This window comes from Anticarsia gemmatalis, chromosome 1, assembly GCF_050436995.1.
Source record: "Anticarsia gemmatalis isolate Benzon Research Colony breed Stoneville strain chromosome 1, ilAntGemm2 primary, whole genome shotgun sequence".
In the NCBI taxonomy this organism is placed as follows: Eukaryota; Metazoa; Arthropoda; class Insecta; order Lepidoptera; family Erebidae; genus Anticarsia; species Anticarsia gemmatalis.
Window position 1 is genome coordinate 5,952,913 of NC_134745.1, and position 113,402 is coordinate 6,066,314.

Consider the following 113,402-nt stretch of genomic DNA (forward strand, 5'->3'; position numbering starts at 1 on the left):
TATACGGTGATTAGTTTCATATTATATTATCACTTGCTTTGTCACAAGTTTGTAAGTTGAAATGTCAATAGTTTACCACGTATACAATCTTAGATTTAACAATGAAATAAATGAAAACGTTTAAAGTTTACATAATAATTTGATGTTTTTTAAACAAACTTTTGAAATGTGATCGTATGCAAGTACGTAACAGAACAATACCCTCAAAAGTTTCCCTCTATTTCCTAAATAATTATATGTATCATCCTTTTTTCTTCACTGGCAGCTGTTAGGCAGTAGACAGCAAAAGAAGAATAGCTCTATTCAAAGTAGTGTAGATTGATGTACCGCCGGCCGCCGCTTCATTGCGGTTTCAGTGGTTTCCTATTGACACTCTAAGGTTGACCACCGGAATGACGAATAACGGTTAGCTTCGGGTTAAACAAAATATATGTGCACCTTCCGACACGGAAATAAGTAAATATGTGCGGTGGGACTTACCACAGGCCGTACACAGACATACACTGAAATAACGCTTACTTATCGAAACATTGATATACAAAAGCCGTCAAAGCCGAAAATTGTTTGAGTCATTGCTTATGTTTTGACTCTCATCACATTTTATCTCTGAAATAGGAACAAAACAATACGTAGGTCATTTTTAAAAACATAGTCCGTTCCCAAGGCCGAGGCAGCACCTCTCAAAAGCAATAAAAGTAAACCGGGTCGCCGTGATAATGATACAGTTTAATTAGGTACAACACAGCTTATAAATTCGAATGGCGAATTCATTCATTTAACAATTTATTTTAAGGACAAAATATAAATTGGTTTGCGGCAGTACATTGAAGCGTATCGCTTGTCCCGGTCATTAGGTAGACCACATGCCCACCCCCGTCCGTTCTATGGACAAATTACATTGTTAATTCATTATTTGGACCATGTTATTATGGACTTTTGTGGACCTTTGTTTTGCTGCGGTCTGCGCATTTTCCATTTTACTCCAAGATTGATTTTAAATTAAAAACGGATCTGTAAAGCCCGAAAGATATTACAGTAATTATGCTTTTAAAAACACTGGCATTTCTTTTTATTCGTGGTGTTATTTAAGCTGCATGAAGAATGCCATGGGCTAACAACTAATCATAGTTACAATGGACACGTTCAGGCCGAATACCACCAAACGGCCCCCTAAGCTATGGATTGTCCGCGCCAAAGTTGTCTGGTTCACACTCCATCTTCGGTTATATTGATTTTTCCTACCATTTCACGAACACATAAATTTAACAAACATTCTTCAAAGTTTCTGAATTACAAGATTGGAGAAACAAAGTGTAAAATGGAAGGTAAAACTACAATGTTACCTTCAGACTCCGACACCAACGAAGGAATGCACTTGAGGCGAATAACAAGAGCTCAATATTCTCAGTTCAAATATAGGTTTGACCTATTTGTCCCAAATTAAAGCAACAATGTCACAACATTCTACAAGATTGCACTCTCCTTTATTATAAGTTACCTTGAAAGTTTAACTGTTGAAGAGAAATATCTATATTATGTTGTAGAATGTTCAGTCTCTAAATACCTTAGGCATTAAACAAACTCCTTACAAACCAATCTTTAAAGAAAGCTAACAAACAAGTGTAACGTAAAATAAAACTCATTGTCCGCATTACCCTTGTTAGTATTAAAATATTATAGCAATTTCCTACTTTCCAAATCAAAAGTCATTTATATTAAGGATAATCGATGCTCATTTTATTTGTAAAATTTTTCAGGCACTACTTCGATCAAGCATCGATTTATATCGTAAATTTATGAAATAACTAGAGATTACTTCAGAATGTTTTTGTGTACACTACAATCCTTAGTGGCTGTAATGTTAATCGTGTACTATAAATGAATATTAATATCATATCATCAAAGCGAAAAGTCCTTCAGCCGACCAAAGGATCAAATACATCAACCAAACATCAGAATTAACTATGCTTCATACATAATGAGGTAGTACTTCATAAGGCAACTTCAAACTAACAGTAGTTCATTATTGATGTACAAATGTGATCTCCCCGCCCAATGACACTAGTTAGATGGCCTTTGTCAATTCCGTTTTATGCTAATACCCCTTGATTACAACATGGAACATATGTTCATATACTCTATGTGTATGTGTGTATCCCAGATCTGCATAAATTATGGCCGACTGTTGGCCGAAAATTGGCTCCTACTGTATACCCGTATATTATGATTTGTTAAGTACGTGCTTTGACAATTAGTTTAGGTCAGGTTATCGCAAACTACGTATTTGGAATTAGTGGTACGTATCTACTAGTAAAGTACATTACGATTTTTAAAAAGTTTGCATTTACAAACTATAAGTATAACGGAAATATGAATCAAATTGAATTTTATAAGCACTCAAATAATCAAAAAATGATTTATGTAAACGTGTAGTTTGATAAAAATACACAAAATATAAAATATTTAAAAGATAGCATAACAAAAATGTCAAACTCAATTATGTTCAAAAATTCTATATTGACACAATATACATTCCCATTTGCAATACTGTGTAAAAAATGGTCGACCTGCGTCTGATAATAAATTTATCCAATACCGAATTCTCCCAAGCTTTAACAATTGGATTTAAAACAGGAATCCGAAAGGTTTTATTTATATTAGTCAGGGAATCGTTTTTGTAGCCATTCTCGTAATGCTCGGGCTGCATCACTTTTTCAGGATTATAGAAGAAAAACGACGGCATTATCGGATCTTAGAGTAATCGCTCGAGCCACGACTGTTTTCTCATTACCATTCCATTTCACCGTTAGAATGCTTCAGTTTAGCTGCCAACTACGACCTTACCTCTAATATACATTGTTAGATGCCACTTTAGGTATGCAATAGGCTTAATAGCAGGCTTACTGCTAAATCTAGTGCCGTCCGGAGCGGTTAATCCTATTGAGCTTCGATCTCGCTCCGGCACTAACTAATTTACACCAACAATCTTTCATTTTAATAAATTCTAGACCATTAAGTTTCAGAATGACATCCATAAAAGCTACCTAGTTGATTGTCGTTCTTAATGCCGCAATTTACGGACCACGATTTTCTTTTAAATAATGGTAACAAACAGGAAATATTTTTCAGTTTCGTGCCGCTCGGAACTGGTTTTAATAGCTGTCTATTTCTCAAGTAAATATAGTTACTGACAGGGGTCTGCTCTTTGATCGAAATATGGGTCAACGGAGGCAGTTTCTATCTCGATATGTAAACAAACTACTTATGAAAATATGTTCCAGTATTCGAGATTTTTGGCTGCTTTTAAATATGTTTCGGTACGTTCAATTTTATGATAATTATGCTAACACTAGCTGACCCGCGCAACTTCGCTTGCGTCACATAAAAGAGAATAGGTCAATTTTTTCCCCGTTTTTGTAACATTTTTTACTGGTACTCTGCTCCTACTGGTCGTAGCGTGATGATATATAGCCTATAACCTTCCTCGATAAATGGGCTATCTAGCACTGAAATATTTTTTTCAAATCGGACCAGTAGTTTCTGAGATTAGCGCGTTCAAACAAACAAACAAAAAAACAAACAAACAAACAAATTCTTCAGCTTTATAATATTAGTATAGATAGTAAAATAGTATAGCTTATAATATTAGTATAGATTAAATTTTAATATGGTTCTGGTTGCTTAGTCGTGATCAGTTTTTGTACAACTGAACATTTAGAAATATTATTGTTTGTAAGTTAGATATAGAAGGATATTTTCAAGTCACAAAATGTCCACGTTACGGAACCACCCGCTGGAATTATCGCCCAATATAATGGCTCATAAAAGGTGAAATTTACGAGTGGCCGGCCGACCGCCCAGCAAACACTTCCGAATTATCTGATCACATGAACAATATAATACTGTCACGCTAAGAAATATACCTGTTTTCCCGATAGCAGACTTTCTGTACTGATAAATTAATGCAACCTTTTTCTTTCCTTGCAATATCTTTGACTGTAGCGAGAAGAGTCCCGTTACAATATAACGCATATAAGGTGCCGAAACATTGTGTGAAAATCTGAATGACTAGAGCAGGTAGTTGCTAGGTGAGTAATCACAGAAACTTGATACCCCAAAGTCAAAACTTCGACACGATACGGCATTCGAATTAGTTAGACAAGTTTAAAGCAGTCGACGGGCAGGTGCCGCCTTTGTTTCACTGTGGTCTCACTTGATAATAACACAACTATGTTCGGCGCCGTTAAACTCAGCGCGAACTAACTTCCATCAGACAGATAAGTTACCTCCAGTGTATTCGTATGCTCATGATGTTCACGGGCCTCGCCCTCTGACAAAGGCAATCTAGCAAGCAGATGCTGGGCAAAATCCCGCCTGAGGCTTATCTCTGTGCTGGGAAAACGAATGCGGGTCGTCCATCAAGTGGTGGGGCGGCTACCTCCATCCAGCTATGTACCGAGGTCGGCTTAGCGGCTTATTAGATTTATTGTTATTTATGTCAGTAGATCTTATGCCACACAGGATTGGCTTCATTTTTTTTTTCATTTAACTGACTTTGAAGGATAGGGATTGTAATCGTCGGATTTTTAACGTGCCGCTTTTTTCTTTTGGACACCTATTATAGGAAATATTTTTACGTATTACTAAGAACGTCATATAACAAAGAAAAATAAGATTTTTTTACACATTTCTTTGACAGACTACTCTGTTTTGGGTAAGGGAATAAAGTTTACGCTTCACACGATACAAATGGGATTGGCGACAGGCGAAAACTATTCACAGAATGAAAGTCCCGACGTCACAGAGAAATAAATTGCGAGAATAAGTCCCGAGGGTGAGGGAATGGACGCCGCCGGGCGGGCTTCGGGCCTCCGTACCTTCCGCCGCTACCTGTATTCTTCACATACTTCCGTGTCGCTGAAAAAAGCTCGAATCTTATTCTATTTACTTACATTAAACAAAATATAATCCTACCGTTAATCATATCACGTATCACGCCTAATATAATCCAAGTATTCCCCGGAGTGCGCCGGTAAGATCCTACCTTTTTGTGTCGATGAGAACGCTTATACGGCTTTAAGGCGAAGGTCATAATATTCCGAGCACACACGCGCAAAAGGGATACTTCCTCAGCGTAGTATCGTTCGGTATATTATGCAAATACGCTACCTACTCCATTTTCGTAAGCAAAGTCGGTATCGTATGTAAAGATGTTTCTATCGTAAATCTCGTCTTTATTGTATTCTTCTTCGTCGTCATTTAGCGGATACGTGCTCCTGTAAACAAATAACCGTTTCCAAACAAAAGTAAGCGCACATACAATTTTCAATATGTTTTTATATATCAATAAAATATAAAATTTCTTTATTTTTCACGTGAAATTGTTCAGTCATTTTCAACTATTGCTTGAATTAGTTTGAGTGAGTACGATGCCATTGATTTGGAAGAAGCTTTCTCGAAGTCCGCCTTCAAGGCAGAAGAATTATTTTATTTTATCTTATCGGAGCACCATAGAAATAGCTACTCAGTAGGGAGCCGATAGCCTTTTGAGAGCTTTCACTAAAGAAAATTGTCACTGAAGACATTTTTTCAATTTCTTGCGATATAGTTTCAAGAGAAATGACAAATTATTAACAGCGGCTAATAAAATACAACTATGTATGTGAGTATAAATATATTGTTATCTTATCTAACGCCGCACTAAAATACGACGTTACTATACTGGAATTATAAAGTTAGCGACGCATAGATTGATAAAGTTTGTTGCACGCCAACCACTATGTGAAATTAACAAACTTAGAGCCCTCGTCCTTTGGCGCTGTAAAGTTCAAGCCTCGGTCGTGCTGGATTGCATATAAATTTTACTACACCACTAATCTAAAGTCCTCTTATGAGCCAGCTGGACCGTCACGCATATCAAAAAGATTTTTATATTAATTTCATAACTAACATACTCATCCAAACTCCGCAGAAACAAAATTCCCTTGAGAGCTAGCAGAATTTATTCTTAACAAAGTGAACTGCGGTACTATAAAGATACTTATAGATTAAAATAATTAACGGTAATTGAAAAGGCATCTCGAAGTCGAAGTTTTTAATTAAGCCTGAGAGCACTAAAACGGCAGAGTATATTCTTATAGAGAACTTAGTAGGTTCTGCAAACCAAGTGGAAGCGAGAGCCAAGTGGGCAAAGAGTTCTCAGCCGGAGTGTTTGCTCAAACGAAGTTAGTTGCCGAAAGCGATGTAGTCTAGGGGCGCGTCTTGCATTCACGTTGACTATTGGATTTGGATCGAATCATACATACCCATTTCCGAGGAACGCGGTTCAGTAAAAGGCCATTTACTTTTATTGTGCAACACAACAGGACGACAATAACTTTACATGTATCAACGTTTATTTTCGCATCATTGAAACATTCGAGAGGATGAATGCAGAGCGACGGGGGCTTTATTTACGGTTGAAGTGAGTTGGTTCATTAAAATTGTTTGATAGAGGCTTGATGTTGCATTATTGTTCGGGAACAATGTGTCGTGGTTACAGTCGATAGATAAGCTCCAAATTTACCGCACTCACAGATTGTGAAGTGTGATTTGTAAGCTCCACGTCCGCCATGTTGTTGTTGCTTTATTTATACATGAATTTTGACAGCGAGCGTGCATGAAAACACCATTTTCATCCAGCGCTACCGTAATTTATGCATTGGTTACCTTCAAAGGTATTTTGTAGTAGATAGGATCATCGCGTGTAAAATAAAACATGTAAGAGTTACTCGTAACATAAACTAGTATAAAGTATGAAAGGATACAACGTGACCCGACTCTAGTTATTTTAGAGACTTATCTACCAAGTTAGTAGATCGGATGTACTTTGGGTTGATTCTTGCGGTCAATATTGAACAACTTAGAAATGCGGCTTTGATTGGTTTTAATAAGTTTGGTAAATCATTTTATAGGTAAAACGTAAATAAAGTATAATTACGTCGCAGTTTACCACGTATTAATTTATTTTATTTTACACGACCATATGTTAATCCGTCAATATATCACAGTATTGATATAATTTGGCTTGGCACTGTTTTTCACCTTCCTGTGGCTTAATTAATTGATGCATGTTGTGTTCACCATAATGAGTTGTACACTGAATTAATTCGCCCATCGTCATTCTACACGTGAATGTCCGTGTATTTATTTTAATATTGTTAAAATGTAATTTTTACTCGAAAGCTTTTTATGAAAATATTCTCTACTAAATGGATTCTGACAATATTAAATTTTCGCTAACGTTTACCCGGATGGTACACATTGAAATTGAATTTCGCCACAGTTTATTTTTCCATGAAACTTTTTTGCATGCACCGGTACTAAGAACGTATTCGGTATTTCATGATAACTGCAAACATGACTGTCATAAAAGTCGGCGAACCACAATAATATGCGCGGTATTATTCAACTCTATCTGCAAAATTGTTCCCTGGAAAATAGATATAACACCATATTGCTCTCATTATTTCAATTCTCATACATTGGTATTCGTTGCACAGCCACGACGTGAGCAGTCCGTTGCAGCAGTATTACGTGTATCCTTATAACGTTAAGAACAGTGGAATAGTTTGACAGGGAACAAGGGGCGGCACCACCAACACCGTACATGTACACATTCCTTCATGTTCGAACAGCGAAATTAAGTGTCACGTCAGACCGTCTCTCGTTTGTATTCTTTGTTTCTATTTTCCGAGCTCCATTATTGCCCAAAAAAGGCTAACTAAAGCAACAACCGTCGGAATTGTCTCCGTTAATTTCGCTCGGACGGAATTTTCGTTTGAGAAATGATTCGCTTGAACTTTGATCTGAAAATCATCTTGATTGTTAGACGTTTGTTGATACGTAGATTCGCGACAAAAATATTTTAGTATGAATAATACTGTGTGTTACACGAAGCAATTATTTCGTAGTAATACGATATCTATTGTTTCCGAATACCTATTGAAATTACCTTAGACAATGTGGAAGGTACTCATTCCGCCTCTATGTATATTAATAACAGGGATTGGGCGTAAATCTGTCGTTCATCTCTATAATTCCTGCCGCGTCTGTCTGTGTCTCTCAAATAGTGAATCAATCTCGTAAACAGTGCACGAATTGTTCTAGTATTTTCTGCTATTGAGAGTTATAATTGGTTCTTAGGAATTGTGTTTGTTCTAAATTCATTTTCAGTTGTGTTATTATTTTTGTTGAATCTGAACACCGATTGAGATATCAGAATTTACTATTTGATCACTTATTTGCTATTCGAAACAGTAATTTGAAATCAGTTTTCTACGAAAATTAATCAATATGTTTTTATGCATGACTGTACGTTATGATGGTGCACTGATATAAACATTATTTTTAATACTGTTCTGCAGATAAAACAATTTTGTAAATAATATATGTTAATCTTGTTATTGCCTGTATGATATTCAAGTAATTATAATAATAATAGGTCTATGGATAAAGTTTAGAATTTCAGGAAAAGTTCTAGGAACGAAACCATAGTCCAGTAAGTTACTCAAGAGCAAATGCTTCCGAGAAAATTGCGGAACCAGAGAGGTTTCCTCTTCATATTTTTATTGCGTACTTCTTCTTATCTAAACCTAAATTGATTAGAATGAGAATGCAATTAATATTGGACTTCTTTTTACAATCTGCCTAGGATTTGTATTTTCTAAATACGCCAATTAAATTCTAATTGACACAGAATCAATTGCCATTCCGGATTTACTATTAATTATCCTAACTACTGTTACACACTTTTTTAGACTACTTGACACTTAAATTGCTTATAACTATTGAGATCAAGGAAACTTGAGCAACAGGTCTTATATTACTACAAGAATTTAATTCATAATTAACATAAAGCACTACGCAAACATACAGAAAATTAAAGTTAAATAGAAATAAAATTTCAGTCTATTGTGCAGGCCGCGCAGTTAAAAAAAGTAACTTAATTAAGTTAGAACGTAGAGAGGGTGAAATAAAAATATGAATGCAGAAAGGCCAGCCTGCCGCGAAAGATGCAGCGACCATTTTGCAGTTTAATTAAACTGTATGAGTCAACTGGGACCGCAAAACTCATAAATCGCAAACGAAACCGAATATCAAGACGACGTAACGCCATCTATGAACCGCAGCTGTGAAACTATGTGAGAGTAATATGTTTATGAAAGCTTATTGTTCTGTTTTGATGTTGAGTTGTATGAACATTATAATATTTTGTTAATAAGTAAATGGATTAGTAAGAAAATTGTCCTCTATTGAATTATTGTTACTGTAGCATATGCACAAAGCGTTAAGTGACAATTATTCCTTAAGCCAAATATACTACAAAATAAACCTACTTCATATTTTTTTTCTCATAAAAATAAATATTCATATACATATATTAATAATTCGAAATTTTAAAGTGTGTTTTACCTTTACTTTACTTTACTTATGATTAGCATAATTTTTTGTATGATGATAGACCAATTGCGCCCGGGAAAGGACGTAATATGCCTCTAATATACCACTAAAAACTTTTTTTTTACATAACTTCTATATACGCGAAACATACCTACTTACATTACAATAATATTTGACCTAAATTAACATCACAAACATCCTTTAACGTAACCTTTCAATTAATTAGGCAATAATTTTCCTACAATTTCAATTATAAATAATATAATAAATTTTGAAACTGTTTACACAGATGCATTGTTGTATGGGTGTATTTGTTATACAACACCTGAATATTGATGTCGTATGTATGGTTATTATAATCATCTCGGGTGAATGCCATGAAATCGAAAGACAACATTTAATTGAAAAATGTGAATTTCTATTAAGTGGAAAAATTTTAATTCCTTGGATCTTTTTATTTATGTGGTTCATTAAATAATAAATAAAATCCTTGCGAAAATTTCATGTCTCTAAAATAACATGAATGACTGTTAACATGATTCGTGCGCGCGCGCAAGATGTTTGAAAGGCGGTAGACGTTTGTCTATTTGTTGTTCGATGATACTTTGAACGTTTTTATTACTGTTCTAAAACAAAGTCGTACATATGATTTTGTTTTAACATTAAAAACATTATTTTTAGTTATAACAGTAATTAAAAACGTAATTTTTCTTTAATAGCAAAATTTTTATTACAAAGGTTTGAAATTTTACGCCCAATTTGTCGAGATATTAAATATATATAATTTAATAAACGTCATCTAAATAAGCAGCTAATCCAGGATTTATTGTAATTAGGACACCGATCGTTAACAAAGCACTGATGCGTGAAATTAGGATCCAATAAATTAATTGAATATCGCTTGAAATTTTCCCATCAGCAACATTAGGAGCGTAGCGAACAAAGCTAAAATTATTACACGAATAGTTTAATTTGACTAAATTCAGTGAACATAATATATTATAAACATTAATATTATATACAACTATGCGTACACATAGTGCGTTTAGTTGACTAGGCGTGCTCTAATGTTTCACTCGCTTTTCTTGTTTTATATACCGGGCCCCTTTTGTGCGGTATCCACCTTAAATGTTTTTGGAATAAAATATACAATGGAAATGTCTTTTAGCATTTATGTCTTCACTTGTCATTATTTAATGTCAAATCATAAACAATGTAGGAAGTATGTATAGATTGTATAGTTAAATGTCATCAGGTATTTGATTAAAATTTCGAATCATCAACGTAGGAAGATTGAGTAGTTAGATATTAAAATGTTCGTGATATGATAATGGTGATCTTGGCTCTATTACCTGATATCGTTGGTTAACTCATATGTTTGTTTGCACATATGTTTATGAAGAACATATGCAAAAAGCCATACTTCCTTGATCAATTTGCATATTAATTAAGCGACTTAGAATAAACTTAGTGTATTATAGTTGCGCAAACGTAATCATCAAAACAATCTCTCCCACGAGCACAATCTCGGCGACATTATTCAAACTGATTATGATATGTTCTTGAACAACATGTCGTTTAGTATAATCTAACGAGATAGTACAAGCTCGAGTTGGCGGCAGAGCGCAAAATAAATTCTAATGCATCCCGAGCGAGCTGCTTCGCGGCTTTGCGACGTTCCCGCCCGACGCCGCCGCCACTCGCCGAGAACTCACGGAAAAGCCTCACAAAATACTTGCGTCGTGTAAAATATTATAAGATGACTTTGCACCCATTGTGTTTGTAAAATCTTGAACTCTGCATCTTTAATGCGCTGAAAGCTTTCACGCTACATTACTTTTAAGACACAATTTGTCAGGACTATAAGAATGGCACTCGCGTTTATTGCAGACATTCCGTGGTTCATAATACTGACCTACAACAAATGCTTTATACGGAACAAAGTACTACTTAAATGTCTACAAATAAAACTACAATGAAGCTACGTGTGAAAGCTAGAAAAGACAAGATAATACCGAGGTCGAATGACATAAAACTGTAGTAAACATTTGTGAAACAAATATGATTAAATCACACAAATGAAAACATTTTGAAACAAAATGCGGAACTAATTGTTTTACCACAAAACACGTTGTTATTGCACGAAGTAGCATTATTGCACATCAAAATAACCGTGGTAAACGATACAAAGACAATCGGAGTACAACACCGTTCCGCCTATAATTACCATGGAAAGGCACAATTGTTACCCAAATGAAGATGAATGAGAAGAGACATGGTCGGAGATCATCCAACAATGCGTTGCAGATTCACTCAACAATGCATTCAGCTGGCGGATCATCATAAACAGCAATCGCAAACATTTGCATACGTTTTAGCGACGCGAACTAGGGCGCGTTCACTCAATTTGTACGCCGGGAGATGGCGCTGTAACAACACTTTTCCAGCTTTTAAATTCTTTACATTGAAGCGCGTCGTAAGTTTTTCATTCGCTACGTTATAATAGTTTTATACAGACAGTGCTTGACGTCCTGTTTCAGGTCAGTCGACGTTAGCTCTGGCGCGCTTCTCGTAATAGTGGTTAAATAATTACCTTCTTCTGCGAGAAACTGTGGCTGAGTTAATATTCCACTGCCAGCACCGTATTGCGAGGGGCACGCTAACTCGTCGTCAACAAACTTGTGGCCTCGCCCAAACTATCTTACGTCTTCTTAATTATTTACAAAGGCGCTATATTTTCTCTTGGTAATAAAAGTTTTAATTCTGTAACGAGATTACGCGGTCTTAATGCGCAGATTGCGATCGGGAAGTATTGTGAGAAGTCGGAAGAAAAAATAATATAATTATGGCTTAAGGCACCTGAAATTTATTAAATGTTGGACAGTTTTCTAACGCAAGTACATAGACGTATGTGAAGGCACGCTTAACTTTTCATTAATTTATTTTTTAATAGACTAATAAGTCTATGCCTGCGTGATAATTGTTACAGAAGGTTAGTTAGCAGAACTAAAGTAAATTTATTTTAAGGTATTATATTATTGTTTTGAATCTCGACCCTCAAGTTTAAATTCTTATTTTTGTAACATAGCAATTTACATCTATATGGAATCAAATTTAGTTGCTTAATATCCTTATTTTAAAAGCAATCCCGACACAAAACATATGGTCGCTTGATATTGAATTTTAAGACCCGTTTGGCAATTTTTAAGAATATCATATTATTACCTAAACTTACCAAAATCGTTTACCTTCTTTTAATATTAGTACCTATCATATTAATTCCTTATCTAAATTGATATTCAACATTAAAATACTCGACCGGTGCAGTGTCTGAAATCATTATCTTGAGCGAAATCTACCTAGCGCTATAAAAAGTAATTGATTTTATTTATTTGCTTTGATTTGCGATAACCTCGATTAATGTTTGTTTATTATAAAGATTGAAGATTATTTAGAAGTAGACATCTATCGATCTTTATGTTGATTGATATCAATTATCTAAACAACTACATCAACCTAATACTTAAAATTCTAGATTATTTAAAACTAATTTAGTAACAACCGTAGCGCGATTCTTTACCTCTATCGACTATCGACAACTCATGGCTAAGTCTTTCTTCCAAACTATGTTGGAATCGGCTTCCAGCCCCACCGGATGCAGCTGAATACTAGTGTTTTACATGAAGCGACTGCCTATCTGACCTTCACAACCCAGTTACTTGGGTTATAACACGACACAATCGGTAAGACTGGTTGTCAGACTTTCAAGCGTTTGACTACTAGAAACGACTGATGTTTGATATGGTCACCTATACACGGAACAAAAAGTTGGTCACAAAATGTAAAAAAAAAAAAAACATGTTGAACGTTATTTTTCTACGGAGATCCAGAAAAATAGCTTTCAACATCTCGACCAAAGCCATGAATATGGACTAGTTCAGTATAAACTATTAACAATATTAAAAGACAGTAATAATGGGTCATTAGGTGTCTATTAGCATTCCTATAACCAGTTTAAAATACATAATACCTACAATATGTGGAAGGTTATATAATAAAAGCAACATTTATTTTTATCGACAGCACGTGTTAATAATGCAAATTCTAGAATACCTATCTTTGATAAAAATAATAACTGCACTAAAACTGGCTACTTTAGTTAGAAACCAAAAATGTCAACATTGCATTTTAAGAAATAAAATAACAAGTGTACAAGGCCATGATTGTGTAAACGTGAGAGAATCTTCTGTAATACGGTAGTTTATATTCTGTACCTTAAAGATTTTTTGACTCTTTTAAATTTTAGTAGTTACGTTAGCAGAGTACCTACTTCATAATAATTGATTAATGGCCGCTAGTTTTATCCCGAATGAAAGCAAAAACACTACAGTCACTATAGTCAAACCACTTAGAGTGCTTTGTATATGCAATTGTCGCGGCTGGCAAAGGAATACAAAATTCCGAATGAAAAGCAACTTAAAATAATCCAGAGGCTTCCGTAGCTGACGGCGATCTAGCAGCTACTTTAATATGAAAGTATACAGAATTACTAAATTTAATCTAGATATACCTGATTTTACTATATTACTATAGTTCTATGAAATCGTGCTTGCCAATAAACTCTAATAAATTGTCGAAATATCTTTGACCAACCATCTTCTGTCGCAAGTGACGTTGCGGTCCAAAACAATACCTAATAGTTTCACAAACAACAATGTTTTATACATTTCATCACAAAACCATTATGGAAATTATTCATAGGGAAATATTTCCCAAATTTCCATAATAACTTAGTACACATGAACCATTACAGTCAATGGGGAATTGTGCATTTCAAAACATGGTCCCTAGTACACAGTGGGCATGTAATCCCAACGAAACCCATGGGATAGAGCTTGATTCGAGCCTCTATAACCATATTATTGTTAGAACGCAGTTAGTTGTCTGTTAGTAGTTCGTAGGACTTTGTAATAGATGATTAGTGGCTATGGTAATCCAGTATTAGGATTTTTTACTCTCGCCGTCATCAAATAGCGAGCATTTGACTTTTAAAATGACGTCAAAGAATATAGTTCTTGCAGAACACACTAGAGGCGATGAACTATTTTCCAACGATAGTGATGGGAAAACGCTTCGGACTATATGAACGAGTGTAAGATTTTGCAATTCACATTTTCTGTGAAATAGAGACAAAATTATTATACTGAATACCTAATTACGATTTTGCGACTTTAGATTAAAATTTAAAGTAAAAGAAGGTTTATTGCGTATGCATAGTTTTAAACTTTTAATAATAAGTGTCCAGCTTAACCTTGAGTATATAACTATATAGCAATTTTCCAAAATTGTGCATAAATTATAAGCTATTTAGAAAACAAATATATCCTTTTGTTGTTTTTCTCTATGTTTACAATAAGCGTTGTGTCCGATACGCTTTACTTAACAGTAGAGAACTATATATTTCATAATATTACAAACAAGAGACGTCTTATTCAAGAGAAGATACCAACTTCTTTACATTTATACACTTATTAGAATAAGAATGTACATACATAAGGACAAATTCACACGTCCCGGGTCCCATTCAATTTGCTAGCAATGTATTGCTCAGGTACACAAAGGTATCTATTCAAAATAGAATCTTTTCTGAATGTCAGTGAATATCTCGAGGGACGTCCGTCTCTTTACAACTCGTAAATCTAAAAAGTAGAAATAACGTTGGAACCTAAGTACCTAATAAAAATTCTATTGGCGTTCCATCTTGTTTGCCTGCCTCATAAGTTTAATGATTATTTAAAGAAGGAACAAGTAAATCAAATTTTAACATTGCGAGTTTAAGGAAAGTGGTTTTATTGGATAAAATACTTTCAGCCGGTACGTTTTAGTTTCTTTCAAGAAAGTTTGAAGAATTCATAAAGTTACAGCATTTCTGTCGTCTTTCGAAATAGGTACTGTTTTTTTCTTGCCAACTGACTTACAGGATTTACGTGGTAACGGGTTTCAATCACACACTTAAACAATTATTGAATTATTATATAATTAAAATTTTAAATCATAAGCAAGTTACGTCTTAGCACAAGAACACGTTGATCAAAAACTAAGAACTATTGACTTTGTAAGCTCGAAGGCATCACAATATTTATTGCTCAAGTTCTGCCTAACCCGTAAAATAGTAGAGTCGAGATACAGAACCCCTTCGGCCTTAGATATACGCCGACCGATAAAAACCGAGTATTGGCTATAGCCGACCTCCCTAAAATTTATGAGTCGCGAATCTGTTGCAGTTATTTTATTGGATTCCATCGTAAAGTTTAGAATTACACTATCTCCTTGGCTCCTTGGCTCTTGGCTTGAGGAGATAAATCCAAGTCCAATATAACCAGTAAAGTTTTATAACTATTTGGAAATCAAAAAGTGTAATACTTACCAATCTTGACGTCTTGTTATATATTGCTGAAGTTGAGATCTCTTTTTGTCATTGCTTCTGCAGGATTTTGTCCTGCACCAATCAAGAAAATAGTATAACTGATATTTTCTTAACAATTGGGTAATGTACTTGATTCAAAGTCCTCGTCGGATTATTGTTGTGCAACTGAAAGTGAAAAAGTTTCTAATTTCCTACCTATAGTACCTAGAAGTAGGTAAGTTATTGGTTTCAGCGGTTATGTACTGCTATTTTTAGTAGATGTTTACGGTGAGTTGCAATGCAACAGCAAGAATAAATATAATATTTCCTACGAATACGTTATTACAAAATAAGCGATTCTACAATTTATATAAAATTTACTTTATATTCATTTAAATACGAAGAAACGGTCTGTTTAAATATTGAATACGGCTCATAGCTACATCAAATATGTGTAATGTATTCGCAAATGAAATGCACAAAGTTATGTGCAGTACGTAATGTATGTTTTAGTGGATGGGACAGCACCAGCATGTAAACGATCATTCCGAAACATTGACCACGATTGTAAATGGCTTCATGCAACTGTTTATTGGTATTTGAATTGATATAATCATTTAGTTATTAATAACTGATGCTTTTTATAAATTATGATGATTTGATGTATAGTTAGAAAATGACTTTTTTCTCAAGTTTTAAAGTTCAATACCTTGCACCGAAGACACGTCTCTGGGGACGTAGGAACCATACTGGGTACTTTTGAAATAGTTCAGTCACTGCCTTCTTAACTTTGCGTGTCGTTGAAATTGTCGCCTGCAGCTCGATTCTTTACTACTATCGACTACCGGCAACCAGCTTGTCATCGAGAAATTTTGTATGAAAATTTGATCAGCGCCTCTGACGGGCGTTGTATGAACTATTTTGGCAGTTACATTCTAAATGTCAAACTTTCCATACTCGTCAGTACCGACTACCGACTGTACAGAATCGAGCTACTGCATCTGAGAGACTGTATTACACACAACATTTTGATTAATCGTAGCAATGTCAAACATGACAATAGATAGTGTTAGTCTAAATTCGACAATTTGGTATTTTAACTACTGAATAATGCTTAAATGTTCAATCACCTCTCAATTAACTCACGACATCATAGTCTATTTGTATCACCTTACTATTGACTCCAAGTTTCTTCAATTGGACGTTACAATACCATTATGTAATGTCCTCCAATCATCTCCTTAGCAACACGAGACATTCCTGTTTTATGATACTTCTAACTTTATGAGCCCGGCGAGATCAAATGAGGTCAATCACTAATGCGGAAACTAAATTATCGTCGCAAAAATATACCCACAAAGTGCAAAATAAATCACAGCGGATAGCCTTGTTCGTACGTCATGTGATCTTGTATAAAAATATATAATTTATTTCCTATATTCACTGCATTGCATCCTTTAACAAGTTCTGATTGATAAACACTTCCATGTAAACAGCGAAGCTGTATACATATGTATAAGTCTGTCATATTTTCTGTCATGTGAGTTTATGCGCTCGAGAGCTTTGTATGATTTATTTTTCATTATGTAATCACTTCTACACTGACGCATCCTATAATGCTGAAGGATGCAAAGATAGAATAAATTACTGTTACAATGGAGAAGAAAGAATTAAATTCTGTAATTTCAAAGCGATTTCATAAAAAAAATGTTTAGAAACTTTTCGCTAAACTTTCTAAAACTGAAGGTTTTAAATATATAGACCACAAATAACTTAAAAATAAGATTTTACTTCCTGACATTGTAAGTAGAAAAGAATCAAAATAATTCATTGACGTTCCTCGCATATTGACTACAGAAAACTTCGCAGAAATACTTAACCCGTACTGGTTGGACATAAAACATTTTTTGTTGACATAAATCAAGAGTAAAACCGCGGGCGGAAACTAGATTCTCATAAAATATCGTTCAGGGTTAACGCCATAGTCGGAAGGACCGGTTGCGCGTGAGTTTCTGCCTGATGGTTTTATTGATGCAATACGTAATGTCAGACGACAATTAAAACCACTGTGGATAATATTATTATACTTTGTAAACAAGTCATTGATGTACTTTAGATTCACTTGAGGATGTAAGAAGACAGCAATTTTGATGATATATAAATGAACTGTTTAAGAGTTTACGATGTTATACTGAAATCTATTTGTGGCACAATATTTAAATTGTTAAACAAAAGTAAAATATTCATCTTCTCTTTTTCAGCAAAGTTAAAAATATATCAAACGTTTAGTAAATTATATACTTTTTTTCAAAATAATCCCAAAAATAGTTGTTTGTTATACAATTTCTCATGAAGTAATTTGATGAGTTCTTTTAGGTTTATACATTTTCTACATGAGAAATGTTTAGATCAACAATCGTAGTTGCCAAAGCACCTTAAATATAGGTGATTGATATTATAGCAAAGCTTTGCTACACAAAACTAATAATTCATTGCACTTAACAACCGAAAGACGTAAGCAAGTTCTTAAGAAGCTTCAAGAAAAGTCAAGTGTTTTATGACAGCTTCAAGTAAATAAAGCCAAGGGGGTAGTTCTCTTAAGTGTTACTTGACAGTGTTGCATTTCAACTTGCATTGTTTTAAAGTGTTTATCGTTACCATGGCAACGAGATTTGTCAACGAAGGTGAGAAGCGCTGCGAAATAGTGCATTTGAAGTATCGAAAACCTTGTCACAAGATTTCATAAATTTATGTAATTTTTATTTTATGTGATGTCTCCGTGTGAAGTATTTTTCGTGTAACAATATTATTGAAATTAATTATTTTATATTATAATGGGCGTTCCATGTAGGAATTATCGAGAATAGAACAATAAGTATTTTTGTAGACATACGTTTTAGAGATAAAACAAAATCGTGTAACGATGATACATAGACAAGATAAATGACTTTTCTTTTGGATTCATTGATTTTCCAAAACCTAGTACTTAAAATTGTGTCGATTTGCATGACTCAGCTTAGTAACAAAGAAAATCTAGATAAATAAATGCATTATAACGATGATGCCAAAAGAATCGCATTTATAAGGTTAATGCTGACAAAACTGTTCCCCTATTTTGGTTAAGATGGGCTACTAACATCATGATATTGAGATCTTTGATTTGATTATCACACGTCAGAAAAAAAAATGTGACAAACACACACGCAACAAAACAATTTTAAGTGGTCTTCATTAAAATAAACATTTAAACTCGGTCACACTACTTCCAAATAAGTACCGGTTAGCATATCTGGTGCAATTTTGATGACTTCATAACGTTTTCTATCACTATTAAGTAGGTTATCCGACAGTTATCCTGAAGTCCTTAACCTAACTATAAGCCTATATCAGAGATACGATCATGCAAAGATCAGTTGCAAGAAGCATTGGCAAGCGCAACAGCGGTTGATTCAACCCAATGGGAATATGCGTTAAGCATCGCTACTCCAGTCCTTGAACTGATGACCGGTGTTTACAAATAGACTCCTAGCATCAGAGAGTATGTTAATTTGACAATTCTATAGTCTGACATCTTAGTAGATCTAGAATAATCTCTACTAAGATGTTTATCAGGTACTAGCTGACCCGCGCAACTTCGCTTGCGTCACATAAGATAGAATGGGTCAAAATTTCCCCTGTTTTTTTCACATTTTTTATTGCTGCTCTGCTCCTATTGGTCGTAGCGATGTGATGTATATAGCCTATAGCCTTCCTCGATAAATGCACTATCTAACACTGAAAGAATTTTTCAAATCGGACCAGTAGTTACCGAGATTAGCGCGTTCAAACAAACAAACAAACAATCAAACAAACAAACTCTTCAGCTTTATAATATTAGTATAGATGAGATGAAGATTGAGTAGATATATATAGTATAGAGTAGTCGGTATAGTAGAGAGGCATCTACATAGATTATAATCTAACTAACTCTACTAAGGTGTTAAAAATTATTTCGAAATATTTTTAAACGACAAAGCAGTATCAAACAGGCCATCATCGGGTACATAAGCCGGCAGGACACTGATGTACCAAATTCTGAATTTAATGTGTCTTAGCCTCTTGGGAACGAAGCATACAGAGCTGTCTACTGTCACTAGCTTCAGTGAGTATGTTAGTCTGAGGGTTCTAGTTGTCAACAAACACTTATCGTCTATCGCTAACCGACAAGTTAGCTGCACTTGCCGCCGCCGGCTCTGTGGGATAAACTTAGGATAGTGTCAGCAGTGTAAGGATATATTAGCAATATTAAGGAAAGTCTTCAATGTTTTAATATATTTAAGCTGCTAAACTAGCGCTTTGTTTAAAGATATGTATATAGGTCTTCTGCTTGATTTTGATACGGTCTTTCAATAACAAGAATGTTGATCGTGTCTAGAGCGCTTATTCGTCCTAAGATAAATGTTAAGTGAGGCCTCTTAAAAGATAAGCCTAAGATCAAAAACAATTCTTTATTCTGACTAGTTCTACTTGGAACTGAAAAGAAGACCATTAAAGAACTGCTGCTAAGCTTACCTTAAAATAAAAAGTGAGCGACGTGGCTAAATAACTTCGTATAACATTGATAAATAAGGCACACAAAAACAACAGAATATTTTTTTATTACTCTACGACTATGATACAATAATGCAAAAATGCAGGATGCATAAATAAACAATTGCCAAATGCTATGCAACTTGTACATAGATTTTAAAAACATGCAAATTTATTTGAGCTAAATGGGTACTCGTCTATTATTACCAGACATTATTATTACATAATGTATTCAAACTATTTCTAAGATCTAGAAGCAAAATATACTAAAGATTAGTATCAGTGTTTATTTTCAAACATGTTTAAATGAAACAGTATAAAATGTTGTGCAATCGTCTCGTAACTTCTCTATTTCTTAGTAATAGTTCATCGTTTTAATTGAAAATGAGCGAATCATTTAATCAGTCATGTCATACAGAATAATTTGGTCTGTGCGTGTGTTATAAGTACTAATAAAAAGCTATCGTCGAGCTCAGTGTAATGTCATTGAAATATTGGATCATTCTTACACCATAGTTTACGGTATGAAAAGATAGAGTAGCTTGCCAACATCACTATAATAAATTATAAACAAAGGAGCATCACCAAAGGTGTGGCAGTGTTCCATCGTATTCTTAAATCTTTAACTTGTTAACATCTAACTTGATATACGAGTATATTCGGTCTTAACACTTCCTCCTCAACACTTCCTCGCATAACTCGCATAATAACTGCCCTTACGGAATGATCTTTTCTACTTTTCTCAGGAATGTTTCTATAACGTCACACTTTCTGTACTATCTGACCACTTTGCTTTAACTTTCGGGTACATTCTCGGCAATTGTATATTTATAACGAAAACAAATCACATTCATAGGTAACCACGCTTTTGTACATGGGGGTAGACAGGACCAAAGCACGCCTCTTGTTTAGAGCCCTGCAAACTTTTGCTTCATTCGCATCCAAGCAGCTAACAAGAACAACATGTCTAACATAACCATCTACTCACCTAAAGAGTTTACAATTATCTACATAAGTACAGTACTTTGACATGTGCTTGCCAAGGAGTTCACAATGCTCTTTGTGTGGCAACTTACACAAAAGTAACTTACGTAAAGTCAGCTTACAAGTCTTCTTAGTAACTGAAGCCTAAGTATTGGGGTCATGCAATTTTAAAACGTTCCCAACGACGAGTTTGTTTACATAATCCTTTTATTTCTTTATAATTGATGAAAGATGATATTGTAAGATTACGTACGAGAAAGTTTAATAAAAATATTAATGCTATAAAATAACACCATTATCGTTAACAGATTTTAACCGTTATTGGAATAATTTGCACATTTTATTGAATTCATAAAATAATATGAAAAAATACGTACAAATACGATCTTCATCGCTATGTACGCTGATGCGGTTCACATGGACTGGGAAATCGAACTAGGTGCCTCGTGATACTGTTCATGCTTAATATACCTATCTTAAAGATTTTAATTAAGCATAAATAAAAAAAAAGATAATCAAATAAAGAAAATAAGTGTTCATGTAATTAATATAGAAGCAAAACACCATCATACTTCGTTTAAAAAGAGCTTTGACGTAACCCAATGAAGTTTTCCATAACAATCAAGTGGCTGCAAATCCTGACGTCTAGATCAATCTTAATCGTGTCTTCTCGAATGACACTCTATACGATTGACGTCGGTAGCCTCTGTCATAGCAATCAATAACGGGCATTACGTACGACTGGCCACTTGAAAAATTCTGGCAATTAGCATCAGATTACATCTATTAACGAGACAACTAACAAAACAATTCATATTCTCTACAGTTCTAACATCTAAAAAAACAAAATAGGTAGACGTAAAAATTTTATTTTATTTTCTACGTAAATTATAGGAACAGACGTACTAACTTACTAGCAGAAGGCTTTTTATTTAATACTAAATGACTAAAAGCAACTCTTATAATAACAAAAAATACTACCTAACTAAAAAAATTGATAAAAAGAACTATTATCTAACTAAAAAAGTCTGATAGGACTTCAAATTCTTGACTGAACGCTTTGATCTTTGCTTGTTTTGAGACTAAAAAATAAAAATGATTTTGAACACTTTCGGACACAAATTTTGATCATGTTTTTACTAACCTCTGTCTATCTGGGTCAATTATTTAGGCTATATGGCTGGCTAACTAATTAAATACAAATAAAATCATAGGGTCGTAAAATAGCCAGTTGGTAAAACGCTCAACAGCCTCATACAAAAACGAAATAACAGACTTGGTTTGATTACTCTAACGACGAATTCGATGACGCACTGTGATCTGCCTTTTCGTGTTTGATGACTATACATTTTACACTTTTTTTATAATAAAAATATCACTTTTTATACGCTCCTAATCGGTTTAGTAGTTCTTGGGATTATGCGAAACAAAAAAACTCTTTGTTGAAATTACTTATTAGCATAAATATAACGTAGACTTAAGATTTTTTTTATCACTCAGTAGCTAACTTTTAATTAACGCTTGCCCGCAACTTTCAATTTTCATTCAAAAATAAAGGGGAGAGGAGACAAAAAGCCAACAACAGCATTGAAATTACAATGCATGTTACCGTTACGGGTGAAATGGGGTACAAAGGCCCTGAGCCCCCCTAATGGTGGAACAATCAACTTAAGACCCCTATTCTCTTTCTTTCCTCAACTGTTATATAACAATAAAGAGTTCTCACTATTTTTGTTTTTATTCTTTTAATAAAAGGAACAGGAAAAAACGTGTTCTATAGTTATCTGCTTACTGATTATTAGATACAATATGTTTTTATTAAACATTTGTCTTGTAACCATGAAATATTAAACGAAAAAAGTACATTTTAATATTCTACATAGTAAGTATTACAAATCAAAACCACCATTTTGAAAATGGAGTCGATGTCTATATAAGTAAACTTTGAACTCGATCGTTTCTTTAACGTTTTGGAAACGAGTGGGAAACAAAATGACTAGGTGTTTGCCTAATATTTTTAATTACTTTTGATAAACACGGGTCACTTGCGACATGGGTAATTCTCCGCGGTCCTTGAACCTATAGCCTAACTTTATTTGCTGGAATAAACGGTTTTCCACATGTATAGTACATTGAGACCCTCGCAATCATAGGAATTACACCGTGACGTCATATCTGTTTCATTCTAAATTCTACTCTAATAAGTGTAAGGCCTTAACAGTTCCACCTAATCAGGTAATCGGTTTATTGCCAATGGCTTCATTCACAAAGTGGCGAAGTGTCAACCGTGACGATAGAATATTAAAAACGCATTAATACGTAAGACAGCATGACAACGTCCGATTGATAACAATATGACTTATGACTCCTCAGATTATAGGGGAATTATATCATTTCACGGATTTGTAAATACATTATAATAGCGTTTGAGTTTAAAGACTTCTTTGCGTTATTGCCCCGAAGCTATTAAGCTATCAATCAAAATGAAACAAGGTTTTTATACTTCTTATTTATAGGGTATATTTGCATACTAATGAGTAACAAAATAAACTGCTAAAAAACTTGTTACCTAACGCCTTGTGTCCACTGTCTTCGTGGTACAAAGTTCAATATTTGCATGAGACTCTCAGTCGTCGCCATAGCAACAGCGTCCTTTACAATATCTAAACGTACGTCTGATGAACATTGTGAGTCAGACAATGAGATACAGATAAATAAGTAGGTAATCCAGATTGTTCTCTCATGTGCCAGTTTAGAACATCAGACGCAGCTGTCAACCCAGATTCATGATCATTTTTTCATCTTTATACTACATGCTATTAATATTGTTCCAATGACATTTCCCAGACATACCCCAGGTGGTGACACTATTTTAGGATGTTCACTAATATTCACTATTACCCTGTAAACATAATTAGCGTTAAAGATAAGAATCACATAATTAGCCCGCAGTTACCTATGCTTTATTATTTTCCTGCTCCGATATATTATAGCAAACAATTTTATTTTTGCTCATTAGACAGCTGAGTAAATAAATATCATCACCTTGTCACACATTCATATCTTATTCATGACATGGAAAAAGGAAGTACAAACAACAAATATTATCAAGATTAAAAGACACTATAATGTAAACAAGAGTAAACAACGAAATGTGAAAAAAACGAGCGCGCTGAAGTTCAACACTAAACATTGAGTGCCGTTATCAGTGTGGTCGGTCGACGATCGCAACACGACGAACGATAACCGAATAACAGCACTATCTGATGCTATGTAGGCAACACAGGCGCGACGGAGGCTCCCCACAGCGGACGACTCCGTCTCGTCAATTGACAGCTGAAACCGTCAACAAAACGGGAATATTATTGTCTTGCACCGACGCGTTCAGCTAACCATTCAGTATTCACTCTTACGGCGAAACGCGCACAACACGTGGTCGGCTAATATTAGAGCGGCATGCTCCAAGCACAGTCGGCGACTCGCTTCCAGTCCGGCACACAGCACGACACAGTGTACTCCATGTGTACGCGCCTCGCTGTCACAGAACATAAATGTTAATTCGGAAAGTGCGTGTACACCGCGACAATGTCCAACAACCGCAAGTGGAGGGAATATGTGACGGCACTCAGTGGTTCGTAATTTATTTTTATTTTTCACGTACTCTGTGCGTGTTTTAAAATAGTTTTATTAGTATTTATGTTTTTTTCGTGTGCATTGCGCGTGGAGTAGCCGGCAACACCGTTTCAGCTTTTAGTGTACTGTGCACACTCACGCAAGTTGCAAACGTCACTAAAATATACCAAAATTGAACTGCTGATTCTTTAATCTTATATGAGTAAATGAAAAACATTGAACTTAGACTCGGTAAATAACTACAATGTATTAAAACACCAATATGTTAATTTTCACACCGTATGCTAATCATTTGTTTAATAAATATACAGTTGCTTTATAACTAGGAACTATAGTACGTATTATCATTTAATTTGGCGGATACTTTTATCTTCCGGCTATCAGAATTTAATAATATTGACACCTATTGTTTTTAAAAGTCATATTCATCATTATTTATTATTAGAGCTATCCTTGAGAAAGATTACACAATTATTACACAATCCACGATTAATAACTGTTAATACACGAGTATTGTAAATAATATTATTGATGACAATGGCACAAAACATGCAAATACGATCAACATTTTTGTCATTAAGTAACGATAGTTAACAAATTAAAATGTTTCGTTACTAAATAATAGAAAACGACTGTAACATAAGTGATAAAATTGCAGTCTGCAAATGCGTAAAGCAATCAATATTCCACTATCGTAACCTAGCAACTAATTATTTACATAGTTTCAAGTATTGCAGAAACGGATAAAAGTTAATGAACTAAATAAAGTACATTTTAACAAAGATAAAATTAATGATCAAATAAATACGCGGTCATTGAATGAAAGTGCAAATAAAAATATTAGTTTTGTTGTTGTTTACTCCGCTTGTTTGTCTTAGGACGCCTTGCATTCCCTCACGGCGATGGAGTCTAGACTTTGGTGTTTATTGAGAGTTCTGTCTCCATGAAACGAGATATTCTAGACTTGAGCTAATGACATTTATTAACGTATGACTCAGCTCAATGAAGAAGCTATGGGACTTGAGTAGTAGCCGAGGTTAAGATAAATTTATTTGTATTTCTTTCAGCAGTTGTGTCACGTAATTCGTATCGTTTCTAGGAAATGTTATTTTAAATAATATCTATCAACTTTAATAAACATAGTCCAGTTCTAATTTTTATTACAAAATAACTCGTTTTGCTTACTTCTATTGCGAATACTCCACCTACCTACTTGTTGATATTTACAATTCGCTAATTATACAACGTATTCCGCGGGTACCTTTTTTAGAATGACCCTCATGGGTCACCGTATGCTATTAAGTCTGTTGAATTAACTAATTGATCCATTTACATATAGAGGAAAAACGTTAAACATATATCGTTGTAAATAAATTGAACCCGTTAGTGTCCCACTACTGGGCAAGGGACTTCTCGCGGAATAAGGAAAAGGCTTGGTTGGGGACTTTGCCTACCCTTCAAGGTAGCATAGAAAACAAGTTCTGAAGTAGAAAGCACTTAATATTATTAACAATAGCGTTCTTAAAAAGAAAATTTCAATTTGTTTTTTTTTGTGGAGATGAATTTAATTTCACAAATGCGGCCAGCCTCTCACTCAATCAGAAAAAATAGATGTACCGATAGCCTGACAATAGCATTGAATATAAAAAATGTAGAATAGTATCACATGATTTGTATAGGTACAATTTCTAATTCCAAAAGGAAAACTGAAAGCAGTCATATCATTCTACTTTCCAATTGCAATAGGCAAATTAGATCGCAAACCAATGTTTACGGAAACACCAACTCGCATTTTTCCTCGTAAAGACCTTAAGAATCATTGATCTTCGCAGTTTCATCAGGAAAATACTGGTCAAAGTCTGAGAATACAGGATAATATTTAGCTCTGATATGGGAACAGGATAAAGTGGATTAAGACGTAGTACAAAAAGCTATAGTTCCCTATTCAAACGGTCTGCGTTTTCCGAAACGCCTATAAATGTTTCTCTCAGAAAGTGAAACAAATTAGAAAATCTGCTTTTAGAAATTGAAGAATAACTCAAGGTTTTTGTTTATTGTATTATATTTACATTATAAACTTAATAGAAGTAACCTTTAATATAATATTCAACGGCCAGAGGCGCAAACACTAAAACTGTTTACTAGTTGTTATTCAACTTAAACTGTATTTCAAATAACAATAGTAATAGTGCTCTCAAATAATACGTTTTAACTTTGTTCTATGACAACTAAAGTAACTTAAAATGTTCATGAATTATTAATTTTATGATTTACGTCGCATTGAAAATTGCCATGCCAGTAGGAAACGGAATAATTCATCACTTTAATCAAATACTATTGTCTACCGTCGTCAATATTTAGTTTCCAAGTGATTTTACATGTAAAATATTAAAGTTTGAATCCCACAATGATTTGGACAGAGGAGAAATAATGAGTTTGATGAAATATGGAAACAGCGTCATATTATAAATGGGAAAGTTATATTTGTTTACAGTTTGATATTTGAGGGTTATTTAGACATATAAAAGCCAACGCGTGTTATTTATTGAACTAGCTTTAGCCCGATATTGCAGCCGTAAAATGTTTTCTAATAACTTTTCATCTATTTCTATAATAACTCTATTAGCTACTAATAATTGAAAAAGGAATCCCAATCCATGCTTTTGGTTTTTCAAGATAATCGTGTAACTCAACTAAAATATGATCAAGCGTATATTTTTTGTACTTATAGTCAATTATATTTAAGGTGACTAGCAATTTTAGTTTGTTGAATCAAAAGGCAACCATAATCTACTATCTGTTGAACAAGACATACTTACATTATTTTTCGACACACATGTAAAATATAGGTCAGTTTATACTTTATCTATGGTTATAAAGTACAAGTTCAAATAATGTAGATTGTGGGTGTTTAATTGGATGGTAAAATGGTTTCGCCACTAACATAGTGGCTGTTTACCAAAAGTACCTTTTTATATGTTAAAAATATACACGAAAGCGAAATGCAGGATTCTTAAATTTTTTGGTCTACGCTTATCGTAAGGCAAGCTCGTCCAGCAACTCTTTTCTAAATCCGGGTTTTGAACCCAAAACTCCGTGTTCAGTAGTCTAATGTATACTGTTTTGAACTCAGAAGCATCCAAGAATATTACTACGAGTATGATAAAAATATTTTCCTTTAAAAAAAGCTGTTGATATGTGTTTTAAGAAGATTTTCGTAATGCGAAAGTTATAAAAAACTTTCTAATAAGATTACTCTCGCCGTAGGGACACGGATTAGAGACCCGAAGGACTTAAAAGGCACGCAAATCCCTTGCACAGGGAACTTCGGGTCACATCATATTTTTATATCATACATTTTTGTGTTATCAAATTGTACAGTACTTATCTTTCGGTGTATGGTTTCAGCACCTCAGCTATAGAAACTAAAGAATAATTTAGCTGCTGAAATTTAAGCTGAAACAAACCAAATTGCGGATGTATAGATATTTCAAATTCAAATAAAATTCTAATATTTTTAGGTTACAAGCTGTTTAAATAAGTGCTCAATAAGTTCATAATATTCACACACATACACAAAATCAAACCTTTTGGTGATAGGGGTAAGGACAACAAAGAACGCCACTTGGTACAATCCTAACAAACTTTCCTTGCATCATTCACATCCATAGTAATCTCTATTAATATTATAAAGCTGAAGAGTTTGTTTGTTTGTTTGTTTGTTTGAACGCGCTAATCTCAGGATCTACTTGTTGAAAAATTCTTTCAGTGTTATCTATATGTCCATTTATCGAGGAAGGCTATAGGCTATATAACATCACGCTAGGGTCATTAGCAACGAGAAATGTTACAAAAACGGGGAAAATTTTGACTTATTCTCTCTTAGGTGACGCAAGCGAAGTTGCGCGGGTCAGCTAGTTTAATATAAATTAACCGATAAATGACGTATTATCAATTTGGCAAACAATATAGCTAAGTGATTGATATTAAATCTTTTTTATAAGCCATTGTATCACGTTATTACTTTGATGATCAAACGGGTGTGGCTAATAGTTCGTGAACTCATCGGTTTCATAATAAATGTACTGAAATATACCACACCAAATAATTGAACTTTCAGCCTTGATCAATGTTACAATCCGAATATACATACATATATGTATATTAATATTATAAATGCAAAAGTTTATAAGTATGGATGGATTTTTTGTTTGTAACTCTTTCACGATAAAACTGTTTGATAAAATTTGGTTGACTGATAGCTTATTGCCTGAATTAATACACATACTTTTTACCCTGGAAAATATTTCCACACGGACCATATCGCGGACAGAAGCTAATGTTCCGATATTTTGCTTAGTAATTACCTATACCAATCCATATACTTTTTTTTATAATATTTATTTATTGAGGGCTGTTAACTCTACGAGTTTAAGTCAGCCCCATCTCAACAAAAACAAAAAAATCGACACAGTTACAATATACATCCATATACTTAAGGACACAAACTATTATCCATATGTTAGATAAATACATATCTAGATAGATACTATAACATGTACATAATATGTACACACAACAGTTAGATACCAAACATGTGCTAGATATCAGAGATACTCATAGATCGACTCACTGATTTCAATGAATAGAATATTGTCTGGCAATTTATAAACGGCATGTACTGTTATCAATATCTATTTCACGCTATCAATATCGAATTTAACTGCATGCTTGGTGCAGTGGTTAACGTGGTCACCTCGCCGCAATAAACGGAGCGCTGGGCGTGGTGGGTTCGAATCCCTCTTGGGACATATCTTTGTTGTGATGTGCACGAGTATTTGTCCTGGGACTGTTTGTTAATGTATCTATATTAGTATATCTATCAATTATTTGGTCACCATAATACAAGTTCTGCTTAATTTGGAATCAAATGACCGTATGTGAATTGTACGATAATATTTATTTAGTTCACGGTATCATACAATCGTGCAAAACTTTTTCTTTTAATAGGAACTTTAAAATACCAACAAGTTATACGTATTACCGGTAAATATTTCTTCAGAAAAGTCAGTATTTTTTCTATGACGCAGGCTTGTATTCACAATGGTTTCTTAAAAAACAAACAAGCAGTGCAGATACTTTGCCATTTCCCACAAATGAGATTCTTCTCGGTATTACCCAGTGTACACAGATGCCTAAACAAATGATTAACTGGTAACCCAGCCAGTAAAGTTACGTTGAAATCAGATATTCATTAGTACCACGAAACTCTAAAACATTTATATTAGGTTTGCGCGTGTCTGCTCACAAGTGTAGAGTTCTATATTAACGATAGTAATTCTGACTAAAGCATTATTATATCCAAATAAAATATTATTAAGCCAAGTAACTTTAAAAACCTTAATTTCAGCGAATTACGAGTATACTGCCAACCTTTGTTTAGTAAGCCTGTGACGTAATAAAACTAATTTCAAATAGTAAACAAAAAATCTTAGTGGGAAAAAAACCAATAAAAAATATTATTATATAATTTAAACATCGTCTTCAACTCTATGACTAGCAATATTTTACTTTGGATAAAACCTCTTTAGAATATAAGAAATAACAAATAAAACTAGTACTCAGACATTATTCAATCTATTGTACAATATTTTTCTTCACGCTCATAAAATATTTTATGATTAATTTTCTTTACAGTAAATAGTTTAGTACGGCTCACGGCATGTCGAATAAACTGTTAATATTAAAAATGTAATAAAATTGAAGTTCTGACATGATGAAATTAACATATTTTAATATGGAGATTGAACAGGCATTATTCTTTATTTACAGAATATATAGAAGTAGGTACATAATATTTTTCAGTCAAAATAGCTGTGGTATCTTAGTATTTTGATTAAGATTTCAGTTATTTATTAATAATAATATGTGCACCAATTGACTGTGTTAAAAAACAAAACTTAAAAAAAAACCTTACAGCGAAGTATCTGTTTAGACACTGCAATTCAGTGATTTCTTTCACAGCCATTAATGCTTCAATCATTTATCATCATAATTTTATCTCAATGCAACAGGACGCTATAAATATAAAATAATAAAAACAGCCATGAAGTTTCACTGCTTGATGTATTTATGTATTGAACAGTTCGGTGATTCTCAGTCATCAATTGAATATGAAAGTGATTGCGTTGAAAGACATTGTATTTGTACCTAATTATTCACATGTATGAAAAAACATAATTATGGTATATTGTATCTAGCGTGTTGTTTTTTCATAAAGTAAAATTTACGTAAAGGCTGTTCAAAGCTGTCACCACATGGCAGCCAGCCCTTTGTTGATACATTAAAAATAAAATTTTCCTCGTTTTTAAGTCCTAGTACTGGCAAAACCTTGAAAATTCTCATTGAACATGAATCACACCAGTTTGTATTGTTTGTCGCGATTACCATTCATATCACATTAGCCGTTTATTATAATACAGGAACAGACTACGTTTAACGCATTTTAATATTTCAGAAGTATTGTTTTACAATTCCCTATATCATCCTACGTAACTTACGTCCTTTACTTACTACCTAACGATTTCAGCTACTTATACATATTTCATTTTTCGAAAACCTCCACCCATACGAATATACGACGATATGAAAACTCTGTTAAATTTTGTAAGCACATAGTCAATTGTAAATATGTCATTCTATTTAGATTTCAATTTTTATCACAGCAAACTATGATTTTGTTTGTTTTTTCATTATGCTAGATTGCCGAGTATCATTATTATAAAAAAATATTTCAGGCTAGTACCCGAAAAGTTACTTTGAGAAATGTTATCTTTAGTGTTAAATATTAATACCGCAGTTTTGCCACTTCCATCGTGAAGATTATGCGATTAATGATTACTGACAAAAATGTTCCGTTTGATCGATCGATAGATTTAGAACTTGATTCATCCGATCTGATGTCATTCATGAACTAGATAATAGTTGGTTTCCGTCGACTGCAAATCAATTTCACGAAGATAAGAACAATTGGTAGATACTTATATTACTATAGTCACAATAATGTGCCCTTGATGAATGCTTTTGCTCAATTATTTTCGTTTTCAACAGTTTATGAAAGAAAACATTACTCTCTATTATTTATCTGGCCTAAACGATAAAATACTGTACCAGGTAGATACATAAATCATTTAAATTTGAGATTGAGCTTAAAATGATGATACACATTTATATGTAGAGATACGGTACCTAATGCTTAGTTAATTCCATAGTACAAAGGGCCAAGCATTGATTCTTCGTGGCTCAAAAATGCAAAATCCGCAAAAGCCGCAATAACATTGTGATATTCTAATCAATTATACTCAACTAGTTATAAATTTGTACGCACAAAGTTATTGCTAAGCTCAATTGTAATAAATCTCTATAAATGAATCATAACCATAACGTTCCAGAAGTTAATTAATTGAAAATTTAGTTCTTTCGTGTTTATGGACGTGGAAAAAGCAATTAGTTCCGTTAAAAATATATCCGATCCTTTAGTCATACGCATTTCGCGCCTTCTGCGATGTTTATGCGAATTAAAATGCTGATTGCTTTGAGGTTTATTACCTTGAAGTCTAATTTGATACTGTCGACAAAGCTCCATAAAACACTCTAATTTCTAGATTAACAAATTGTAAATCTAATATTGTTTTAGAAAAATTACTTTCCTACGATCATTTAAAAACTAGCTGAACCTTGCGGCTCCACCCGCTTAAAGCTTGGCTTAGGGACTGATTAAGAAAATAACTCATGTTTGACCCCAGGTCTTCAAGTACATCCACGATAAATTTCAACAAAATCAGTTCTATGGTTTAGCCTTCGCAATGGTCGCTTTGCAAAATGGAACAAATGGAAACATAAATACAAATTGTGTTTTTTGTTTATCATTTTTCAAAATATGGCCTACCAGTGAAGTTCGGCGTGCATAATTGCTTTATTTTTGGATTGCCAATGCCATACGTTGGTACCGAGAGGCCCCTATGACGGCTTGTTTTAGGACAACATATTTTTTGTCCGATGTCTATATCGCGATTCGTTACAGACTTATCTCGTTCGCATATATTACGATTTTTTCATTAGTTTCATCTACATATACATAGGTATAAACGACTTTTAAGATACCCAGTTACTATGTGTATGGGTACATGGTACTATTTTTTATCATATCGCTGATTTCTCCAATTTATATTGTTAAACTATTTACAGCAGTGATAGCCGAGTGGTATAAGTTGACACCTTCCGCGCAAGTTGTCGCAGGTGCGAACCCGAGCAACACACCAATGACTTCTAGAAGTTATGTGTGTATTATAAATAATTATCACTTGTTCCAACGGTGAAGGAAAACATCGTGATACTACCTTGCATGCCTGAGAGTTCTTTAGAACAGTCCTTGAAGGTATGCAAAGTCCTCAACCCGCAATTCGCCAACGTGGTGGACTCAAGGCCTAACCCTCCCTCATTACGGGAGGAGACCCTTGCCTAACAGTAGTGGGACATTAATGGGTTAAATTTATTTATTTATTTTTATTTACAATACTTTTGATAGGATTTTCATGATGCGAGTTAATAATAACTTAAACTGAAGCGTGCAATAACCGAAACATTCATCATCATGATTTGTTAATTAAACCTTTATTTAATTAGTATTTTTTGTCATAACATCCGCTGTTCCGAACCAGTAACGATGTTTATCTCGGCAATTTTAATAAATTATTAACATGAATAACGCAGAATATATGAAAATATAGTCTAAATACATATTCAGTAACTAGATAAAGAATAATATTTCATAATTAAGTCCAAATCCAACTGAGACTTGCAAAAAACTTTTGACAGTTGAACCATACTGATGCTCCTTAGGGCGTATCACACATACCTAATACTTATGTATCTGGGGGCACGGAAGTGCCCCCGCAAGTCGAGCAAAAAAAAAGCGGCACGGTCGTAACATCCTTTTCTCGAAGCAATTCGGGCTATTTTTGACACCCCTATAATTTCGTTGTGGATAAAACAAGAAGCCTGGATTTTTAGCAACTAATCAGTCATTGTATAAACACGATATATTTAAAATTTCAGTCCATTTGAACCAGTAGTTTAAGAATGACAACTTGTTAAAATTTTGAATTTTGTCACTCACTGATTCACTGACTCACTGACTCACTGACTCACCGATCATCAAAAGTCTAAGGTACTTCTAGCAGACTTAGAAGCTTAAAATTTAGAATACAAATAGGGTTTAGTGTCTTAATTATGGGAAAAATGAAATATTTTCTAATTTCGGTCCAGTTTTCTAAATACACCAACTGCAACAATAACTTTGTAATCTCATATAAATGTATAAGATTACAAGGTTACATTTGCAGTTAATGAATTATTATTACTGTAGAAAATAAAATAAATAGATGTAAATAGGCACCTACTATATGAGGCATAATGGGAGGGGGTATAGGGTGGGTAAGGGTGTTTAGCCCATGAAACTGAACAACATTCCCATAGGAAAATATGTTGAATTATGAAAAAAAACGTCTTTCCATACAAATTGGACTTATGTTCGCTCTACAAAAAGAAGTGATATGCCATCAAAAACATTCTGTAAAAACCTCAAGTCTCGCCGTAAAAAGTTGTGAGATCTATATAATACCAAGTCGATTAATCTATTTAGTCTCTACTTAAAGGACCTTCTGTCTTAAGTTATTACGTATGTTATTATGATGCCAATGAAAAAAAAATACCTTTAAAACAAATAGATCGACTTGGTCATCGCAAAAAAACACAAATTCGCCATTAACATTTCAGGAGCATTAACTTCTCGTCGTGCTGTGTAGTGTGATACATACTAATAATCAAATCATGCGATGGCCAGGTCGGTCTATTTGTTTTAAAGGTATTTTTTTTAATTGGCATCATAATAACATACGTAATTACTTAAGACAGAAGGTCCTTTAAGTAGAGACTAAATAGATTAATCGACTTGGTATTATATAGATCTCACAACTTTTTACGGCGAGACTTGAGGTTTTTACAGAATGTTTTTGATGGCATTTATATTTTTACGTACCTAATTCTTAACAAACCAAGCATAATTTTACTTTCAAATTATTTTATTTCTACGTACGTTTATTCTTTAATTTATGTTCAATTGTACATGAACACAGCTGTGATAAGAACAAAGTATTCTTTGTGTTTTTTCAACGTGAAATAAAATAATTTTCTTCACTTTTTAATAAAATAAAAACATATGTTTTTATACGTATGGCCTTACTTTGTTTATATTTTACGACGTTCTAACATCGAAAGTGCGAAGTAATACGTTTCCTTATTAATTATGTTTGTCTTAAGATATCTTTGTAATGCGTATATTAATTTGATCAATATTTGCTCTGAGATAGCGATCTGTCAACCTTAAAATAATATCAGATATGTTCTCATTTATTCAACGAGTTCGATAAACTTTCTGATTCATGACCTGAATTAATGCTAATGTGATCGGTTCAAGATCGTTGTCTTAGAGTTCAAGTACCTATGAGTCGACAAGATCATTTTAACACTTAGTAACATGATTCTATAGACGTTGTTCTATGAATTACGTGCTACTACTACACCCATATTTTGCGTGGTAAACGAATTTGGGTCATTTTCATGTTGACTTTTTTCGGCAAATAATTACCAAGATCTGTGTCTCGTTTCCTTCTGAGAAGTAACTAATCCTAATAATAATGAGTCACACCAATGATTTTTGTTATGAGCATATTTAAAAACTAGGTACTTCAAGGATAAAAAATCTGTTTTTATTTTTTTCGTATCTTCAAAAATGACCGAGATATTAAACGTCAAAGTATGGCCTTCGCGCCAAACTCCGGCGAAGCGGCCGCACGGACGTGTGACGTCATCTTACGACACTGCTATTTCGTTAGTACTTGCCGATACCTACATAGGCTCGTTGTCTCTCGCGGTTTCGCTTTAAATAATTTGTTTTGCTTATAGTGGACAAACAAAATGGTTAGAAAATATTGTATTGTTCCTATGTGTACTAAGTCCAGTGAGAAAACACCCCAAAAAATGTTTTTTTCTGTACTATGTACCTAAACTGTTTTATATTTTTGCAAGAGACACCTAATCTAAAACTTAAAGCCCGGTTCAGATACTGTCAAGCGCAAATGTTAAATAGAAGTTTATTGCCTTTTGAACACTTCCTCAAGATCGAGATGTCATATCATGTTCATACCTAGCTAGCAATTCCTTCTACTAAACAGTGGATAGGTACTATTTAATGAGCAGTTCAATGACCTCACAGGCGGCGGTGAGCCGAGCGCGGCGGTTGAGTTGGCGTTGGTTTTTTGTTTTGAAAAAAGAACTCATGTTTATTAAATCTAATAATATCAAAATTAAATTGTTTAATTAAAAGTTCTAATTACACACCCAATCATATAAGACATCCTACAGAGTAGATTCATGCGTTCATTATGATAGCCATCAACATGACTAAAATCAGAGGCAGGGTGACAATTTTTTTTTATAATATTATATTAAAACTATGTTTTCCAAATTTACACTTGGTAGGTACGTAACACTCATTATTTGTAATGCCAGTTGTAACAAACTTTCAATTTTATTGTTAACTACACACAATAATATTATTAGTAGTATACGAGTTCAACTTTCTTTACCTGGGTCTAGTTGATGATTGTGTGCGTGGCGATCGAGATCGAGGATATCTTAGTGGAGGCTTATTTTACAAAAAACACGATGATTAAATTTATAACACATACACATACACAGACTCTTTAAATATTAAATGCAAATCACTTTTCAAGTCAAAACTCCGCATCACCCGCAGTCGAACAAGCGTGTCTGTAGCGACGTGACGTCAGCGCATAGCGCGCGAAGCAACGCAAATTTAAAAATGCAGTGAAACTTTATAACGCTGTAACTTCGGTAATTTTGACCCGATTTTGATAAAACAAAAACTATTATTATCAGCATAAGTACACAAATTTAATGCAGTATGTTTAATAGTCATATTTTGATGTGCTGGTGTGACTCATTGAACAATACTTTAATTTTCTATTATTTATCCCTGAAACTACACGGATCTTTATTTTTTTCGAAATACGTTAGTCAAACAATATCACTCACGACTACAATAATAATTCGTATTACGGTCATTATTCAAAATATTCACTTCTATGAGTAGAGAAATCTACGGGAAATAACCAGTAATTTCCATAGCATGAACAATCAGATAAATATTAATTTCAACAAATTAGAGGTTAAACTCGATATGTTGTTCGCAGTATTACAGAACACAAACCAATAATAATTACCGCAAGTAATAGCTTCGAAATTAAACGAATTCACGGAACAATGACCATTTTGTTTTCATATTAAATTGCACTTGTTTTAATTATCTACGTTTAAAACGATTCACATGCGATAAATAATCACGCATTATATTGACCATACTTAAAAACAGTAAAAAAGTGGGTAACCCAAATAAGGCCTATGTTCTAATAAGGCATATTTCTAAAATTTCCCGCTTTCGTTTTCGAATAGCCGCCAATGTATGTAGAAACGTCCGAGTAAATTAACAAACGCACACACTTCTACCTATCTTATATATTTCTAAGAAAATGTATGTATACTTTGTGCTTCCTTCATCGCTTCTTTCGATACGCAATCAATAGGGCGATTTCCTATCGACTATTAACAAATAAACTGATCAGAATCTCTTGTGTTTTTGCAAAATCTTTTAGTAATTTAAAATGGTAAGCACTCGCTAGTCCACAGTACTGGCTATAGAAAATCGCGCTACAGATCTATACTAATATTAGAAAGCTGAAGAGTTTGTTTGTTTGTTTGTTTGAACGCGCTAATCTCAGAATCTACAGGTCCGATTTGAAAAATTCTTTCAGTGTCAGATAGCCCATTTATCGAGGAAGGTTATAAGCTATATATCATCACGATACGACCAATAGGAGCAGAGTACCAGTAAAAAATGTAACAAAAACGGGGAAACATTTATGTACGTCAGGCTGGCCCGGCCCCATGGAATTTAATAATGAGATTGTTATCAATCCAATGTACCCGGGTATACTAATATATGTAACACCTTCATTTTCAATGTAACTCTTTTTAAAAGAAATTACGTGCACTTCTTAGTGGCCGGGCCAGCCTGACGTTTTCAGCCCGGCCACCTTGTTTCCCACTAATCTACAAAAAATACTGGCAATATTGTGCTACAGATGAAATGTACCCTATAATTTATGCATATGTAACACAAAATCAAATCCTAAAATGCAATAGCATACGAAATATTAGCGGTTGCAGGTGGCCGGGCTGAAATTATTTTGTTAATATAAAACAGTAAAACTGCAACACCTACCAAAAACTAATACCAGTACATAATGAGATATAGAGATATAGAATACATGTAACGCTTTCATTTTAAATTATATTACATATTTAGAAAGAATAATCACTTGAAATTATATTTCAGCCCGGCCACCTAAAAGCGGTAATATTCCCTAAAATCTTATGCCAATTTGTACAGTAAAACCTGATACAGCTATGAAATGAAAGTTACATTCGTTTCGTTTTAGTCGTATACCTTTAAGCCTTCTGTTTGACTAGATTATCAAAATCTGAGAAACTTGCCGAAGAGTGACTATCATTTATTAACTAATTTCAGGACATTTGGTTTGTTGAGTGAAACAAAATGCGTTACTATGATATTTTCATTAATAAACTAAGTAGTATAAATCACAAATAATAATTGTTGGATACATAATACCTAAACCTATATATATTTTCTCCGTTTTTGGCTTCACAACATAACCATACAAAGATAATAGTTCACAGACGCTACCACCGATTTTTAGACGGCGCCTGTGTCGCGTCCCAACCTAAGTCGTAAGATATTTTCCCCGAGTAGACAGAATAGATGCGCAAGAGCCGTGTAGTTATTTTTTACCAAGGTATAATAAGTATTTAACCAAAAATTATCTTCTAATATTCTGAATGAATGAATGTTCGATGTCAAGGTAATATTGATATTACTATAATTTTTTGATAACTGTGTTATTATCAATGTGTAACCTTTTTTTACATTATTTATAATTAACAATTGTTATAGTACCTAATTAATATAAGTAGGTACAAATGTTGTCTAACTAATTTCAAAAATGATTATTAAAAAAATATGACAATTACCAATTTTGTTTCACTCAACAAACCAAATGTCCTGAAATTAGTTAATAAATGATAGTCACTCTTCGGCAAGTTTCTCAGATTTTGATAATCTAGTCAAACAGAAGGCTTAAAGGTATACGACTAAAACGAAACGAATGTAACTTTCATTTCATAGCTGTATCAGGTTTTACTGTACAAATTGGCATAAGATTTTAGGGAATATTACCGCTTTTAGGTGGCCGGGCTGAAATATAATTTCAAGTGATTATTCTTTCTAAATATGTATTATAATTTAAAATGAAAGCGTTACATGTATTCTATATCTCTATATCTCATTATGTACTGGTATTAGTTTTTGGTAGGTGTTGCAGTTTTACTGTTTTATATTAACGAAATAATTTCAGCCCGGCCACCTGCAACCGCTAATATTTCGTATGCTATTGCATTTTAGGATTCGATTTTGTGTTACATATGCATAAATTATAGGGTACATTTCATCTGTAGCACAATATTGCCAGTATTTTTTGTAGATTAGTGGGAAACAAGGTGGCCGGGCTGAAAACGTCAGGCTGGCCCGGCCACTAAGAAGTGCACGTAATTTCTTTTAAAAAGAGTTACATTGAAAATGAAGGTGTTACATATATTAGTATACCCGGGTACATTGGATTGATAACAATCTCATTATTAAATTCCATGGGGCCGGGCCAGCCTGACGTACATAAACATTTTACCCATTCTCTCTTATGTAACGCAAGCGAAGTTACGCGGGTCAGCTAGTCTTTGATATAGGTACATTAAAAGTAATGAAATTCAATGACACAAATAAGTTACATAAAATCATGAATACAATAAAGTCAGTGGCGACCTTGCGTTGGGTAGAATACCTAGAATTGACGTTATCATGCAGTTTGAATAGTTATGTGACCTACAATTGAGAGACCTCACATACTTATCGCTTACAACTATGTTATACTTGTACGAGCGACTTATATTATTTACATTGTATTATTTACGGAAATAGCTGTGTGATGTAAATACTGATTATGATATCCGATTTCCAAGTGCATTTTCAACTGTCTCCGTGGCGCAGTGGTCAAGGTCTTCACGTCTCTACTTACTACACTACTGCATCGGGAGGTCGTGGGTTTGTTTTAACGTCTACGAAATTTAGTTTTATGTAATTCGCAGTTTGCGTCACTACATGAGACTGAAAATCAATTTAAGTTAGTTATAAATATCAAATAATGTATTAGATAATAAACCCATATATTATTAAGTATGCGACTTCGACAAAAAGGATGTTATTAGATAATACTATTATACTGTATTGCATTGCAAATCCTCTTAGGTTATGAAAAACAGCAAATCATAAAATAAACAGTAAGGAATATTATGAATAATATTTACGGAAATACCGTCTACTCTACGATAGGGAAGTAGGTATTGTGAGACTTCAGCTAATACAAAAGTCAATGTTTACCCCATCAGTCGGACTCACGAGTTTCGGCGTACATTTACAAAAGAAAAATACTTTAACCATGATAATATAATCATGTGATGGGAAATTACACACAAGATCACGCTTTCAACTAACAGATGAAATCCCCAAGATCGTCAAAATATTAAAATATATTTTGATTTGAAAATATCTAATCGTTGTGGCAAAACCCTACTTTGGGAGATTCCAAAACCCTAGTATGGGCTTTAAAACGTTTATCAAACAAATAAAAAACCTCAAGAAGTACGAAAAACCACAAAGGAATCAGCCTAACATACAAATTTATCACTGACGTTATTCAATTGTTTAATTTATTATCCAGAACTGGCTTTTCCGTTTGACACACGACTTAGAAACAAACTAACGTGATAGTTTAGAAAACTATCTCTATTTACATTTCCTTGTACTAGTATTCAGATAGATGCTTAGATTGAAGTGAATTTTATACAGATTAGTTAGCTTCTTGGAAATAAATACTCTCTAAGTACTAAATAGAATCTCGAGTTAAAAGTGGAATCACGTTTAGAAGAGATCCGGGAATAATCATATTTGCATTTAAGTTATGAACTATTTCTGAAATCTAAAACCAGTAACTTTTAGAAAAGGTTTAATGACATTGCGTATATAATTCGGTTGTTCACAATATTATATTACAACTTAATAAAAACTGCGAGAAAACATCGAAATATTTTTCACAATGACCAGAATCAATTTCAATATGGATGGACTCAGCTTAATTAAAAACAAAAGAAACACAAAAAACGGCCGGCAGAAAAACTATTTCATATTATAACCTCTTTATGTAATAGTTATGAAAAAAGTAATAAGGCGAATGTCATCACACGTTGTCTAATTCAGGGCTATTAGCTTTGTCAGTAAATGGGGGACAGATAATGGTTTTTTCCCGCGAAAAAGCTGACACTAGCTCCGCATCGGTTCATTAGATCTAGCGACCCGTGTCCATGTCACCGAAAAAAAAATATTGCGCCAAATAACTAGTTTTGCACCAAACTATTTCAAGTTTTAAAAAAGTTTTACTGTGTTATGGAAAAATTCAACGAGGTACAGATTTTAACTACACGTTGGCCTAATTCACTTGAGAAAATTTCGTTTATTCAAATAATATACAGGTATTATTTATTGCGTATGTTATTTTTACTATACCTTAACGTGTAGAATCATGGAACACGAAACAGTATCAGTTTTGTGTGATAATATTACCACGAAGAAAGCCGACGCTCATCATATAGGTATAGAATAGAGACCGGCAAAGCTATTATAAAAATTACTACAGTTAAAAAACTACACGGTATATAATCATTTTGACATGCTTCATTTGCGACTCTGAAGGCCATGCAAAAAGCTTCTGAATATTAATTACTTAAATTTGAATAAAACAGTAAAAAACTAATTTAAAATACATTAATGTACACAATAAAAAAGTAACACAAAATCAACATTCGTTTGTCACGTGATTTTTTATTCAAAATTTAAATTTAGAACTACCAAAAAGCGTCTGACATTTAGTTTTATAGGCTGCCAGTTCTATATACTCTTTGGCTGAATATGTATTGTTGACTGAACTTCGTGGTGTTTTTATTGCAGTTGTGCAAATTGCATGGTATTTTAAATGTACAATGTAGGTACACAAGCAATTGTGTTCCGGTGACAGCACCTTGTACCAGTATAATTATGTATTACATATGAGGCAGTGTGTCATTGTCATGGAACGATGGCTTCTACCACGTAAACAAATTAATTAAAAAATGAATCAGTTTCTTCTTTGAGCTTCTTATTGTTCTTTTTTGCATTAAACTCATAAACATGAGCATTTAACTCATAAATACATTTGCCTTTCCAGTTCTGGTACTGTATGATAAAGAACGTTCCGAAATCTAAACTACAATCGAATAGGAGTAGTCGTAGTTAGCCTTTAAACATTATATAAAAAACATCTGTTGTTAATAAATGTCTTTACGTCACCTAAAGCTTCGTGAAGGAAAGATCTCATTACTGTAGTGTTAACAAGCTGAACTAACACTTTTGTGGACGTCAACGTGATCCTCAGGCAAATCCATAATTGGATTTTTCTTCTAGAAAAGTCTTCGAGCAGAAAATGCTATCGTAAAACGGTAATTAGGCTGGATTTCATTACTTTGCGCATTGGGACCTAATGTTGTGTCGTTGTGAAATGCTCAGTCAGCTCTGAAAAGGTCATTGGACTTTCTACAAAAGCTCCTTGTACTGACCCTTACTTTCTTTATTTTATTATTTTCGTTAATAATCCTTTATTTTTGCCTTAAAATAATAGCTCGTAGAACATTCTCGGAATCCGTGGTGTTTCTTAAATAAACTGTCTCGATATTGTTTGGATAAAAGGATCAGAAATAAATAGGTATTACTATTATAAACAGATACAAAGGTTGTTTGTTACCTATACTTTGAACGTGCAGCTCCTGCGAAATATTTAATTTGAACATATAAGCCAATGAACAGGAAAAAAATACGAATTACAATATACTTATTTGTATCTAAAGCACCACTTCACAGTTCGTATTTAGTACTTCATATAAAAGAAAAATAAAAACATTCAGAAACATAAAACTCCGCGATTGTTACCAAAATAAACGTACACAAATGCCTTACGTAAATGACGATCAAGACGATTTGATGTCACGAACTTTTCAATAGACTATTAATAGATCTCTTACTTCTACATCGTAGTACTAATACAAAACTGTAGTAGTAGTAGGTCAGTTATTCAAATACATCAAAAGATAGGGAAAAGCCATGTTTTGTTTAAACATACAAACAATTTAATACACTGTCATACAGATAACACGACAATAGTTTTGTTAAAACAACCGATAGAAACTACACAAATGTTTCTCTGTTTGTTTTTGTATCACATTGTTTATATGAGAAGACACGATCCCAGTATCAGTCTTTGTCTCGAATAATAAATATTCTGTGACTTACAAACAGGTACAAAACATGTTTTCAAAATACGCTGAAAGACTGGAACTGAATAGATCAAAGAACACAATACCTATACAGTCTATTTTCATTTAGTTATCACTGTGTTTGATAATGCAATTGTATTTGCAACGCTCTAAAATACAATTGACTTTTAAGTCCAAGCAGATGCGTCTGTATGGCTTGCAATACACATATTCGGTTTGGAACGTTCGGCTCGGCAAAATTTATCGAACAACTCACTTGTTTGGCTTGTGCCGACACATATTCGGTTATGGCTAGGTCTATAAATCCCTTAGTAGCAAGCCTCACTGCTGAAATTGGGGTATCGGGTTCAGTAAAGAGGAATTCTCAGAACCTCAGTAACCGTAGCAGTTAGTAGTTTGTTTAATGACCTTAGTTAACGACAATTTAGTCGACTGCTATTTGTCTAAAATTATACTTAGCAATATGGACAGTTGCCACATTCAGGGACAGAATAATGTAATAAAAAACACATTTTTTAAACAACTCATTCCGTAAATATTTACCGAAAATATTGCACCATCATTGCACGAACACGTGGACTTTAATCATAGTAAGTAGGTTATGGTAACGATTTAAGTTTCACGTGAATTAGATAATCTATTTCGTGACAAATTCGAACATATAGACAAATTTAATCTTTTCGTATACTTGCGATAAAGTTTAATACGAACAATGACAGCTAGAGTACTTCATATCGTCTCGACTTTGCCGCGAAAGTAATAAAAGACTTTAACGTTCTATATTGTACTTTGTACCCAGATTAGCAAGAGAATATGATTAATGATAAAAGTGGGAACATAATAAAGAAGATATAATTAATCATCACCAAGCGACCAGCGGTCTCGGGTTAACTAATTAACCACAAGCAGAATCTAATTTTTATTTAGGTTAAAGCCATTATATTTAGAAAAAGTTTTCACAGTCAGGTAGTTCGTAATCCTATTTGGCAAGTTTTCAGAATTCAGTACTAGAAAATTCTTCAAAAATATGTATTTTTAATATGTTTATAAATGTGTTTTCTACGTTTCCGGGTTGAACGAAATTTGTTACGGGACATTGTGTTATTTACCTTCATTTTCATGAACATTTGTCATGAATTACCTAATTTAGTTAGTCATGGACAAGCTAGCTTTATTTCTATATCAAATTTTGTACAAAAGCCAAGAACTACATTACCCAGATTTTTTTATTATAAATTGTTACGCACCAAAACACATTATTATTCCTAAAGCTAATTACAGCATCTATCGCAACAACAAAACATATGTAACGAACCCTCTTACATTTTACGAATTTACATAACACAAAGGTAAACGACACGATAAGGTCTTTTACACCTATTGCAAGCAAATAAAAGAATTTAGGTATAACTTACGACCCACACCGTTGATACTGCGAACCGAACAATGTTTTCCCTATACTATTGTTCACTTTTAAGTATTCACAGTTTCCAACTACTTTTATTTGTGTTTTTTTATCTTAATGTTTTGAAGTTTTCTTCGTTCATTGTGAAGCTATATTGCATGTAAAACTTTAAAAAGAGTAATACAAGTCACATTCTTCTGAGAGATATTTGTTAATTACTTTGATACACTTACTTAGGTAATACTCAGATATTAGGTAGGTGGTTCTGTCCAGTCCAGTACCAACAAAGTCCTACCAACAACGTCTCTTAAGACCCATATTAACACCAATCAAGACCAGCTGTAAAGAAAACTTCTCTGTTTCCAAAAAAAACATATTTTGAGATTCATGCCCATTCTTTAGAACAGTTAAATCAAAATGTAATCATTTATAAATGTAGGTCAAATACAGATAATTCTGAGTGTCAAAAATACAGTAGGCAAATGTACTACCACGTAAATTTCTGAAACTCAAGCCTCATCCCTTATACCCTGGATATACTTAGTGTTATATTTATTGTATTTTCTGTTACTTCCAGCGACCTTGATCACGGCGGCGGCGGGCACCACAGTAGGCTGGACGTCTCCCACCCTGCCAATATTGCTGGCCGAAGACTCGCCTATACAGACCTCCGCGGACCAGAGCTCATGGATCGCCTCCATTATGATACTGTGTTCAGGTAAACTACGTAATAAGATTGAAATAGTAATTGCAATCATGGGGTTTTTTGGAGACTATGTGCTTGATTTGTAGACTTCTGTTTGTCTGACAAGTGACAAAAGAACGCATATCAAAGAAAAACCTCTTAAACCTATTCTATTCTGTCGTGCGGCTAGTGGTCAATCTGGTGTCAAAGTTGTTCAAGCCGCCCGAAAAGCCTTAGATATGTCTTAACGACTGTTATCTTAGTAGACAAGAACCGGGACCGACTTTTGGTTTAGCTAAATATTGCTCAGTTAATAATTTTACAATTGACTTACTTAAGCTAGCCAACTAAACCTAGTTAGAAACTCATGAGCCACGGTTATACGGTTTTACCTCGTCCATTGTCGTTTATCGGTCAACATCAAAGTTTTTTTATCTTATTTATATTCAGTCAGTGACAAAATGAATTATAAATCATTATGATCTACAAAGAACTGGCTTTAAATATTGCAATCACGTATAAAGTAGGTATAATCAACCAAAACCAAAGGACACATGTCATGATGTACTGGTTACAAATTACGACATGTTTCCGACATACGTAAATGTAGTTTATTGCAAAAATATAAGGAAAAAGTTCATAAAAAATTAACTAAAAGTTCAACAAGTAACTGGTGGGTTAATTTTGACGCAATTATTGATTACAAGGTCTGTTATCAGTGTTATTCAAATACGATATCAATATTCGTTATAATCTAGGGCAGGATAATATTAGTATACCATTGTTTACTTATCTTTTTACCGCATAGCGATGACTTTGACCTAATTTACCTGGATTAACATAACTATATTATCATTACTGAGTAACAAGTGTCAAATGTGTAATTTAAGAATTAACAAACGCGTACATTTAGTAAATCCGTAGAGAATAAAACCTCAAAATAACGATTAGAGCTTTTACTAATATAAAAATGACTAGTATGGCTTCTTTAAAGAAATACGCATCGAATAAAAACTACTACGAATGTTAAAGCAGCTAGCAAATTAGCAACGTAAAGCAGTTTCAGGATATTCCCAACTTACTAAAAACTTACGCATTCTGCTACTTTTGATTTAAATCAGTACTTTGTATCCCGTACACCGCTCAAAGAGGTCTCTTGATATGACTTCCCAAGCCTGTAAGTAAAGGTCAGTCATCGCACACAGATCGAACATGAACAATGAATCATTTGTGTTAGTACACTTGTACTTCTATAGCTACAGATAGTCAAAGTCAAACATTACGTGAACCTTCAGAACACACCCGTACTAATAATAGGCCAATTGATTTACTATAGGCCGAAATGTGACGTAAATCTTAAGGTAAAACCCTGCGTGAATGAGGCTAAAGGACATTTCCAGTAATGTATCTTTTACTTATTGATCTTTGTGATCAAAATTGTAAGAACGGCTTGAATCGCGTGTCTAACAATGAACAATTTTCATTACATCACTCAAATTGTTTGTAATTTTTTTAATGGAACTGTTGATTTTGAACTTTAAAATACTTTTTTTCTTCACTCATTGTTGAAATTGGCAATAGAGAGAGGTTTTTCGCGAGCAGTTTTCCTTTGAGAATATTTTCATGCGTATTCGCTTGGTCGTGGATCACCGGGAAATAAAGAACAAATAAAATTATATATAATATTTGCTCTTTGCTGCATGTTGACTTCATAATGCAGGATCGGTTAACCTTATTAAATTTTAATATGTTTAACTCAAACGCCAACTGTATATTTTTCATTACATTACAATACATTCCTTCGAGCCACAATATTCTTCTGTAAGCGGGTTTTTCACACCCTATTTTCGATTTTCCTCGATCATAGAGCTTTTGCAATAAGGAAATGTTTATTATAAACTCAAACCAGCCATATAAGGCAAACTGTCCGTATAGTTACACAACTCTGTGGTTACTCCGAAGGAAATTGGAAACTGTTTACGTTCAAATCATCGACGTAACTTCCACGAAGCCAATATTTATTTGCAACTTCAAGATCTATACAAGATACGACCTGCAAGTTTCGCATAAGTGTCAATTTTCATTAATTTAAAACTAGTAATGGTTTCTCAAAAGCATTTTACATATGAATATTATTTTCATTGCAATACCCAAATGAAAATCTTTTAATCGCTCAATCAGTTTCTCTGTTTTATGGTTCTATAGAAAGCCTAGGAACGCATATGCCCGATAATATGTCACAGTAATTTGGTTTAGAACAATAGACAGGCTGTCTGCTCGTAACTGCGCAGAATTGCCATCGGATATTATTATGCCATCAAAAACATTCTGTAAAAAACGTCAAGTCTCGCCGTAAAAAGTTGTGAGATCTATATAATACCAAGTCGATTAATCTATTTAGTCTCTACTTAAAGGACCTTCTGTCTTAAGTTATTACGTATGTTATTATCATGCCAATTTAAAAAAAATACCTCTAAAACAAATAGACCGACCTGGCCATCGCATGATTTGATTATTAGTATGTATCACACTACACAGCACGACGAGAAGTTAATGCTCCTGAAATGTTAATGGCGAATTTGTGTTCTCTTGCGATGACCAAGTCGATCTATTTGTTTTAAAGGTATTTTTTTTTAAATTGGCATGATAATAACATACGTAATAACTTAAGACAGAAGGTCCTTTAAGTAGAGACTAAATAGATTAATCGACTTGGTATTATATAGATCTCACAACTTTTTACGGCGAGACTTGACGTTTTTTACAGAATGTTTTTGATGGCATCTCACTTCTTTTTGTAGAGCGAACATAAGTCCAATTTGTATAGAAAGACGTTTTTTTTTTCATAATTCAACATATTTTCCTATGGGAATGTTGTTCAGTTTCATGGGCTAAACACCCTTACCCACCCTATACCCCCTCCCGTTATGCCTTATATAGTAGGTACATATTTACACCTATTTATTTTTATTTTATTTTCTACAGTAATAATAATTCATTAACTGCAAATGTAACCTTGTAATTTTATACATTTATATGGGATTACAAAGTTATTGTTGCAGTTGGTGTATTTAGAAAACTGGACCGAAATTAGAAAATATATAATTTTTCCCATGATTAAGACACTAAACCCTGTTTGTATTCTAAATTTTAAGCTTCTAAGTCTGCTAGAAGTACCTTAGACTTTTGATGATCGGTGAGTCAGTGAGTCAGTGAATCAGTGAGTGACAAAATTCAAAATTTTAACAAGTTGTCATTCTTAAACTACTGGTTCAAATTGACTGAAATTTTAAATATACCGTGTTTATACAATGACTGATTAGTTGCTGAAAATCTAGGCTTCTTGTTTTATCCACAACGAAACTATAGGGGTGTCAAAAATAGCCCGAATTGCTTCGAGAAAAGGATGTTACGGCCGTGCCGCTTTTTTTTTGCTCGACTTGCGGGGGCACTTCCGTGCCCCCAGATATATGCAAAATTGATCATAGCGCGATTACGAACTTCAGACATACTCGTATCGTTTCTATATCGAACATTGTTCTTTTGAACTTAAAATTCCAAATACATAGGTGGTACGTACATAGGTGACAAATTGCTATAAAAACTTCGTAATCACGCTATGCTACAGGTATTTTAAAGGCAGCATATAATATATAAATAAATGTCCCTATATAATTTTCACCCTCAACAAGCACGCAAGGTAAACAGGAATGTAACCGCGACTGGGTCAATAGTATGATTTAATTTCATATTAATTGCTAGTTCTCACAGAGCATGATATGTTTCGTACTTCATACATATAAATATACCGTAGCACGTGATAACTCGTGAGAGAATTCAAGGGAATTCGAGTAGATATATGTTATCGTGAGAATGTCATATTAACCTAATTAATGTTGAAATCGCTTTATGAGACTAACCGCGTTTGTGATTCCGCTTGGTTTTAATTTTCTATGGCGGGATGTAGTTCCCCTTAGAGAATAGATAATATATGCATTATTATATTACATGCTATTAATAGGCATTGAGTAGGTATTAAGTCTAAGTTTGAACTCCAAGCAACCTCTATTATTACGTTTAACTTGAAGATAAGAATTATAAATTAATTTTAATTAAATATTTTAACTCTACATTTAACTAATTATTTCTTTTAATTCAAGTCCCTCGTATTCAGTACATGCCTATTGAAATACCTAAACAAAAAAATCATTAGTACGGTTAACAGAAAGAATCCCGTATCGATACGATAAAAAAAGATAATAAAAAAACTAATTTGCTATTTTCAGCTGCCAGTCCCATCCCGGCCTCGTACCTAGCAGACAGAATAGGCACAAAGAAGACCTTACTCCTAGCTGCTGTGCCTTACATCATCGGTTGGATCCTCGTCATGTTCGCCGGGAACGTGCCCACGATCTACGCGTCACGGCTCATCTCCGGCCTTGGATACGGCATCGCGTATACCACCGCGCCCATGTATCTAGGAGAAATCGCATCCGATAATGTTCGCGGTGCCATGGCGACACTTATTACTGTTATGTCTAAGGTTAGTAAACATGTGTTTTATAACATCGAGACGGTTTTCCCTGAAAGAGTAAGAAGAGAAGGATTTTAATATCTACACGAACGACTACAGCAACATCCCTCAACTTTTCTAGTGCACTCGGCCCATATAACATGGAATTATTAATAGCAAATGGCAAAACAAGGGTGTAATTCGTACACCTCTGTCACCTTCGAGAGAAACAGACGTGATGCTATGGATATATGTATATTTTCAGTCTCAAACAGTATAGAGATAAGAGAAATTATCAGGTTCCCGATTATTGAGATTTACTAAACAGAAAATTCCCACTAATACCATTTGATCCTCAAAAATTATCACGTGAACTCGAGAATAAGTAGCCGTTTGCCCTCTGGAAACATCGACCTTAAACACGATACACTTTTGGACTAATATATTTTATCAAGTTAATTAGGTCAAATACCTAGCAAAAGTGACAGTAATTCATTAATATCTTCGCTATCTAGATTAGGCAGTCGCATAATTTCTTTGTGATAACAATTAATTTGTATTTGCTATCAGCTAATCCACTCTAGATGTGCGATAGTGACGTACTTTTATGTTAGTGTTGTGATTATTTCCGCTTGTCAAAGCATTTTCTATTGTTAACTTGACCTAAAAAGAAATATATGCGCATCATCACCCAGAAATCTAATTTCAGTATTTACTTACAGAGCAAAAATATTTGTCTAAGATTTTTTTACTACGCAGTTGTTTATATCATTAGGCATATTTTTACTGTGTTTATTTAATTAGGTTTACGTATATCAATGAACGTAACGGGAAACCCATAAATCGACAAATAATACGTAGATTTATTTCACACCTATGGTCCAATTTGACCACAATGTGCTAAACTCATTAGTTATACAAAAACGAATGTCCGTCGTAAGCCGTTTATGCCGCGTATGGTTTCGCAAATATTTAATGATAAGTCTTGTGTACACAGTCATGTCAAATCAGGCTCTGAGTAATCCAATTAACACAATGTGACGTCTAAAAATGAGTACACTGGGAAATACGAATATAAAAATCAAACGTAAAGCGATCATATCACTTTCGATAATGTCGATATTATTAAGAACTTAGTGATTAAAAACCTTCCTTTAAGTTTTATTGTATATGTATCGAGAGTAAAGATCGAGTATCCGACATTAAAATAAATTGAAAGATATAGGTTATATTTCTTTTAACATCTGTAAAAGGCGCTGATCAACTTAATATTTGCATTTAAAAATTATAGCGACTCAACCGCAATAATTAATTATTGCTCTTCTATGAAATAGTATTGTTATCTATTGTAACAAATCCTTGATCTTGTTATAGAGTAAACAAGTCCAGTCAACCTTGACTAATCATTTGAAGATCTAAGATAATTTGTATGCAGACGTCAACAGGTAGAACTGGCGGACGAATCGAATTAATATTAATCTTGTCTGATTGCGCTCTTCAATATTCATAGAAAATTACCAGTTAAGAAATTAATAATCCGTTTAATTAGTAGACATAACATAATTCGTATTAAACAGTATAACCTAGTGACCTCCCACGCGTCTCGAAGTGGATCATGTTTAAGGGCTGAATTTTATCATCGTCAAAAAGAAAAGATAAAGTTTTCACTGCTGCAACGGAAATTAAAAAAATAATAGAATTTGTTGTTTAAAGCAGGCTGCTATCCAAAAGTAGGAGGATAATACATATTATTATATCGCAGTATTCTTATTCGCATTTGCAAATAGTGTCACCGATCTTGCCAGTAATTATAAGTTTTATTGTTGTTTTATATTTATACGCACATTTTGACTATAAATTGACTAAAACGACATAACTATTGACCACGGACCATGTGTCACAATTTTCTTTTCTTTACAAGCAAAGGTGTTCTTTTAAAATTAGACATTTTTAATGGCTATTTGCAAAATACGTTACGGTGACATAAAAACCTATCGAAGAAATTAAATTACAGTTAAGTACTTAGTATGTTAATTGCAATTTTATGTCCTCACCATTGACTTTTTATGTATTTCTAGTGATAAATACACACTCAGTGTAATATGTATTTGAATGAAGTGTTATCGATTAGCACTAATTTGCATGTTTTGTGTTTCGTATATATTATTTTCGCTGTTTTAATATAAATAACGCTAGTTAAAAACCTTTGTAGCATCTAATTCTGATATTTTAAACACCTCAGGAATGGACTATTTCCAAACTTATAATCGTATAAGTAAGTGAGATTACCGTGTTAACGTAGCAGGGTGATAGATTATATTAATATCTTAGGAACATATACATTTTTCCTTAAAAAATAGTTTTCCACGCGAGCGAAGCTGCGAGAGCTGCTGAGAAAAGCTCATAAGACATAAATTTAATTAATGTTATAAATGAGATAGTTTGGGTCGTTGTTTGTTACACAATCACTCCGAAACTATTGGACAGATTTTGATGAAATCTTATCCACAATTAGTTTATAACCTGGATTAAACTGTAAGGACTTTTTTACCCAGGGAAATCTGTTCACGCGGACGAAGTCGCATTCAGAAGCTAGCACCAAATACGCAGTTCATATTTTACCCCTGTAGACCAAAATAATTTAAATATTGGTTCATGTCTATCAAGAACAGACTGATATTGGGTAGTTGTCAGTAACGACTAACATAAATCACGGCTGTTTCTGTTTACCGAGTAGTTCTGACTGGTTACCAACTGTAGAGGTACAGAATACTAAACAGGATCCATCTATTCCAAGCCGACGTTACTAATGGTGAACTTCAGTTTTAGATGCTTTATCTTCCGTGACCTGGAAAAGTCGAACTAGTAGCAATAAAAACTTTGATATTTATTTTAAATATTTTATGTGTTCTTGAAAGATATACGGTCCCTAAATTGCTTCAAGCAAAGTGGTGGACTTAGTACCTAATCCCCCTTAACTCAATGAGATTACCCTTGTTCAGCAGGTGAACAATAACAGTCCGAATTATCATAATTTTATAAATGTTTTAAGTTTTAATTTTTCTGTTTCAGTTCGGTATCCTGTCACAGTATTGCATCGGCCCCTACGTGTCCATGCTCGGTCTTGCCAGTTTCAACATCGCCATCCCCATTCTGTTCGTAGTGACGTTCAGCACCATGCCAGAATCTCCATACTATTACATCAAGTCTGGACAAAAACAAGAAGCTGAATCGTCTCTAAGGAAACTAAGAGGCAAGAGCTACGTCAGAGAAGAATTAGAAAGTATGAATAGTTTAGTCACAGAAAATATGAAAGAAAAGAGTAGGTGGAAGGATCTCTTTTTAATAGAAGGAAATAAAAGAGGTCTGATGATCTTGATGGGTATTTACTTTACCCAGCAGTTTTGTGGGAGCACTGCGATCATATCGTATGCTCAGCAAATATTCGGTGCAGCTGATGGTGGCTTAGGGCCTGAAGAATCGTGCATATTGTTCGGCACAGTACAGCTCTTCACATCTGCCATGTCCTCGCAACTAGTCGACAGACTTGGCAGAAAACCTCTACTGCTTATATCCTCATGCGGTGTTGGCTTATCAAACATCATCATAGGAGCTTACTTTTACTTAAAATATCAGAACAGTGATGTTCTAATTAATCTAAAATTCATTCCCAATGTTGTTATACCTATATTTATATTTTCGTACACTATAGGCTTAGCCACTGTACCCTTCGCTATTACTTCGGAGATATTCCCCACAAACATAAAATCAAAGGCGACCTGTGTAATACAGATATTTGTGGCTTTAATGACGTTCGCAGTCACGAAGTTGTATCAAGTGGTCGCAGATAATTTAGGGAACTATGTCGCCTTCTGGGGCTTCGGGGCATTATCGGTGGCGGGTGTGATATTTATATTAATATATCTTCCGGAGACGAAGGGACAGTCGTTTGCGGCGATACAAGAGAAATTGTATTCGTCAGATAAGGTAGTTTACGAGAAGGGAGAGGATCACATGTCGAGGGTGAAGATCACCTTGTGACGAAGTAAATATGTTTTGTTAAACGTGCGAGTATACGTATTTTTAAGTAATTTAACTTTTTGTACATTAAGGCGTTTGTTATAGTACTTTATATTTAGCAGTACTTAATTCTCCGTCCGCAGCGCGGCGACATTCCGCATGAACCTAATTTGTCGTATCTGTCTTCTTTGTTCGTTTTATATTTTATATTGCTACAGCGGGAGCTATTAAGACCAAAGAGTTCACTTTTAGGTGTAAATAAATAGTTTAATTTCGGTCATTTCATTCCTAAATGTTAATGTTTCGAAATCAAAAATGGAATGGTCTCCCATTTATAGTAGTCTACGTAATCGAAGACTTGATTGTTTGTGAGTAAGTTATCATATTTAAGTTTATTATGAGTATTATGTGCCAACATGGATGATGGAGCATCTACTTAATACTGGCCATTTATTTATAACTTCCATAGAAAGCAACGATTGCCAAACTGTACTATACACGAAGATACTTAAGTATTTTATAATATTTAATATACAAATGTTACCTATTTATTACTTGGATATACTTATTTTATTATTTAACACAAAGTGCCTTTGTTAAAATAATAGACTTGTGTATAACGTCGACAAGTACAAACATACTGTAAGTTACTGTAATGTTAGTTGTTCTTGTGAACTGTTATGAAGCTATTTATAATATTTACAACAATATTAAGAAAGAAAATGCCCCAAGATACGAATGAATGTTTTATAGAATCTCTTACCTCCGTGTGAATGAGTTTTTGAAGGTACTGGTACAATAATTAGTTTTTTTTTATCGGTTGGTTTATTACCTTTTATTATTTGTTCATTTCACAGTTCACACGTTCAGTTTTAGTAGAAGCGGTCAGTACATCAGCAGTTCATTAGTTTCGCTTCATTTTTGCAACTCGTCCCAACTATCCTCACCAACTTTTTTGTTTTAACTAACGAGTTCAACCTTTCCAAGGTTTTGAGGGAACATTAACAAGAATAATTCAGGTAACCTAAAATAAATTAGTATGTTGTTACTCGGTACTTAGCTATAACATTTTGCGTAGGAAAATATATAAATATATTCAATCAAAAACGTACTTAAATAACTTTACAATGTGCCTTTAACATGTATTTTATTAATTTAACAAGTCCGTTAATTAATCATCCACAAGTTTCGTCTGAATTTCAAAGTTGGCGTACGTTAAATTGCTGATTAATAAAATTGAGAACTTAAGGTAACCTTTGTTGGTTTCGAGTTGACGCCACTGATGTTTGACAAGATCGATTTAAAATTAATTTGTGGAATCCAGCCTTTATGTAAGCTTCTGAAAGTATCTGAAAATCCTAGAAATGTGTAAGCGAAGAGAATGTATATCGAATTTACAACCCAGTGCTTTTATAATAGACTTTTATCTTTATAGGATTTCAGAGAATTTATAATGGATACTATCGATCTAATACCTTGAGCTTATTACGTTCGGTAATGTATCTCTCACAAAGATGCCAAGAATGCCAGCAATATTTTAGAAATTCCACGTCACAGAAATAAGAACTATGTTTTAAGAAATATTTGGTACTTAGACCGCACAGCATTTAAACTAACATAAATAATATAATGTAATAAATTGTGATGATGCAACATTCCGAATGCCACACGCATTCTCGTGCCATTTATAATTTATTTTGTTAAATCAGAAAGCAACTTATAATGTCTCTAATTGTTTTAGTATAAGGATTTGAAATTAAAACTTATTGTGATATAACTTTAATATTTATTTTACTTTACCTACCTAGCTGAGTACAAAACAACTAAAATCGAATTGCAACTATAGACATTAATCTAAAGTGCTTCGTAAAATCTAGTGACTTTGGATCTGCACCAAGAATACTTGCATGCGGCACGTCATAGTCATGCTAGTGTTATTCGAAAATGAAAAAAAATTACACAAATAAAGTGACCCTTTCTCCCCATAGGGGTAGACAAAGACACTGCCAATTGGTTAGATCCTAACAAACTACCATTGTTACATTCACATCGACACTTATTAGGTCGGGGAAAAAGTCTTTTCGCATTATAGTATGTATGAACTTGTAATAAAATCTTTCCTCTAAACAAAAAAGCTCGATATTTGGGTACCTCACGAGCTCACTGAAAGAAACCTAATGAACTGTACTGTGTAGGTACCTACTCATTTGCGACTCTTGAAGCCAAAGATTTTATTACAAGTTCATACATACTATAATGCGAAAAGACTTTTTCCCCGGTCTAATATATCTTATCATAGGAACAAAATCATCTACCCCAATAATTTATATCAATAATTTGAAGCACCATTGCAAAGAATTTAACCCATGAACTTGGGTAAATCTATACACAAAATGTAGATATAATATCAACAACTAACTAGGTACTACGCCTAGATCCAATCGCAATCAAATCTAGAACTACTAACTAGTGACTAGTAGGTGTTTAATAGTTCAAGAAGAGCTAAACCGCAATTTGATTTACAGGGTTTGAGCCAAATGGCTGTATAATTGCTCACTAGATTTTCACAGACGCACTGTTAAATTGACTTGTAGTGACTAGTATCTAGTCACTTGCAGTGTGACGTCACAGGAAGCTTTAGGGCTAATAGTTTAACGTCAGGAACTTGATATTATGTTCTATTGTTCGTCACTCGACGATAGCAGTCTTAGTACGTAGCATCATGCCGTTATACCTGAAGTTGTAGGCAGAGATGTTTGTAATACAGCCGCGTTTCACCATTAATATCGTGTAATAATTAACAAAAAATTTTAAATAATATATAATAGTATAGGCAAATGACCGAACTCCCCGCACCTTTTGAGAATAATAATAAAAAAATTAAAAGACTTAGCACTTTGCCTGACAAGGGAATCAAACACGAGCTTTATGACCGGCAGTCATATACACTACCAGGACCACAGAGACTGTTAAAAATAGTCCTAGGTGTATGATTCAATAGTTCAATCAAGAGATACGCTAGCTTATTGAATGTAATGTAATAGCAATGAATATGACCGCCCTTCGTTAATTGTTTCACGCCATCTTTTATTAGAAGTAACCTTGATCTTAGACTCATTAGGCTTGCTGTTGACTTGTTGAGGTACGACTCGATGGCAACACTGAATTACTACTCTTGGGTCCTAAGGGCAATTTGTTTATTGCATTTGACTATTAGAAGGTTCAATCTTCATTTAAAGTCCTTAATATTGTTAATTCAGCAGCACTGAAAAATCTAACGGAGCCCGAAATAAAAGTCACTGTTTATCAATAAATCCACGATTGTCTAGTTACTAAATTCTTATTTTTTATCTCGATTAGTTTACATCTATTATAGTTTAGTTATAATTAACTAAATCGAAAATACAATAATAATAAACCTTTAATATTGGTTGTCAGAGACTTACTTATATGCTATATAACTTTATAGCTCGGCTATATAATATTTTAGAAAAAAGTGTGTGAACATTTTTCCTTTCAATATTTATTTTAGTTTTCTACAAGAACAAGCCTGTCTCAATTTCCTTTAACATCAGTTCTTACTGTGTTCTCACAAGAAAAACAGTTACAAATTAAAGTGTTGACTGTACCTTTTAGTTTCTGTTTTCTGCATTTGCCATCGGCATTATCCTAATTATCGACTTGGCACGGATGCCCTGAAAAGTGAAGAGGATTTTGTGCGTCAAACGAAAAGCGTAATACTTATACGTACATATGTTGTGATATGACGTCATTCACGAGTTACGAATATACAGGAAGGAGTATAATTCATACGTCCACTTTAAACTGTCACTTAATTTAAAGTCAAAGAAAAACATCGTGAGGAAATCTACACAAGTATACTTTAGCAACACGATTCTTTACGGACAGTTTTATCGAGAAATCTAGAGTTTGACATTTAAAATATACTGCAAAAATAGTTCCAACGGCGCTCGCTAGAGGCACTAATCAAAATGTTCATTAAATATATCGACAGTTAGCCGGTTGTCGACAGTCGATAGAGATAGAGAATCCCGCTTCAATGCTCATATGTTAACTTACTAGGAAACAAAATGTATGAATATGGAAACCTCAAAACTATGACATGGTTTTGATCTCACTTTTGATATTGAAATATTGGCAAGATATTATCAGACAGACCATAACCTAAAAATAACAATTTACTTTATCTTCTTCATATTTAAAGTCTGTGTCCTAAATCTGTCATCTGGATACTTATGAGTAAGATCTCAACTGTTATTGTGACTAAAACATATATAATAAATGTACGAGCGCAATTTACATTGATAATTCAGCAAAATGTCCTTTACTTTACCATTTTTTTATTAAATTTTGGGACTGATAACATTACAATATTTGTGAATTATATATAATTACATTTACTTCATACTTCACACTGTTTGACCAAACACTTGACGTATCGTCCTCAAACTTGTTTTTAATATTTAAACAGCACATAATTTAAATTTTGGATATTTTTCTATTATCAAACTTACCTTTGAACGTCTTCCTTTAATCAATTTCAGTTTCATATCACTTACACGCGTATTTTCCAGTCTTACAAAATATATGTGCGTACGGATTAGTTGAAATTAAGTCGTTTTACGTAACGCTGATTAGTTGTACTCCAGAAGTCAATACCTACACTTAAAAACGTGTCTATTTTACTAAATCCACAATAGAAATTGAGGTTAACATTAGAAAATCCGATACTACAGATATCAATAACAAACAAGTATCGTTGGAAAATTCTTATGATCCACTTATCACAAGATATGTTGTTGTTTACACGTTACCGCGTATGGACATACGAAAACAAATATTTAATTATGTGTCATTGAAATTATCGAAATATTATTTGTTTAAGGCCCTAAGCAAGCGGTGGTAATGTTTGTTATTATACCGGTGTAGGGCAGTTATGTCCGTTACTGTACTCCATGTTCGACTTAAGTGACGCTTGGGAATTTTTGAAGACTATTAGACGGTACGGCTACTCTTGTATTTGAATAGTTTATTAATAAGTGTCATACGAGACTTGACTCTATTTTATCTTATATACATATTGTAGATTAGGTTATTGATTTAATCCTTGTCGAATTACTGTTATTATTTTCCTGATTTTAACGATCTAACTAATGATAATCTGAACAAAGCTGATGAGCCCTTGGGTTAACTGCAGAAAACGTAGAATCTCATTGTTCATGCCTGTGCGGTTACTAATCCTTAACTCCAAAGGTTGTTTATTTCGGATATTTTGTCACAGGTTATTAATATAACATAAATTCACTGCTTGTTGCCAGCGTTGTTCTAATAAACATTGAAGACGTAGTTTATCTCAAACTAAGTACACGCACAGGATCGTTGTACGATATCATAAAGATACATTAGTTTACATTAAACCCAGCTTTTAACGGCTTTCCTATTAACTCAGTTCATCCATACACTAATCCACTACACTACTACAGTATATAGAATAAATTAATCTGAAAAACTTTCAATTTAAATAAGAAAAATACTAATGGAAACTTGCTTTAGATGCCTCTTCTTCGCGACGTATTAAAATACAGTGCCTACGATGCGTGTTGTCTACCTGTTTGCAGTGACTGTACTCAACTGAAAATTTTTTCCATGCGGTTTTCCCGGAGTTATTCTGGAGTAAGGTATATAGTTTGTTAAGGTACATCGATGTATCTCCATCGAAGCCAGAGCAAGCCACTAGTAAGCTCCAATTCATTTAACAACAAATATTACTTAAGTTAAACTCCAACAGATGTATAATAAACGATTTGTCAACTGTACTCACATAAAAGAATAACATGCAATTTATATTTCATGAAGGCCGCAAACACGAATCAAAACACGCGGCAATATTTTCATTAGCGCAGTGTAACTCGATCCAATGTACTTGTAACACAATAAGCCTGTGCCAAATATGTTTTATAATACTTATTCAACACTACAAAGGACGTATGTTGAGTCACTTGACAAGTTAAGCATAATAGACAATATGTTACTTAATACGGTGGCACGATTGTTTTACCGTTTTTCAAATATTGCATAACGCGAACAACTTAAATAGTTTAGGTGTTTGGGTAAAATCTAGGCTTCAATGTGTACTAAAAGATTCTTGTAGCGTCTGTCTTTCTTTATAAATTATAGTTTTGATGATATTTTGTTCTGTAAACTACATTGCTTTAAGGTTTCGTCGAATTCGTTCAGTAGTTTTCAACATAAGAGCCCGTTGTGTCAGTTAGTCAGTCTTTTCCGTCATCCATCCATATTTAAAAATTATTGGATTATATGTATAGGATTCGTAACTATAAATCCTACTTACTAATAACGTATTTACCATTGAACTATAAGCTATGTACAGTGGATAGGCAGGAACACAGTTTTTCAATCTCGTGCTCACTTGTGGTAAACCAAAGCGACATATATCCAGTAGTGCAGGTGCAATAGGTAGAGTATTTATCCTTAGCCATTTATCCTTTAAGAAAGCCTACAACCACAGCATGCTGAATACCTAAATAACAAATATTATTAATACATTTTGCGGTCAAGCAAAACAAATACATACCTCATTTCTTTGTTTACCGTAATATTCGAAAGAGCAATGTATATTCAAAATATTCAACTTTTGAGGCATGCAGGAAAATGGTCGGAAAATCACAGAAAATATTTGCGATTCAGAGGGAGCATCTAGTTTAAAATTAATGTATATATTTTCCTTATACACTTAATTGTTCTCATGAAGGCGCTCTTGACGTCTCTATGGCTATTCTCGACGCAATTTTCCGTGTTAATTGTCTCAAGTTTCAAAGTCCGAACACGCCCCTTTAATTCATAGCAGTGAGAATCACTCGCGAGACAAATGATATCCAAATGACTTAATATGCAACGTTTATTTGGTATGACATCACGACAACTGGTGATCTTATCAACATTTATTTGTCACGGTCCTATCCACGCTGTGTGGGATTGCGGAACACGTAACGTGGATATTTCCCAGTCACTGATAAAATTTGAGCCTACTGCCTCTAGTCCGAATAGTAAAGAGCATAGCATGGATGGCACGACAAGCATGTGACTGCGGATGCCTAGTTCTCCGAATTCATCGCCTGCCAGAAAAAATGATTTTTGAGCCACAATTTTCAAAAATTGCTAGGAGTTTTCAGAATAATGTAATATTCTGTACAATTCCTTATTTTATGGATTCACATCGGTAACACATACATATCTTTGATTTAAATACCTCCATACAGGTTAAAAAGTCATGGGTCATGGAGAGAACCTTCTTTAGATATTGAAAATACCTTAACTCTTTGATAAGAAATACATTTAAAATGTAAAAAAACATATTTAAATATTTATACTTGTTACCTTCCACGCCCCGTTATTTCATTCTACCCTTTATACTAAGTACATCGATACCTTCGAGTATAGATGACGTTAACAAAAAATTTAGCTAATCCTAACATCTAAGTTAATCTAGATTCAAAGTTCGTCCACACTAATGAAGCGGCAAATTTAATGGCCTATGGCGTTAACTAAGTTGTTTGAATCTAAGTTTGAGATTGTAGCCTTTGAATACGCACAATTAGTTGATCGACCAATCCTGTATATAGCCTTTGTATACACCCACGATGTAATTAAGATCCGTTTGTATCGAACCTAGACTGGCTAACTGTTATGACAAATTATACCCGACACCTCTATAATATCTTGATTGACTACAATATAAAATAATGCTGAATCATTGTCAAAAAAGTCTTGATTTTAATAAAAATATTTCTTATTAATTAGAGTTTGAAAAGTAGCGTAATGATATGCAAACGGTCTGTAAAAAATATAGTCATTATTTTTATAACTTTTAAAGAAGGCATGAAGACTAATGCCGTCATTATTTTAACTTAATTAGATACAACAAGCGTGTATTTATACACTTAGTTGAGTTATGTTTTATGATATTTACTTTGCTATCTGTAAGTAAAGTTGCAATGCAAGCAAACATTTATACAACTTACATTGTTATTTTAGCATGTAGCATTACTTAGAGGCTGCAAACCAGTCATATAGGTACTTACATTAGGAAACCTTTTTTATATAGCTTCGACGACTCGACGCTTTGGCTTCCTCTTAAATGCGCCAAATTTAAGATAATTGGCATGCGATGTTATTCTATGGAATGTACTATAAAAATACTGCCTAGATGCAGATTAAGTTTAAACTATTCCTCACAGCAACAGCACCTATAGAAGTCGCTATTTTTGGCTACTTATTTAATAAGTACTAAGTTTACCTCGCATCTCCTACTTTCGCTATACAAACAACAAGATTAAGATAGATTCAACTCTATTTGCAGTTGTAAAGTTAAGCCCAGTAGCAAATTATACGAATGTAAACAGCGTATTACGAAAAAGTCAGACAGCAAATACGCTTTATATTAAAACCTATAGATTGAAGTTGATAGCAAACCGGTATCAAGGGACATTTTTCTATTAAATAGAGATTGGGAACTGAGATGTAGATCTTTACAAATTTCAAGACGACCTGCGGCAAATTTGAGAAGTTTTTCTTTATTCATCTAGTTAAGTTATATAGCAGATCGAAATCTGTTTCTATAGATAGACCTCTTAACATTCTTCAATGTGTACACAGGCCGATAATTTTATAGTGAGATGATTATTCTAGCAATAAAATTTGACAGACAGTTAATGGAAGTCAATCAAAAGCACAAACATTTTCCACCAAATATATAATCAAAATTTTGACAATTAATGAGTCGAAAAATGTAGTAAAATTTATCAAAAATACAAAGACGAACTAGAACAAAACACGAAAGCGCAGAAGCGACACAGTAATGTGGCGTCCGAAGAATGGGAGCGGGATTTATTTTTTACTGCAGTTGTACAATGAGCTTAGTAATAATTTCAGTAGACAAAGCATTGCCGCTTCCCGCAACAGTTTTGCCGTCGCGAAACAAAAAGCCACGTGTATTTCACGCAACACAGGTAACGAATGACACAACGTCCGGTTTTATACAGCTCGCTAACATTCCTGTTGTTTAGGATATGAACATAGATATAAATATTTAATGTGCTATTTAAGCAGGTAAATTGTAATGATATTGTATGATTCTATTGTTTACTTGGACGGGAATGACCTACTTGATTAACCTACTTCTGTAACCGCATCAACGTGAGCTAAAAGATTAGTCTTATAATCGTTTCTATTTGTTTAACCCTAGTTACCTATGGCTTTAGGATTACCACTAACTTCATTTTAAAAGATTAAATTAGAATAAAGTGCAAGCAAAAGTGTTATTACGTAACATAATATCTACAACACTCGATTTAAAGACATGTCCTTGAACATTTGGACGTTTGACAATTTTTATAAGTTAGTTCCCCGAATGCGTCCGCGAGGATATTAGCATGAACGACGAGGTAAAGGTCGTCTCATTTTTAGCATTAATAATTTCGTTTTAGACTACTTTCAATGACCTCATTTCAACCCTGTTGTACATAATGTATGTCCGCGTGAACAACATAATTTTCGTGATAACAAAATAATGTCGTGAAAATTGTTCAACGTAAATATCAATGAAGAGTAGTAATGAAACAACTGATATAAACTTTACAAAATAAGCTACGATACAGGCTAGTTTGAACTGAAAATACCATATAGCCTATTGAATTCCCGTTCTATGGAAACAGTCGTCAGAATTGTGAGTATCCGACGTTAACACCATACAAGGAAAACAACAGAATTTAAATGTAACTAAATGCTACTTTTGTAAGATGATTCACGTAACAGTTAGAATCACCCATTGGGCTATAAACTACAGAATGCGGTGAGACTTTGAGACCAAACATGAATGATGACGGAGAGCTCGTCGGTCTTGAGGCTGATTTATCATTGTATAATATTTACCCCGCAGATGCTAACATAGGCTGTAGTGTACAACGCAAACCCGTCCCGAATGACGCACGCTGCGTCAACTACATGTTTATAATGCAATCCATGACACTATTTATACATGTGATATACATCAGATTAGAGTGTTAAAATTTACTCTCAAGTTGACATTTGCACGCGGCAAACAAGCATTGGAACGAAAACGATAACACATACACGAGTTAATTAATTTGACATTATCTCTGTGGGTGTGTTCGAACACGTCACAATGGCTCTATACTGTACATACAAACATACGTACGAAGCGAGCACGCCACTTTACATCGACTCTGTATGGACTTTATGGAGGTACTCCCTATTCATAATTAGCCGCTCTTGCGTGAAGGTGACTATTTCAGTAGCAAAATGAATGTCGGATGCAATATTTACACATACATAAATAAATACATTGTAGGATTGTTGACTCAGGAATTACACTTTTAAACAATCAACTGTTAAAGGTTAGATTAAATCACACCGAACATACGAAGGAATAGGCATCATATTTCAGCGTACATAGCAACGGACTCGGGTTATCGTAGTCGTCTGAACCCACTCCCAGAACACGACATCATAATTAATTGTAGTTAAATTACTGTTCAGAAATCACCGCACTATAGGTGACGTCACCTGGAAACAACAGGTCAATGTCCTTCCAGACTCGATATCAGTCTTACGGATATACCAAAGTATGTCAAAAACTCTTTCAATCTGATACAGACTTCCATTCAGCCTTGAAAAAACCTTTTTGACATTAAGCCCTGTAGTGTCAATTCGACCTGAATTATAATATCGTGCGGATTTGAAAATATATGGTCGGCTGATGATGTGCATGTGTAAGTGTAACCTCTATAAAGCGTGAACACACACTCGCAGCTGCCAACAATGCGTACATTGGCATTTGGCATACATGTGATGCGGCGCTTGTGTGTGTGCGTACGTAGACTTCACGTTGTGGACGCGTGATCAATGTTCACATTCCAACGTGCTTGGAGCCGCTGTGCAAAAGCACACTACATGCATTTTTGACAGCTATGTTAATGCATTGAGTCGACATTTTTGTGGGAAAGTTTCCATTATCGCTACAAGGTTACTAACAAGTGAGAAAATGAGGAAAACAATACAAAGTTGCACTTTAAATTCCGACCACTGTGTTCACTCTCAGTTCAAGCGAGCGATGTGCGTCTGTACGATATAGGTGACGATCGTTCTACGTCTCGAATGTTTTTGTTCGTCTGTATATATTGGCTAATAAGTTACTCGGAAGTAGTTGTGTCAATTACAGAATCTTTTTTCCAAACGACCTCAATCATGCTCATAAGGAGACGCAATTACTTTGTTATCAAAGATTGTTTAGCCTCTTGTGCTCGTATATACGTACGTATATTTTTTATATTTTTACTTATATTTTCTATTCTAAATGACGAACCGAAAGGCACCTTTGATGTCTGTATTTTGTTAAAAATCTGAAGACAAACAGTTCGAGTTAAGAACAAACATATTCTTCACGGTGACTAATTATATTTTCATGATTATATTAATTGGGTTTTTCAATGAGTATTTAGACTAAGTAATGTTCCGCTGCCAAGAACAGTCTTGAATTTGGTGAAAAGTAAGTGGAATAACAACCTGCGTCAGTATTACTTAGCATTCAAAAATAAATTTTCGTTAAATAGTAGTTTTTGAGTAAAATTTCGTCACTGCTTTTTTTACAACCTTCAAGTTTATTTGAGGTCAATGACGTTAATGATATAAATTTACTTGCAGCGGTTAGCATTGAGTACATTGCATATAATGTATAATACCTATGGTGGCATCACTTCGGACCGGACATGACAGGTGTGACCAACGCCACGCAACGCCGGGAGGATTACGTTCCGTTTTATTATGAATATGCGGATGTATACGCCACTGTTTTGTTTTGTCTGGATTGTACATATTTGTGAAACACGGACGTACTGTACAATTCATGATTTACGACACTGTCATGGTCTCACAACATTCTGAATCTATTCTACTAGAATGTTCCTTTTCAAATGTTTTCAGGGATTTGTGGAAAATATGCTTGCATCTCTGCTCGAACTACTTATTTATACAAAAGTTTGGATAGATGTTTGTTACTCAATCACGTCAAAACTACTGTGCGGATTTCGATAAATCTTGGCACAGCTATAGCGAATGCTTTGGTATTATACAAAGATTATAGAAATACACTTATAGACGGAACCGCCAGCAAGAGCTAGTTATTTATATTTACCTTGGTTTGCTTGACGTTTATACCAGGTTGCACCGGCCGTGGCCACATATTGACTGTCACCACGCTATCACGATATTATAAGTGTAAGCACTAATCATCCCTATAGATTAAAACCGGACAAATACCAAAGAGTGACAATCGAGCAAATACGGGAAAAATACTTTAAGAGGTAATAAACAAGTCATACAAAAGTTTGTATTTTTTGTAACTTTTACGTTGCATGTTCAGCGTACAGTAGTAGGTTTACGTGAAGTAACGCAAACATGCATTTTAGTTTGGTATACTTGACGTTTAGGCACAGGTTTCAATGCATGTTCGTGTAAATCCCATATATATATTTTTTTTTTATTTGTTAGGAAGGCCAACAGCACATAATCTATACTAATATTATAAAGCTGAAGAGTTTGTTTGTTTGTTTGTTTGAACGCGCTAATCTCAGGAACTATTGGTCCGATTTGAAAAATTATTTCAGTGTTAGATAGTCCATTTATTGACGAAGGCTATAGGCTATATATCATCACGCTACGACCTATAGGAGCGGAGACGCAATGAAAAATGTTACAAAAACGGGGAGAATCTTGACCCATTCTCTCTTTATGTGACGCAAGCGAAGTTGCGCGGGTCAGCTAGTCTTAAATATATAAATTACAAGCATATTATAAAAGAAGTATATTTCTAATGCATACATTTTTCTCACCGTGTGTTTTCTTCTCGGAATGTCTCTATCACATCCTGTGAGAGCAGTCAATTGACAGAGATTGTATCAGGTGCCTGAGTGACAACATCCTCTCAGCATGTCTTCGGGTTTCACAAAATCGCTCGCTAATAGCTGCAATTTGTCATATATTTTTCCTTTTGTTGATAGATACATCATATGTATATAGAGACAATGCAATTGTGTGTACTTGACGCGATTTTCAAGAGTCGGTATAATCGAGCATTTGACATTTAAAACTACTTAGTTGAAAACTAATTGTTGTATGAAATACAGATTAGTAGCTCGATTCTCTACTACTATCGACTATCGACCTCCGGCTAGTTATCGAGAAATTTTGTATGACTATCGGTTCAGCGCTCCTAGCGGGCGTCATAGAAACTATTTTTTCAGTACATTTTATTTATCAAACTCTCATTAAAAAGTACCGATTGTAAAGGTCGCGCTACAGCGCCACTAGCGACTTCCGTTGGAACAAATTTTTACTAGCAATTGCAAAGTCAAATTCTCGGTACTCATTAGTACCGATTGTATAATATCGCGATGGTTTCTCCCAATATAGTAGGGGTTAAGTCACAGTTCACCACAATAAAGACGTCATGCATATATTGAATGGCGCTCTGTATTTTTGGGTTATTCCAAACGACTTCCACATACCATCACGGTTTTGTTTTTTATGGGCGAGGCCTCTAGGTTTATTCAAAGGTGAGTTACAGCCATATTTGCTGGTAATGTTTGTTTGTTCTCCCCAAGTAGTAAGGGCGAGCCTATTGACATTTATAGTTCAAACTTCTTGCCCTTCCCTAAATTCAAGATGTGACTATTGCCCGTTGCTGTCCCATTGAACAGTAATGGGTTAAAAAAATATTATGCAAAATTTAGGAACCCAAATTTAAAAAAAAAACAGCAACTTTGTTTACAATAAATCGTATAGATACATGCAAACTGATTAGATACGAGGATGAAGTTCAACAATTTTTGATATGACACCTGCAATTGTCTTAATATAGTCGTGATCATTTACGTGATTAGTTCGTGATCGGTATTATCAAGTGACTCGTGAGTCATCGATAAAAGATTACCGATATCGTCGTAGGTGTGTCGTTTCAAAAACGTCAAGATAACATAAATAATGTAATGTCTTATATTAAATAATGCCTATACATAATTACTGGACGGGTTTTTTTTTTGTTTCTTTGACGTCGTTTCAAAGTATAAGATTTATAAGAAAGATTGCAGTGACTAATAATGTAATCTAAATAATCCTTGTACTGATTAAAGAAACGTCACACAGACGCCGACGGAGGTGTGGCGATAACGGAAAAATTATATTTGTACCGAAATGTCCTTCATAAACTAACTTATGTTAATCATAATATATGATTTATTCTATCTAGATCTCCAGGAATTACAATAAATAGATACCCTCTTACGGCTTGTTTCTTCTTACATAATACATATTATATCTAAAGTACCAGCTAAAGCCATTGACTTCTATTTGACATTTATTTAAATTCGTGGAAGAAACAAACTTGGCTGTCATTTTTACGTTACCCCTTTACTTTGGCTGTTACTTTTGATGAAGAGACTGGCTGTCTAACTGTAGCGTTGCATGACTATTAGCTAATATTACTCAAGAATTTACGGGATCATTAATTTCACTATGGTTAGCTCGACATTTCGGCACGAGCGCAAGTTTGTGATACTCTTAAAAATAAAAAAAAAACAAAATACTCTTAAAGAACACATGGCTACATCTACTATCGGAATGTAAGTTGCCAGTGACATACGCACCTGTCCTACCTGTCAACGATACCCAGACGTAATATTATGTAATCTACAAACGACTTATAGGACGATTACGTCGCATTTTTGGTCAAACATTCTCGGATCCGTGTGGAAAGTTTAACTGCAGTGGAATATTACTTGAATATTTATTTTAAACTTCACTTGTATCAGTCAACATTCGGTTTAAGTGGTTAGGTGTTACATGCCTTTATTTGAACAAGTGGTTCAGAAAATTACATAGCATTCGAGTTATGATACATATTTCAGTGCACACTATTCATTATGTGAGGCGAAGTTGAAATCGGTTAAAAGGTCGCGAGGTAACATGTGGGTAAATATATTTCGCATGAAATAGACGCTTATGTAATTTTGAAATTTTTTATTGTGATATAGTGTATACGGTTTATTTCTCTCATAAAGGTAATACAATAACAGTCTGGTAACACTAAAAATTAGGTACAGTTTAAAATATAGGTAATTTTGAAAAGGCTAGCTCGAGGCTGAACTAGGTTCAAGACCTGTATGACAGACATCAAAGGAATTATATAAAAAAAATATTGAATGTTAAGCTTTACCACTCATTCAACATTTCATGGTTTTTCATAACTATTGGATTTAAATTTTATGCACTACAAAAATGTTTTTTTGGACGGTGAAGTTCACAAGCCCATGATTACAAGTACAACGCTTTTATCAAATATCATTCTCAGAACGGAGCCGAACTTGAGTAGCCGATCCTTAATTAACCTAAAAGGCGAGTCAGGTTCACGAAATTAACGAGCTAGTAATTATTAAAATTACCTCATTTAAACATTTTAAATAGGTTTTAACTTAGTTTAAAATCCTCCAATCGTACTACTAAAATTTAATTTGGGATTTTATAAATAATTTTTATTAGGAAAAACGTGACTGAGGTTTGCGTCAATAAGACAATTTGCAGTCCTAAAGTCCTTCGCTCGTAGTTCAACTAGAGTTCACTCAACTGCCTAATATTAGATGAAACCAAAATCATCTTATGATAAGGTCTAAAATCCTATTTGTACTCAACCTTCAGAATCGAAGGAAGCAACCAATCTCTGGGTTAATACCAACCGGTTCGCACACGCCCAATGCAGTAAAGCATATTACAAAGATTTGTCACCGTTTAATGTCATTCGTGAATTCTCCATTTCCTTCGTGTTTCTGTCAGACAGGCTCGCTATCATTACTTAAGACCCACGCGTCTATTTATCGTCGAAGAACCGTTGTTGAAGATTTTATGATACTCATCGTTATGATCGAGAATTAAATCTATATACCACCTGCCCTTGCGATGCGATCAGTGGTCGAAACTTACAAGGATTAAGATATATAACACCCGTATTATGTATTAATACCTGTATTACATCATAATCATATTAATTAGCATTGTGAATAGATAAAAGTGCAGCCAAATTGAAAAAAAGTTATAAGAAATAAAACGTCTAAATGCAAACTTCCCATAGGTAACAGCTAAGCATATAGTATTGTTGGTACAAGTTGGTTAAAAGTCAATAAAATGTGTACGTGTGCGGAAATTATAATTCGCTATTATAAATAGCAGCGGTCACCTGAATTCTGATGAAACATAAGTGTACCGATCATTTACAGTTCCATTAAATACCAGTGATGTTTATTTTCATTGCTCTTTGACTAGACGAGGAAAATAATTCTACATTCTCTTTCATTTGTGGACAATTGAATTCAATAAATGTCAGTAATATTTTATTAAATGAATACATCTGCTGTACACCGACGGTTTTACAAGTTTTTTTCTACTTTACAATGGAAGTCAGAAAAACAAATATTTAATTTCAACTGCAATATTTTCCGCTCTTTAGAAAATAAAATGCTTAAAAACAAGTGCACGATGATGTAAGCTGCCTTCGTTACTTTCAATTCATTGATGGGCAGCCAATCAAAAGTAGGTACTTTGTTGGGAAAATACAAAGTCGGGGTGTTGTCAATTAGGATCGCAATCATTAAGCCAAAAGTTTTTAGGCAACTTCAACTTCATTCAAGTTTGACATTAAGTTGACTGATGAAAAATATGCATTGGCTGTAATAAAGTTAATTCGAAAATACATTAAAGATGGTGTTATCTAACCCCCATGACTAGCAGATGTCTATCTGACTTCTATGAAGTAAAAAACACTTGCAAGGTCCATCTTATCACTTACGGACATTGTTGATAGCATCTTTGATTTGGACTGCACATATGGCAGTGGGCACGTGAAAATAGAAAACTATAGAGTCACCAAGTCACATGAAAAGTGATTTACGAATTTTAAACATCATCATATAAAGTAACGAACGAATTGATTTTTTATCTGTATAGAAAACCAATTCGTAGCGCAATTCCCTACAATCGATACTGTCGAGTATCGAAAGTTTGACATTTAAAATGTACTGCCAAAATAGTTCCTACGACAACCGTTAGAGGCGCTGATCAGATTTTTATACAACATTTCTCGATAGCTAGCCAGTTGTCGAAAGTCGATAGTGGTAGAGAATCGAGCTACAGATCCTAACATAAGTTAGGGATGCACTGACAGCACGAAAGTAAACTTTCAATATTATCAGAACCTACGTACCCGTTGAGTGTTTCACGTAATTTGAAATGTCTTGAAAATGTGGTTATAAAGAAACTCTATGGGTGTTGATCAATTTTCACTTGCGAAGACTAATAAAAAGGATATAAACCTCATAGAATACTTACTGAATGATGTTAGACAACCGTTATTTACCCAGACAAGCTTTACACTGAAAATAGCGTTCTTTGGTCTCTGCTGTCCCTATGGGGAAAAGGCGTGATTATAAATATGTGTTCACGTAAGTTTGGATGTACTATATGTATCAAAACTTAAAACGCAACCAAAATCTTTAACTTCAAATTAAAAATATTATTTAAATAATCAACTTCATACAAAGTATTTGAAATACATAGTCATATTATTATATTATATTTTTTCATGTCCGTTTTGGTTTGCTCATGAAAAGAAACGGCAAGAAACTCACGGCTTGCTCTTTAAATTCTTACATTAAAAATGGCCCACTACTTCAGCACAACAAAGTATTGATTGCTCAAGCACATAAACTGAGTAATAATTACAGACGTTTATATGATTTGCAACAACGTTAACATGTTCTAAATTATTAAACAAATACTCACTACTCATATTCAACAAATGATTCATACAGCTATAAAGACCTCAGTTTATTTCTTAAGCTGTTTTTGTTATTACAAATCGATACCTACGCAATATTTCCCTGAAAAGTACATTAACCTTTATGATAATCTTTTTATAGCACCACGCATTTATCCCCATAAGAAATAGGCAGGAGTGTCATACGCCCACATACCTTTACGCGAAGTATTTACTTTCCTATCGTATAAGGGGTGCGATTATCGTCATTTAGCGAAGCCTGATATGCTGTCAACTATTTGCAAGGAAAAACCCGGTGAAACTAGTGGCGCTGGTACGGCCGTTTGTGCGTTGGACACAAAACATAGAAGCTCGCTTTCAACTAGATACGCCAATCAATGCCGACTGCGATCGTAGACCTGCTCTGGTAAATCAGGGCAAGTAACTTGCTTAAAGAATACACCCTTCGAAATTTCTGTTAGCATAACTGCTGTACTGATGAAATTTTCGTGGGCTTTACAAAAATAAGAGATAAATACTGTATGTAATCTTCGTAATGAAATCTATCCTTTTATCTATTATTACAATCCTTCATACTTTCCAGCCTGCACCAAAAATACTTAATCACAATGAACAGCATTCTGCGCCCGGTAGCTATTTATATTTAAGTGACTCAATAAGATTTAAAGGAAAATCACCATTTTTTATCTGGCGATAATGTTGACCACACTATATATATAAACAAAAATATTTGTATATTCCAGTTTATGTTTCAGTTTTTTTGGAAAGATTTTAAAGAGTACTTGATGAAGTTACAATATAAATTAATTGCGTTAATAGGAGTATTTACATATCAGACTCTACATAAAATAAAATCAAAATACCGGTGAATGATGACAAAAAATGCAGTTTCTCTTTTTCAGATAGTTTTAGATATGTTAAAACAATCGTTTTCTAACAACCAAGAGCAATTACCGATGCAGTACCTCTAAAAGGTCAACTACAAATCGTACGTTAAAAAAAGTGTCATAAATATTTCATCACGCGAACAAATTCGCAGGCCAAAGTACAATCATCGTTGGACATTTATTTTCCGAGATATCTACAATCTGCAGCAAAACAATTACGTTCTATATTGATATTTATTGGATCGCCGATAAAATTGTCAGTGCGTCCACTATCTGATAAGGGAAACGATTGTACGAACCATGCTTACTCGTAAATTTATTTTTGCGATATGATTAAGACATATTACTTTCTTTTCCTTATCGAATTATACGTCGAATTCCGTCGGAAAGCTCTGTGATTAGGCCCCAGTATAACGCGCAATCTATAGATTCACAATCTCTATAAAAACTTATTTTATATAGCAATTTTATTCAAAAAATAAAGTACTTAAAGTAATTTCAAAACTTTAGTCAACTGTTTGGGAAAGCACAGTTTACGACATCATTGTAAATCTACGAATTTCTTTTACAAATAAAACCACACCTCGTCAGTAAGTTTGACTCATTTTAGTTTTAAAGTAAACATTCATACTGCATTGTGCTCATCAATTAAATTAATGAAAGTGTAAATTCAACGTTTCATCACTATCATTTCTGTTTAGTATAGATCAGCACCTATATGTCTACTATTGAGACTGCTGACCAACAATTTCAACAACTTTCTAACATTAAACAGGGGAATACCACACAGTTTTTTTACCCAGAACTACGATTAGTCATACACCAATATGCATTATACTAAACTTTATCTAATGTTTGCTAAATATTGATAAATATCTATTCCAAAATAACCCAATAAAAGCGATTATGAGTGACATCGCGTCTAATAAATAGCGATTATGATTAATCTATGTTTAGATATTAGATTTTTCATTCAACTTAAATAAGTGTGGTTTGAGAAATCTCAGAGTTTTATCACGTTCTTTTTATATTCAACGCAAGGTCAATTAGTTTTCTGAAAGCATTAAATGGCATTGTTTTTTATTCCAGTATTCGCACAAAAGAATCTACTTTTCACCAATAAATTACTCTTTTATTCAAAGTAAGTAGAGTTACTAATGACGCACACTCCCACATAAACATTAATGTAGGCAATTCAAAAAAATACCAAGGTAACTTTTGCAAGCTGAGACACAACCCATTTCACATACAAAAAACAACGGCAGACGTTTGGACAATTCATCATAAGTTATATTTAGAGTAAACAAACATATATTTCCGTGTTAATCAAATCTATCGTCACGTGAAATCATTTCAGAGATTGTTAATATTTATATTCAGGTGTGAAACAAGGTAACTGAAGCCAAAATTCATTTGTTGGTGCATCCTCGGCGGCAAATGTCCTCTGTATCGAATATATCTAATTAATGGAATGAAGCCAAACTACGTACACGCTATAATAGCGCAGCATGTTACTTGCAAAGTATCAGGAGCAAATGAAAATATGAGTTCATTCCGTTCGCTCGAACGTCTTCGCAAACCTTGTCACATTCAAATTTATTCTCAATATATAACGTTGATCAAGACATTCAGTGACCTTCAGGTCCATACTTTTCCCACTTCGTCAGTACATAAGAGAATTCGGAACAGAACAACGCAAAAGACAAATTGGTCGCGAATGTCCTTGGCACAATAATGTTTTTAATTGGGACCTATTAAACTGTCAAACAAATGGAAAAAAACTCAAGTCATATTTTTCAATCAATCTTAAGTTTTCCTCGACGAGTCAATACTAAATGGTACATGAACATATATATTTTACTATTGTAAATAGAAAACAGGAGATGCTGCAAAACATTAGTACCCACCGGCCATAAAACTGAGGTGAAATTGGATAGCATCGAATAACTTATGTTTAAAACCTCGCATGGGAGGGATATGGCTCTAATATTTATAATGGTGAATGTACAGGAAAACGTTGGGAAAACCTTCACTGCGCGGGATATTCTCGTTTGTATTTAATGTGAATTAATTTTTAATGCTTCCAGTCTCCATTTTATTAAGAATATTGACGATTATAGCGCCCCTAATAAACGACGCTTCAAGTATTTGGAAATTCATTCATCATCCATCTGTTACGATGTTACTAATGGACTCGATATTTTCTCTCAGATAAGAAGATAAGGTCAAACTTAACTGACCAAGTGCGGATTAGAAATACCCATCTATATAAAGTCATTAATCGTGAGTAATAAATAGAAATTAAATACTCTCTAATGAAATAGAAACATTTAAAATCACCTGTGTTTCAATGACATCATGCATGATTTTAAAGAAAGGGATGAACAGAATACGTTTGAAAATAATTAAATAGTGATGAAATTCCATTATGCTACTCAACAATGTTTAGTCCACAAGAGAACAGTGGCACAAACTACCGCTTGGATCACCAAGGTCACTTCATTAAAACAGTTATACTACTCGTATATATCGATAATGATACTATCCTACTGAATATATAATTTTAGCTATTGAATATATAATTTTATTTGTAGATATGCAGTAAAAATTCTCTAGTGACTCTATATTTATTGTCATTTTTACTTTATGTTCTCGGTAGGTACTTAAATTAGTCAACTAATAATATGTTGATTAAAAACAGCTATCCTCTAATATTAGAATATTTATTGAATGTGTTTCCTGCAGTAAAATCGCCAATTCGATACACTTTTATACAATGTAGAGTCCTCATATTGAACGGGTTTATACGGCCTTATCAATTATGTAATCTTAAATAATGACAGATTCGGTTCTTTTAACATCAACGGCACATAAATTAATCGATTACTACATTTCATTGTTTCTCCGCAGATTACAATAGTACTAATTCAAAAAGTTTCCATCTTAATTGCTGAAAACAAAGGTAAAATTAAGTGATGCGGATATTATACACATGATAAATTACCAGTTATAATTAGAAAAATAGTAGTTTTCCGACCTTAAGATTATACGAGTGAGGTGTCGTTGGGTGGCAATATGTCGTATGAACCTATCCCATGAGAGCGAGTCTCGTGCATCGCACGGGTCTACCGTTTGTCAGTGTTATTTTTGAAACATAAAGTCTATAAATAAAATAGTGTTAACAAAATATTCTGTGTGGCGGTGAGTGTACGAGTTGTGTAGTTGTGTAGTTGTGTACGAGTGAGTGTCGGAGTGTCAGAGTGTCGGCGTGTTGCAGTGCGCACGCGGCGTCGCCCGCGCTGCCGCCGTTATCGACCTTCTTCTTATCTCAACAAGAACTACTCGAGCGGCCGATAAACAAGGAGCAAAAGCGTGCGCCCGCGCCGTTTTGCCTCATTCCATCCCACTTGGTGGCTTGCGATTAGTTCGTTCGCCTCTTTTATCGGCTCGTTTCGTTCAGTTGCTCACTCGTCGCCGTCGCGCTACCACGACACTCACGCGTCCTTCCCGCGCAATGATCCAGCAAGCCAACAACACATAAACCATCCAAAATGAAGCCTAATCGGTTATAACGTTTTGTTAACAAAACCAATTTTTAATTATAGATCGAATATATATAATTTTGTGATATTTAGTTAGTTCTCCGTATTTTTAATATTTATAAATCGTTACGATGAATTCAATTTACGTTATTTAATATTTCTTATTTTTATTATTAAAATTATAATTCAGTGCTCAAGATAATCTCATTCCAATCGCGCAATAATTAACTACAAGTCTTGCTACAAGAATTGCGATGACAGCAAAAACTCGTTCACATTGGAAGGAATATGGAACAGCACTATGTGGTGAGTACATTTTCTAACCTATGATTATCGCATGTGCGTCGGCCATGTGTCGACCGGTGACCGCGGGTAATCCACCTCGCCACCTCGCCACCTCTCGCCCGACGCGAATACTCATTTATACATTTTAATTACCCGTAAATTCTCAGATAATCCTTGTCATTTCCACTTTATGTGAGGCCGCCCACCACCGCACTGTCACTGGTGTTCCACGTCAATAACATTATTTTGTGAAAGCAGCCGATGCATGATTTCACCCAGAAACATACAAGTTAACGCAATCATCTATTTATAATATGGCGAATATACTAAAACTAACAATGTACGCTGCCAACCGTGACTCTACCCTATGTCATATCTGTGTAAAGCTGCTCATTATCGCTGAATGTGGTTAAAGTTGAACCGCTCTCATTGTTATCACATTTGTATTTCCACATACTACGTTATTTCGTTCGATAACTACGTTCCCCTCAGTTCCCTCTTTTTAACTGAAACTGCATCTGTATCGGATTTAGCTCCAAAACAATTGTGTTGTAGAGACAATGCGGTCGCACGTGCTGCATTCAATATTCTTTTAGAGCGTGAAGTTCTTATCTCAACATTTTCTCAAAAAACAAAGTTTCTAGTAAAAATATATGGTTGTCGGCCCCAGTCAAATGTTGATAATGAAATAATAATAAAGGTTATGCAACCAACAGCGTCAAATGTAGAGAACTTTAAAATCGTTTGTTCAATGTTATTTGCATGAAATTAGAAACATTAAACGGTGGTTTTCTTTTTAAATAGAGCAATTTGCTGTGTTATAAAATAACAATGTTCTTTACACTAGAGTATATTCGCAAACACTTCTTTACATGATCACCATAACTCTGTACTTAAAACGTGCTGAGTCATTCATGCCTCTCATAAATCTGTTTGTCCATGTACTTGAACGCTAATTCGACACCATGACACCGAACACCAAAGGTTAATGGTTACATGACGTGTTATCTACCATGTAAGGTCTATATGAAGACTCAAAGTATAACATTTCTAATATAACAATGCGCTTCTTTACACTCTACATCATTTTGATCGATTAGGGTAATACGTAAAACGTTAAATACATAGAACTACGTAAAAAGAACCGCTTAAAATGTTGGAATAAATTTCAGCACTCCACGTCCGTCATCGCTTCCCATAATTTCACTTCAATCATTGAAATTGCCCGTTTCTGAAAAATATTCGCCTGGAATAACTTTCAAGAACGAATGTATGTTTCCTCTTACAGGTTTAATGACCTGGTAGTTATTTTTGAGTATGTACAAATATAAAAATGGAATATTTATTTATCATATCTAATTCTCCAGTCATTTTCTTAGTAGTGCGTCGTGAAATCGTGAAAGCGGTGCCAAACGCGCTGCTACTTCTCCAACGAATGATTTATTAGTCATTAAAGTTTAATGTCTATTACCAGTCGTAGTAAACCCTAATCCTCATTTAATTTTTCACTTAAGACCGCCATTAGTAAATGAGAAATCCAATTTTGCAGACCCTTACATACAATTACTAATTTCTATAAATAAGAACACAATGGACCAACTTACGTCATACTTGCGGTATTTTTTTAAACATAGTTCACAATTGTTAGCTATTTGTCAACATTCATCGGGACTTATACAAACCGTAATTTATTATCTCACTGTTGGGTGAATCTTATTCATTCCAAGAATGCGGAGACGACAGGTAGAAATATAAAAAGGGGCTTTATGGACATAGTGCCGAACGCACTATTAGTAAGAAGTAATCGTGAATGGTTACAAAAAACTTCTATAAGATAAACCACACTTGGGTACAAAAAAGCCGATTATTGTATTTTTTGTATTGAAACTAACGGGCAATCAAATAAGATTGGATCATTAAGTATTGGATAATGGAAGTCTAACTATCACACAGAGAAGTCTTTATTAAACATACAATGATATCATTTATTCAACTGGTATGGATTAAATTCTATGACAGGGATTATACACTAAAAACGACTTAATTGATAAAATGATTCGCATAAGTATGAGATAACATCTCACGTGTAGCTTGTCTTCCATTATAAATTATTGCACATAATACTTGCGTGGTTTTACCTCGCTCATTTTAACAGGAAATCTGAAACTCACGTATAGGCACTAACATGACTATTGACCACTTGGTCGATTTATACATTGAGCATGTAAGTAAATTATATTCATCTGTGTATTGCGAAAATTACTAGAAATACCCAAGGTATAATTGTATGTACAGGTTTTCCTTACACATTTAATTACCTTATTTACATAAAATTATGGTTTAGATAGTGGTATAGAGTTTTAACGCAGCTTCACAATCTTTTTAATTGTATTTTTAATTTGCTTTTTTTGTTTGGAAAGTATAGTCAAGTCCCTAGTGAAAGGTATACAGTAAAACTAAAAAAGTGCTATTCTAAGAATAAGTATTTCTTGTTTTACCAAGAATTAGAAATAAAAGAAAATATACATATTATTCTTCTTAATTCCCCGCACAAATAAAACATGGTACTGCTCTAGAATTTTTAATTTATATTGTGCAATATCTTGTTCTTGTACCATATACCTAGGGTATATAAATAATAATACTTATAATATGTGTTATGTAGTGGATCATACATTAATACAGCAATTCAGATTAAAATAATCCCATACAGTATAAACAGTAAGTTCAACTTTTATTTTCATAAAATTATACACTACATGAGTTTACGTCAGCAGATAAGTTTTTATGTTCAATACTTTTTATACAGCTGAATGACTTCAGATATGATAAACAAGAATGAGAATGTTCAGTGAAACATTCTACAAAGACTTTTACTAATTTCGCTGATATGAAATATGTTAAAGATACTATGTTTTGGGGTATTAATAATGATAAGTCGCAGACCAGGGTTTATCCCGCGTATCATCGTACTAAAATCTTTAATTTATATGACCTTACTTGCGAACGATATCATAGTTATTATTTATCATAAACAATAAGCTTTTTAATCCTCTTTCCTTTGCGTTCATGAAGCACGTGTTGTTTGAAAACATGTCGTGACTACATGTAATTGAATTTTGTCTATGTTTGATAACAATTCGATGTTTTACTAAGACTCCTTGCATAAAAATAGAAATGTTTTGCGTTATCGTTAATACGAAATGCAAGTCTGTAAGTTTGTTTGGCTTACTTTAGTTTCGAGAGCGGAACTCTGAATACGTGAGTTGGCGCTGTATAATGTAGCGTCAAACACTACATACATAATTGCAAGACTATTAGTGACTATCTAAGATAAATGGTGTTTGCAAAACTTTAAAGAAATAAGTTTAAAGCATCTTTACTTTTAGTTTCAAACAAATTTCTTTATATTTTAACGGCAACGGCAACATAACCGCATTAATTCGATCCAGATTCACCCTATACTTAAATGTGAACAGACAGTCTCAGTTTTTTATAAGGTCACATCTTTCTTGAACCGATTACGTTATCGTTGGCATACCTCGACCCCAATGTTTACACTACGGGCCATCACATTATCTATTACAGAAAAAATAAACAATTCGTCCATTAATTCCTGGTGGTTCGCTTCTCAATCGTTCAGCGCCTTCATCCTTTTATACGAATACATACATTTTATATACTTACACAAAATCATGCCATTTTCCTCTAAAGAACGCCTCTTGGTACGATCTTGGTTTTATAAGAATGTTAATATTTTGCACAAATACTAAGGTACTAATGTATCAATTAGGTATACGATAATTATGATAAAAGGCCTCAGTTCTTATGTACTAACTTAGATCGATTAATATTCTGTTGTATAAACCTCAGTCTGAATTTACCTTGCGATATTGGGTAACTGTAGAGACTTTTCTGCCAATGTTTTTTAATCACTGATTCAATTTTCCATTTATCATCGTTACGAAACTTTTTGATTTGTATCCAAAATGTATTCTAAATCAAAAATACAATATAATTGCTTATTTAAAATTTATTGCGCATTAACGTTATGGACCGTTGATAACTGTACGCTTGTGCATAATGTTACCAATTATTTTTTATTACTAACGAGTCCAAATGGAAATCTTTACTTGATTAGTGCTATAGTAGAAAACTACATTTTAGTAAACCGCCTAATCATTGCGGTAGGTGTTAAGCCCACACAAAACACAATTATGCTTTGCACATTATGTAGTCGGAACATAATGACTTGATTTTTTGTATTAAATCGAATAGCCGTGACTCAATCGAGATTGCGAAAGCCGCAAAAAATATTGTGTATTAAACAACCTTTATTTGTAATCCAAAATGAAACCATTGTCCTTACATTTATATTACTTTTTATGAATCATCGTATGTTAATAAGGCCGTCGTGTCTTCTCCCCTAATATGAAACTGTATTGTAAAATCCAATTCAACCCTCTCTTCAAAGTTTAGCATTCAATGCTTTTATGACACTCAATCACGCAAAACAGTTACTGTATGAATGCAAATAAATATTAAATGTACCGTATACTCACTTTTATGGCAAATAACAAGTATAAGCAAGTGTTCGGTTACACATATATGTTCGTGGTTGAACGCGAATGTCATTAACATCCGATAGTTTACTGTTGTGTTGAGATTTTCTGCGATTCGCACTCGAGAATCGAAAAGAGAGAGTACCGTGGAAGCGACGGACCATGTTTATAAACAATAGCCTGCGATCGTTTGTTCTACTTCAAAGACATTTTCTTGGAAGCGACGATACGTATTAAAGTTATACGATAAATGTCCATCGTCCCTTCTGCAAGACAAGATCGAACTCGTGGCGTCGGACGCTGACGTCATAACAATATTCGGAATGATGAGATGACTCATGAAAATCGCATATTACAAGTAACGATCGTTTCAATTACAATATTTAAATGTGCCGGTTTAACCGTGTCATATAAATTCGAGTCGAGATACCTTACTTTATGTTTTTAAGTTGTTTACACTTTAGATCGAGCAAGCAGTTATTCAGACAACCACATTATCGCTACGAGGAATAAAGAGATAAATAGTATTGCGCGTAAATAAAATATTGTTTATGGAACAAACGTGAACGATTCAATAATATTTCCATCGTGTGCTCTTTACGTTTTACAAACTAGTCTTGAAACAATTCACCTTAGAAATGTGTTATGAGTAATAAATGTATATTTAGCAATGTACCTAATTAACAAACATGACGTCGCAAATTATGTATATTTTTTGCGCAACAATGTGATTTGATATGTCTAAGAAGTAATAGGTAGGTATTAAATTAATGTATTATACCTACCTATTAATAAATGCAAAACATATCAAATTGCTAATAGCTACTTGGAAATAATGTCACTCAGAATGCATGCTAAGTAATTAACAGTATTATATATCGTATGAAGAATTAGAAAATGCACACACATAAAGTAAAGGCAAGCATGGAAAATTGTTATTGCGGTGTAGAGGTGACCGTAAGTCGCACAAAGTAGTCTTTATATGGTAGAGTCACAATGTCAGACTATTACTATATAATACTTGGTACCAGTAATGAGGCTGTATAATTCCATGTTAAAATCATTACACACCGTCTGGATTATAAAAGCACTTAACTAATTACGCCTATTTTTACTACGGATCATTATTTTTTATCTTACACGTTGAATTCTCCACCGAACCATTACTAACGAACTTAATGTAAAATAAATGCTTGTCTGTCAGCTCGTAGATAATAATCTTCATATTCAATTAGACATTTTAAGAATGGTCTACATTTTATGAGAATAGTGGAAAAATTTAGGACATATTGGTATTGTGTGGGTACTGTGCAGTCATCTGCTACTTCAACTAATATTGAATCTTTGTATTGTGGCATTTAAATAGCTTGAAAGAAACGCACACCGTTCTTAATTAATTGGATAAATTGTCGCATACATAATGTTTTATAAGATAGAGCTAGTGAGTATCTTAATAATAATGGGAGTAAGAGCACTTACTTCCTTCCATTTGCAAGACTGTAAAACATTACGTTCCGAGAGGAACTAACGTAAGAGCTGTTGAGTATCAGCACTCGGTCCCACAAAGCAGGTTCGTTATACTGAGAGATTGACGTCACGAGGTCTTGAACCTAAAGCTATAAATGTAATGTACTTGTGGTCGAGTGACACGTGCTTCCAACACGTGTGGACCACTTATTAAACGTACCAATAGAAATTTCGCTCACTTGTCCGTTTCGGTAATAGAAGTAATAACTCCTCATTATTTGGCAGCCAGCAATATTCATAACAAACCACTCTAAATCAAATATTGAACAAACTATTCAAAAGTTTATTTAAAGTAATTGGATGGGTCGGATAGGTCAATAGATATCTAGTTAATAACGTAACGGCTTTGCATGAATATTGCTAGAGGTTGTATGGAAACGAATAGTCATAAAACAGTTGAGTAGAGCGCAGTAAAAGTTCATCATAGCTATTTCCCTTCAGTGCGCTGTATCAGATCAAGCATTTAATTGATCCAATATAACTACAGCCCCGGGAGAAGTCGGAAATTGAAATTCTCAGTCTTTGTGAACTGAATAATGGCCACTTCCAGCAGACGTGGCCCGCAGACGTTGAAGCGCGATTCCTCTTTTATACTTATGATAATTATTTATTATGCTATGAGCACATTACATTCACATTCTGACGCACGGTTATGGGTAATGCGAAGTTTTCCCTTATCGATATTGTCGAGTAATACAGTAGTCTAAGTTATGGCTAGTTTAGCGCACATACATGCCTATTATCGGTAAGCATGTTACACAATGATTCTGTTTGTCGATATCGATCGTAACATACGGTACGTAGCGGCATAATATTGGCATACTAACGACAAAGAGCGGATCCTATAACATGTCTCGTTAATGGACTGACTGTGTAACTTGCTGAGGTTTATTCGAATCCTATTTCAGAAGACGTTTTATGGTAAAGCATTAAGTAAGTCAACAACAATAATTATTTATTCGGAATACGGAAACGTATCGCCGTTGTGTGGTCGCACTAGCAGCGAGTAAAGAATTTGTGACGAATAAAATAGAACACTTGGAATCTTTTCAAAGTCCATACTTGAAACGTAACACTATTCAATGTAGTCGGTATTAATAGGTAGCCGACTTGTTATAGATTTCTGTCTATAAATAAACAAGCCATTCATTATGATAAATAATGATTAGGTGACTAGGTTTTTATTATAGGTCATTTTAAATACTTATTACATTGAAAACATAGCTGAAAATGTTTGAATCACACAGTGTTCATCCAAATATCACTTTTTTATATTTACTTGTCACATGTTAAACATTGTACAAAACTCGTACAAGCTCAACACGTGATTATAACCGGTATACGCTTAGCCTACTCTATTCTTTGTTTTAGCTATCTAAGAAAAAAACGAGTATCGATCAATCATAATAAAACACATAAATTGCCGTTGTTACTGTAATTAAAACGTTGACCATATTAAATATCTCGTCACAATGCATCTACGTTTACATTAGCTACAAATAAGAAGCTCATTGGCTCTATGACGCCCGTAACTCTTTTCACGCAATGAAAATTAGAGTGTTATCATTAAATGGATCCGAGTGTACCGATTGTTCTACTTTGCAGTAACGCACGCACACGCTGAACTATTTGTACAACTTCAGCGGTAACGGGCACATTGTAGCACAATACGACACAATATCACAATCAGAATTATTGTTATTCTGAGATGTGTGGTGTTGTTAAGACACGTTCACACTTAGTGCCACTGGCACGCCGCGCCGCAAGCGAATAATTCTTGCCAAAAATGTAAATGTGCACCATTTACATTTTCCTTAACAATTTGTGATCTTATTTCCACTGTTACGAGCAATTTATGAACAAATTTGCACAATTACCTGACATACCATCTCCTCATTCATTAACTTTAGAATTGTTTATCCAAAAAACATAGGCTGAAACGAAAACAAAAGATAAGGTTTCGGGATCAAGGCCTTCACGCATAAATTATGTAAACACCTTTAATGTATTGCAACTATACGTAGGTTTCATTGAAAGTGATCATCGCGAGCCAATTTGCGAGGAAAACCTCGTGTGTCGGCGTAGTTTAAACGCACCCTGTGTCACGGTGCTTGCGTCACCGGCGCGGCAGGCGGCACGGTGCGAGCGGGCGCGAGGCGGGCGCGCGGCGGGCGCGGCGCACTGTGGCGCCGCCAGCGCCCCGCCCCGCGACCGCGTCGCGACCTCGCGCCCACCTCACACGCGACTATTTAATACGATATATTATTATTATTAAATTATCTTAAGTACACTTTTTTCCACATCATTGCCATTAGCTGCAATTTTTATCATGAATAATGCATATGACTTATTTTATATGTTCCTCGACACTACTTGGATAGACAGCAAAGAAAAGTTTCGTCTAAACATTAAGTATTTTGAATAACTGAAATGGAAATTTATACATACTTTTTCGTATGTAGAGACAGACCATAAATTCCATTTTAACTTTAATTTAAACTCGACCCAACTCCGACCCGTAACTAAAACCGATTTTTCATACTCTCAGACCAATTTTTCAATGTCAGCTGTACGCATTCTTTATGAAGTTATTGTCTGATTGATTACGAGATTAAAATGCTCCTCTAAAATCAGTGGGGTACCAAAAATTTTGTTCAGTAACATAAAAGTAACGTATTCGTAAAAACCACAGACAAACCAACACAAAGCCACAGAAATTAATAAGTATATCATATAGGAATGATACATTGAGCCGCTACGTCATTTCAGCATTTCATATACGATGAATTTATTAATTGTTTCGCAATTTTCCCATATTGTGATCTCATTGACCGAGAAATCAGATAAAACGTACAGTCGTTTCGTGCACGTGATTGCAAGCCGGCGCGACGCGCGACGCGGTACGGCGGTCGACGGACAGTCGACGGGAACACCGGCTTGTATCATCCATAACTATAAATCGACGATACGGCGATTGTGCCAACTGGCATTCGGCATTCGTTCCCTGTATCTGTTTCTATATAAATTATACCGTTTCACTGTGTTTACAGTACTGACGCAGAAACAATTTGGAACATATTCGCCAGACGAAACTATGTTTCCGCGAGAAACAAGAAAAATTATATATGTCTTGTGAGGATTGGACGAGATAACGTTTATTTCCTTGTTGTATGGTGCAGGCGCGCTGTCTCCCAGTTTGAACAAAGTTTATAATGCGATAAAATGTGAAACGATGTTGTTATAATGTTTTTGATCTCACGATTAACAAACTTCCTTGAGTTACTCAATCTGACTCACAACTCACGTGTTGTTGTCTATTTTTTGTAATGCTTCATAGTTCGTTTGCAAATACGTAAATACGCGTATGTGTGGGCGAGGCGATGCTCTCATAACTAACACGACATGACCAATATGTAGAGATTTGGATAAAGTTTGATTTTGTTCCATCACCAACTACTATTGAACGTATCTATGTAATCCATGATTCTGTTGGAGTAGGTAAAGCACGTGCGCCAGATACACTGAAATATTAAGAAGTTTCAACAACCCACCTGGTTCGATGCCCGCTCGAGAACGTGTAATGAGAGCTAACTTAAAACTTACATATGGGAATCCGAAAATGAATGTAGAGTTCGCAGAAGCAAAAGCTTATTTATAATTCAAAGATGATACGTGCTTCCAAGTAATCTATCATCAAGAGTTCTTAAATCAAACAAGCTCGACTACAAAAAAATAAATGGGCAATTTTAAACTGTTTAACCTTCAAATATTGGTAAAAACACTAGCAAATTATAACAATTAAATATCATAAACACGTTTTTGCTGCTGAGTCACGGCAATTTACGCCAAAAAAAGTACCATAGTAGGAGCAAATAAGCGTCATTTCTTTCTAATCGGGTATTGTTATAAAACTGTGGCATCTGTCATATTAATTATCAGAGACAGGGTCGAGGAACGAGCGTATTGAAGTGGTCAGAAGTTTCCACGAGTGTAAGATAAGAGGCGATATCGTCGCCACTCCCAAACTTGTTTCTCCTCACAGGAAGTTTGTTACACTGTGTTGTACACTCCAATGTAAGCACAACTGTCGTAATCCCCAATCTGTCATTTACGGGTTATCGCGATCTTTCAACTCGAACCACAGTGAACTTAAAACAAACTGATCGATATGTAAGCCATTTACGTATACGTATAGTATTTACCTCTAATAGATAACGTTTAACTTTAATTAAAGTAAATAAATGTAGGAGTAAGTGTAATTAATTGTGTCAACATGTCTTTCTGTGTGCAATTTTGCCTGTCACGGGACTGAATTATTAAATTTATAACTCCATGTGGATGTTTCTGTTTGTCGACTCTACATCGAACGATTAGCCAAATGCGTTGTTTTAAATAGCGATTATTTTTACCTGAAGTATGTATTAGACGTGTACTACGCCTACGTTTTACTAATGATCTTAGATTTTTACTTAACAACCTTTGCTATCTGCCGGGCACAGTTCCAACTGCTAAGAATTTTCTTGCAAAAGTTATATTACATTGTCTAACTATCGAAGCTATCGTGACTTGATATTCTAATCTTATAGGAAAAAGAATTCTGCTATATTTAGTAGTAATTACAAAAGGACATGTTATTATTATCGCAGCAATACCAATTACTAATAAATAAACAGATTATCTCACTAAATCAATCAATGTAATAATAACAATGATAAAGATCTAAAGCCAAACCAATTAAATGAAAAGATAGCTAGACAATTTATTTTCAGTGTCAAACCGTAGCAACTGAAAGTGCATAAAGTCTTGTTATTTAATGCATTCTATCCTCTCCCCAGTGCAGATGTAAATCTGAGAAAATGCGCTTTCCCCGACGAATCTTAGAACATTTTAATGTTACATGTTTACTGTCTGTAACTAGATCTTCAGTTTGTTCAATTTGTCTCACTAAAGTTCTCGCTCTTATTGGGTTTTCAACTTATTAGTTCTTTATCTTACGTTTATAGGCAATGCGTAAAGTGTCTAGTAATCCTAGCTAAACATAACTTTGTAGTTTCCGCATTATTTGATAAGTCTTGTACCGTTATTAAAAGTGTCTTGATGCTATCGATGTCCGGAACTTGTTTAGCGTAATTAACGTCAAGGCCTTATGGCATGTACACGCAATACGCACTATTGTTTCACGCACATACTTACGCACCTCCTAGGTACAAACATTACCTCCAATTTATCTACTGCTATCTTTATATAATATTACACATTTATTTCACAACTTACAAGCAGACCAACATTCCTAACACATCCGCAGGGCAATGCACTTTTACGGAATGTAATTAATATCTATCATCAATGCTCTGTAACATAATTAGATTAATTAGGAAGGAGTACCTAGTTTGGTACATAACGTGACTAGTTGGCAAAAGATGCTGTTTTTAATTTGCGCCATTATTATTAGCTATGCTTTCGATTTAGTTGAAACCTTAACATGTAATTTCGTCTGTTTCAGCAACACTCATCACCGCAACGGCGGGTACCTGCTACGGATGGCCGTCACCTACGATAACGTACCTACAATCAGAAGAGAGTTCGATACCAACTACAAAGGACGAGGGATCATGGATAGTCTCGATAATGATCCTATGTTCAGCGCTGACTCCTGTTCCCGCCGCCTACTTAGCCGACCGGTTCGGCCGGAAGACGACACTGCTCCTCGGAGCGGTGCCGTTCATCATCGGTTGGATACTCGTCATCGTGGCCAACTCCGTCCCCGTCCTCTACGTGGCCCGCATGTTCTCCGGTCTCGGCTACGGCATCGTCTACACAGTTGCTCCAATGTACACGGGAGAGATCGCAACAAATCAAGTCCGAGGCGCTCTCTCCACTCTCATCACATTAATGAATAAAGTGAGTATCACGACGCAAATTACCCATTTCCGATGTAAAGCGAACATTACGTCCCGCTTGTGGCTCGTTTATTCTAAAACGTCACATTCTCTCGCCAGCGAAACGAATCCCATTCAACCTAGAAACACATTAAAATACATGAGCCAATGCCAGTCAGGTGTTAATAAATTATTCATTACCTTAATGGGCAACTTCAGTTCTATCTATTTGATCTAATAATGATTCTTAATTAAGTTATAAATGGCAAAATTACATATTCATAGCGGGAGAATAATCACGTGGTGGCTAAAGCTGAAGAGTGAGAGATGATTATCAGTTAAATGATAAAACAGTCGATGATCAAGTTCAATGAAATAATCGGGATGCAATTATTCACTCTGGGTAAACTTCGACTAATGTACGATATCCTTTGCAACGTAACAAGCAATTCCAATTATTTCTCGTCGAGCCTCGTCCGTACCTTATCGCGAGCTATTTACATATTCCATGCTCTATTGCCTGTTTCATAAGCTCGCTTTCTGCTTTCAGAGTTAGATATGCGTTTTCTAAATGATATTGCTAGAATCGCAGAGTGTGTAGTGTACGTAGACATAGTTGTGCAACCAACAGGTGTACGGTTTCCTTTGTCAGAGTCCATTGCACTACATGCATAATCTTCATCTTGTTATGCTGACATAACGTACACCATACTCATGCTGAATCACTACATATCTGATAACAAATTGATGAAAAGCTTCTGATATAAATCATATCGTAATATAATAAATCTTCACATAATGATTAGAAAGCAGATTTTAATAACAGATGCGCAATAAATCTGATCCAACTCTCCTTTGAATTTGCATAATAAGTATTTTGACAGTATCTACAAATGTAATCTCTAAAATTATCGTACACAAAACACAATAACACGTACATACTGTATGTTGTATGATGTTCACGTGTTAATAGTGTGACATTACCATGAAACACGTTTACATTAATTCTGCTCTATCGTTTTCAGACATCATACTAAACTTGTTTTAAGTATTTCCACCATAAGTAAGAGGAGAGTAGAGTTATGTTAGCTACTTATCTTTCGATATTCATTTCTTACCCCCGGTTTCTGGGGTACATTTAGCGGCAGTTTATGTATTCAATAGCGTTAGAACTCATACTTGAAACAAACGCTATTGAATAGATAAACTACCGCTGAATGTGCTCAGAAACCGGGGGTAAAGCCCTAACAATCATTTTAAGTATAAAGTTTTAGATATAATCGACATTCTCAATTATTTCAAAAGCTGCTAAGTATTTGTTATATTGTGACACCAATTTATCTCCCATTGTGAGTTCTATTTGCACGTAATTAAGGCAATGTGCACATGAGCTGCGACGTGAGTCGTGACTCATTGCCTTAATTACGCACAGCATACAGTTTCCCGCAATTTATATAAAACAACAAATGTAAAGAATCACGTTTCAGTTGTTATATTTATTATACATACTTATGCTGCTTATAAAAAGAACGATTTAATTGAACTATCACACTAAAAACATGTGTTTAGTGGACAAACAAAATTCATGAGTGGAATATTTATTACGGAATTATAAAATTCGTAGAATTCATATCTATTATAAATAATATAAACAGTCACTTATGAAGTCATCTTATCTCTAAAATTATGATGTAATATAAATTTTGTTTCTTTATTGAATGCAACGGCTCCAAATGTCTTAGTCGATGTAGTCCATAAAAATAAGGCATGCAATAAAATTACAATCCAGCTGTATTTTTGTATAATGTTTAACGTCATACAACATTTTGAATCATGTTTTTAAATACAATATAGGTTATGATGACTGGATAACTTATTAAAATGTTTGTTTGTTGTTTCCAGGTCGGTATTCTTGCCCAGTACTGCATCGGACCCTTCGTGTCGATGAAGACTCTCGCCGGGATCAACTTGATCCTGCCTCTCACATTTGTACTCACTTTCATATTTTTACCGGAATCTCCTTACTACTACTTAAAATTTGAAAGAAGCGAAAGGGCTGAAAGATCCCTCAGAAACCTACGCAGTGGTGATATTAGGACTGAATTAAAAAGTATAGAACTTAACGTCCAAGAGGACATGAAAAACCGAGGAACATGGGGTGATTTAATCACCGAGGCTACAAACAGAAAAGCAATGTGGATCACTCTGGGAATATTTACGATACAACAACTTTGCGGCAGTGCTGCCGTGGTCGCTTACGCTGAAACTATATTCAAATGCACTTCCCACGGACCTACCATTCTACCAAACGGCACTGTGATTGAGGGCTCTTCCAGTGATTGGATAAAACCGTATCAAGAATCAATAATTCTTGGATGTGTGCAAGTTGCCACTTGCGTACTATCAGTAGTACTCGTCGACCGTGTCGGAAGAAAGCCCCTTCTACTGCTGTCAGCTCTAGGTGTAGGTCTAATGAATGCTACTATCGGAACATATTTCTACTTTGACCTCACAAACAAAACTTTGGTAGAAAATCTCGGCTGGCTGCCGCTATTATCCCTCCTCGTGTACATCGTGTGCTATGCCATCGGACTGTCAACTGTACCTTACGTCATCATCGGAGAAATGTTCCCTACAAACGTCAAATTATATGCTTCCTGCATCGCTCATATCTACACGGGCGTGGCTATGTTTGCTGTCCAGAAGTTATTCCAGGTGAGGATTACTGATTTATAATTCAGTTAATTTATTGTTTTTTAAAATAGCTTGGTTTTGGGAGGTAATTGAACAAATCAATAGAAACTAACAAAATCCCATTTATTCTCATAAATATAATTATTGTACAAAAAGAACTAATAAATACAAAACAAATACAAGCAAAGTATTCCTAATTCATAAATCGATTATAAATACTTATTAAACTCCTGCCTTCTCACATCACAAGACAAATTAAGCTCAAGCACAATCTTTCTCTTTACAGGTGGTGTCAGACAAATATGAAATCTACACAGCATTTTGGGGTTTCTCGACGTTCTCACTGCTGGGGCTGGTGTTCATGCTACTGGTGTTGCCGGAGACGAAGGGCAAGTCGTTCGCGAGCATCCAGGCGCAGCTGAAGCGCGAGGTGGCGCGAGACAACGCCAAGAAACTAGCCACCGTCGAGTACTGACGCGCCGCCGGGGACAGCGCCGGCTAACTTCTCACTAGTTTAGCATAAGCTTTACTTTAATGTGTTTTAAGGGATCAAGCATGTTGGAATGACAGTTAAGGATATTGATACTTAAAGTTAAATATACTTATAGCATAGTATAGTGTAACAACGTACAGTTTTCTATAAAGTATTGTAGCACTATTACAAGAGTAGCCTGTTTAGGCAGAGTAGAGGAAGGAGGGAGGGCACCAGGAGGCTCGCGCCGGAGAAGGCGGAGAAGTCCTCGGGGTCGTAGTCTGACGGCAGGGCTCGCGTTCTGATCACTTTCGAGTACAGCTTCGCTGAGTTCTTTGCCGTCCTTGTCTTGTTCGGACTCTCAAAATCAACCAGATACAGACCGAAGCGGGACCTGCAAATGCATTTACAACTGTGAACATGAGTGAAATTAGACATTTCTGACTGATTGATGTGTTTTATTCCAATACCAGAAAGACGTTTCGTGTTATATTTAGCATGTGTAGATAACAGATCATCTTACACGTTACTTGTTAGATTGTTATTGTTGATAAACAAATGATTAATGTCTTATTATAGATATTTAAGACAACAATGTAATAAGACTAAGATTTTATGAAGTTGATTTATTCATTCTTTATTCAGATAACGAGTAATAAATTATTACTTGAAATAAATTAGAAGCAGTTTTTTATATTAAATAAAGCCAACTAGTTTTAGCAGAAACTACATTAAACAGACATGTATCTAAAGAAATATTATCTGCCTTTATAGGTTAGTATATCCTATGACTGATACATATCGATGATTTTCATAAATACAGCACTATCTCATGCAGTAAAATTCCTTTGAACTAGACCAATGCTACTAATACGAAATGTATTAAGTCATAGAACAAATAACTAATATAAAATAGTGATCAATCATTGATAAACGTGGAAGAGTTAAAGTGTCATAAATCATAGAATTTACAAACAAACTGTGAGCACGCAGGTACTTATTGATTAGATTAAAGTGAAATGGATGTTTACTGATATAGTAATATAGGTCGATAAAAATAACGTTGGAATTAGGTGGTTTATGACGCAAATGAGTGCTAAGTATGACGGCATCGACGATGGAATTATTAAAAATGTTCAATCTTTTATCATCGCAACGAACCTGATTTTCATAAAACAGCGGAAGAAATACACTATGCTCATATCCCATTACGCTTCACAAGATATGTGACGTGAACAAATATCCTGTATAAGAGTATCGATATTCTTGAATATACAAAAGAAAAATTAAATATCCGGCATCGAGATGAGTTTACACGCTTATATCCTTGAATATTAGAAAATCTCTTGGCACTTGAGTGCGTAACCTTAATACCTACCGAAAAAAGCTAGGCTTTACTAGCCTTCCTTTGTAATCAATATTTATAGTCTAGCAAAACATTTTTGGGCTTCTGTCAAAAGCAGCTTAGACCTCAGTAGAATTGCATTCTTGTGATGAAAATAGGTTTATAATTTAAAAGGCCGCAAAATCTAGCAAAATTTAGGAGGCTAGACTAGAAAATATTAAATTGAAAATAGTAAAATAATCTCAGTAAGAGCTTTACGCACGCCAAGCATGTACTGCGTAATTCAGTTCAGATGATAAATTAGGATTTATCAGGTAATCTGAGACATTTACTCGATGTAGTACACAGCTTTGCGTTATCAATAGCGCTATCAAGATCAACGGTATTAATGATTCATGCGCCGAGGATGACGAAATATAGCTGTAATCAGTGTTATGTGCATGATGCACGATATTGCACTCACCTTTAGTTATCATTAACAAAATATAGTTCATGCATGTCCTGGCTGATAATATGTTTTTGGTATATATGGACAACTTACCTAGGTGTGAATATTAGGACGGGGAAAAAGTCTTTTCGCATTATAGTATGTATGAACTTCTAATAAAATCTCTTTGGCTTCAGGATTCACAAATGAGTACGATGTTTATTAATTTAGGTTTCTTTCAGTAAGCTCGTAACCCAAATATCGAGCTTTTTGTGTAGAGAAAAGATTTTATTACAAGTTCATGCATACTATAATGCGAAAAGACTTTTTCCCCGACCTAACATGCATGTGTAACCAGACAATGAATAAAATCCTTACATATTTGCAAATACAGAATAGGAACTTTATAATCAGACTTTATAGTTAAGCTCATTGTATAAATATTAATCTTGAATGGTGCTTAAACTCATCAAGTGATAGTGGTCATGATTTCCCAGAACTGCAATATTGGATCGCCTTTACCTTACTTCCGAGAAAAACTCGAGAAAAGTCGGAGTATAATTTAATTGTCTAATAAATTATAACCACATTGCCAGCAACCAACTCTTTGGATAAACTTTATTATGTGCTAAATTGTTTTTTGGAGAATATCAAAATTATTTGTCTTACTAATTCCCGGCAATTTACATTTAAGTCCGCTGAATTAAAGTATGAGATCTCGTCTCCTAAAAGTTTACACTATTTAGCGATATTTTGCTGATCAGCAGTTAAGCAAAGCAAGAAACAATGCAGCACTTCATGGGGGTGGGATAGGAGAAGCCGATAGAAGATTAATGAAAGTAAGATTAGGTCATGTTAACTTCCATCATTACAAAAATCTATTAAGAGAAGCCTGGCAGAGACAATACTGTAAAATCTTCTGAGTCGAAACTAAGTATAGGTAAAGTAACCCGTTTTATACTTGTATGTAATCTACTACTTAGAACCTCTTTGATATCGTGAAAATATAAGCCTTTGAATATAATTTATAAATCCCGAAAGTGGAAGTAAATTATATTACAGCTCTCTCTATTGGCATTCTTAAGAATCATTAAATATGACTGAAGTCTTAAAGTATCAAAACCGTGCGTCGTAATATAGTAGTTAGTTTTAAATGTAGTCAATAGATGTCGCTTTGATACATTAATAATCTTAATTACAGTGGGTTGTGCACAACAATCGCCAATTAGTTTCGGATATGTATGCCTGATATAATTAATGGTTTGCAGTTTTTGCCCAAGGTCTTAGTCACGAACCTATTTATTAAGTGAGGTAAGTATGTGGTTTGTATACTCTCGTAATGGTCACTCGCAGGTACTTATGTACACCTTGATGCTATGTGAATAACATGAATTATACCTCAATTTAAATTTGAGGTAGGACAAAATGTTCTTTTATTATGTCAGGGTCACAGAAATTGATGAAAGATGCAGATAAGATCTGAGATACAGATTTTTTATAGTCATGATTTTTATTGGAACTATCAAACCGAAATCCTTGCTAGCAACTTAAGATGAGAAAATATATATGCATACGAATTGTCTCTACGAGTCTTGAGCGATCTTTAACAAACTGAGACGCCGTAACTAACTATTAAGTGATGATTATCAAAGCTTAAAACATAAATCATTTAAGTAACAGAATATTAAACAACAGAAACTATTTAAATTGATGTTGCTCAACTAGGAGAATTAAAATTCTTACCAGTTTGACTCGATATAAACAGGGCTAGAATTAAATCTGATCGTAATTATGATTTATTAGAATTAGATACCAATTAACCTAGTACTATATTTACTACATATTGTTGTAGCAAACTCTTGCAGCGATTGCTTTTTCGCGAAAGATTAACGTTTTTTGAATTTTTATCTTTAAAATAGAATCAAATATTTGCTCTTGAGGAGGACTCTTCAAGAGCTTTATTACTAAAGAGATTATTACGTTTATAAAGTCACTTTCCATGACATGAATATTTTAAACGCAAATAGAATCAACAAATTGATAAAGCTTGATTCTATTAACAATCAAATTCAATTAGCTATAAAATAAATGCAACAAACTCGTTATTGAAAACCAATTCTAGATTGTAAATGGTAAAACTTCGCATAGTATGAGAATGAATGCTGGAGTAAATAACACAATAATAATATAGGTAGTTGCCTTTATAGTTTCCACGAAAATATACGTAGTAATTTTAAATCAATATTTTTGGACCACTCACACACGGTCATTTGATTCAAAACTAAGCGGAGCTTGTGCTATGGTAACCAAATGACTGATAAACATACTTATATATTTTGAAATACATACTTATATAGATACATTAACCACCAGGCTCAAAACAGATCATGCTCATCACACAAATAAATGTACGGGGTGAGGTTCAAACCCACCACACGTACTACTACAATTGTTGCGGCGAGGTGACCACGTTAACCAATCGTGCAGTAATAGCAGTAAAATTGATGTCAATCCTTCGAATGGTATAAAAGCACATCAACAGGTAATTAATACAAAAGCACTCACCTAAAGCCGTCATCCCACTCGAAGTTGTCCATAAGGCTCCAAGCGAAATATCCTTCAACAGAACTATTGTCTTCGTGGATGGCATGAAGCAACGCGTTCAAGTAATGACTGTAGTACGAGACCCTCGCTTTGTCGTCCAAACCACTAAAGTCCGCGTAACCATTTTCCGTGACAATAATTGGAACGTTGTTGTAAGTCTTCGATATGTAGTTTAGAAGTCGTCTGAAGCCGAAAGGCACCACCTGGAGAAAACACAAAATTTTTATTGTATTATATCTTGGATATGGACTCACGGCTAAACCCCTCCCCTATGAAAGGAGGAGACCCTTGACTAGTAGTGGGACAGTAACGGATTAAATGTATTTTTTATATTATTGTCTTATTTTGTATAGGTACTAAAAGGTTCATACGAGTAATTCCTACTTGAAATATCTATTGAGAAAACATCCAAGTTAATCTTTACAAGCTCAAAGGCTTAGTCAGAGTAACTACACACGGCTTTACACATTTTGATATAAGCTGACGAAATAGACAGACACGTGGTGTATAAGTGGAAGTTGATAATAAGGAAAATATTGTACAAAGATAAAAATAAACGACTAAATTATTTCCAAGAATAAAATATAAAACGATCTATGAAGAATAATATAATTAATATTCTAAAGACTAGATAGACCAGAATTTCAGCACATTCCAGTTATAATACGGCAAAAAATAGCGAACGATCGTAAGTTTTTTATACAACATAAACATTTTATATTGTAAGTATTAGAAATTATTATGAGGAGCTCTAACGGTGAATGAAAACATCCTTGCATGCCTAAAATTGGTTTAGTACATTTCGTAAGGGCTTGTAAGGTCCTCAACCCGCACTTGGACAATGTGGTGAACTGGAGACCTAACCCCTCCTCCGTTCGGGAGGAAATCCTTGCCCGGTAGTGGGACAATAATGGGCTAGAAACCCATTTTAAATATTCTCAAAAATAACGAAGTTACTTATTTAAAATTTCAAAGCATCTGTTACACATATCTATGTGATACCAAAAATATCTGCAATCAGCGTCTTATCATTTATAGAGGTTTAAATGCAATTATAGCGTAGACGTACATTGTCTCATGCTAACACGAAAAGGACAAATAACACGTTTCCAAGAATTACAAGTCAAACAAATCAAAACATATTTCTTATACTAGTACTAGTTTTCCTATAGTCTTACAACTTAGTAGAGAGGGTTGTCATGCACGATTTATCTGAATTAAAATTAAGGATTCTGTGTATTTCCGTAATAAAGTAGCTATATGAGCCAGAACACCGTCAGCGGTATAAGGCTTAAGGGTAATTGATACTCTTAATTCTGAATTTTGTATAGCTACCTCTGATAGAAGCGAACCTTGCATACATAGGACCTCTACTAAGTTGTCAACCAATAAATTGTGTTTATATTAATGTGTATGTATGAAACCAATAAAATTTACCCCGCTCTGAATTCCTCAGAATTAAATATCTAGATACAAATCTACAAAAAGACAACGGCTTCATGAACATACACGTGTTAGCAATATAATTTATGCTAAAACAAGCTAACAATTTATTCTAAAATCCCAAAACAAACATAAAAAACCTTCTTGCATTATTTACTGTAATAAAAATAATAGTCATGCTTAGTAATTTAGAAGGTTCATCTACTGACAAGTAACGATAATAATCTGTTAGCAAATGATCAACGTGAGCTCCCTCTTTATCAAACTTACGCCATTAAAGGATTTAGACGGTGTGACATAAACGGATTTAAAATATTACCTCACTTAACACCACTATACGTATCACAGTACCACCTTTATGCAATTTAACTTTTAATTGTAGTCTAGCAAGATACATTATGATCTTTTTCTTCTTATCGTATGGTTAGTGGTCAACCTAGTGTCAAAGTTGTTCAAGCCGCCCGAAGACCTTTTACGTGGCTTAGCGACTTATCTTAATTGACAACAACCGGGACCGACTTTTTACGTGCCCTCCGTAGCACGGAGACGCCCATCTCAAATACCACTATGCGGTCACCCATCTATGGAATGACCGCACCAAGGTTTGCTTAACCCACAGTTCATTTACCGACCGGTGAGCGCACCTGGCTATGGGCGCCTCATAAATTATTATGATAAGTCAAATAGGATCAATGTTAGGTACTAAGGAACAGACGAAAAATTGCCCTAACTAATTTAAAAGGTCAATAGTTCTCATTATTGACGCTTCGTAACATCAACTAGTTTTCATTCAACTATAAATCAATAGCGAGATCGTGTCATATTATGCTAATAATATACTAGCACTTATGTAACATCGTTTCAAGTTTACCTTAAGCCACGACGAAGATGAATCGGAAGGCCATTTAGGATCTTGCACTCGAACAATACCGACGTCATTTGCGTGAGAAGGAATTTCTCCTACTTCTTTATCAGCCATAGATAGCAGATAAGTTGTGTAGTGGTTTAAACCGAAGAAATCAGCGGTTCCTTTGATGTAGTTTACTTCTTCAGCACTGAATTTTGGAAGACGGGACCTTGTGTAGTTTTGTTGGAGACTCTTCTCGTCTACCAACTTAATGAGATCAGCGGGATAGTTGCCTTCTTTTGAGTATACTGGGTGAGCATACCAGCCCAACTGTAACACAATTATAAAACTATCAAATTATGTCCGAAGTACTTTAACATACCTAGCCGTATAGTGCGCTATAATCTTTTTGCCAATAGAACAGTTCATAAGTCTCACCGACTAAAATAAAAAAATGTGACTAGTCATTCAAATGCCTTCAATTGGAAGGTTGAAAAAAACAGTGTTAGACTTAGGTACAATAAAAATTAGAAAAACTCGATTTAAGTCTAGTAACTATTAAGATTTCATTTATCTGATTTGTTTTTTTTTTATAATGCTGTTGGCTGTTGTTTAATTCTTGTGAGAACAGATTCAGCTGACGTCAAAACTGAACTGACAAAACAATTTTTTGATAATATAGTTTTAACTCACGTGTGTACTCAGATACAGTTCAGCAGCTTGCCTGTCCTTAGGTGTGTTAGTTTTCGGTTCCGCCCAATTTGAATCTAGAGACATACCAATTTTACCTGCAAACATAACAATTATATTTAGTAAACTTACTCTGGTACGGATATAGAGTTCGTATAAAAGGATAACAGATACCTTTGTTGACGTGACGGTATTGTTCGTTGAATAGATGATAGACGCTGGCGTGTGCTTTCAAAAGGTTATGTGCGCAAAGGTATTCGGCAATACCGTGGCGGTTCAAAGCCGGCGCTCTGTAGGTACCGCCGTAGCCTTCCAAACATGTTTGCATCGGCTCATTGAACGTCACCCAATATTTCACCTTCCCGGCGAAATTGTCGAACAACACTTTGGCATAATCTGTGTAGTAATCCACAATATGAGCATTGCTCCATCCTCCAATATTCTGCAACCTTTGCGGCAAGTCCCAGTGGTATATCGTTACCATAGGAGTAATATTGTACTTTAATAGTTCGTCAATTAGATTTCTATAATACTGTAGACCCAACTGATTTATGTTGTTTGTGAGTCCAGATGGTAGTACACGTGGCCATGAGATAGAGAATCTATAAATGTCTACTCCTAATTCGTGGATCATCTCTGCGTCCCTCTTGTAGAGATGGTATGAGTCAGCGGCTACATCACCATTCGTCCCATCTTTTACGAAGCTTTGATTGTTATGTATCAAGTGATCCCATATACTTTCAGACTTTCCTGCAAATGTAATAAGGGAAACCTTTTTAAATATTCTCGGGTAAGTAAGATCGCAGCAGTGCAACAAAATTTATTTTACGTACCATCTTCATTCCACGCTCCCTCAATTTGGAAAGCGGCTGTCGAGACACCAAATAAGAACTCTTTAGGAAATGTGTAGTTCGATTTCAATCCTCCAGAGAAGTTTAATATCTCAGCATTTCTGTAATAGAAAATATTATACCGTAAGTTTTATTACAGACACCTGAACACAAATAAGTTATTAAGTACCCCATTATAAGGGTATAAGTCGGTTTCACTCTGGACATAATGGAAAAATCTGTTCATAATAGATCGAATGGGAAGCGGAAAATAAACATGAAAAGTCGAACAAGCTTGTCAACGGTTGATTAATCGTTATAAAATATTCCCAAGGACTGTGAACTAGACTAGGTCACGATTCAAATCACCAGCTTATTGGATTGACTCGTAAATAGAAACGCAATAATAGTAAGACAATTGATATTGCAGTATTATCATGATGTCTGGTATAAATATTATAAATAAATATTAAATATTTAAATATTATATATTATTGGACAACTCACACGCGGTCATTTGATTCCAAACTAAGCAGAGCTTGCACTATGGTAACCAAATAACTGATAAACATACTTATATACTTCTAAATACATACTTAAATAGATAAATTAACATCCAGGCTCAGAACAAATACTCGTGCTCACCACACAAAGATTTGTCCCGGGTGGGATTCGAACCCACCACACGCGGCGCTACGGTTGTTGCGGCGAGGTGACCGTTTAAACCACTGCGCCAAACGTGCAGTTATGTATGAGTTACATCTTACTGTAAAGTGTATGGAGAGCCACGTTCAAATGTAGTATGTACAATGATGATAAATGATGATTGATTCTGAGACTTTCTGTTCACAAAATGACGCATCGCAATCACGTAATATCTTCTAATGAACTTTGCAATCTTTGACGAGTATTAAGAGTACCTAATCTAGCTGCTATAGCCCGCAAAAAGACTAATTTGACAAAATCCCAAAAGCAACTAAAATAATTCTCGAACAAATAAACATCTGCAGAATTAATAGAAATAAACATGACAAACAATAAAATACATCTAATTAAAATGGAATGTTTTTGCGTTTACCTATCGCAAATTTTAGCAATCAGATTGCTTTAAGTCACAATTTAATATTAATACATTGTTTTTAGATTGTAATTATTATCTATGTATGTTTCCAGACATAGAATATCAAGCTAAAACAGGTGTACTTTATACTTATCTACTTTATTGTAAACAATACATTTACACTATAATAAATAGTCATGTTGCTGTCAACATTGTAAGCAGAAGTGATAATTTGTTTTAACTTTCATACTGTCTTTAGAAATCATTACTCTCAGTGTAATGTGGTCTGCACGATTTTAAGAAACCAGTTACAAATTCTGCGCAGTATCGTTTTGAAGTATGTATAATAACAAGAAAATAAACGATATCCTGTGAAGTGTTTAGTTTAATACGAATTAAATATAATTACATTTTAAAACTATTAACTACATAATTAAAGCGTCAACTTCAATGACATTAAATTCCTCTCAACAAACAGCCACAATGACGTCATAGAAAATCTTGTTAAACTTATGAATATTAAATACACAGTACTTAACTACTGTATTTTACAAGCGTATTGTTCTTGTAATTATTTTGTTATCTTTTCATCTGAACAGTTAATTATAATTTATTGGGAATATCGTAAAGGGCAAAATGAGAAACTGTAGTGCAAAAATACATAAGTGAGCGTGAGTTTTTCGAAGACGATACCCAAGGTAGAGCGAAAAGGAGCAGATAGATTAGGAAGGCTAACCCCACTCCTATATGAGATTCATAGCATGGAATAGAGAAAGGAGAATATCGTATAGGACGAAGACTAAGTATTAATGTAGGTTATTGGTCCATAACATGAAAATATACAGACAAATTCAAACACTCGATTGCGTTATCAGATATTGTAGATTGAGCTATTTTTGCTCTGTTGTTATCTTTTTCAAGAAAAAACATCGTTAAATAAAGAATTCGTTAAAAAAAAAACCTAACCTACCTAATAATATGTAAGTAAAAGTCTAAACTTGTGTGTTAACTTATTTTGGCGGAACAATGCGACATTTTTTTCTCCTACTTAATTTTTACATAATATGTTCTCGCGTTCGAAAAATGTACAATTAATTTGCTTTTTTTTTAAGTTTGTTAATTATTATCCGCCGTCTGTCAGAAAATGTTACGTCAAAGACAATGTTTTGCGTACTTTCATGGTTTTTTAAATAAATAATTCTCACGTTTTTCATTTCCAATGTTCTGCTTGTTTGGCTGCTGCAATTCAGAAATTTTAAAAAGTAATTATGACGCAATTACTTCATAAAATAGTCGCGATTTTAACAACATCCGTATTACACTGTTCCTCGACAAGCTTATTATCTAGAAAGCAACGGTTAATGAGTCAACCTTAGATGGAAATCAAAAGAGATTTATTAAAATATTGAAGCTAAACAGAAAGTTATGAAGCAATATCAGACCTAAAAAAAAAGTAAGTCACATCTTGTAAATAGATCTTCGAAACCATGTCGCTACTCAGAAATAATAATCAGAAAAGTCTGAGTCTTAATTTAAGTTTGTTTTCTGATAGCACTGTTATGCTCAGGGCGGTGACATAGCACCACACTTTAAACATAATATTTATGTTATCTGCATAATAATATGACCAAAGATGTTTTACGCATTTGCATTTTAACGTCAGAAAATAGTCTTTCAATACACATAGTAAGAAAACAATTTACTGGTAATAGTAGACTTAGTCAGGGTTGTCTAATAATAATTAGAATATGAATCACACTCTAATACACACGTGACGAAAAACTAAGTTACTATCTGTATGACACATGGTTTACTTTTTGTAATTCGGTCGACTGCAGTTTACATTCAAGGCTAGAAGCGTAGAGTATTGAAGAAAATTATCCTATTTCGCAAACGTACAATACTCGAGACGAACTTGACTTGAACCTTATCTGACACAATAGCTACACGTTGTGCATGATTGCATTCAAAGCACAGACAATAATAAGTGCTGAGAGAAGTTTAGAAGTATCTTCTGTACCAATTACGTAAATAGATTGTTTAGATTTTTCATTTTATGATAAATAATGCCTTATTTTTAGATCACTATCTATTCATCCGTAATAAATATACAGATTAATTTATTTTATTATTAAAAACTAACATTTAGCGTGACTTTTCAGTTCCTGACGGAATCTGCAGGGTAGGAAACAATCCTGCTATTTTAAAGTTAATATTTATATCAGAACGTTTGTGTAAGTCCCGTATATTCTTAACTACACAATTCTGCATATACGTTACATATTCAGAGGGATATTAAATCTTCATTGGTGAAACGGACAATCATAACACACGCATACGAGAAATTGAATGAACCATAATTTAGCAATAAAATTTGTGTTATGAGTCGCAATGACTCACTATTTAAAGTGTATTCAATATACGAATGACAATACATGACTGCATTGACAAATACAAGGAACACATCGTACAAGGAAGAGGGAAGAAGAGGAGCAGGGCTAATATTGGTATAAAATGAGTGCCCTAGAATGATCACTAGTGACGAGTGAGGCCCGTAAATCTAGCTACGCACATATGTCCCCAGTACTCCCTAGTAGGAACTCCTCCTAGGTAAAAAAGAATTAGAGAATAACCTAGATATCTAAAATTCAATAACAGAATATAATCCACTGAAAACTCTCTTCTTCAATACTTCTTTTCAATTGAACTTGCAAGACTTTTGCGCTAATTACCTAAGATACCATTAAATCGAATATAGGTATAACGAAGATTCGCCTATCTGCTTGATTTTATAGTAATGTGTATGGATATGTATTATTGTTAGTAACCCGCTTATATTACGATACCGTACACCCATATTGAGGTATTACCATAAAAAGGATCTTGAAGGTCTACCATCCAAATTAAATTCATTAGTCTGACACGATTTATACCCGATACGGCTTATTATATAATTGAAATGCAGATTGACTTAGCAACAGTAAAATTTATCAAAATGCAATAAATTTAATTGATACCTGGGTTACTTTCCCTTTTGTTCAATGTCTTTTGATACGTTAGTTGCGTAAGGCCCTTTTAAAGGTCCTTTCTTGAATTATTAAAATATCGTAGAACTATGTCATTGTCAAAGTCGATGCCTATAGCGACAGTTTCCGCGAGGAAAACCTTCATACTTGCCGTATCGAGATTTTTACGGAACACAAATAACATTTATAATTTCCAAGTAACCTACTGTTACAAATTCCTGACAGTCGCTTAATATCACTTTATGCGAAATGATAAAAACCGCAAGGTTGTGAAAGGTAAATTACTTACTAATTGTACTGCAATAAAGGTTGGTGCCATGTAATAAAATCTTATAATATTTGCGCTGATTATGTAATTGTAGATAGATTATACTGAGTTAACTCTATTTATGCCTCATAAAACGGTAAAGAGGTAAACGTGTCGTAGTTTTTCAAGGAGACACTGAACAGTTCCCAGCGTTATCTATTTAAGTACCTCATCTTACGGTCAAATACAATTGCAACTAAGAAGACACTGCAACTTAAAAAAAATTGCCTCGAAACAGAGTATTGTTCAATTATGATAATCGTTGAGTATATTAAAAAAGTTCAAAATAAAAAGATAACAAGGAACATGTTTTCTTCAAATAACTACATACCGATAAGTATGTAAATGAAGTCGTCTTAGGTAGCACATACCATTTGATATACGACAAAAGCCTACATCTTACCCAATATCACGTTAACACCACCACATTCAGATTCAGTCCATTCATCTTTAAAAATAATAGTTTGAAGAATTAAAAAAATTAAGGTAAACAGTATAATGATACTAAAGCATTCCGGTTGAATCATTTGTTATATTTATAGCTTGACGGTCAATAACTAAGTAAATAATCAAATAGTTTCGAAGCCGTCACGACCGAGAAGCAAAAACAACTTGTTGTACCTAGTACATAGCGTCAATAAGAGTTTCAAAAATGTATTTAATACCAACTGTGAACAAGGTTTTATACCCTATTCTAGATGTTAAAGGTTAAAAAATCTAACTTTTTAACTCCGGGTCGAAACCACCCTTGCAAATTCATCCAAGTGTTGGTCCGTTCCGGGAAAGAAGGACAATTAAAACACAATTTTACACTTACAGTATTAGTGAGTGATTGGCATTTAGCAACTTTGTAACTAGATTATTTGAAGTTGATGAATATTAAATAGTAGGCAAAAGAACTGTGGACAACAAATTGATTTTTTAATATTATTCTGCTTGCTCCATCTGTCAAATTTTTTTGACAAGTTTATTGTTTTGTACTTGACATTTTTTACCTTGTCCATATTTCAAAATCATAAATATGTCAAGTGATTAAAATATCTCAATGTTAATCATTACTAGTACGGATGTTAATTCAAACTATATGTTTAGTAATCGTTTTATATTGCCTTTAATAGACTATTATTCCTTATAAGCTATAGGCCTAAATAAACCTGTTCGGACGCCAAGAGTGCTAGTTATACGTAGGGAAATTAGAATATAAAATATACCTAAGTGGCTGTAATCAATTGGTACAATAAATGCCAGTCATCAATAATGTAACATTATAAATTCGCGTTTCAGATTGATCGAATATTGAATTTAAAAATCGTTATAATATTGATTCACATCCGATTGGGGTCTTCCAAAAAGTCTAGTACCTAAATAAAACAACCTGTTTAGGTAATGTATAATTCACAAATTACCACCGATCAATAAAAAATATGGTTTTACCTGTTTCATTGCGGGAAAACTGTATAAAACAGAATATACGAGGAAGGAAAAATGCATAAAAACCAGTAATTCATAAAGAAAGTAAACAGCTAATGTTGAGTATTTCGATGAAACTTCTTGCACGTGCCTCAATTAGGCTGTTTATGGTGGTCGGGATTCCCCATGTGAAACAGGATAACTTGTCTTTAAAGATCTAACACTCAAATATTTTTTATATCTTGTATAGAATCTATGTACCGGTCTAAACTTGTGCCTCCCACGCAGGTGGTCGATGGTTTGATCCCGAGGCTACACACCGGTGACTTTTCGTAGCTATGTTGTAGAAATATAATTATCAATGAACAGTGAAGGAAAACATCAAGATGAAACTCTGCATGCCTAAGAGTTCTTTAAGACAGTTCTTGAAGGTATGTTAACTCTCCAACCGGTATTTGGTAAGCTTAGCGGTGTCGAGGCCTAAATGCACCATCATACCGGGAGTAACCCTTGTTTTCACTTGGTTACATTTATTTTATCTAGTACACGTGTAAATGATTTTAAGCGTCATTAGCTAAATGTCTTTTCGTATTTACAAGTCTTAGATAAAGAGTCAACAGCATATTAAGCTGAGTAATTGACATAATTGACATATCTTATCATTTACTGTTACTGCTGTTGTCTGCGAGCGGATTTGATTCATACTAACGAAAGTCGAATAGGTCGTAGTTTTTACCTATAGCCTTTTTTCTAATACGTGATAATTTAGCGTGCCGGACCTGTTTAATAACATTCACCTATAGTATGATAATGTCACGTTTTTGCTTGGTCTGTGGATATTTATAAATATCTTTAAGATTAATATTATTGTTGTCCTGACAGGTTAATAACAATTTACGCGTTACGCAGAAACTTATAATTAACTTTATTTATTTGCGTACGACAATTATTGTAAGGGCAATCTTAAGTTATCATATTATATGAAACAGGAAAAATATAGTTCTTAGAATAAAGTAAGCTTTGGTTTTGATTTTTTTACCTGTGAGCGTATTTTGTAACGTGTAAATTAAATGAACATTACTGCGAATATGTAAAACGTAGACTACTTTGATCATATTTATTGCTACGCCTTACAATTAACCTGTTTGAAATAATCTCTGATAATATGTTAAAACAGTCTACAACAAATCTGATTTGTTTTTTTTTTCTCTAGAAACACATATTTTTTTACATTTATCCACTCTTTTTAACATAACAACAAGAGATTGTTAAAAATCGTGTGAAAATATTTTATTAAATATCCTATTGTTATATTCTTTTGGTATAATGTAGATACTTATCTAAAAATGTTTTTCTTTTTATTAACTTATCACAATGAGCGTAGGACAACAGGACGCCTTGAAATTAAAATACTTTATTTTCGCATAGTCTCAAAAACTACGTCATACTTAAAATATTGCTTGAATTTATTGCATACTTTAAATGTATTTTCTTGTTTTATGGTCATTTAAGCGAGTATAAAAAATAAATTAGAACAACGCCTCATAAATAATAAACAATGGTTTTCCCACAATTTAAATACAGAGATTATTATTTACATTACGTTAGGTTAGATACCCACTTACTATATAATATCTGTATAAAACTATACAGCCGCAAGCTGTAATCATGACAACTTGATTACTATTAAAAAACATCGTTTCTCAAACTTAGGTTCATAACCCCTGGAATTAGCAAATAATTAGTAAGTGAGTCGCAAGCAGGAGACAACATAGAACGCTTCTACTGAAAGCGTGAGGAAAATTTACTTAGCTCATAATTCGTTACAACTAAAAGGTACATACCGCAAACTTTTTCCACGAACATAACCTGTCATTCAGAACCTGTCCTTCAAAAGGATTCGTAATGAAAAATGTTGAGAAGCACTGATCTAAGTAATAGGTTATAACAACAAAGTTATCTCACCTTTACGCGAATTTACTGATCGTGACAATAGTGTTTGATAGCGATTTGTTAGTGAAGGCTTTTAAAATATCCAATTCATAGATGAATGGTATTTACAAACAAGTTTTACCACAACATAACGATTGAAAAGTTCATAATAAATGTTATCTGCACACTAATGCCGGTGGTCAACAACCCGATTACCGAGACATCGTAATAATGACTGAAAGGTCGTGGGTTCGGAATCACTCTTCATAGAATTGAGATGACGACATGAGAATAAATTAACATTGTGAATAGTAATTTGCAGTTCGATGAGGAATAAAAAAATCAATTAAAAGTAACTATAAAATATACTCACCCTATACACAAAATTGCTAATAACACCGTAAACTTGTAGAACTCCATATTTATAAATTAATTAAAAATAACACTTATTTAAGTTAAAATAAAAAATATCACTTTAAAATCACTGCGAATGCAAAATAATACTATATTTGAACATGAAATAATATAGACATGTCAAGTTTTACGTAAAAAAATACATAAATCGATGTCGATACATGTAATGCGCGCGAAAATCCAACGCGCACTGACGACGCGGGCGCACTTAATAGTCCTTCTGACCAAACCACCGCCGCTTTAAAAGTGGCTGCTGAGATAAAACATCTCGTGTTGATGTCGTCACAACGCTTGCGGAGAACGGACACTATTCCATTTCGGATACTTCATTCATACAACCGTATCTAGCGAATAATAGGAAATGCCACACCCACTATGTTAACGGTACTCTCTTTCAACTTTGCATCTTATCTTAATGAATAGTCACCTAGATATTTTAAAGATGATCATTATGTACTATCCTTCGTCTACGATATCTAAAAGAGAAATGTTCTGCCGAATCATATCTGTATATAAACGGTAACATATATTATCTAATCAATATAAACTGAGGAAATATATTTCGTTAATAATGTTTCAATGTAGATAACACAATTTAATGTGTTATCATTAAAGATTATTTTTCACTTCACGTTGTGGATTTCCTTTCCTTTTACCCTGAACGGTCACTATGAGATCTTTCATTTTAAAAACTTACACACTTTTTATCCACCAAGATTAGTGTCGATGATTTTTCAGTCCCCAACACTTCGCCTGGTAGTTTCTTTTATCTTTGATCTTCGAAGGCAACCTTTTCTACCAAAAAGACAAATAAATTCTCATCTTATTTGCAGCCATACTAATACTTTTCCATACACTGTCGTCGTTACTTATTACCTGAAGATAATTATCTTAAAGTAATGTACAAGATAATCAACCTAAATTACCAATATGTGTAGCTAATGGGCTCAGGTACAGGTACTTCCAATAAATTTAAATTTATGCGCTCTGCAGATTAAAAAAATATTGATAATTATACCTAACTTATGAAGGTTACTCGTATAATAACCTTTAGACCAAAACGAGTATTTATTGTTTTATAGCAAAATGTGAAAAGACTTCGCGTCGCATTAAAATTAAGCGTAAGAATGACTTCTGAATATTATAGAAAAATACCAGTTTAACATTTGAGATCTTACTCATTATCATAAAAGTAAGCTACACTGACTCTCACATCGCCGTCTATACCAAAATCTTTTCAGTAAGTCTTGTTTGCAAGAGTAACAAACAAACATCCATCCCTACAAACTTTCAATTCATGGTATTAGAAGGATAGTAATCTCCAAGTTAATCTTAATATTTGTAGTAGATTTTAAATAATTACACAAAAACATAGAGGAATGTCCTTTTTCGACCTTAAACATATGTTTTTAAGCGACAGGTAATCGAGGTATCATTATGACGAGTACACGTTACAATTTTATTATGATAATTCATTTTCCTTTGTGCAAAAAATATGGTTTCGTATAAATGTGGCTTCAACATGCGCAGTATGTAGGTACGGTACAGTACATATTTAATCATTTTCTAGCAAATGATAGCAGAAAAATGAATCACAAATCAATTCCACTGAAAAATAAAAAATAAATGTTGTAAGTTTCCCTTGAGTCCTGCTTGACGTAACTAAGGGAATTACCTTTGTAGGTATCTACGCGTAAATTATGTTATTAAAGGAATTAATTAGTCACAAAGATGCGCATGCAAGCATGTCCACAAATAACAAAGTAACTTTCCTTATTTTAGCACTAATGTCGTTTTACGAATAATACCCATACAAGTGCGAAAGTGACTGTATCTGTCTGTACCTTTTTCATGAAAAGTGCAGAACCAATCAAAATGAAGTTTACAAGGGGGAATTCATTATACTTCAAAGAAAATATCTCACTTATCACACCAGGGTGAAATAATCCATAAGAGAGCAGAAATCAAGACAGCGTTACGTGACTTAAGCCACGGACAGAATTTGCTAGACAGTACAATGGTGTAATACCCAATTCTGCTGTAAGTAACAGGAAATTTACATCAGCGTCTCAAACAATAACAACCTGGAACCTGTCCTAAAGTTCACTAGACAAAATAATAAAGGCTACTTGAATGATATTTTTAATTAGCTGCTGATGCTATAATGAATGAAGTTGTAAGTAAAATGACGCAACATTCCAATGATGGTGCCATAGCCGAGAATCACGCGATGTAGACAATTAGAGATACCCTGAATCTTCGTGGAAATCATTTAAAACAGATTATCTTCTGCCAAGATACATTGTTTTTGTTGACAAATTGTTGGTTAAATACTGTTACTGAATGCCTTAATTTATTTATGCAGAAAAAACTTCGCTACCGGTTACTTAACAAAGGTTGTATTAAAAGATCCTGTATCGTCAAAAATAATATCATTAGCTGTGCAATTACTGGTTGAAATCTTAGCGGGAGCTTTGCCAAAAACAGATCCTCATGTATAAAACCCAAAAAAAGCCTCATTAGACTTCTGATTCAGAAGCAATATTTTGATTTCTGTGATCGCAACACATCTTTTTCGGTCCCGAATAATTGATGGCCTGGGTTCGTTTTAACTATAGCTGCATTAAGTTGTAGAATTTTAATATTGTTAAAGTTCTTCTGCAAGATCAAAAGCTAGCTTTTTTATTTAGGTACAATATTTTAGCTATCTATTACCATAACATGACTTTTTACACTAATTGAAGCGCGCTTCTCCGCTCTCTTACAATATACCACCTTTAAACGAATGGGGTGGATTTTCGTCTGTCTGTTACTTGCTGGGTTGTGTAAATACTGACACCAACAGTAAGAAAATAGTTTGAATTTATTTAGCGGACCTCGGGCGTTATATTGTGGTATATTATCGATTGCTAAATTGCTTTATAGTGGGTATGTACTGGGTACGCAACTGGTCGACCTTAGCCGCCACAATAATGGATTAGGAAGTTCTTAATATTTACCACATTTTAACTGTATATTGGCATTTGCTTCCTCTGTCGTAATGCGTAATCACTTTGACCTACCATCAGGGTTGATGACTAATTAATTATTATTATTGGTTTAAACAAATCTAAAAAATAATGTAAATTTTTAAATGACGTAAATTCAAACCAGCATTGTTTATTTATTCAATCCCAATGAAATCTAGGTTATTGGTTATTCTGATCGTGATATCGCTTCGCTTTCATCATTTTGAATCTATCCATTGTACCTATAGTAACCAGCAGAGTACCTACCTTTATATTTGGAAAAAGTGTAGATAATATCGAATATTTAATCATATCCTTAATATTGTTCTATACTAGTATACCTATGCTTTTGTACGTAAGATACCTAGGTATGTACGAAATCATTACTTACACATAGAAACATTAAAACAATTATTATATTTAACTAGACAAGGCATGCTGAGAATAATTTTATAATTAATGAATTGATATGATAAGTACAAACCACTTTAATAATTTTTTTTTCTGTTTACCTGCTTGAAACATAATATACTTAGACGATTTTTAAAGTAAATTACAAAATATCTTACTGGTTATTCATGAAAAGAAATAACAAAGTAAAATATCAAAACCAATCCATTTTACAATCTTTGTTGAAACTCGGGCATTGGTAGGTATTCATATTAAAATAAGAAAAGATAAAGCGCTGTTATTTTTGCATTTGAATACAAAAATAATGCATTTGAATGCCAAAATAATAATAAGTTTCTGCAAAAACAAAGTTAGTAATGATCTGTTATTGAAGTCCATTTATGTTAGCCTCCGACCACAAACAAGATTGCAACTGAGAGATGATTGGAATATGGAAAAAAGATGTTGGGTAACTTGTAACTACAGCGGTCAGTGGTAAGTATGCAAACAGAATTAGAAATTAGTTAGTCGATTTGTTGCCTAATAAGACCTATATTTAGGTCACAAGCCCGATGAAAGTAAGCCTACCGAACGTGAACAAGATGTCATAACAGAACTGATTTGATACCTTCTAATATGTTATTTACCTTACATAGTAATCTGTAGTTGTAAGTATGCAAAACAAAGAATACGACAAGAAACAATTTGAAAAGGCGTTTGTCTCAATGTATTTAAATTATCAAAAGTCTACATGTATTTTTATAAATACTAAAAGGCACGGTACGTAGATATAAATATAATACATCCGACCAAAGAATCATTAGCTTTTTTCTGAGGGCTAGCGAATTATAATTAGCGGCATTTTATTTCTTTAATCAAAAACAGGTTCAGAAGTTTCTGACATTAAATACAAATCAATCAATTTTCATTGAACCATAAATAAACACTTCTGGTACTGATATAATTATCTAGCTTCAGTAGGAAATAGCCTTAGTATTGTATTCTATTTACAACTAAGTATTAACTAGGTATGTGTATAATCAGAGCACAGGACCTATATTAATTTTACCACAACGATATAGGCTACTGACAAAGTGCGAAATCGCTGAACTAATAGCTTGACTAACTTGTGGTTGAGCTTTACTTACAACCTATCTTGTAGGTAGCTACTTAAAAGGTGAGGAAAATATGCAAATTTAGAATATTCTTTAACTGGATAGTATTATTGCGATAATTTTATCAATGCAGAGAGTTAAGACGTGCAATATTATTGCATGACATATGAATAAGTTGAAAATTCGAATTAACAACTCTTACCAATTTTGAATTCGCAAATATGAACAAAGTTTACAAGCTTTGTCGCTGAAAACACAAATTAGCGCAAATATAGACAACTTTCGAATTGTTTTTAATCAACTTTAATTCGTTATACTGAATTATCTTCTAGACGTATAAATGGAAGTCAATTTTAGATAGTAATTAGTCGCTGAGAATTCGTAACCAACGCATAAAAAAACCTTAAGCTATTGATATT

The 113,402-nt window shown here is 34.0% G+C and overlaps 3 protein-coding genes across 3 annotated transcripts; 2 read left to right on the plus strand and 1 right to left on the minus strand.

The window, feature by feature from the left end:
* Window positions 1-24,681: 24,681 nt before the first annotated feature.
* Window positions 24,682-56,129, plus strand: LOC142973152 (trehalose transporter 1-like protein). Its single transcript, XM_076114752.1, has 4 exons — window positions 24,682-25,031; window positions 45,706-45,846; window positions 50,100-50,356; window positions 53,399-56,129. Exons 1-4 carry the CDS (start codon window positions 24,986-24,988, stop codon window positions 54,365-54,367), a joined length of 1,413 nt encoding a protein of 470 aa, XP_075970867.1. The 5' UTR covers window positions 24,682-24,985; the 3' UTR covers window positions 54,368-56,129.
* Window positions 56,130-76,443: 20,314 nt separating this feature from the next.
* On the plus strand, window positions 76,444-92,583 carry LOC142973169 (facilitated trehalose transporter Tret1-like). The gene is made up of 4 exons (XM_076114777.1): window positions 76,444-77,022; window positions 88,594-88,991; window positions 90,872-91,684; window positions 91,950-92,583. The coding sequence occupies exons 1-4, from the start codon at window positions 76,971-76,973 to the stop codon at window positions 92,136-92,138; spliced, it is 1,452 nt and encodes a 483-aa protein (XP_075970892.1). The 5' UTR covers window positions 76,444-76,970; the 3' UTR covers window positions 92,139-92,583.
* Window positions 91,768-108,719, minus strand: LOC142973161 (myrosinase 1-like). Its single transcript, XM_076114764.1, has 7 exons — window positions 108,430-108,719; window positions 100,325-100,443; window positions 99,666-100,241; window positions 99,495-99,589; window positions 98,826-99,131; window positions 96,473-96,714; window positions 91,768-92,529 (listed from the first exon to the last, which is right to left on the minus strand). Exons 1-7 carry the CDS (start codon window positions 108,474-108,476, stop codon window positions 92,322-92,324), a joined length of 1,593 nt encoding a protein of 530 aa, XP_075970879.1. The 5' UTR covers window positions 108,477-108,719; the 3' UTR covers window positions 91,768-92,321.
* Window positions 108,720-113,402: the final 4,683 nt, after the last annotated feature.

Coding starts and splice junctions, on each gene's coding strand:
- LOC142973152 (XM_076114752.1), top strand. CDS start 24,986: ATGTCCAACAACCGCAAGTGGAGGGAATATGTGACGGCACTCAGTG. Junction 25,032..45,705: donor ATATGTGACGGCACTCAGTG/GTTCGTAATTTA, acceptor TGTTACTTCCAG/CGACCTTGATCACGGCGGCG. Junction 50,357..53,398: donor TTATTACTGTTATGTCTAAG/GTTAGTAAACAT, acceptor TTTCTGTTTCAG/TTCGGTATCCTGTCACAGTA.
- LOC142973169 (XM_076114777.1), top strand. CDS start 76,971: ATGACAGCAAAAACTCGTTCACATTGGAAGGAATATGGAACAGCACTA. Junction 77,023..88,593: donor ATATGGAACAGCACTATGTG/GTGAGTACATTT, acceptor CGTCTGTTTCAG/CAACACTCATCACCGCAACG. Junction 88,992..90,871: donor TCATCACATTAATGAATAAA/GTGAGTATCACG, acceptor TGTTGTTTCCAG/GTCGGTATTCTTGCCCAGTA.
- LOC142973161 (XM_076114764.1), bottom strand. CDS start 108,476: ATGGAGTTCTACAAGTTTACGGTGTTATTAGCAATTTTGTGTATAGG. Junction 99,132..99,494: donor AACTGTATCTGAGTACACAC/GTGAGTTAAAAC, acceptor ATTGTGTTACAG/TTGGGCTGGTATGCTCACCC. Junction 92,530..96,472: donor GAGTGGGATGACGGCTTTAG/GTGAGTGCTTTT, acceptor ATGCATTTGCAG/GTCCCGCTTCGGTCTGTATC.